Source organism: Castor canadensis, chromosome 8 (genome assembly GCF_047511655.1).
Source record: "Castor canadensis chromosome 8, mCasCan1.hap1v2, whole genome shotgun sequence".
NCBI classification, from domain to species: domain Eukaryota; kingdom Metazoa; phylum Chordata; class Mammalia; order Rodentia; family Castoridae; genus Castor; species Castor canadensis.
Genome location: NC_133393.1, coordinates 83583310 through 83720995, shown reverse-complemented (window position 1 = coordinate 83720995; position 137686 = coordinate 83583310). Strand labels below are relative to the sequence as shown.

At 37.8% G+C, this 137686-nt stretch overlaps 1 long non-coding RNA gene across 2 annotated transcripts; it reads right to left on the bottom strand.

Annotated features, from left to right (window-relative positions):
- Positions 1–18265: 18265 nt before the first annotated feature.
- LOC141425501 (uncharacterized) lies at positions 18266–100727 on the bottom strand. Of its 2 annotated transcripts, XR_012450505.1 has the most exons (7): positions 100571–100727; positions 79706–79812; positions 64826–64941; positions 61416–61497; positions 52138–52270; positions 51472–51594; positions 18266–20237 (listed from the first exon to the last, which is right to left on the bottom strand). It is a non-coding gene; the product is annotated as an uncharacterized lncRNA (long non-coding RNA). The 2 variants fall into 2 exon arrangements; XR_012450506.1 differs by lacking the exon at positions 61416–61497.
- Positions 100728–137686: the final 36959 nt, after the last annotated feature.

Sequence of the window (137686 nt, the reverse complement as noted above, 5' to 3'; positions counted from 1 at the left end):
TTTGAGCCCTGGTTATTTTGGAGATAAGGTCTCACTTTTTGCTCAGACCAATCTGGATTGAGATCCTGGGTTGCTGGATGACAGGCATGCACCACAACGCTCAGTTTTTGGTTGAGATGGGGGTGTTGTGAACTTCTTGCCTAGGCTAGCTTCCAACAGCAATCCTCCACATCTCACAAGTAGCTAGGACAACAGGCATGAGCCACCTGCTTCTGTTAACAAACATTTGAAAGACGCTTATAATGATATGAATTACTAAGAGGGAGACACTTGCATTTGGGTAGTGTTCTATAGTTTACCAAGCATTTTCAAAAGTTTTTATTTGGTCCTCCCACCACTTTGGAGAAAGCAGGATTGCTCTTACCCCCATTCTATGAACATATAAGTGGAGCTCAGAGACGTTGAGAAATTCTCTCAAGTTTAGACAATTCTTAGGTGCAGGAGACTTCTCTGAGCTGGAAGGGTCTTCCTGAGCTACTATGTAAAGTGACATTTCCCAGCATACCTTCTGTGTTCACTGGCCTTGTAAGATGCTCTGTAAAAATTGGTTCAGTGCTCATATGAATTTAAAAAACACTGCATAAAAACCCTTGGTCCTTCCTATTATTGCTTATACTCTCTCTTCAACAAAATTAGAGATAAGGGCAAAATAGTTTCTGCCAGGTAGCTAGGGGGTGAGGGGGAGAGAGAAGGGGTGGAGGGGTAAGGAAGAGGGTGGGGGAAGGGGGGAGAAATGACCCAAACATTGTATGCACATATGAATATAAATAAATAAATAAATAAATAAATAAATAAATAAAACAAAAAAACCCACTGCATATTGTCAATCAAGGAACCCTACTGGGAAATACTAGTGTAGGGTGACCCACATATTATGTAGATGAGGGAACTTATGTTCAAAAATAAAAACATTATGAGTACAATATAATGCACTGTACTGTTAGTTGTTGAAAATTAGGGTAGCATGATGGTAGAGAATGAGTAAGTAATGGGGGTGTTAATTTGATTAAACATGATACATACAGACCAGAAGTACCAAGGCAAAACTGAAGCTATCAGTATACAGTTAACTAAAAAATGAAGGACAGGAGGGAAAATAAGTCTTTTCTGGGATAAGTACCAGTAGAAGGAGGTGAGAACAGGAAAAGTGGAATGAGGGTGAATATGGTGGATGTGTTTTGTGTACACATGAGAAAATAGAAGAATGAAATCTGTTGAAATTGTTCAAAAAAGGGGGAGAGAAGGGAAGAGAGAGAAAAATGGAGGGGGTAAATTCAACTAAGATAAATATGTAAATAGCACAATATATCCCCCTGTACAACTCTTGTATGCTAATAAAATTATTTTAAAAAATAACACAGAGGAAAATATAAAATATTTACTTAAGATCACATGATTGCATACAGGAGAATCATAAAAGGAACTCAAATTTCCAAATCCCAATGCAGTGCTCTTTCTAATGCCCCTCAGGGCTCTCTACAGTTCAATGCTTTCCTATTCTAACAATAATTTGGTCAGACTTCATGTTCATTTGAATAATAAAAATATAAAAAGAAAAAGGACTGTCTTCAGTTCTTAATTTACCTTTATGTTATCAAAATCATCTTTTTTTTGGTGGGATTGAGGTTTGAACTCAGGGCTTCATGCTCACAAAGCAGGGCACTCTACCACACCTCCCATCCATTTTGCTCTGTTTATTTTGGAAATGTGGTCCCTGTGAACTATTTGCCCAGTCTGAGCTTGAGCAACAGTCCTCCTGATCTCAACCTTCCAAACAGCTAGGATTACAGTTGTGAGCCACCAGGGCCTGGCTTTAAATCATCTTGATGATGATAATAGCCACTGTTTTTATATTCCAAGATTGTAATTTTAAAAGTTCAGTTTAAAGCTTTTAAGAGGTTTGCAAGTTAAATGTGTCTATGGATGAAAATATTGTGGCTCAAAAAAATAAAGTAACTTGAATACCACTCATTTATTAAAAGGAGAAAGCATAATTTAAATTTGAGTCTCTCTGACTTTAAAACTGTTTTAAAAACATCCTGAGGGGTCCATTTCTTTTGGAAAGATCCTTGATCAATGGCTACTCTTCCTCTTGTATCATGATGTCTGCAATGAATTTTAAAGAACAAGCAACTCACACAGGCAGAAACAAAGCTATAAAACTTAGATGTTGACCTGAACCAAAATCTTCCTATTTATGCTTCCCAGTGTCACTGGAATGTCAAGCACCAAACCCATTATTTTTTCATTGAGATAGGATCTTGCAAATTCTTTTGCTCTGTGATCTTCCCAGTCTCAGCTTCCTGCATAGCTTGGGATGACAGTGCATGGTTGATGACAGATGCATGTCTCTGCACTCAACCATTGCTTGAGGAGGCTGTACACAAACAGAGTGTGCAAGGAAAGAAGCTAAGTTAGCTCTAATTGCATTGGAGACCATATGCACTCTCCTTTTAATTTCTGCAACTCCATAATATGTAATTTTTAAAAACAGACCAAAATCCAGAAGCCCTCTTTCAATTTCTTTAATAATAAAGCCAAACTAGTAATCATAAGCACATTAATTAGTCTTATCAGAAGATCAGAATTTCAGGTCCAATGAAGACCTAAAAGACTTAGGCACTTACCAGGACTTGAAATCCATAACAACATCCCAACAGGTGGTAATCCAGCCTCTGCCTGGATACTTCAATATAGGGAGGGTATTTTATGCCCCTGAAAGGATACCATTTTACTACTAGACAACTCTGACTGTAGGAAGTTCTCTAACAAGAACCACTGCCATCTAAAACATTGTAAAGGCTATATATAACAAACCTATATCCAACATCATACTTAATGGTGAAAAACTGAAACCATTTCCCCTAACATCTCTATGATGAATATCATTGGGATTTTGCTGGGAATTGCATTAAACATGTAGATTGCTTTTGGTAGTATAGCCATTGTTACTATGTTGACTGTACCAATCCATGAGCATGGGAGATCTTGCCACCTTCTATATTCTTCCTCAATCTCTTTCTTCAGGGTTTTGTAGTTTTCCTTGTAGGAAACTCAAGTGACCACGAATAGCCAAGGCAATACTCAGCCAAAAGAACAATGCTGGGGGTATCACAGTTGCCCATTTCTTTATTGGTTCATTGATTTGGGAGAGTTTAGTTTCTTAAGTTCCCTGTATATTCTGGTTATCAGTCCCTTGTCTGATGTACAGCTGGCAAATATTTTTTCCCACTCTGTGGGTGGACTCTTCAGTTTAGAGACCACATCTTTTGTTGTGCAGAAGCTTTTTAATATTATGAAGTACCATTTGTCCATCCTTTCTCTCAGTTGTTGAGCTGCTGGGGTTCTATTGAGGAAGTCCTTGCCTACACCTATTACTTTCAGAGTATTCCCTGCTCTTTCCTATAGTAACTTCAGAGTTTCAGGTCTGATAGTAAGGTCCTTGATCCATTTTGAGTCTATCCTAGTATAGGCTGATAAACATGGATCTAATTTCAGTTTTTTTGTAGGCAGATAACCATTTTTCCCAGCAACATTTGTTGAGGAGGCTGTCTTTTCTCTATCATATGCTTTTGGTGCCTTTGTCAGAAATAAGAAAACGGATACCCAGATCCAGACGCCAACAAAACATAGATAAACTTATCCCAACGAAGCCCACAAGAACAACCTGAAAGAAGAAATCCTACAAGTAATTAATGAGAATTTCATAGAGATGTTACTAGACACAGTCAACCAAAATGTACAGGAGGCACTCAAGAAATTCCAAGACAACAAAAACAAAGAATATAAGAGGAGAGATTCCAAGATGGCAGCTAGAGGGAGGAAGCAGAAAGTGTGTCTCCTATAGTGAAATCTTGGAGAGACGCTGATTTTGCAGGCAAAACCACTGAGAAGAGGCAAAACAAACAGAAGACAGAATCTCAGAACTTGAAGATGAAATGGTAATCAAAGGAAAAATCGAAGAACTATTAATTAAACAACTCAAGACCTGTGAAAAGAAAATGCAAGAACTCACAGACCCCATCAAAAGACCAAACCTGAGAATCATGGACATCGAAGAAAGAGAAGAGATGCAAGCAAAGGGAAGGCGTAATATATTCAACAAAATAATAACAGAAAATTTCCCAAATCTAGAGAAAGCTATTCCCATACAGATGCAAGTGGCTTCCAGGACACCAAACAGACCAGATCAAAATAGAACTACCCCAAGGCATATTATCATTAAAACAACAAGTTCAGAAACTAGGGAACGAATATTGAAGGCTGTAAGAGAGAAAAAACAAGTAACATACAAAGGTAAACCCATCAAAATCACAGCAGACTTCTCAACAGAAACATTAAAAGCAAGAAGAGCGTGGGGTGAGATCTTCCGGGCACTGAATGAAAATAACTTCAACCCCAGGATACTCTACCCAGCAAAACTATCATTCAAAATAGATGGAGCAATAAAAGTCTTCCATGATAAGCAGAAACTAAAACAATATGTGACCACAAAGCCACCACTACAAGAGATTCTTCAAGGGATTCTGCACACAGAAAATGAAACACAACTTAACCATGAAAAGACAGGCAGCACCAAACCACAGGAAAAGAAAAAGCAAGAAAGTAGAGAGTAACCTCAACTTAGGTACACACAATCAAACCTTCAAACAACTAAGACAACTAAATGACAGGAATCACCACATACCTATCAGTACTAACGCTTAATGTTAATGGACTTAATTCACCCATCAAAAGGCACCGCTTGACGAAATGGATTAAAAAGGAAGATCCAACAATTTGTTGCTTACAGGAGACCCATCTCGCTGACGGAAATAAGCATAGGCTTAGGATGAAAGGCTGGAAGAAGATGAACCAAGCCAATGGCCCCCAAAAACAGGCAGGAGTAGCTATACTTATCTCTGACAAAGTAGACTTCAAATCTACATTGATCAAATGAGATAAAGAAGGACATTCCATACTAATAAAAGGGGAAATAGACCAAAAGGAAATAATAATCATCAATCTGTATGCACCCAATGTCAATGTTAGTAGGTATAGGTAAGAACTTTCTCAACGAAACCCCAGCAGCACAGCAACTAAGAGATAGCATAGATCAATAGGACCTCATAAAACTAAAAAGCTTCTGTTCATCAAAAGAAATGGTCTCTAAACTGAAGAGAACACCCACAGAGTGGGAGAAAATATTTGCCAGCTACACATCAGACAAAGGACTGATAACCAGAATATATAGGGAACTCAAAAAACTAAATTCTCCCAAAATTAATGAACCAATAAAGAAATGGGCAAGTGAACTAAACAGAATTTTCTCAAAAGAAGAAATTCAAATGGCAAAAAAACACATGAAAAAATGCTCACCATCTCTAGTAATAAAGGAAATGCAAATTAAAACCACACTAAGATTCCACCTCACCCCTGTTAGAATAGCCATCATTAGCAATACCACCAACAACAAGTGTTGGTGAGAATGCAGAGAAAAAGGAACCCTCTTACACTGTTGGTGGGAATGTAAACTAGTACAACCACTCTGGGAAAAAATTTGGAGGCTACTTAAAAAGCTAGACATTGATCTACCATTTGATCCAGCAATACCACTCTTGGGGATATACCCAAAAGACTGTGACACAGGTTACTCTAGAGGCACCTGCACACCCATGTTTATTGCGGCACTATTCACAATAGCCAAGTTATGAAAACAGCCAAGATGCCCCACCACTGATGAATGGATTAAGAAAATGTGGTATCTATACACAATGAAATTTTATGCAGTCATGAAGAAGAACGAAATGTTATCATTCACTGGTAAATGGATGGAATTGGAGAACATCATTCTGAGTGAGGTTAGCCTGGCCCAAAGGACTAAAAATCGCATGTTCTCCCTCATATGTGGACATTAGATCAAGGGCAAACACAACAAGGGGATTGGACTTTGAGCACCCGATAAAAGTGAGAGCACACAAGGGAGGGGTGAGGATAGGTAAGACACCTAAAAAATTAGCTAGCACTTGTTGCCCTTAATGCAGAGAAACTAAAGCAGATACCTTAAAGCAACTGAGGCCAATAGGAAAAGGGGACCAGGAACTAGAGAAAGGGTTAGATCAAAAAGAATTAACCTAGAAGGTAACACACGTGCACAGGAAATTAATGTGAGTCGACTCTCTGTATAGCTATCCTTATCTCAACCAGGAACACTTGTTCCTTCCTATTATTCCTTATACTCTCTCTTCAACAAAATTAGAGATAAGAGCTAAACAGTTTCTGCTGGGTATTGAGGGGGTGTGGGGGAGAGGGAGGGGGCGGAGTGAGTGGTAAGGGAGGGGGTGGGGGCAGGGGGGAGAAATGACCCAAGCCTTGTATGCACATATGAATAATAAAATAATAAAATAAATAAAATAAATAAACCATTTTAGGATTAGGTTTAAAAAAAAGCACATCAAAGGAAACAATTACTAGAGTGAATAGTTCACTTACAGCTTAGAGAAAGGCAAAAGATCTTTGCCAAATATTTATCTGATGGGGGAGAGGGGGTGGGGGAGAAATGACCCACAATGTATGCACATGTGAATAAATGAACAATTAAAAAAACAAATACTTACCTGAAAAAAAAAGAATATGAGAAAACCCAGAAACAAATAAATGAAATCATAGAAGCCCTAAATAAATGCCAAACTGAAACTGAGACCACCATAAACAGAGAGATAAACGAATTAAGGGCAAAAATCAACAATATTGAAGATGAAGTAACCTGTGATATGAAAAACCTCAGAAAAAAGAATGAAACAGAAATACAAAACAAAATGGAAGGCCATTCCAGCAGAATAGAAGAAACAGAAGACAGAATCTCAGAACTTGAAGATGAAGTGGTAATTAAAGGAAAAACTGAAGAACTATTAGTTAAACAACTCAAGATCTATGAAAAGAAAATGCAAGAACTCATGGACCCATCAAAAGACCAAACCTGAGAATCATGGGCATTGAAGAAGGAAAAGAGGTGTAAGCAAAAGGAGTGCATAATATATTTAATAAAATAACAGAAAACATCCCAAATCTAGAGAAAACTATGCCCATTCAGGTACAGGAAGCCTCCAGAACACCGAACAGACCTGACCAACAATGATAATATGCCCCACAACATATTATCATTAAAACAACAAGTACAGAGACTAGAGAAAGAATATTGAAGGCTGTAAGAGAGAAAAAACAAATAACAAGCAAAGGTAAACCCATCAAAATTACAGCAGATTTCTCAACAAAACATTAAAAGCAAGAAGAGCATGGAGTGAGGTCTTCCAAGCACTGAATGAAAATAACTTCAATCCTAGGGTACCCTACCTAGCAAAACTATCATTCAAAATAGGTGGAATTCCAAGATGGTGGCTAGAGGGAGGAAGAAGGAAGTGTGCCTCCTAAAGTAAAATCTTGGAGAGATGCTGGAGATTCACCTTACAGGAAAAACCACCGAGAAGAGGCAAAACTTTGACTTCTCCACACCTCCAGCCTGCGCAGAACATCTCCACTTCACGTTAAAGGGAGAAACCAGGAGGGCCCCTGGGCCGCCAGCAGACACCAGTGCCCAGATGGCTTGGGAAGACACTCACTACAAGGTGAGCGAAGCAGTACATGGAACCCCCACAGACAACCCTGGGCCAGATCAGCATAGCCCCCTGGACAGACCGACCCCCACCCAGGGAAAAAAAGAAAAACTGAATAATAAGCAACAACAACAACAAAAGACACGTAACAAAGAGTGTGGGGTGCCCTGAGCGCCGAAGAGGGGAGGAGGGGAATCCCTCCCGGAACTGTAAATAAACAAGCTGGGCCGCAGAAGGCAGCAGCAGCAGTACACGCCCAGCAACCAGGAGCAGGAAACCTTGTAAAAGTGGTGGTGGGAGGAAAACTCCACAGGAGAGAGGGGAAGTCCCACTTCCCACGTGAACTGTAAATAAACACACCGACCTGAGAAAGTGGGTGCAGTGTCACCTCCCCCAGTGGGCTTGGAAAGGGAAAAGCTTGTAGCAGCGACTGCGCACAGGAGAACTCTGAGTAAACAAAGCCTGCTGGGCCAGGTGAGTGTTAAGCTCACTCCTGAGATCTGCATAAATAACGCCTCCAGCAACAGCAGGCTGACAGCAGCGGGCAGGTGAACCACAGCCTCAGATACCATTCACAGACCTGTCTCCAGACTCTTTTTTTTCTCTCTCCCTACCTTTGAAGAGACAACAACCAAACTACACCTGCATGCTGAAAAACTTACTGAAACTGTATTGCATTTGAACTTGGGACACTTTGTGGGGGGTTTTTTTGTTTTGTGTGGTTTTGTTTTATTTTGGTTTTCCCAGTCTGTTTCCCCTTTGATGAGACAACCACAGAATATGTCTGAGGCACCATCTCCAGGATTGGAAGCTGAGGGACGAACACCAAAATTATTAAGACTGAAACTTTATTGCATTTCAACTTGGAGATTTTTTTATTTTTTTAAATTTTTTATACATATATTTTTTTTCATTTACTTATTTTATTTTTTATTTTCAATCCTCTCTCTGTCTCTCTAATGCCTTTTCAGTTTACGGTTCATTAGTACACTGTCTTTCCCTGTTTATATCTTTGAAACTTTTTTTATTTGTTTCTTTGTTTTGTTTTTTCTACTTGTTTATTTGTTTTTCCCTTTTCCTTTAACTTCTTTGCTTTCCATCCCCTCTCACCCTACCATTCTAAATATCACCAGTGCTATTATTACAAGCTAGAAATACTTAATTGCACACAGTACAGGGACAATAACAACACCAAGGGCAATGATGGGAAGACAGAAAAAACAGGGAAACCAGTTTCCCCACAGCAAAAAATTAGTACAGGAACCTGAGGGAAATGAAGAAAACAGATACTCAGATCCAGACTCCAACAAAATGAAGATAAACTATGCCAAAGAACCCAATAAAGCCCACAAGAATAATTTAAAAGAAGACATACTACAAGTACTCAATGAGAATTTTATAGAGATGATACTGGATATGGTCAACCAAAATGTACAGGAGACACTCAAGATATTCCAAGACAACAAAAATAGAGAATTTGAAAAAGCAAAAGAAGAAATAAAGGAAACCATAGAAGCACTGTGTAAATACCAAAGTGAAACAAAGAATATGATTAATAAAGAGATAAATGAACTCAGGACAAAAATAGACAACATTAAAGAGGAAACCACCCAGGATATGGAAAACCTCAGAAAAAAGAATGAAACAGAATTGCAAAACAAAATGGAAGGCCAATCCAGCAGAATAGAACAAACAGAAGACAGAACCTCAGAACTCGAAGATGAAATAGTAATTAAAGGAAAAACCGAACAACTATTAATTAAACAACTCAAGACCTGTGAAAAGAAAATGCAAAAACTCACCGACTCCACCAAAAGACAAACCTGAGAATCATGGACATTGAAGAAGGAGAAGAGGTGCAAGCAAAGGGAATGCGTAATATATTCAACAAAATAATAACAGAAAATTTCCCAAATCTAGAGAAAGCTATTCCCATACAGATGTAAGTGGCCTCCAGGACACCAAACAGACCAGATCAAAATAGAACTACCCCAAGGCATATTATCATTAAAACAATAAGTTCAGAAACTAGGGAAAGAATATTGAAGGCTGTAAGTGAGAAAAAGAAAAGAAATTGAACCAACAATCTGCTGCCATAGGAGACCCAACTCATTGACAGAAATAAGCACTGGCTGAGCGTGAAAGGCTGGAAGAAGATTTACCAAGCCCATGGTCCCCAAAAACAGGCAGGGATAGCAATACTTATCTCAGACAAAGTAGACTTCAAACCTACTTTGATCAAACGAGATAAAGAAGGATGTTCCAGCCTAATAAAAGGGGAAATACACCAAAAGGAAATAACAATTATCAACCTATATGTACCCAATGTTAATGCACCCAATTTCATCAATCATACTCTGAAAGGCCTAAAAGCATATATAGACTCCAACACAGTGGTAGTGGGAGTCCTTAATAGCCCCCTATCACCAATAGATAGGTCATCCAAACAAAAAATCAATAAAGAAATCCTAGAACTAAATCACACCATAGATCAAATGGACGTAGCTGATGTCTACCGAATATTTCATCTAACTTCTGCACAATATTCATTCTTCCCAGCAGCCCATGGAACCTTTTTCAAAATTGATCCTATCTTAGGGCACAAAGCAAGCCTCAGCAAATATAAGAAAATAGAAATAATCCCATGCATTCTGTCTGACCACAGTTCATTAAAACTAGAAATCAACAACAAAAACAGCAGTAAAAAACATGCAAACAATTGGAAGCTGAACAACACATTACTCAACAATGAATGGGTCATTGATGAAACAAAAGAGGAAATTAAAAGTTTCCTGGAACTTAATGAAAATGAAAACACAACCTACCAGAACCTATGCGACATAGCAAAGGCAGTCCTAAGAGGAAAGTTTATAGCCATGTGTGCATATATCAAAAGGACAGAAAGATCTCAAATTAATGACCTAACACTACAGCTGAAACTCCTAGAAAAACAAGAACAAACAAATACCAAATCAAGCAGAAGGGAAGAAATAATTAAGATAAAGGCTGAAATCAATTAAATAGAAACCAAAAAAAAACCATACAAAGAGTCAATGAAACAAAAAGCTGGTTCTTTGAAAAAATAAATAAGATTGACAGAAACCTGGCAAACCTGACTAAAATGAGGGGAGAAAAAACCCAAATCAGTAAAATCAGAAATTCAAAAGGAGAGATAAGAACAAACACCATGGAAATCCAGGAAATCATCAGAGACTACTTTGAGTGCCTTTACTCTAAGAAATTTGAAAATCTTGAAGAAATGGACAGATTTCTAGAAACTTACAACCACCCAAAACTGAACCAAGAGGATATTAATCACCTGAATAGATCTATAACACAAAAAGAAATTGAAGCTGCCATCAAGAGCCTTCCAAAAAAGAAAAGTCCAGGACCTGATGGATTCACTGTTGAATTCTATCAGACCTTTAAAGAAAAACTAATACCAACTCTCCTTAAAATGTTCCATGAAATAGAAAGGGAAGGAAACCTGCCCAACTCATTTTATGAAGCCAATGTTAACTCTCATCCCAAAACCAGACAAAGACACCTCCAAAAAGGAGAACTACAGGCCAACTTCCCTAATGAATTTTGGTGCAAAACTCCTCAATAAAATAATGGCAAACTGAATCCAGCCACACATCAGAAAGATCATTCTCCATGACCAAGTAGGCTACATCCCAGGGATGCAGGGATGGTTTAACATATGCAAGTCTATAAATGTAACACATCACATCAATAGAAGCAAAGACAAAAACCACTTGATCATCTCAATAGATGCAGAAAAAGCCTTCAACAAGATCCAACACCACTTCATGATAAAAGCTCTAAGAAAACTAGGAATAGAAGGAATGTACCTCAACATTGTAAAAACTATACATGACAAACCTACAGCCAACATCATACTTAATGGTGAAAAATGGAAACCATTCCCCCTAAAATCAGGAAGGAGACAAGGGTGCCTACTATATCCACTCCTATTCAACATAGTACTAGATTTTGTACCTAGAGCAATTAGGCAAGAAGAAGAAATAAATGAATACAAATAGGTAAAGAAAGTGTCAAAATATCCTTATTGGCAGACAATATGATCCTATACCTTAAAGACCAAAAAAACTCTACCCAAAAACTCTTAGACACCATACACAGCTACAGTAAGGTGGCAGGATACAAAATCAACCTACAAACATCATTAGCTTTTCTATACACCAACAATGAACAAACCGAGAAGGAATACATGAAAACAATTCCATTCACAATAGCCTCAAAAAAAAAAATCAAATACCTAGTAGTAAATTTAACAAAGGATGTGAATGACCTCTACAAGGAGAATTACAAACTCCTGAAGAAAGAGATCAAGGAAGACTACAGAAGATGGAAAGATCCCCCATGCTCAGGGATCAGTAGAATCAGCATAGTAAAAATGGCTATACTACCGAGGCAATCTACATGTTTAATGCAATTCCCATCAAAATCCCAATGACTTTCATCACAGAGATTGAAAAATCTACCCTAAAGTTCATTTGGAAACACAAGAGACCACAAATAGCCAATGCAAAAAGAGCAATGCTGGAGGTATCACAATACCTGACTTCAAACTATATTAAAGCAATAGCAATAAAAACAGCATGGTACTGGCACAAAAACAGACATGAAGACCAGTGGAACAGAATAGAGGACCCATATTTGAATCCACACTACTATACCCACCTCATTTTTGACAAACTTGCCAAAAATATATGATAGAGAGAAGACAGCCTCTTCAACAAATGTTACTGGGAAAAGTGGTTACCCGTCTGCAAGAAACTGAAACTAGATCCATGTCTATCACCCTGTACTAGTATCAACTCAAAATGGATCAAGGACCTTAATATCAGACCTGAAACTCTGATGTTACTACAGGAAGGAGCAGGAAACAGTCTGGAACAAATAGGTATAGGCAAAGACTTCTTCAATAGAACCCCAGCAGTCCAGCAACTGAGAGAAAGGATGAATAAATGGGACTTCATAAAACTAAAAAGCTTCTGCACAAAAAAAGACATGGTCTCTAAACTAAAAAGACCACCCACAGAGTGGGAGAAAGTATTTGCCAGCTATACATCAGACAAGGGACTGATAACCAAAATATACAGGAAACTTAAGAAACTAAACTCTCCTAAAATCAATGAACCAATTAAGAAATGGGCAACTGAACTAAACAGAGCTTTTTCAAAAGAAGAAATTCAAATGGCCAAAACTCACATGAAAAAATGCTCACCATCTCTGGCCATAAAGGAAATGCAAATCAAAATCACACTAAGATTCCACCTCACCCCTGTTAGAATAGACATCATCTAAAACACCAACAACAAGAAGTGTTGGCGAGGATATGGGAAAAAAGGAACCCTAATCCACTGCTGATGGGAATGCAAGCTGGTGCAACCACTCTGGAAAAAAATTTGGATACTTCTTAAAAATCTAAACATAGATCTGCCATATGATCCAGCAATCCCACTCCTGGGGATATACCCAAAGAAATGCAACACAGGTTACTCCAGAGGCACCTGCACACCCATGTTTATTGCAGCACTATTCACAATAACCAAGTTATGGAAACAGCCAAGATGCCCCACTACTGATGGATGGATTAAGAAAATGTGGTATTTATGTACAATGGAGTTTTACTCAGCCATGAAGAAGAATGAAATCTTATCATTTGCAAGTAAATGGATGGAACTAGAGAACATCATTCTGAGCGAGGTTAGACACGCTCAGAAGACCAAAAATCATATGTTCTCCCTCATATGTGGATTTTAGATCTAGGGCAAATACACAGTGTTTTTGGACTTGGGTCACATGCTAAGAGGAGAGCACATACAGGAGGAATGGGGATAGGTAGAAAACCCAAAACATGGAAGTGCTTGATGTGTCCACTGCAGAGGAGCTAATACAGTAACCTTAAAATGACAGAGGTCAATTTGGGAAGGTGACCAGAAAGTAGTGAAGAGCTCAGGTAGAGATGAATCAATTCTGGCTAAAATACACTTGTGCATGGAAGCGGTGCTAGGAATCTCTCTGTATAGCTATCCATATCTCAACTAGCAAAAACACTTTGTCTTTCTTATTATTGCTTATGTGTACTCTTCAACAAAATTAGAGAAAAAGTCAGAGCAGGTTCTGCCTGGAAGCAAGGGGATTGGGGGGAGAGAGAGGGGGTGGGAAGCAGGTGGGAGAAATGGCCCAAACAACGTATGCACATATGAATAAATGAATAATAATAAAAAAAGAACCATCGCCACCTAAAAGCAGGGTCCATTTCTGTCTATTCAAACTATATCCATAGTGCCTGGCAAGAGAGAATCCATCACTGAGTATTTTTTAAATGATACTAACATGAAATTTTACTTCCAATATTCATCCTGTTATTCAAACCATTCTCTGGACAGAAGTTAAATAATTTTCCCAGGGAATATCCACTGGGCAGGGATGTCACAAAACAAAATGAAATCTAGATACATATTTTAAAAATTAAGGTATGACTTAAATACCATTAAATTCACTCATTTAAAATATACAACTCGGTGTTTTTAAAGTATTCACAAAGTTGTGCAACTACCACCAATTTCTAATTCTAGAACATTTTATTTTATCATCCTGAAAAGAAGAAACTCTATTTCTTTAGCAGTTACTCCACCTGCCCCAGTCCTTGGTAAATATTTTCTGCTCTATGATGTTGCCTATTCTGGACAGTCCATCTGAGAGGAAACATATGGTATGCAGGCTTTGTTCCTGACATCTTCATGTAGTGTAATGTTCTCAAGATTCATCCATGTTATAACATGTATGAGTGCTTCATTCCACTTACAGCTGAATGATCCACCACATGGATATACCATATTCTCTTTATCCATCCATCAGTTAATGAGCATTTGGGTTGTCTTCACTTTTTAACTATTATGCAGAAAGCTGCTATGAACATTCTTGTACAAGATTTGTATAGATATATGTTTCCAAATCTCTTGAAAATATAACTAGGATGAGAATTACAAGGATATATGTAACTATGCCTAATAATCTAACTGTTCAACTATTTAAGAAAGTAGTTGCAGTTTACAATCCCAAAAGCAATGTATGAGAGCTCCAGTTTTTCCATATTCTCACCTAAATGTGTTGCTTTCCTTTAAAAAAAAAAAAAGTAGCCATTCTAGTGGATGTGAAGTGATATCTCACAGAGTTTTTATGTGCATTTCCCTGATGACTAAGGATGTTGGGCATTTTTTTCATTTATCTATTGACAATTTCCATATCTTTTCTGGAGAAATGTCTGTTCAGATGCTCTATTGTTTTAAAATTGGATTGTCATTTTGTTGAATTATATGAATTCTGAATACTATCCCTTGTCAAATATATAATTTGCAAATATTTATCCCATTCTATGACTTGTCTTTTCACTTTCTTCATGATGTCATTTGAAACACAAGTATTTTTAACTTTGATGAAGTCCAATTTCATTGATCATGCTTTTCATGTAATAGGTTGGAAACTATTACCTAGTCAAAAACATGAAAATTTACTCATGTTTTCCTTTAGGTTTTATAAGTTTATGTCTTACATTTTTCTATGATCCATTTTGTGTTCATTTTTGTATATGGTATGAGGTAGGAATCCACCTTCATTATTTTACATGTGGATATCCATATGTCCCAACAATGATTGTTAAAAAACATATTGTCCTTTCATCCACTGAACTGTCTTTACATCTTTGTCAAAAGTCAATAGACTAGAGCTGGGGCCATGGCTCAAGTGGTAGAGCACCTGCCTAGCAAGCTCAAAGTCCAGAGTTCAAACCCCAGTATAGCCAAAAAAAAAAAAAATCAATTGAGTAAATGTAAGAGTTTATGGACTCTTGATTTTATTACATTAATCTATGTCTATCCTTATGCAAGTACCACATTGTTTTGATTACTGTAGCCTGGTAGTAAGTTTTGAAATTGGAAATTTTCAAAAGTCTTTCCTTTTTCAGCTATTCTGGGTCCCCTGCACTTTCATATGAATTTTATAAATAACTTAATCAACTTTTACCAAAAAAGACACTAGCAGTTATAGAGATTGCATTGAGTCTGTAGGTCTGTTTGGGGAGTATTACCATCTTGACAAAATTAGGCATTCTAATCCATGATTCTGAGAGGCCATTTATTCATTTAGATATTCTTAATTTCAACACTGTTGTGTAGTTTTCAGTATACAGGTCTTGCACTCTTTTGGTAAATTTTAAGTATTTTTTGTTCTTTTGTTGCTATTGTAAATAGAATTATTTTCTTAGCTTCTTTTTTAGATTGTTCATTGATAGCATATATAAATATAATTAATTTTTGGATAATTATCTTGTATTATCCAACTTTGCTAAACTTACCAGCTTTAGTAGTTTTCTTGTGGCTTTGTTAGCATGGTTCTTTTTTTTTTCTTTCTTTTATTATTCATATGTGCATACAAGGCTTGGGTCATTTCTCCCCACTGCCCCCACCCCCTCCCCTACCACCCACTCCCCCCTCCCTCTCCCCCCCCCAATACCCAGCAGAAACTATTTTGCCCTTATTTCTAATTTTGTTGTAGAGAGAGTATAAGCAATAATAGGAAGGAACTAGGGGTTTTGCTGGTTGAGATAAGGATAGCTATACAGGGCATTGACTCACATTGATTTTCTGTGTGTGAGTGTTACCTTCTAGATTAATTCTTTTTTTTTTTTCATTTTTCTTTTATTATTCATATGTGCATACAAGGCTTGGGTCATTTCTCCCCCCTGCCCCCACCCCCTCCCTTACCACCCACTCCGCCCCCTCCCTCTCCCCCCCTCAATACCCAGCAGAAACTATTTTGCTCTTATTTCTAATTTTGTTGTAGAGAGAGTATAAGCAATAATAGGAAGGAACAAGGGTTTTTGCTGGTTGAGATAAGGATAGCTATACAGGGCATTGACTCACATTGATTTCCTGTGCGTGGGTGTTACCTTCTAGGTTAATTCTTTTTGATCTAACCTTTTCTCTAGTACCTGTTCCCCTTTTCCTATTGGCCTCAGTTGCTTTAAGGTATCTGCTTTAGTTTCTCTGCATTAAGGGCAACAAATGCTAGCTAGCATAAGATAGTGTCATCTATAAATGGAAATAATTTGATTTCTCTTTCTATTCTAGGTGACTTTGCTTCTTTTTCTTGCACAATTTCTCTGAATAGGACCTTTAGTACAAAGTCAAATAGAAGAGATGAGAGCAGATGTACTTGTCTTGTTCCTCATCTTAGAGAGAAAACTTCAGTCTCTCAACACTAGCTACGTTAGCTGAGAGTTTTTCATGATTCTCTTTATCATATTAAGAAAGTTCTTTTCTATTCCTAGTTTGAGTGTTTTTTTTATCATGAATGGGTATTGAATTTTCTCAAATGTTTTTTTATCATCTGTTCAGATGATCATGTGTTTTTGCTCTTTATTCTACTAATATGGTATGTTTCATTGACTATATTCAATGTATTTCATATATTGAACAAATTCCCCATTCCTGGGGTCAATTGCACTTGGTGATGGTGGATAATTCTTTTATACCCAGATAATTCTTTTATTATCTTTTAAGTAATTTGGTTTGCTATTTTATTGATGATGTTTATATCTACTTTGAAAGGGATATTGACCTACAATTTTCTTTGCTTGGATTGTCCTTGTCAGGTTTTGACAACACAGTAATACTGGAATCATAGAATGAATTGGAAAATGTCCCTCATCTGTTTTTTGGAAGAGTTTGTGGTTAATTGTTTTTAAAACATTTGGTACAATTCACTGATAGACCTGGACATTTTTGTGGGAAAGTTTTTATTACAAATGAATGCAAGTTTTTCAGATTTTATACTTCAGTTTCAGTATTTTGTGTTCTAGGAATTTGTCAATTTCATCTCAGCTAACCAATTTATTGGCATTCAGTATTTCCTTTATAATCCCTTTGATTTCTGAAAGGTCAGTATGTCCTTGTTTTGCTACTGACATTTTATTAATTAAAGTCATCTCTCTTTTTCTCTTGGTCTTCCTAGACAATGGTTTATCAGTTTTGTTACTCTTTTTAAAGAACCACCTTTTGATTTTGTTGGGTTTCTCTGTTACTTTTCTATTTAGTTTATTTCTTTTCTAACCTTTATTATCTCGTTTTTCTACTTGTTGGAGTTTTAGTCTACTTTTTGTAGTTTCTTAAGATTGTAGGTTAAGTTATTGATTTGAGATCTTTTTATTTTACTTTACTTTCTTAAAGACAGGGTCTTACTAGGAAGCCTAGGCTAGCCTCAAATTTGTGATACTCCTGCCTTAGCCTCCACACCTGGTTAGATCTTTCTTCTTTTATAGTATGTACTTACAGTTACACAATTATCTCTGCTCATTACATTAGCTATATTCCAAAAGTTTTGTTATATTGTGATTTGTTTTAAAATGCCAACTATGTGCTCATGGGCATATGACATATAAAGATATGATTTGTGTGATTATATATCACAAAGTAAGGAGAGGGGCCTTTTTATATACTATAAGACTTATAATTATTGCTTTATGTTGTTTTTTATTGCTAAAAAAATGCAAAAAAATATGTTATTTTCTTACATATTTACTTTTGTACTTTAGAAGTACTTTCCATTTCTTCATATGGATTTAAATTATTGCCCTCTACCCTTTCATTTCAGCCTGAGATCTGAAACAAAAAAATCTAGTTTTTATTTACCTAGAAATGTCTTGATTTCTCCTTTCTTAGCATATAATTCTGCTGTCTATAGTATTTTGCTTGATAGGATTTCTTCTTTCCATATTTTGAATGCATCCTCTCAGTACCTTCTGAACACCATGGTTTCTGACGAGTAATCAGCTGTTAATCTTGTTCATAACTCTGAGTTCAGGGCAGTGTGTTTCTCTCTTGCTGATTTCAAGGTTCTTTTTAGTTTTAATTTTTGACAAATAATCCTGGGTCTAAATGTGAATCTCATTGGCATTATCCTACTTGGAATTCACTGAGTTTCTTCAATGTATTGAACTGTTATTTATCAAATTTGGGAAGATTTTGCTCATTGCTTCTTTCAAAATTCTGTCCTTCCCTGTATCTTCTCTTTTTCTGAAGCTCCCATTATAAGTATGTTGATTTACTTGATGATGTTGTACTGGGCTTCGCGAGGCTCATTCTTCATCACTCTTTTTTCTTTCTGTTCCTTACATTAGAAGATCTCATTAGTCTTCCTTCAAGTTTACTAATTCTGCCAGTTCAAATCTGCTATTGAATATCTCTGGTGCTTTTGTCACTTATGCTATTTTACTTTTCAATTGCATAATTTCTATTCTCTCTCTCTTTCTCTCTCTCTCTCTCTCTCTCTCTCTCTCTCTCTCTCTCTCTCTTTCTCTGTCAGGTCTACTGGTGTTTAAACTCAGGGCCTAGCATTTGCTAGGAAGTCACTATCACTTGAGCCATGCCCCCAGACCTTTTTGGCTTTTACTTATTTGGGGGATATTTTTCCTCAGGGCCAGCGTCAGACAGTCTTCCTAACTGTGCCTCCCAGTAGTTGGGATTACAGGGGTGAACTACCACGAAGCTTGTTGGTTAAGAAAGGGTCTTGCCTGGGTTGGTCTCACACCATGATCTTCCTGATCATTGCTTCTCAAGTATCTGTATGACAGGAATGAGACACCATGCCCAGTCCCTGGTTCTTTTTATATCTCCTTATTGATACTCTCTATTTGGTAGGATATCATTCTCATACTTTCCTTTAATTTTTAGGCATGATTTCTTAGTTCTTTGATCATACTTAAAGTAGCTCCTCAATGATCCTTTTAACTGGTTGCTTTCCCATCCTGTAAAATGTTTTATTATATGTCTTATAAATTTTCTTTAAACCCAGAAATTTTAGATATACAATAAGACACTTCTAGATATAAAACCCTCCCCAAAGAGGTGTGGATGTGATTAGTATTGCTGCCCGTGTTGCTTATGCTAATTCAATAAAGTCTTTCATTTTTGTCTTGTTTGCTTACTGAAGTTTTTGCTCAGTAACTTAGTATTTAGTTAATGAATGGTCAAAGATGTCCCTACATTTCACTAGTCAGTAAGTCTCCCAGCTCTTGACACTGGGTTCTTGGTGTATACTTTGGTGAACCTTCAACATTCAGGCAAGCAATGTACAACTTTAATTTAGTCTTCACGTTCTGCTTGTACAAATACTCAAGGTTAAGTCAGAGTCAAAAGCCTAGCGGCTCCTTTTCTGGACTTGCACATGTATATCACCTTTCTAGATTCCCAAGAGTATGTAATAACTTTTCAAAGCTCCTATGGACATGTTGTTCTTCAACTTTTCTTTTAGAGTGTTTTGATCAGCTTCTTTTTTACCCTATTACTGGCATCTTTGTCAGTTTCAAGCTTAATCAATTGTTGCTGATTATTTTCAACCAACATTTTTATGTAAAAGGCTCTTCACACTGAGTGAGCTCTGTATAAAGAAAAACCCATAGTGGTTAATTCCAGGCAACTTTCAGATTGGTCAAGTCATGACAGTTCTCTGACATGGTCTTTTGGCCAGCTTCAAATCATTCTGTCCCTTGTAGTGGCTGCTGGGTTGATATTTTTCATGATGATTTCAGGGCTTTTGATTTTTAAAGCAACCCTGGAGATGATGAGAAGAAGATGGGACTATGGTAAGTTAAAATAGAATAGAGTTCACTGTTCTTATTCATATTCAGCTATTTTTCTTGGGGAATAAAAAGAAAGCCTTTTATTATTTCTCAGGGTTCTGAAGAAGTAGATTTGGGTGATTTTCCCCCCAGTGGTCTAATTGCTTTTGTCAAAAGAGAGATTTTCAGAGATACTTCTCAACCACTCTGCTGACAACATCCTAGGTACATTTTTTGAAGAAGAAATAATCTAGAGAAGATGCCTATCACAGACCACTTTTAAGAGACTGGAAATGAAATTTAAGGCAGTGAGAGAAGTTTCTGGGAACTTGGAGCAGGTGAAGGAATGCAAAGCTGCCTTCATTATTGTCTAATACCTTACTCTGCTCCTTTCTTTCCTTATGTTTGCCCTTCTCTCACACTTCTTCATCATTGTGACCATTCCACTAACTTCTATCTACAGAAAGTCACTTTCTCTTTCTGGACTACATCTCCTTGCTTTTATACATGCTTAACCCCTTCCTGGGATTTCCTTCACCTTTCTCCACAGTAAAATTCCACTCATTGTCCAAGACCTCACATAAATGTCACCTTTTCTGGGAATCTTTACCTATCTTTCTTATATGAAAGAAATCTCTCCCTTCTTTGTTTTCTCATAGCATTCTTCTGCACTTCATTTAACCAAAAAAAAAAAAGTCCCGAATTAATGTTTCTTGATCTTTAATGTACAAAACAGTTCCCCAGGGAAATCTGCTGAGTGTGCAGATTCCTAAGCCTCATGCATAAACATACCGATTCAGAAAGTCTGGGGTAACATTTCTAAACCTGCATTCAACCAAAACAAAAAATTATTATAAGGCAGGCGGTACATTGATTACCTTTTGGGCAGCAGAATTCTCTAGCTGGTTCCTTATTAAACTTCCTAGCAGAAGCAATGTTTCTTAAATTAAATTAGTAAAAACTCCCCCCAGAATATCAGGCCTAACATAGTGTACATATGGCAACCAAAAGTTTTTCTGAAAGTATGGGCATACATATTACCCAGACTTTACTGATGAAGGTCAGAATCATTGGGGGTATGTTTAAATGGTGACCATGCTGTAGTTAGACAACACTAACGGTGTCTACTCTATGTGTCCCCACCTCAGACCCACTGCACAGGAGTCTACCTCACACATGCCACTTGCAAATCCAGCAACTGGCCATTCCAACAATAGCACCACACTTTCCTTCTCTTAAATATTACCTGTAAAGGGTTGGGAGTTAGTTATAATTTGCTCACCAAATGATTTCTAAATGCATAAAACCCATACAATGTGATACAAATTTCTCATTGACACAGTTTAGAGATTCAGTATTCTGGACTAAGACATAACATTTCAAGAAGTATTTGTGCAGACCTTAAGAAAATTTCAAACAAGCATAAAAAAATGTTTCTTCACAAGTGAAAAGTAAATGTGTTACCAATGCCTTTGCTATAGTGTTAAAAAGAAAAAAACAATGGGACACACATAGTAAAACTGAATTCAATCTATGTTTGGGACATAGTAATTGAATGAAATAAAATGTAGCTCAAACTCTCTAGGCAAGTCCTAATTTCAAATACACTTCCAATTGTGTCTCTACACCTTTGAAATGAGTTGAAGTTTCCAGTAGTTTGAAATTCCAACTGTATGTCCTAGGCTACATTTTAAACAATGTGCTGTCAGCTCACAGCTCCTCTTCTCTATTTAGAAAACACAGCCACCACTTATTTTATCCAATCTGCCTATTTTCCCCCATGAGAGAAACATTGATTCTGATCTTATTCATTTTTTAGCTGTATTACAATAAAAGCTTGAGACTATGTCACTAAAGAAAGGAGACAAAAAACCATCTAGAATCACTACATATAATTTCATTTCCTTTCTAGCTCTAAGATGGGAAATTTATAAGAAATGATTTCAGAAAAAATAAGTATGAATGGAGGCTTATCAAGATTGTGAGAAAGCTGCCCTCAAATGTTTTAGAATCTCATCCAATATTCATATATTCTAATATTCACTTTCATGAGCTCCTACCCCCACCTGCACTGATGGACATGCTTCTGAGTCGGTCAGAGAATTCTGCATAATTTTCCTCCATCGCTTGCTGGACACCACAACTAAAACACTGATATTTATGTCTCCAATGTCCAGTTGAGAAGTGCTGTAGAAGGAAGAGAAGGCCACTAGGATTTGCTGTTCTCCTGTGATATATCAAGTTCTCCAAATTACATCCAAATTAGATTTAAACAACTTTAATTTACAGTAATCATCAGCCATAAAAGAGCTAAATAACTATTTTATGCCACACTGAGTCTAGGAAAATGTAATATATTTACTCACAGTATGGAACCTAGATAAATCCTATACAAGTTTCATGGAATGGCTGGGTTCTGAGTTCCACCAAGAGACTCCATCTTGTGCCTTTGTTATTTTTTTTTACTTTCCAATAATTAAAAATCTTTAGAGAATGTCACAGAAATATTATCAAAGAACTCTTTGATGCCCATCATTATTCACTCAGTTTTGTCATTTGTCACAATTGCTTTTCTCTCTCTCTCTCTCTCTCTCTCTCTCTCTCTCTCTCTCTCTCTCCATTCCCCTACCTGGAACACTTCAGCAGATTTAACAATGTATGATACTATTTCCTAACTTCAATCCTTATTTAAATTTCTCAGTTCCTCAATAATATCATTTATAGAATTTTTGTGGTCCAAGATCTATTCCACTTTCCACTCTGCATTTAGTTTTTCTATCTCTCTAGCCTCCTTATGTAGAATATCCTTAACCTTTCTTTGTCTTTCACAACATTCACACTTTCAGTCTCTTTTACTTTGAAGAGATAAGAAAGATGAAAATGCGTAGTTGTGCTCAATAAATTTTTAACATTGATGGATTCAGCTTATTAACTGTTTTATGTCCCTACAATCTCATATGTACAGCATAAAGCCATATCAAACAAAGGTTTAAAATTTAGTTACATTTATGATTTTTTTTTAAGTCCAGAGGTTTTAAAGAATTGGATTTACAAAAGCCTCTGCCTGAAATTAAGTTGATTGGTGCTTTCTTTGTTGCCTGGAGACTGAATTTATTGATCTAGTTTTCATCATTTTATGACTAAATGCAGAAAGGAGATGAAACAAAGTGAGGAGAAATAAACATCGTGTAAACTCAAAGCATCCAGATTTCAGTATGTGTGTTAGCACATACTGATTGGAAAGAAAACTCAGAATCAAACTGAACAAGGAAAAAGTCATCTTGCTTTACTGAAATATTTTAAACAAAACAAAATGAAGTCAATTATTAAGCTTGGTTCAATTTTAGATACCTACAATAAATATAAAACTACTCAAGAGTGAGACAAGACTAATTGCTTTAAATAAGATAAAGTAGAACCTTGTATTTATAGCAAACCCTGTCTATGTCTTACCCTCATCCTTACCATGTGGCTTTGTGAGACAATTTCCTTACACACTGGTAACTTTCTCTCCCATCCTCTGTGCCTAAGGATTGTCTGTACCTGAATGCATGACAAGCTAAACATATGGGAATGTCAACACCCCCAGGAGCAAGGCTCAGCAGTGAGGAATACAACTGTGTGGAGAAATATGTTAGCAAGTAGGGATGGAGGCTCAATTAGTACCTGGCACAAGTGATTGGCTCAGTTTCCAAACATTTTACTGATTGTGACTTGGGAGAAAGCCTCATCAGTATAATGATTCAGGCATTTGAATCATTTGAAAAGTGTGCAGAAAACAGTACATACAGAAGAATTATGACAAACTGAGGGAGCTTAAAAAACAGTGCACATATACACACAAATGTACACAACAGAGGGCTTATTTGGTAGCCTATAAAGACAGCTCTATCTCCTGCAGTTGGAAAACATACAACTGAGAATCAAACTCAATATCTAATAGGGTTGCAGAGCTCAGCTAAAGTAAATGTGTAAAACTAAGGATGGATACCATGTACACGTGTATGTAAACGCAGAAATGATCCCTGTTGAAACTATTGCAGGAATGGGGGGAATAAAGGAGAGCAGTGGAGGGGGTGAAATCAAGTATGATATATTTGATACATTGTAAGAACCTTTGTGCATGCCACAATGTACCCATACCCAGCACAATAAAACATTTTTTAAGTTTCCTATTATGAGACATCTTAACATAAATATCTGAGGAAAAATATAAGCATTATCATCACAATTGTACAATATAAAGGAAAAAAGAATAAAGTACACAAAAGTTCTAACAGTGCTGTTACTACCAAAAAAAAAAAAGTAAATAAACTAAGGATAGAGCCTTGTTGGGAAAACCTGGGATCATGAAGCATAAGATAAGGAGATCTGGCTAGATATTTCTGGAGAATATGGCTCCTCAAAACCCCCTTAACATCTGGGCACAGTGGTGCATGCCTGTAATTCTAGCTACTCAGAGGCAGAGGCAGGAGGATCCCAAGTTGGAGGCCAGCCTAGGTAAATGTAATAAGAGCCTGTCTCAAAAGTAAAATAAAAACAAAAGGGCTTGGAGCATGGGTTAAGTGATAGGGACTAATTTGTGAGGCCCTGGGTTTAATTCCCAGTACTCGGGGTGGGGGGGACCAAACCTTAAGACTCAGAGTCTGCAGACACAAACAGCCTATCTTTCCCTATTAAGCACTACAATTTTATGCAAGAAGACACACCAGGGTGCTCTCCTGTAAGATGACAGATGCTCCCCTCAGAAGCTGCCCCACATCCTTTTCTGGCTGCCAGGAAAACAATTATAGATTTAAGTCCAACAAAATACAGTTAGGATATGCTGCATTTGATAAGAGGAAATATACACTACAAAAATGAGAATTTCATCTAATGTGCACCAGCAAAAGTCAGAGAAGCACCTATTAAACTGGATTTTAGTGTTCTTGATCTAGGATCTGAATAACGGTTCTGACTTGACCTATGAAATTTAAGCCCCTGTCAGAGACCCTATAAGAAAGAAAGACTCACTTCTAGGGTGGCTTTTAGAATTCTAGAGAAAGCAATGACCCCTTCTGAGTGAGACAGAAGTGACTGAGTAGATGTGGCAAACAATGGAGAAGGGATTAAAAGAGGTGTATGTACTACAATGGATTTCTTATGTGAAGCCAAATGGCCCACTTGAGGAGTATTTATGCAATAGGCCCAGAGGACACACTGCATGGCAAGCCATCAGAGATGCATTGGTGAGGGGGCATCAGCATCACTAAGAAGCTCAGTTTAACCCCCAGGGATGATGACAGGAGATGCAGTCAGAGTCCAGATCAGTAGTAGCAGTGAGGATGATGAGACTGTAAAGCAGCAGAGGGCAGGTGGCTGTGCTTAACCACCAGAAGTCAGGGACAAGGTCACCAGAGCAGCACAAGGCACCTGGAGTGAGCAATAGGGACAATGAGTGGAACACAGCATCTCAATACAGGGGCTGCTAAACTTAAACAATCAAAATAAAGAAAGAACGGTTGAGCAAGAGGCAGTCATGGAGGTTCACCACACAGATCTTCAAGAAAGAACCATGAAGAGTTCAGTTACCTTCAGGATCTTCCTCAGCCCTTGAGGAAGGCCTTCTGCTATCTGGGTAGCCCTCATCCAATGAGTGAACATGGACGTGGTACAGATCCTCACTAAAACTGGGTAGTAGAGGGTAACTCCTAAAGAAAAGTGACACATAAATGTCACTCTTCCTTTTCCCAGAGAATGGCAACTTCCTATTTCCTGAAGACCAAGCAAGTAAGGAGGCTTATTTCTTGCAAGATACTTCTTGTCCTCTTCAAGATCTGCTTCCCACATTTCCTTAATGTCGCTAGATGGTAGCTAAGATCAAGTCTCATCATGACCTGAATGGAAATGTACAGTCTCTGCTGTGGGAAAACCTAAGCCTAGCTAACCAGGAAAAAGGAATTAGAACATCATACGTAGGAAGAGATTTTGAGGGTGTTAGACTAATGAGTTGGAATAGAAGATGAGCTATGGCAGAATTGAATGAGTGAGAAGCATTCTCCCATGAGTCAGGACTTAATGTCCTGCCAATGACGCCTGGTTCCAGATCTAATTATGCTGTTTGAATGTCTTAACAGTAAAATGAAGTGGAGATGCCAGAACTTCCTTACCAGAGTTCGAGGAAGCAGTTGAAAGCATCAGAGAGGTGGGTATGTTAAAATGGATTATGGTAGAAAAAGCAGAAAACTCATCATCTTCTTATAGGTCCTGGAAAATCTCAAAAGATACTTCCTTTGGTAAAACAATGTTGACCTCTCCAGTAAGGGGACATCATCATCATTGAGAGGATCAGGACATCTGTAGGTCAGGGATAATGATGGTTACTAGAGCTGTTGCTATGGTCCTGGGTTCCCTAGGACCAATGGGATGAGAAGATACTGGAATATCAGAGGCCTGTTGAAGAATATATCCATCATAGGCAAGATGGACATAATTTCCACAATGGAAAGTAAGGCCACAGTAGCAACCAGGAGATCTTGACATGCAGATATCTATGGTAATGGTGAAAAAAGCATATAATGACAGACTATCAGTTAGTGAGAGAATTGCTATAACCAAAAGCAGTCAAATGTGGGTAAGTAGAAAACTGATGCAATGTGCAGTGTTGGGAAATCATGAACCCTTACCCATTTGCAGATCTGAGTCAGTTTTCAGGTCCAGAGCTAATTAGTTGAAGTGAAAGACAGGGCCCTTTAAGCAACAACTCTGAAATGATAACATTAAGAAAATATAATCTAATGCTTCCCCCAAAGACAATTATGGAAGAGACTGGCCAGATCCTTCAAGAACTATTGGATGTAGGAACTGAGCTGACACTAGTAACACTGGGCCAAAGACCATCATGGACTCCCTGTTAGAGTGAGGCATATGGAGGCCAGGGGAGAAATGGAGTGCTGGCCCATGTCCTTCTGGTGATGGTTCCAGTGAATCCACCCATTCATCTTGTGATCACGTCCCTGACCCCTGAATATATAAGCAATATGGCTATCATGCTGGTCTTCTGCACCAATGCTATTATGTTAAGAGACTTAGTAAGCAGGAAATGGCAAATATTCTTCACATCCTGGAAAGTTACATTCATGGCAGAGGATGAGGAAATAACCTTCTAAAACATCAAAGGGCTTGTCAAATCAGTGACATTTTAAGGGGTCCCATATTCTGGGGACATATTTGGGAAATCTCCAAGATAAATGATAAGTTATTATACCTTGTACATTCTATCACTAAGAAAGAGGCACAGCATTTAGTAGGCCTTTTGAGAATTTGGACATAACATAAGCTACATCAGGAAAGAGCTCCAACCCTTGCTGCAGATAATTAGAGAGACTTCCAATTTTGAGTGGTACCCAAAGTGATAAAGGACTTCACAAAATATTTAATCTGCCACACAAACTGCCTTACCATTCAGACCACAGTGCCCAACTGATGGGGTGGGTAGAGATAGGATAAGGATGCTGTACAGAGTCTCTGCCGAGCCCCAGTAGGAGTATCTCAGCATAGCCCGCTCAGAGAGTTTGAGCAAGCCCATGCTATCTGCAACACATGATATCCATTCAAAAGCAGCTTTGGGCAGGCTACTGTGTAGCATTCTGTGTCTCCTTTAAGAAGTCACAGAACAGTTTGTTGAGCAAGATGGCTAACATGGTGGATATCAGCCATTTCCTCCTCGTGGCCACCCAAGTGTTTGCATAATGAGTCAGTGAATAGAGAAATTATAGTGGCAAGGAAGGTGATGATGTATGTGTCCAACCAGATAGAGGTCCTCTCGCCAAAACTGATCTAGTCTCTCTGAATGCTGAATTTTGAGCTGTTAGCAGCAGAGAGCAATGAAGACCAGTCAGTCACATGGTGGCAAGTTGATTACATCAGACCCTTCCACCCTAAAGGAGGCAATCACTCTTCCTTTTTTGGGATCAACATTTATTCCAAGAACAATGTTGCTTTCCCTGTCCACAGTGCCTCTGCCAACACCATTATCAGGGTTCACAAAGTGTGTGAAATATCAACAAAAGATCTGACACAATATCTCCTTCAATACTGTATCAGAAGAATCCACTTTATAATGAAGTTGTAACCCTGGGCCTATTTACTGGTTGGAAAATATATCACTTCATCTAGCAGCTGCTGGTCTGTTGGAACGTTGGCATGGCCTCTGTCATGGCAATAAACACCTTTCTGGGTTGGGTGATATCCATGTTTGATGAGGTAATATCTATGTGGAACCAAAGGCCATCCCATGTGACCTCAGTAGCTAGAAGGCACAGTTTTGGAAGCCAAAGGGAAATCAATTTTTATCTTTCACCATCAATTCCAGGTACCTACTTGGGAAATTCATGGTTTAGGACCTCCTGGAACTCATGTTTTAAATGCACGAATTAAATCTCCCATTGAGAAACTTGTTTGAATAACGCTCTGCACCCAATACAGGTGTTGGGAAATAGATCCTTTACTCTCACCCCAAAGGCTCCATGACCTCAACATGTGTGTGGCTTTCTGGCATGCCAGCCAACATCATTCTCAGGACCAAAAACATCTTTATTTCCATCTGCATCTCATTGAAGGGGGGACTCTCCATCTTAAATATCCTAAGTTAACACATGTACTAAACTGGATAGAATCCAAAAGTATTTAAATTTATAGTCATCTACAATAGAATACAATGAAAGAATTCAAACAAAACGGACCTACCTCACAACTTAATGTTGGGTGAAGAACTGGAAAATTTTCTCATTACCTGAAGAACAATTCCATTTATATAAAATGGACAAAACTAATCTATACTTGTTGGTTGTTACTATTCAGTGAAGAAGATGGGGGATACAAAATGGAAATCTGGGGTTTTGGTAATATTTAGATTATGTGCATGAGTGCTAATCAATTTATGAAAAATCACTGAGGTGTATACTAATTAATTATGAAATTTTCTTCATGTATATTATACTTCAATATAATTCTCCCTTAAAATTGCATTAATAAACACTAGGAACAAAAAGTTAGATAAAGGATATCTCTTAAAATCACTTCTTGGCCTTTTAGCTAAAATCAAGAGTAAAGATACCATTTAAAAATATAAGGCTCCTAGAAGCCTATCTATCCAAAACATCAAGAACTTTTTTGAGAAAATGATAAATTGTATTGATAGAGAGATCTCAAAAATGCCATGAAAAATGGAGAGAAATGACAGTTTCATGAAGGGAAAAACTAAGCAACATAAAGATGTTGTTCTTTCTAATGTAATAGACAGTCAAATGCATAATTCTAATCAAAATCCTAACTATGGTGGGAACAGAAGGTTTTGAAAAACTAATTATAAAACTGATGTAGACAAAGAATCCTACAACAACCAGGTCAATTTTGAAGACCAGGATGGGAAGGACTTTTCATACCAGATACTAAATCTTATACAAAGTCAACACAGAGTAACAAATACACCAGTTGGCCCATATCTAGGAAAATACTGTGACACTGCATCAGTCATGAATATATTTTAAACTAAAATATTCTCTGCTTTAATGAAAAATCCCAATTAGCTAACTAACTGCATTAAAAATTTCAAGAAAGAAGACTTTTACTATACCTGTCATCTGACTTATAAATGTCAACTTAAAACATACAGTCAGAAACCATTTATTAAATGACTTTGTGCCAGGATCTGTAGATACAGAAAGAACTATGAATGTGTTCTTTCATTCCAAAGAGTCCATGTGACATCCTACTACCTGAAATTCTCAATAGGAACTAAACACATTCTTTTCACCCACTACACTGACTGCTTCAGGAAAATAAGCCAGAGAAATTGCAAGGGTGTGCAGACCCACTCCTTGAACAAATTGCTTTTCCTGTTCCAGTTCTAATTTGCAAAGAGTGCTGCACCCCTTTAGGGAGGATCCTTCCAAATTCTCTGGATTTCCTTCTTTTCACATTCAGGATACCTTATACCACAGATGAATCTGGACCTCTTCTTCCAGTCACCTCTCTCTGGGCAGCTTTCCTGGAATGGAGGCTATTTTTCTAGCTATTAATTGATCATCTCAAGGTTCAGTCTTCTTCCTCCTTCAAAGTCCCAGGTCTTTTGTGAATGTTTCTTCAACAATCTTCTCACGAGACCAAAAGCACTTTGAAATTATGAGAGGGGGAGGAAGGAGGGAGAGTGCTGCAAAAATAATATACTTGAAATTTTTAAAAAACACCATCAGTTGGCAAAAGCCAGTTCATTCCTTCTGTACCACATAAAAGTATTTTGATAAGTACCATTGCCACAGGTTAAGTCATCTTTCTCCAAATTGTTTTCCTTGTGTATAATGGTGACCTTAAGAATAGAAGGTATGGACATCATTTGCATTATTCCAGTTCACTTCCATTCTTTGGTCCTCCTACAACCCCCAGTCCTCTGCACACATTGCTTCAAGAGTCCTTACTTTTGTTACAGAAGATTCTCCAGATTTTGCTGTAATTTGATCAAGGCAAAACTGAAATGACCTAGGATTTTGATAAATAGGCAAAATACTATGTATATAAATTTTATCTGAAAATGAAAATTTATAAGTTTATTGTGTTTGGATTTTACTTCCTATGGCTAAAGGGGATATATTGCATTACTTTTAGCCATTTTTAAAAAAATCTTCTTTACTTCTTTATTTTTATACTATGTGTGTGTGTGTCTGTTTGCACACCTGGACCGTGCTTATTCACTCTTTTTATGCTACATTTTTAAAATAACACCAATAAATCCATTATTCCTCAGCCCAAACTGGTTGTCATCAATTAAAAATAGATATTGACCCATATCTCACAATTTTATTATTTCTTCACCTGGCATTTACAAGTCTATTTAAATCCAAAGAGTCAAACAGTAAAAACAACAAGATTATTCTCAGAGTACATACACAGTTGATAGAATACATTTGAGGAAGGAATTCTGGTTGTTGAATTAAACTGACACACCCTTATAAGATCAAGAGGCTCTCATAAACTGCTGGTTGGAGTGCAAATTGATAGAATCACTTTGGAAAACTGTTGGCATTATTTTGCTAAAATTGAAAATACACAGGATTTCTGCTCCTGAATATTATATACACCAATATACACGTGTACAAAGAATTATACACAAGACTCTTCATCACACCATTATTTATAATGGAATAAAATTCAGTTACCTGTCAACTGGATAATGGATTAATAGAGTGATGAATATTCATGCAATGAAATTTTATAAGAGCAAGAAGAATGAACAAACCATGCTTCATGCAATAAGGATGCAGCTCATGACATAATTTTGAGCAAAAGAAGTCAGGCAGAAAGGAATGCATCCTGAATTATTTTATTTACATAAATATTGCAAAGAAGCAATCTACATTTACACTGATGCACCAATGGCAGTGAAGGAAGAACAAGGACAACGCCTGTGAGGATGCACAGGGGGTCCTTGGGTATTGGATGATGGTTTCTTTCTTGCCTGTGTAGTGATTTAATGAGTGTTTGCCTCGGGATAATTTGTCAGCTATACATTTGTGGAATCTGCATTGTTTCTTCAATAAAAAGTTTTAAAGAAGTAATGGAACAACATCAAATAAAAATTTAACAATTAAACAATGTCTGCACAAGTGAATAAATGAATAAGAAATTTAATGCACAGAAGAAGGACTATGTGGGAAAGTACCAACATCTCTGAATTAAACATTCCCTTGGAAGAGTTAGACTTAATGTGAAGAAATTTTAAGAATAGCTTAAGCAATTTATTTTGCTTATATGTTCCCTTTTATGTAAGTACCAGGGGCATATTTGATCAAATTCTCTACATAAATAATCCTTAAAAAGCTCTTTCAGTAAGTACAAATTTAAATTTTTAAGTGATAAGGAAAAGCATAGTGGCATAATTTAATTGGCAGGTTTTTTTCTTAGTCATACATAGAATAATGGTGCATTTTACAGTAAATGCTGCCTTAGGTTAGATGATATATAATATTGGAAGAGTTGTTATTTGTAAGCCTAATTTACCCAGTGAAAAGATTTTGAATGCAGTGAAACTAGGGAGTTGGCATGGTCATAAAGAAATGTCTGAGTAGTGACCGTGGAAATGTGAAGTGAGTTGATGTTAGCTTAATGCTAAGCCCAGCAAGTCTTCACGTGTATGGTGACTAAGTAGGGTGACACTTAAGCATAAAGTCCAAGCAAACAGAAAAGGCATTCAAACAGAAGATGGATTGAATGAGAGCTGCAGATCTCCTGTGTTTTTTCAAGTTAGTCTAGGGAATTTATTCACAGCAAGTCTACCAATTTGGGATAATTGCAAGTCCTAGTTATGAGAATCAACCAAATATCTGTAGCTTCCTAGCTCCCACTTTCATTTCTAAGTTACCCATGTACTTGTATTAGCTCCCCACCAAAACTAGCCCATATGCCAAGGATAGTCATATTTCTTTCTTTCTTTTTTGGCAGCACTGGGGTTTGAACTTGGGGCCTCATGATTGCTAGGCAGGGGATAGTGCTGTTTGAGCCACTCTACCAGCCCCCATATTTCTCTTGCATCCTCTGTAGCACACAGAAAGTGCTGAAAATAGGCATTCAATAAATATCACTCAAGGAGACATCTTTGCATTGTGACCTCCAAATTCAAGTATGAGTGACCCAATCAACTTTTGCCAAAGATATTTCAATCCATATTCATTGACTGCCTTCCTATAAACACGTACCTGAAACCAACCTTATCCAGATGCTGGGGCTAAGATGCTGTTATAATTCCTATCCATAGACTTTTGGCCTCATCTGCAATGTAGAATTTCCATACCCCAGAAGACCCTATAATCACACAAGCATTTCTGGGTATCTCCAGTAGGTGGCTAACCTATGCTTTGCAACAAATCCATTCCTGGTGATTGTTATGACCTCTCTTCTGTCTCTAATCAGGGCATCTTCCAGTCAATACCATCCTCACTGGAGACTTCCTTCCTCTCAGGGAGGAAATACCTGGAGTTTAAAGTATTCTCTTGGAAAGGAGGTTAAACCATCTCCTTTTCTCCTTGGCGGTCATATTCTGTTAAAGAACTATCCAGGCCATTAGTGCCAGTGGACTAATGTCTCAGAATTTGGAGAGGTGGCTCTTTCAGTCTTCATTCTGTTCCCTTCTCACAGCAGCATTTAAGTATCCATCCTATGGAGGCTTGGCTTAGAGTTAAATTCCAACAATAGACATAGCAATATAACAAAAATTGCCTTTCACTTTAGTCTTGATAGGGTCTCTGGGGAAAAGTACCTTTGGATTTTATAATTAAGACTTTCTTTGGTGTCACCAAACTATCATCAAAATTAATTGTACCAATAGCCCTTAAATACAAAGCTGGATGGGCACTTGGTTTTAAATCAGCAATTTCAATTCAGGAATTTTGTTCAAATATAAAAACATCTGCCTATGTTTCAAGGATCAGCAGGTTATTTGCACCAGGGTGACCCAGTATATGAATGCCTGGCTACCTGAGCTAAGTCAGGCCCTGAGTGGAGAGGACTCAGCAACCATTTTCCTGGTCACCTGAAGGCATCAGAACTGGGCTTCTACAGCCCTGTTGAGACATTAAGTCTATGCTTTTAGTGTAAAAGTTCATTCATTAGACCTGATAATAGTTTTTCTTTTAAACCAAAAAGGTTTCGTTTATCAGACTCATATACCATTTGTTACTAGATCTGCCTTCTTTACCTGGCTCTCCCAGGAACCTCCTCAGCCCCACAGACACGGGATCCTGCAAGCCATGGCAGATTTTCACAGGCAAGTCCAGGCATGACTAGAGTGCAGGAGAGGACAGAGTTCCCACCAAAGCTATGATCCTCTCCTCAGTGAGTTAAACACATAGCAGAAGAACATGCACTAGTTAATTCAACAAGTTGATTCCCTATAGCTATTACATCTCAAAAATGCCTTCAAAGAACTCATTTTGTGCTAGATATGCATTAAAAAATCAAAGGTGTCATGAATATCAGCCAAGTATTATAAAGAGGGCAGTTTATTTCATAATCAAAGGATCATCCCATAATAATTAAACATTTTCACCTCATGTTGGCAATGCATATTTTTTAGGTAATGTAATTAATTTCTCTTCTGGGCAATCTTTCATGACAGAGACTTGTAATGAATAAAACAATAGCATTTATGTGGTTTTAAAATTGTTCATACTTCTATACTTATTTACTTTGTGAGCTAAATACAGCTTTTGAATTGAGGCATGTAGGGACTTAGGTGGCTGTAGACTCCATGTCTGAATAATAGAAGACTTGGGAGGAAGGATTGGAACAGTGTCCACTTTGCTATACACATGACACTACACGCATCATCCTTACTTGTAATGTTGATCAATGTTCTAGAATGGTAACTGATCACAATGTGTTTCTGTGGGCTATCTGTGACAGAAAATCATGCAAACCAATCTATCAACCATTAAGTCAAGAAAATAAGCAAGAATTAGGTGTGGTAAGTATACAAATGAGGACTTACCTTAAATTGTTTTTAAATTGCATTTTCTAAGAACCTGAAAGCCAAATCAGTTGACCCTCTACCCCCCTCTACTGGAAGCTATTGATACACTGTGGTTTGAAAATAGATTTTAAAAATCCCTTTGCTGTGATATTATAAATTACTTTGAGAATTCCAATATTCTTCTTTTGCTTTAAACTATAAGTTGCAAGTGATTATTATCTTAATTCATAATTTCTTCATAATCTCTGGAAAAGCACTGAATAATTCATCTCCAATTTAACAATCTTTGAGACTACATATTGAAGAAAAGTAAAACAATGATTTTAGACAGATTGTACAGGATAAGACTAAAGAATAACCCAGCGTTTTCAGTACTGTACTTGCTCAATTAAATAAATGTATAATGGTTTGTTCATTATGATCTAGTTCACCTAAGGAACTCAAGCAGCTTTTCAGAGTGTCTACCTCAGCCTGCCACTTGCCTGCTCCCTTCCTTCCTTCAGTCACCCCTTTCCCCATCTGCCCTCATCTCTGACCCCCCATGGCCCTCTAGAGAGACATCTATTTACCTTTCTAGACAATCACTACCATTCCCTTCTGAATACAGATGGGAGAGCAATTTAACATTTAACTAAATGCCTCTGCAAGTGAGCAATCCTTGACACCAAACCATAAAGTGGTGGCTTGAGTTTATAAATTATAACTGTTTTAGGACATTGCAATTATTTCCATAAAGATGCTATACATTAAAAGGGAGATTCAGGGCTAAGACTTTCATTTTTATAATTTCATTTCAAACAGGCCCCGTTTCATAAACAGCCCATGGCCTGCAATTGCCATACCAGACCCTGGTTAATGGCTGACTCAGCTTTGCTGCATCTTCTTTAATGGCTTCTGCGGCATTTTCTTAAACTTTTGCTTCCTCCAGTCAGCCTCCTCCACTTTACAGGGTAGAAGCACAAGGCCATAGGCCTTGCAGGTCAGAAATCTGCCAGCCACTGTGCTTCATACGGTAGCACATCCAGCAGGATGTCTGCTCAGGAAAACAGCTCTTTGATTTCCCTCTCAAAGCCCTGCCCAATGATCCAACTATGACTGGGTGTTGGGTGTAGAGTGTTTTATCTTCAAAAGACTTTTTTTTAAAAGATTAAGTTATATGTTATATAGCATTAAATTGAAAATTAACTTTCCAAGCTTACTGGAATTCATTCTACTTCATAGCCATGTAAGTTTTTGCTAGTCTCATATTATCTAGTTGAAACTCTTAATGCTTCAGAAGAAAGCTAACTCAAAGACTTAAAAGTATCCCCTGTGAAATATAAGTTAAACCCTGGAAAGGTACTATGAATGCTACATTAGTGTTTAAATTGTCACAGAGAAAGGAATAGAAAGATTAATGCTAAGATTCCACTTAGGGCAACCTTGAAAATTTCAGGACTTTACAACTATTATTTGTCTCTAGTTAGAAAAATACTACTATGTAAATGATGCCTATAAGGGGATAGGGTAAGAAGCTTTAAAAAAATTTGAAGACTTTATCTTCTTTAAGGACACAGTTTCTTATTCTCATCCCTAAAATCCAAATTTGATGCATGGAAGTTTCACATGTGGACACCACAGCCATACCCCAGAAGCTCCCGATAAGGAGGGAAAACCAGAAGGTCACTGGCTCCTTTGAAGAGCTGCTCTGAAACTCTAAATCTGTTTATTGCAATCTATTGTCCATATTGCAGTCAGAATTTTTACTCTAAAAGCCAAATTCAGTCTGTCAGTCCCTGCTTAATTTGCTCAGTGACTACCTTTTGTCCTTAAGAAAACCTTCCTACCTTGTTGACCTAAATCTTCCTAGCATCATGTGGTTTATCTCACACACAAGAGTTGTAGATGGATGGACAGATGAATGGGAGGACAGGTGGGAGGATGGATGTAAGGATAGGAGGGAGGTTGCATAGTTGGATAGACAGACGGATAGGAGAATAAGTATACCAGCAGATTTTTCAGCAATACAAACTTCTAGCTTCATATAGAAACTAGCTGATAGAAATTCTGGGGGCTCCCTCAACTCTTCACTAAGATGAACATAAAGAAGGAAAAACATACACCACAAAGTAACATTTAAACACTATTCAATTGTGTTCAGAAAAATATAACCAAATCTGTTCTCCTCACAGCTTTTGACTTCATCTCATGAAGAAGAATCCACCCGACTCAAAACAAACAGAAACAAAACCACACACCTTTACCAAGTGAAAGTGACTGGAGTAAGAACTCTACTTATTAAATTTGGGGGTAAAATTGAAGGGAGAAGGTAAAATGAAGTAATAAAGATAAAAGCAGTTTTTGATCAGTTAGCATAAACCAGTAATATATATTATATACATAATATATATTAACACATCCAAAAGAAGTTGCTTCTCAAAAGACCAGTAAAATACTTAGGCCTTTGATGACACATCGTGAAACTGGAAACAAACCAAATGTCCATCAATATTATAATAGCTAGTATTCTAGTCACACAATTAAATACTCTGGATTGACAAGTATAAAAAAATCTACAGTTATGTGCATGAATACACATGAATCTCACAAATGTAATGTTAAACAAAAGATTCCATAAAAAGAACATTTTATATGCTTCTGCTTATAAAAATTTAAAAAACAGATAAAATAATCTATAAATCAGGATAACAGCTACCCTGAGAAGAACAACTGTTTTACTGGAAAGGTGATTGTGCATCTGTCTGGGGAGGGGCTTGAGATGCTGGTCTAGAGGTATGTTCAATTTGTTCTAATCCACCAAGGGATACACTTGATTTATGAACTTTTAAACATATACGTTATATTTCAATTAAAAGTTTTTAAAGAACGGAATACCTTTTGGTGAAATGTATCAAATGAAGAGAACAATATCAAATGCTAGAAATAGAAAGAGCTAATATTTATTGAGTGTACATATTTTGTCGTGTATGCACAGTATTATGCTATGCATTCTATAACATTTACCTCACCACAGACCTACAAGGTGCCTACTTATTAGCCCTGCTCTAAATGTGAGGAAAATGTCTCTTAGAATGATTAGTGACTGCTGGAGATCCTACAATTCCAAAACTCATGTTCTCATGATATCCCAAACTGAGAAAGATAAAATAGTCGAAGATGACTAATGAAATGCAGACACAAAAGTTTTAAAAGAACAATTAAGTGGATAGATTCCAGCCTTCTGTAATAGTAATAAACAACTTTTATTATTTTAGGAATTCCAGATTTATTGTAGGAATGTGAAGTAGTTTAATGGCAGAAATTCAACCAACATAATCAACCAGCAATAGATTTATACGTTTACATCAGATAATATGTTTGCAATAGGCAACCAACCATTGCTACAAATGTACCATATTGCAGACAATTACAAAATCTCAAAAGCATGCAATAGTAATGGGTTGGATGGAAGTTGACTGGGCTAGGCTGGCCTCATCTGGAGCGGCTCTGCTCCATGTGTCTCTCAGCTTTTTTGGTCCAGAGAGCCAGCAAAAGAGTATCCTTCTCACAATGGGGATAGGTGTGTGAGAGCAATCAGAAAACTTCTTAAGGTTTAGCTTCAGAACATACTCAGTGTCTTTTCTGCCTCATTTTATGAGCCAAAAGAAGTAAATTAACTGAGTCTTAAGTCAAGGGATGGTGAAATAATGTAAGGGGAGATACAAGGGTGTAAAACAGAGCCCATTGATGTGAACCATCACAATGTCAAGTAGAAACCTAGCATGGTCAGTGCAAAAAATCCAGGATACATGTTTGAAAGAAAAAAATCTCTTTTAGTAAACTAATTTTATAAAGATTTCTTTTAAACCTGGTAAAGAATGTCTATATTGATTTGAGCCAATATCATGCTCAATTCTAAGATACTAAATAAGTCACTGCATTTTCATTATAGCAAAAAATAATAAAAATACAAGCTATTGCTTATTCAACATTGAATCTTCTACCTGAGTAAGAAAAGTGAAAGTAGAGATGTAAATAGAGTACACACTTCTAACTTAACTTTATTTGGATATGTTGCAGAATTTAGAAGTTTTCAGATTTTGGAAAAGTTAGTTTACTATATGTCACGCAGTAAAAGAAACTTGGACAACAGTGTGACTGGTTATAAAGAAGTACATTCGTTAAGACCTTAAACAGCCTTACATCCATGCCAATCAAGATTGGTGGCAAACTTACAAATTCTCCACTTTTAAACTGAATTGCAGATAAGAGACTGAGCTATGAGCGAAAGGGAAAAAATAATTATTATAAGAAGTCTGTCTGCCTATAAGACCCCAGAGAATAACCACAAAATTATGATAGGAATTTTTAAAAACAGCCACTTCTAAAATAAGGTGCTTTTGTATATGCTAACAAAACTCATAAAAGATGATATTCACAATAGAAACAGGACAACTTACACAGCAATTAGTTTAACCAAGGTTAAGGTATTAGTAATTTTTGAAGTAAAGTTTACCCTTTACCAAAAGATATGAAATTAACTAAAAATAACTGTAAATAAACCTAACTTAACTTGATGGGAAAACATTATATTGTGGAGTTGTCATTTTCTGCATTAAAATTATTAAAAATATATATGCTTAATGATATTCCACTCAACTTCTCAATTAATTTTTTTGAAATTTGATTAACAAAATACAAATTTCATCTGAGCAATAAATAGGAAAAAGTAAATTTTAAAAAGAAAAGAATAATGAAGGAATGTAATCTTATAATATTTCACTAAGATATATGCTACACAGCAATAATAATAATAATTATGAAGTAATGGTGTAGAAATAAAACAACAGAAACTTCTTTGTAGCTCTTTTTTCTTTTTCTTTTGTTTTTAGTGGGATTGGGGTTTGAACTCAGGGCTTTGTGCTTGCCAAGCAGGTGTTCTACTATTTGAGCCATACTGCCAGTCCATTTTGCTCTGGTTATTTTAGAGATGGAGACTTCTCAAGCTATTTGCCCTAGATGGTCTCAAACCATGATCCTCCTAATCTCAGCCTCCCAAGTATCTAGGATTCAAGGCATGAGCCATTGGCTCCCTGACTGTAGTTCTTAATAGACTTGCTTTTGGATTGCTCAAAAATCCATTACAAATACTTTTCTTCTTTCTCCTTCACATCTTTGACTGTGTGCTCTTTGTCTTTTCATAACAATTTTTGTTAGTGTATGTTTATTGTACAAAAGTGGGTTTTATTATGACATTTTCATATACACATATAATGTATTTTAATTGTATTCACCCCTATTACCCTTTTTGTCCTCCCTCCTCTCCCCCAAACTACTTCCTCTTCCCTAACTGTCTCCCTACTGCTATTTTGTGATTTTTGTCAAGAATAATTTCCCTCTGTGAATCTAAGTTACTGACTAAAATTCATTCAACCTACAGGATTTATCTTTCTCCAGGTTAACTTAAATACTGTCATCTATTCACCAAATTTCCTTGTTCATTCTTAATCCTGATAAATTTTCAATTTTATAATATTTTCAAACAACATGTGAACTCTTCTCTAGATAATAAAATGGTACACTTCTATAATTTTACTGGATTGCATACTGTAGACATCTATATTTAAATCTTGCTGCTAATGAAAAAGCAAACAGAAAAGAAAATATGTCCCTATTCAGGATTTGTTTTGTGGTATATTTTCTTACAGCATAAGAAATAAAGGGGTCATGAATGCTTATTTCAGACCTGGAAAAGTCAACTAGACCTGAGGTCATTACCACTCGCATTCCTGAGGCCTCAGTCATGGCTCCCTCGACACTGCTTAAACCTCAGTTGTCATTTGTCATATTAGTTTTTATTCTTAGTATGTCCTCTCCAGGATTTCTCTCTTGGTTTTGTGTTACAATTCAGGTACTAAAAGAACATCATTCCAAAGCCACATTCTATCTTAGTTCTAAATACTTGAAAAATGAGAAAACCTCACACAGAGATGGTACATTGGCAAGGCTGTGAAGAATTTGACATCTGCCTTGAGATCCCAACTTCCTCCATATTCAACATTTTGCTGTAAGCTGAGATCAGAGTAACAAACTGATCTGCCAGGAATCAGAGAGGGGCTCCAGGCCCACGTCTGCAGTCTCTACCCACTGGGAAGATGCTCCAATAATGCAGACACAAATGTGTATCTGTGCTACAAAACATCATCTGCATAATGAAAATAAATGACAGCATGCTAAAGAAATTAAAGTTTGTCTGTGAAGCAAGTGATTCTCTGGTAAATAGGGTTTGTTTGCCTTGTGAAGTTAGAATTCAAAATATTTTGAAAATCTTGAGCAATGAACTGAATCTTTCCCAGGATCTTTAAAAAGAAACTTAATAAAGATAAATGCTGACAAGTAGGACTAGAAAGTGTACTAACACAGAACGAGAAAGACGTGCTTTATTACTAGTGGGTAAAAAAGACCCAGGACCTGAGTCAGTAGAAACCTCACCATGTTAATATCATCCAACTCTCCGGGGCAGACATATGGCTTGACCCCAACCAGAAAATTATCTTTTTGTAAAAACCTGGATGCCCTTCTTTAAAAGGGGCACAGAGAAACTCAGAAGTGTGCAAAAGAAATTAATTAGTATGGAACTCTGACTTCAGACTGTAACATAGGAGAAAACAATCAAATAAAGGAGGACTTGCTCCACTCAGATGTTACATGGGAGCGTGACTGGTGTCTTCTAGTATGTGGCTGGCTCTCTTCTACCTGGCTTCAAAGAGACACTGATGATGACTCAGTGTTAGGAGGAACTTGGCAGTTTTCAAAATGCTGCCGTGGGTGTTCCATGTCACAAGAGGTGCCCAAGCACCACTGGAAAACTAACTCTCTCACTAAACTTTGGCAGGAATCACCAGGGAGTTCAGACTCAGTGACCTCCTAGATATCTCAAACCCTGAATACTGTGATTCCTTTACTCTGAAACAAGTATTTGTGCCGGCCTCGGTAGCTCACACCTGTAATCCTAGCTACTCAGGAGGCAGAGATCAAGAGTTTCACGGTTCGAGGCCAGCCGGGGCAAATAGTTCATGAGAGGGCTGGTGGAGTGGCTCAAGGTGTAGGCCCTGAGTTCAAATGCCAGTACTGAAAAAAAAAGAAAAATCCCAACTATTTAAAGAAGTAACAGAACATGAGTGCATGTTTGGTATCTTAACAATATTAAGTCACCCTAATTCATTAATTCTCCATTAATTGTAACCATTATATGTGGTGGATGGAAAGCTCCCCACTGTGAAGCCAGACTGGCTCTGCTGCTTGCTGACTGAATAGTTGCAGACCAATCCAAGCCTCCATTTTCTGGAAAGTAGGGCTAAGAACATGCACTTCACTGGTGTGCATGGATGGGGGAGGGTGGGCAAGGGGTCTCACCCCACAGGAATTCTCAGGCCCCAGCTGCTATTATTGTTATCATCAGAAAATGTCTGGAAGACAATGCTCCAGTAATGATGAAGGAATTCTGAACTCAGCACAACCTGAGGCACTTCCCCCACCTTAAGTGAAAGAATATACTGACCAAAGCAAGTCAGCAGTAAAATTTAAAAGCAATCTCACTTTAAGGAATTATATCCAGTGTCTTGCTTCACAAGTATAGAGTCCTTCTAAATTTTGCATATTTTTAAATGGCTGGAACACATGTTTGTTTGGATCTCGTGAAGGAAGTGAGAGGAGACAGAAGGGCATCGGAGGGCAGCTCCTTTCACCACCCATCTAAATCCCAAGCCAGGACTTACAGCTTCTCATTGGGGGTACCTTGTTTTATTTTCCCTATATATACAATATGTTTATAACATTAATATTGTTAATATATATTGCCATGAACTTCCTGGTGAATGATGTCATTTCTCCTTCAGAGAGCTGAAGAAGACAAAGGTTGTGAGCATAATTTTTATCCTTTTGCGTTTACTCCACTCTGGTTGAAAGTATCAATCTTGGTGATATTAAAAATACATACATTTCATAAATTTGTCTAACATTTGCTCTTAAGGTTTAGCTAAAGTATATGGTGTTGCTGCTACAATGGCAAGACCTACAAACTGTGTGTTAAAGAGACCCACATTCCAGGCTGGCCTTAGCTCATTTGCTATCCTTTTAAAACAAATATCGTATCTGTCCTCTGATCAAAACTCTCAGAGTCTAACAGCTCAGAGCTCTAACCATAGCCACCAGGCCCATGTCATATGCCCTGTCCTTGCTTCTCTCAGACCACAATCCCTGACACTCTCAACTTCCAGCTACACATTCTGGCCACCTTGAGCTTTCAGTGAGAGTCTGCCTCAGGGCCTTTGCACTTGCTCTTCTCTCTTCTTGGAATGGTCTTTCCCCACTTTCTCACCTGATTTGAGACAGGTCAAATATCAGCACTGAACATTCTATCTAGAAGAGTACTCCCCTTCATCATCCTTTATCCCTTACCTTGCTTGTGTTTTCTTAACTATTACCTGACCAACTATATATTTTTAGTTTGAATTAATTATCCTACTTCCCACTAGAATCTACATCTTTGAAAACAGCAATCATGTCTGTTTTGCTCCCTGCTATAACTCCAAGAGCACAGTACCTAGTACCTGATAAGCATACAGCAAACATTTTTTGAAGGAATGAATTCAATGACCTTGAACTAGGCACTTATTCCCACTTGTGTTCCAATCTGAAAATGAGAAGGTTAGATCAGAAAGCCTTTCACTTCTTCTCACACTCTAACATTCAATGGTGCTTTAGTTGTCTAAGTACCCCTCACCAATCGTTATATGTTAGAAAAGTGGAAGAAAACCATTCTTCAGAGACAATGTGCCTCTTAGAAACCAAAAGTTCTACATAAATACATTATCATCTTTATAGCAAAATATTGCTCATAGAAAAAAATGTCATCACTCATCTTTTAAGTATATTCTTTCAAAAATGTCATCTAAAGTACCTAGATAACCACCTTGTGCTAGGAAAGAGACCATTTTTTTTTCTTTTTGAAGGCCCTGGGGTTTGAACTAAGGGCTTCCTGCTTGCAAAGCAGGTGCTTTACTGCTTGAACCACACCTCCATTTTGCTCTGTTTATTTCTGGAGATGGAAGACTTGTGAACTATTTTCCCTGGGGCTGGCCTCAAACTGTGATCTTCCCTTTCTCAGCCTCCCAAGTTGCTAACATTACTGGCATGGGTCACCAGTGCCTATCCAGAGATTGATTTTTTTTCACTGCCTTCAAGGTGACTCTATGACCCCCCAGTTCTCCAATTACTCTAATCACAGAGACTCTAGTGAGACTCCAGAGCTTGAAGTGGGTGAAGAACAATTTGTTCAGTGTCACAAACAGAATTCAGAGCTTACTAATTAAAGTACATGGTGGTGCACATAATCCCTTTCACCTGCAGACACCCGGGTCAAGGGTGTTCTAAGAAGGCTGGACCAGTAGCTTGTCCTCAGCTTGCAGAGCCGGCTTTGCACTGAGCCATTGGTGCCACCATCTTGCCCTCAGTTGGTGTCCATTCTTCTTTTCTTAGCATGTTAGGTAACTTTAAGTATTTGCTGTTCACAAATGTCCAAAGGTACAGCCACTATTTTACACATGGAAAAACTGGGGACCAGCAAAAATAAGAAACTTGACCAAGAACATTTTCTGTCTTCACATCGCTATGTTCTCTAGGGCCTAGAATATAGTGGGAACTCAATAGTAACAGAGTGAATGGTGGAGGATTTAAAGCCAGGTGTATCCAGGTCAAACCCAGTTCTTTCTTCACTCTGGGGCCTCTCAGCACGCAGAGTCAGGAGGTCAGAGATGACCGAGGTGAGGGAGAACAGACCCAGCCTTCTGAGAGCTCCTTACCCTTTTGCCTGTGTGACTCATTGGCATCTGGAAAATGCCATCTTGGGATCATGAAGTAGTAGAGTACGATAAAAAGAAAAAATCAGGACAAAGCTCAGAAATCCTAGTTTCAAATCCTGACTCTAAGCACATACCAAGATTTGGCTATACCTCAAGGCTTCCTGAACCTCCTTCTCCTACCTCTGGGATGGGGTCATTAAGATCTGACACAGAGGGTATTGAGAAAACAATTTTAGGCCCTCAGAATTTGTATGCATTGCGAAATACTAACGAAAGATCAATGAAGGTATCACAGTCTAGTTCCTGTGAACCAGCTTGCTCATTAATGAGAGAAGTTACCACTAGGGGACACTGAGCTAGCAAGAAACCCCCAATAGACTGATGGAGATAAATGCAGCAGTGTTGGCACTAGTGGCTTCTCCCTGCTGGATGAGTTGCAGAACTGCCTTTGTGGTCACCAGGCTCTCCCTGCTGTGCAGGGAAGCTTTTGTGAGTAGGCCACCCTCTGAGGATTATCAAACAGCTCAAGGCCCTAAGAAAAAATCTTATTTCCACACTGAGGTTAGGTTGCAGCATTAGCATTTACACGTTTAGTTTCATCATCCTTGCAACAGCCACAGAAAGATAACCGTCTTCCCCTGAATTCTCAAATGATGGTAGGTTTGGGCTTAATCGGATGATCAGAAATCTGTGTGATTTTACTAATATCTGAGATTGAAACTGCTGGCAGCCTTGTTGTACAGATTTAGCAGGAAAATAGAAGTATTTTCCTTGCTCAGGCAATAATACGTATGTACGTATGTCATACAAAAGCTGATCACCTATTTCTTTCTTGTCCCTGGACACAGGAAGAGGAGATGTTTTCTACATTTCTCCTTAACACAAGACACACACATCCACCCTCCCTCCACAATGAGTACTAATTCTCAAGTTTCGTTTTAGATTACTAAAAAATTTAACAGCCAAAATAGGATTCTATTGTGTAATATTTAATTCAATAAAGGCCTTGTTTCCAAGGCTGAACCAGATTACCATGTCCATATAATTTATTATGCAAACTGAGACATTTTTGAGAGTGAAACCGGATATTAATAATATTTGTGACAGACAGCAAGCATAAACTGAGTTTGTGATCACTTGGAGTTGCACTGTGTTTGAAAACTATTGAGATATCTACTATCTTAACATTTTACTTGGAAAAAAATCTCTTTAAAAAATTTCTTTACATGAAAAGTATTTGGACTTAGTCTGTACAAACAAGACTGTCTTGGCTCCCAAGCAAGTTGGTATCTGCCTCATTGGAGATGGGTGGAGTGCTTTCTCTCTCTCTCTCAGACACACACACACACACACACACACACACACACACACACACACACGTACCTACAAGCCCTTGTGAGCCTTTCTTTAAGAAGTATCACTGGTGGCTATATTTCTTCTGAAGACTTTCTTCCTTGACCTCTACTTCCCAGACAAACTCTGTACAACTCTGTTTATATTTTCTCTGTGATTTTAAAAAAATGCTTCCAAGTTGTTGTAATTTTAAAATGTTTTTAGCAGTTTCCTATTCCAAACAACAGTTATAATATATTTTTGCAAGAATTAAAGTAACATAGTAATTATTCAGTTAATATCCCCTATTAAGTAAAAACTTTGCCTCAGCTTATTTAATATGAATATGGAGCCCAGGCATGGTGGGTCACTTCTGTAATCCCAGCTGCTCAAGGAAGTAGAGATCCAGAGGATCACAGTTCTAGGTCAGCCCTGGCAAAAGTTGGCAAGACCCCCCATCCAACAAATAAGGTGGGCATGGTGGCATGTGCCTGTCATTCCAGTCACATGGGAGATAGAAATAGGAGGAATGTGGTCCAGGGCAGCCCAGGCAAAAATGCAAGACCCTACCCAAAAAATAACTAATGCCAAAAGGGCTGGGGACATGGCTCAAGTGGTAGAACGCTTGAGTAGAGTGCTTAGCAAGCACAAAGCTCTGAGTTCAAATTCCAGTACCACCAAAAGAAATGAATACAGAAATAGAAAGAGAAGGAAGAGTGCAATGAATAAGTAGATCTGTCTGACAAGAATCAGATGCCCCAGTTACAGATGTGCTTGAAGCTATACAGGTGCACACCGCCAACTGGTATTTCCAATGAACCCTGATTAGCACGCTCCCTGGAAAATCCCACTGAAAGGGAATGAGTTTTATGAAGCCAACTGAACCTCACATATAAAAATTCAGACTAAATGAGGAAGGAGAAAGGAAATAATAGAGGAAAGAGAGGCCTGTGAGGACAAGAGACAAGGGCCAGGCCTTGTCCGCCATTCCATTTCCTAGGTACACAACACACAAAAGTTACAAGGTTTGCTATAGGGCTGGTGGAGCACCTCAAGTGTAAAGAGTCTGCCTAGCAAGCATGAAGCCTTGAGTTCAAATACCAGTGCTGCAAAAAAAATAAAAAGCTTTCCAGAATGTTTGCTATAAAAAAAATTATCTTGATTCTTTAAACTACTCACTGATTACTTCAGGTAGGAAGCAGCACACACGCACACACACACACACCCCTATGTGTATATATGTGTGTATACACAACACACACAGAAAAGTGCAAAATAAAAGCTTTCGTATTTAAAATACGTATTCAGATTTTCTAAGCCATGTCTTCTTTTTCTTGAGCAAGAAACACTTCTCTGTTTTTTACCAGCCTGTTTGTTCAAAATAGAAGTTTCTAACAACAATTTTTTAAAAAATCTTCTGGAGTCGCAAGTCAGAGATAAAAAAGAACTCCAATTAGGAGGCAGCTCTTGGGAACAACTCACAAGCAGCATTCCAGACGGAGCCCAACAGTCTGTAAGGCCATTTGAAAACCGACTCTGACTTTCCCTGAATAGCCCACCCCAATATATATTTATTAGATGAGTTCATCAGTTGTCCTAAATAACAACTTGTACATATCATTGTTTAAAAAAAAATACCACACAATTGGATTGGTCCACACATCACCCAACTCAGGCACACACTCTGTGGCTTTCTGTCCCTCGTCCACTGCCTTTGGCTGGCCCTTGCAGCACAACGTGTGCAGTGAGCAGGCGCCATCGTTATTTCTCTAGGGACACTGAACACTGAACTTCTGTTTATAATTTCAGTTCCCTGACATTTCCTCTGAACACTCAACCCACAGTGAAACCCTATTAGCTAATTCAGTCTCCATGAATATACTGTACATGGCCCCTTATTTTCTGGTTAAAAACTAAACTAAACAAAAATAAAAAATTGCAAATGTTTTACTCATAAATAAAGAGGTCCTATCCAAAGAGTCTCTTGTCTAGAGGCACAGAGGTGGTCAAGAAATAAAAAAAAAAAAGAAAGAAAAACAACTTTCTTGAGTACTAAAGCCCAGTTTTTCATCCAAGAGGGGTGGAAAGTTTGCTGTCAGAGCACATGGGCATTATAATTATAAATTAGCTGATTTCTCCCCAGTCCTTCCCAGTACCAAGAACATTTGGCTGCGTTGGCATCAATTTACCTGAAGTCATTACTCAGGAAACAGGCTTATGTTCCTCACTTAACACGTTCCTTTCAAAGCACTGGAATTGGCTCACTAAAAGAGCCTTTTGTAAAGTAATGAAATTTTTGCTTGTGTGAATGTTACTTACTAATTGCTGAATTCCTTTTTTAGTGTATAGGATTTCCTCAAAGTGAAATGCCCTCATTCAGTGACTTGACACAAAGGACATAGCACGTTAAATTTCCCGTAAAATCTAAGAAATAGAAGAGGCAAGTAAAATCCATTACTGACTCTTTTCCTCCACCTGAGGTGAGAGAAAAACCTCTCCTTTTCTTGCAGTACATTAACCCTCCATGTGCATAGGCACATCCACAAGCATAGCTAAAAGGGCACCCACAGCTCACTGTGTGCCATTAAATAAACCAATGTCCTTAAGATTAATGCTACTCTTTTCATCACATTTATCACATTACAGAAACAAACAAATCTGAAATTGCATGAAACGTGCTTATGTCTAGCTTAAGTCCCCCTATGGAAGTAGCTGCATGGTAGGAGCTGGTTTCCTTTGTTCCACCTGGGGTGTCCAAGCGGGAGGAAGGATAAAGGTCTGGTATCAACTCTGACCTAGGCTAAATGGAATAACCCAAATGACTAACTCACTCTAACACTCAGCGTTTATGGAATGTCCCTTCAATAACTTTGAAGGGCAAAACGTGAGAACCCTACTGGACCCTGTTTTGCCTACTAGACCCCTTTACCAGTTTTCTGTTGATTCTGCTTCATGTAAGTAACAGCTAACAGCCCAAATGGTTATCTCTTGCTGCAGTGAGACATTAAATAACCCTGATGGCTCCTCACCTAACATGCATGCCTATCTGCAAAGAGACAGGGTTCTATATATGGGGTGTCATAATAGAAATGACATTTTATGACAGTTTTGGTTCAAATGTGAGTTCTTCCCTATCAAAACAAGGCAGAACACTTCCTGGGAAAGTCTTTCTCCCTTTAGCCACTTTTGCACATCCTTCTTCTGAGAAGGAAAACAATTTGAAAAGACAATTCTCAAATCTGTTGAGTTTTGCTTAAGAAAAAGAAAAAATGTGGACATTTCTGATGGTCTCTAGCATGAAATTCCTTTGAAACCCAATGGCAATATATGTGTTGGCTGAGATGGCATCGAGCTTTTCCCAAGGGGAACGCACCCTAGTTCTGATGATAGTATCACTTTCCCATACAACAACAGTTAAAGCGGAAAAATGATCCTTTTGTTCAGAGCCAATACCTTTCACCCAAGCATAGTATTAGCTTGGTAATCTATCTCATTTTTTAAAAATTGCTCAAAATTAAATTAGGAGTTCTGATAATCTGGAGCCTTAGTTGTTACGGTTTCATTTTTCACAAGTCCAAATTTGACCAAAAGGTCTAGATGGATGTAAGATACTTGAATGAAAACACACATCACTGCTGATTTGGCAAAGCTTTCCAACTACATAAACCTAGGACTTTGCTATAGAATAAGAAGGATCCTTAAAAAATGTCTAGTCTTAAGGAGAAACTGAGGCCAAGACAGGGCATGCTATGTGCCAGAGGTCATAACCAGGTAATACCAAAACCCAGACTGTCCAGAGCTGGTCAGGACTCCTGCCATCACACCAGATTACCATTATTTGCACCAGCATTCAGTCAGTGAACTGTGGCAGTATGTGTCTACTTTATTTTCATAAATAGTCTAACATTAGACAAACTTACATAAAGCATATGTTATAACTAACATTCAAGGAATATCTCTTTAAGAACTATCATCTTGCAAAAAAATTAATATGTGGTAAATCAAACCACTTAGTTTTCTGACATATTATACCCCTTCATTCAAAGTTCTGAAGCTAGAGAAATTCAAGCACAAAGCCGGAAAAATAAATTAATAGGGTGGGCCCCATCAAACAAGACAGACCTCAAGGCTGCTGTTCCAAGGGGTGGGTAAGAGAACAGCCAATCAAGTGTGCCTATCCAGGGGTGAAAAAGCAGCACAAGAATGGGGCAGAGGTGAGATATTCAGAGCCAGAGACCTAGTCCTGGGCTCAGGTTGACTGCCCAGACCCAGAAGAGCTAAAAACCCTCAAAATAGCTTTGCTGAAAGTTAGCAACAAACACAACAATGCCTGAGAACATTGATGTTTTTGAATGTCTTCAGGTTACTAAAGATTTATGAGTCAAATCCCCTCTCTGGCCTCAACCCTCAGACATTATATAATCCACTGTTATATAACCACTCTGTGACATTTCAATGGCCATTTTATATTTTACCAAAACCTATTTTTTCTCCATTTTCCAAGGTGAATTATGAAAACATCTAAGTGCACAGGGATATCAAACATTATGTCATGTTTAGCTGAAGACAGCTCCTTCAAAACTACTATGGCCTTTTCCCCAACTACATATGTATAAGCTTGTGTATCTGTAGATACACACACATACACACACACACACACAAACACACACACACACACACACACACACACACACACACACACACACACACCATCCCAAAGGAAATTCAAATTCAACCCTCTCATTGCCCAAATGAGAAAACAGGCCCAGGATCAGATATGAGAGGTCCTGGTTCAGGTTTTGACATTTTATCTGAGACACAAATCACAAATGAAACAAAACTGAATTGGAATTTTCATAGTAATGCTCCAGTCTTTTGGGTATTTTCTCAACTTTATCCCTGTGAGCCTCCCTGACTGAATAATCCCACTGAATAACATGGTCCTTGAACACACCACAAGGTTTGCAATAGGTGGTCTTCCCAAATTCTGGGGTATACTAACCTTACTGTGTGTTCTTAGTCCCTCCCCACCACACACAAACGTACTGCTTAGTAAAAGGTATTTTAATTGCCTGTATTGGAATTCCCATTAGACCACAGCTCCATGACAGCAAGATCATATCTATTTCATTCACCATATATCTCCTAGACCCAGTATGCGACCAGGGTCAATAAGTTCATCAAATTATTCAACAAATATTTGTTGAAGACCTACTATGCAGCAAGATCTGTCCTGTGTGCTACAGATGCAGCCCAGAGCAAAACAGAAAGAACACTGGAAGTGGAGGTGTAAGATGTCATTTAGTTACCTGTTTCAGATCCCCTCAACTCAGCCAGAATATCCTTCCCCAGGTTCTATGCCCATTGGCTACAGCTTCCCAGTTGCCCTCTTCCCAAAGAATTGCCTTCCACTGAGGAATCCACAGTGCTCCAGGCCCCAGCAAGTCCTACTGCTGCAAGGTGTACAAAGAGCCCCTTGTCTCTAGGCACAATTAATGCACCAAAGACAATCTTTCTCAAGGTTAGACCTCCTAGAAACCACATGCTTACCTGGCTGCTTCGCCCATACTCTCTTGCTTCATTCCCTCCCTCTCCAACAGATTTTTGTTGAAGAGCACGCCCTCAATACATAATTGAATCCTTCTTTCATGATCATCTTCTAGGAAACCCAACCTTGGGCAGAAGGAAAGACAAGAAGAAGCCAATAAAGGTATAAACATACACCGTGTTAGATGTGACTACGGTTTTACAGAACAATAAAGCAGGAAAAAGGGGAAGGGGTGTATAGGGAATTAGAATTCCCATTTGAGATAATATAGTCAGGGAAAGGTTATTGCAAATAAGGTGGCTTTGACATGACCTATGGGAAGTGAACATGTGAGCAATATGTGGAAGTCAGGAGAGTGATCATCACAGTGACCATCTGCCTGTGATGGCACTTGGAGGAGCGAGAAGGAAGTTGGTGCCACTGGAAAAGAGCAGCTGGGGGAGTCTGGAAGGGATGTGGTCATGGGAGGATGGTTGGATGTTGATATTAATAAGGATTATAAGAAGGCCTCCTTCATGTTGCAAAGTCACTAAGTGCCAGAACTCTGAAATTAGAGCAAGAACTGAATATGAAAAAGTCATCTCATAAAGACCAAGTCTCTTATAGACATGCGTAGAAGTCAAAGTGTATATGTGGACTTTAGAAGACCAAGATACAAAACTGCATACCTTTTAATAGAAATGGACAAAGAAGAACAGTATGGGAGTTCCCTCTTGCTTGTCTATATTTGTATTTCATGAAGATTTTTTTCCACTTTTTTATATTTACTCCTCTTCCCAGGGGTATCACGTTCATCCTGATCTGAAAGATATTGGTTTTAGAAAATCAGCTTTATTATTGAGACCTGTCTGGAAGAGGCAGCTCAGCATGAAACTTCCTGAGGCTGAACCTCATATTTCACCATATTGACTCTTGTAGTCATGGAAAGGGCTGGGAAAAGGTCAGGTTTTGCTCTAAATGGGGGGTTCAGAGGAGCAGGCCAGAGAGCACAGAAGGGCCAAGCCAGGGCTGACTGAACAGCCCCTCACCTGAGTTTCATCAAGTTGAGAGGCCTATAGAGTGACACCAGAGGCCTTACAGGGAAATGGGAAGCCCAGGCCAAGAAGGTTGTGACTGTCTCCCCTAACTTCAGTACCTGGAACTCAGTGTTCTTAAATTAATTAAGCAGAGGGTTGTAGTAAAGATAAAGATTAGTCTTAAAATCAGCTGTTCAATGACACTCATATTTCAGCACTCTGAAATCTGAGAGCCTCACCCCAGAGCAGAACTGGGAAAAGAACTCAGGTTTCCTAACACCTATATCAAGTGTATAATGTTCTGGCACACTGAATGCTGCCCTCTTTTATTTAGGCTCTTATATAGGGTTTAACTAGGGTGGTATGGAGGGATTCATGAAAATCTGGAATGACTTCTGAGTACTAGGAGAGGGGTGCAAACATAAGTCTCAGCTAATTCTGAGGTGCATCATTGAGAATCAGAATGCACTACAGCTGGGACCTGAGTGCACATGTGTCACTTTGTGGCCAGATGGTAGAGATATAGCTCTCAGCTTGCAGAGAAGGAAAGGAAGGGGAGAGAGCACAAGAGTGGAGAGCTTCATTTCCCATTAGAAGACATCAAACCATGCATGCATGAGGCCTCCCAAATCAGTGGGATGTTTTCAGAATCTACTCAGCATCATCTCACTCATTTCTCTTCCCTAATCAGCCTACTGAACTCATTTGTGTCAATATTTTACTTTGGAGAGTAGGGAAAATACCAGAACCCATAAGCCAGCCAGCCAAAACACAATACCATATCCATGCACAGAATTTGACTCTTCTTGGATAGACAGACTGTACTCAAAGAAAATAATCTTTGTGATTAATTGTCTAAATTGGCTCTCCTTACTCCAAATATATTAAATTTTGACCTTCCAAATTGCATTGGCTCTGTTGACCCAGGGGGATTGTTTTTCGCTGCCAGATAAGAAGTTGGGGAGGGACACAAACTCAGTAATGAGAAGTTGGGAACCCAATATCACGTCCTAATCCAGCCCTACCACTAGATGTTCAGAGATCTTGTTGAAAGGACCAAGATGGTTTTATCAATCAGCTATTTACTTCCACAGACATTACTCTAGATATTTTATCCTAGCCAAATGATGCTGATGCTAACTACGCAACCAGGATGCCAGTGAAAGCCCCTGCCCTGTGCATTAACCATCCTAATACGGTCTAAGCCTGGGCTCCCCAGTGTGGTAGGGAAGAGGTTCTGTCAACAGTTCCATCCCTGTCTGTTCTGTTTTGTTTTGCACAGATAAAATCAGTAACTAAGAATCAGAGATTTCACTTATTTCCCCAGATCTCTCACAAATAACCCAGTGAGAATCAGGAAAGATCAAACCCAGGATGACTCAGAAAAAGCTATTGACTATGGGAGAGACATTAGAATAGAGCCAAATGGCAGTAACATTACTTTAAAAGGAGCATGGGTCTATCAAGCATTATCTCTGGAGCTAAACTGTTCAAACAAAAAGATATAATCTTGAAATGATGGTTAAATTGATGTAATCTAATGTGAAAGTTTCCAACCCCACTTGTGATATCATCCAAGGCCAAGTTAAATCAGGCACAGTGGGAATGATGCTTATCTCTGTCCCTAGTTCCAACTAGACAAACACAAGCTCCTGCAAAAGCACTAGGGCTCAAGCCAGTTGTCAACCAGAGACAATCCCTAAGATCATGGGGCAACAGCAACACCGGTTCTCTGCTCACCTTTCAACAAGATAACAAATACTAGAAGGCTGTGTGTGGTAGCCTGTGGGGTTAGATTTCATATGCCTCACACATTCAAGTAAAGTGGCAGCATTCTGATTTGGTTGAAAAGAAGAGATTAAATTATTTTCCCTGGAGCAAACTACAGAACCCAGACATTTTTAGGGATTAAAAAAAACAAAACAGATGCAAGGCCAATGCTAGTTAATGAAAGAACAACAACAACTGGTAAAAATAGTTTAGTGTTTTCACTTCACCAAACTTCCCATATTGGCTGGTCACTGAACTAAGTACTCTTTGGAGTTACACTGTTATCAGTGACCATTTTTGCTGGTCACTGAACTAAGTACTCTTTGGAGTTACACTGTTATCAGAGTCATTCAATTGTCAAAATGGCCAGTTTTGTATCCATTAATCAGATAAACTAGTGATGGTGATAAATTTTGGCTTATGAACATTTAAACTAGTTAGCCATGAAGTAGAAATCAAAATTGTAACTGAAAAATGTTATACAGTTACCTGTATTCTTCAAAAACATTTGCATAAAATTACTTATCTTTCGAAATAAAATTTATTTTAAAAACTTAGCAGTGATTTCCAGTTAGTGATTCAGCTTGTTAGAGTTCAGAAGTAACCATGTAAACCTAACATCAATTATATCTGTAGGAAAAGTGAGCTCACAATGCAAACTGCCACCCTCAAAATTAGAGACAGGTGACTACAGAGAATCACAAGCAGCACATCAAATGAAACTTGAGCAAAAACCTCTGAGGGAAACATGGCTGGCAATAGACAACCTAAACCACAGTCATCAAATTTCTGGAAGTTCAGTGTGAACAAATTCAAGAGTTTAAAAGTACAATGAAGGGACCCCTCTTTTGTGAATTTTAATTGATAGAGCTCTGCCAGGTTCTCACAGTAAACACAGGCAAAAACTCCCTTCATGCCTCTGGTAGAGGGTGGTAAAATGGAAGGAACAACTTTTAAGTTTAGCAGAGCATTCTACTTTTCTTAACAAGGTCTGCCCTCAGGAGAAACTATTTCATTAGAGCCTAACCTATTGTATGGTTTTACTAAAGCCTTACTGACCTCAGAGAAAGAAAATACTCAACTCTAGCTGGCTGCACCCTTCCACCTGGGAGGAGAGAAATACCTAATTTGAGCACCTAAGAGCATCTAGGAGAGGCAGAGGGGAAGCTGAGAGGCAGAGGGGAAGCTGAGAGGCAGAGGGGAAGCTGAGAAGCATTTTTTTTATTCATATGTGCATACAATGTTTGGGTCATTTCTCCCCCCTTCCCCCACCTCCTCCCTTACCACCCCCCCCAGCTCCCTCCCTCTCCCCACCACCCTCTTGATACCCGGCAGAAACTATTTTGCCCTTATCTCTGATTTTGTTGAAGAGAGAGTATAAGCAATAATAGGAAGGACCAAGGGTTTTTGCTAGTTGAGACAAGGATAGCTATACAGGGAGTTGACTCGCATTGCTTTCCTGTGCCTGTGTGTTACCTTCTAGGTTAATTCTTCTTGAACTGACCTTTTCTCTAGTTCCTGGTCCCCTTCTCCTATTGGCCTCTGTCAGTTTAAAGTTTCTGCATTAGTTCCTTTGCATTGAGGACATCAAATGCTATCTTGTTTTTTTTTGGGTTCCTTGCCTATCCTCATACCTCCTTTGTGTGCACTGAGAAGCATTTTTGAAGTTCTCAGTCCAGAGCCATAGACTCACAAAAGACCGAGACCCAACCATAGAACTATAGAATACTTTCTCTGCCCCCCACCCCCTATCTTACCACCACACCACTAAAAGCCTATTTGCAGCAATCCCTTTTACTGAGGACATCATATCTGGTGATCAGGAAAAAATTACAAGGCACACTACAAGACAAAACACATATTTGAAGAGGCACAGCAAGCATGAGAATCAGACCCAGAGATCAGATTTGGAATTACGATTAGGATTAAATGTTAAAGGCTCTAATAGATACATTTAGACAGCATGCAAGAATATATGGACAATGTAAGTAGAAAAATAGGAATTCTAATAAAGGGCCCCAAAAAAGCTATGAATCAAAAAACACTATAGCAAAAATGAATACTGCCTTTGATGGGCTGTAGTGTAGATCAAATACAATTGAAGAAAGAATCTCTGAACTGGAGGATATCTCAATAGAAATCCACAAAAGGGAAAAGACTGAAAAATATGGAACAGAATATCCAAAATATTCTGGTAGGGCAATTATAAATATTCTCATAATGGAAAAGAAGAAATTTGAAACAATTATGACTGAGAATTTCCCTCAAATTAATTTCAGACACAAGAAATAGATCCAGAAAGCTCAGAGAACAGCAAGAAGGGTAAATGAGGGGAACGGGATCCCTAGGCATATCATACTCAAGCTCTAGAATATCAAAGATGAGGAAAAAAGTCTGAAAGAAGTCAGAGTTAAAAGAATGTTTTGCTTATACAGCAGCAAGGATAAGAGTTACATCTGACTTTTTCATGCAAGCAAGAGGAGACTAGAGAGAACTACTTAATGTTAAGAGAAAAAAAAGTCCCACCAACTTAGAATTATTCACCCTGCACAAATTTCCTTCACAGGCAAGGAAAAAAACAATGGCCTCAGACAAAAAATAATGTTGAAGGAATTTGTTACCAGTACATCTCCATCACAAGAAATGTTTCTAAAAATTCTTTGAGGAAGAGAAAAATGATATATTAGCAATCCAGATCCACAGAAAGAAAGGAAGAGCATCAAAGAATGAATAAGTGAAAGCAAAGTTTTATTTTTCTGATTTTTAGTTGATCTAACATATAACAGTTTGTTCAAAATCATAATAACAATAATGAATTTGATTATTTTGGCATATATATGTCCTTATGTATAAATGAAATGAATGACAGTGATGACAGAAGATATAGGAAGGAGGAGTTGGAATTGTCTTATAAAGCATGGCACTACCCCATGAAGGAGGAGTACTATTTGTGGGTGGGCTTGGATTAATAAAAATGTATATCACAAACTTCAGAAAAAATTTAAAAGAAGGCTAATGGCTATGCTAAGAAGGGAAAGAAAATGAAATCACATAAAATGTTTAATTAAAACTATAAAAGGCAGAAAAAAGGGAAAGACAAAAATAGGAAAAAAGAACAAGGGTAACAAATAGAAAATAGTAACAAATATGATAGATATTAATCCAGCTACATTAATAATTACTTTGAACACTAATAATCTCAGTGTATCAATTGAAAAATAGATTGACAGTGGATCAAAAAGAAAACTCAACTCTAGGTCACCTATAAGAAACCCACTAAGTACAAAAACATATTTAGATTAAAAGTAAATAAATGAGGAAAGATAGGCCACACTAGGGTAAGGGTAGTTATATTAATTTCAGACAGAGTGGACTTAACAGTGAGAAAGTTATAAGTGATAGAGACAGGCCTTGCATAAAGACAAGATGTCAGTACTCCAAGAAGACATAACAATCCTTAATGTGTATGCATTTAAACAGAGTATCACAATACATGAGTCAAAAACTGATAGAACTGCAAGGAAAATAGACTAATGGACTTCAAAAATTTGTATATCAGAAATTAATAGGTCCACCAGGGAGAAGGTCATTAAGGATAAAGTCAAACTCAATAGCACTATCAATCAAAGGTATATAAGTAACAGCTATACACTACTTCATCTAGTACCAGCAAAATATACGTTCTTCTCAAGCTCACATGGAACAGTCAACATAGACTACACTGTGAGGCCTCAACAAATTTAAGCAAATAGAAATTGTACAATGTATGTTCTCAGAATGAAAATGGAATTAAACTAGAAACAACAGCAGAAAGATAACTGAACTATCCAAGACATAATTGTAGATTAAACAATACTTTTAAAGAATGAGTGGGTCAAAAAGATATCTAAAGAAAATTGGAAAATATTTTGAACAAAATAAAAACTAAAATTTAATTCATCAAAATTTATGAGATACAGCAAAAGCAGTAATTAGAGGGAAATTTGTGGTATTTAATGCGTGTATTAGAAAAGAAGAAAGGTTTAATGTCAATTCAAGCTTTCACCTTAGAAAGCAAGAAAAACAAAAGCAGGTAAATTTCACAGTAAACAGAAGAAAAGAAATAATAAAAATTATTGTATATATTGGTGAAACTGACAACAGGAAATTAATTTTTAAAATCAATCAAACCAAAAGCTGGTTCTTCTAAAAGATCATTAAAATTGTTATGTCTCTTGCCAGGCTAACTAGGAGAAAAGAAAGAAAGCAGTAACTGACATCACAATTGTTTTTAAAAAGGGCATCACTACAGACCCCATTAACACTAAAAAGATAATAAAGGAATACTATGAAAAACTTGAAGTCCACATATTTAATAATGTAAGTTAAATGGCCCCAAATCTCCCAGAACTCATACAAGAAGAACTAAATGATCTGAACAAGTCTATATCTATTAAGAAAATTAATCAATAGTTAATGGCCTTTCAAAATAGAAAGTGCCAGGTCCAGATGGGTCTGCTAGTCAACTCTTCTAAACATTTAAGGAAGATATTACACCAGTTCTCAACACTCTCTTTCAGAATCAGAAGCAGACATGTCCCTATTTTATTTCTAAAATTAGTAACTTATTTTCTCTACTTTTCTTCACCTGGTCAGAAGCTTGTTACTTTTGTGATATTTTTGAACAGCCAGATTTTGGGTTTGTTAGTTTTGCTTAGTGATTTCCTATTTATAGTCATTTGATTTATAAAGTAATATTAATTATTTCCTTTCTTCTGTTTAGTTTGGAATTAATTCTCTTCTTTTTCCAGTTTCTTAAGGTAAAAACTTATACGATCTTTATTCTTCTCTAAAATATGCTTTCTAATTCATTTTATGGGGTCAACATTACCTTAATATCAAACCAAATAAAGATCTTATTTTTAAAACCAATAGACCAATATCTGTCTTGAATATTGATGTAAAAATCCATAAGAAAATATTAGCAAATCAAATTCAACATTGAATTATGTACAATTATTTACAATTCAACCATGAATTATATGCCACCACCAAGTGGGATTCATCCTAGATGAGAAAGACTGGCTCTATATTTAAAAATCAGTAAGTATAATTCATCACATCGACAAGTTAGTGGGAAAAATCACCCAATCATATTAAGAGATGAAGGAAAAAGCATTCTGCAAAAATGCAACATATATTCATCATTTAAAAAAAGACTCAGTAAATAAGGAGTAGAGGAGAACTTCCTTAACTTGATAGATACCCACAAAATCCTAGTTAACTTTATACTTAACACTGGGAAACTTGAAGCTTCACACAGAGATTGAGAGAGCAGCAAAGATGTCCCTCTTACCATCTCACCACTCCTTTTCAACACTGTACTGGAAATCCTCACTAATGCAATAAAGAAATAAAGGGTATACAGATTGGGAAGAGAGAAATCAATCTGCATGTCCACAGATGGTATAATTATTGATGTAGAAGATCTGCCAGCGTCAACACCAACAAACTCTTAGAACTAGTAAGTGATCTCATTAAAGTTGCAGGATCCAAGTGAGCAAGTGAGATTTGAAACAAAAAACACAGTACAACTTATAGTAGCACACCAAAAAAAGTATTCTGGTATATATCTAACTAAGCACACACATGATCCATGTGAGGAAAACTACAAACTTCTGGTGAAAGAAATCAAAGAACAAAAGAAGTGAAGAAATATTCCACGTTCATGGGCAGAAAGACTCACATTGTAAAGTTTTCAGTTCCTCGCAATGTGATCCAGGGAGTCAATACAATCTCAACCAGGTATTTTGTGGGTATAGGTAAGCTAATTCTGAAGCTTATGTGGAGACTCAGCCAGCCAGTACAATATAGAAGGAGGAGAATAAGTTTGGAAGATTGATACAACCTGATTTCAAGATGTACTATAAAGGTTCAAAATTCAAGGTAATATAGCATTCATGAAAGAATAGTCAGATGGATCAATAGAACAGAAACAAGGAGCCCAGAATTTGACTTGCACAAATACAGTCAGCTGATCTTTGATGAAGAAGCAAAGGCAGTCCAGTGGAGCCAAGATAGTTTTTTCAGAATACTGGAACTGAACATTTTTGCATATAAAAAAAATAAGGCAGACACTGACCTAATGCCCTTCACAAAATAAACTCAAAATGGCTCTTACATTTAAATATCAAGCACAAAACTATAAGACCTCTAGAAGATAAGACAAAATCTAGGTGACCTTACATTTGGAAGTAACTTTTTATCTAAGCATCACTTGTATCTCAACACCAAAAGCACGATCTCTGAAAGAAATATTGATAAGCTGGACTTCATTAAAATTCAGGTTTTCTGTTCTGTGAAAGACACTGCCAGGAAAACAAGCCACAAACAGGAGAAAATATTTGCAAAAAAGAAAAATCTGATAAAGGATTATTATCCAAAATATGAAAAGAACTCTTGAAAACAAACAATTCAACCAAAAAATGAGCCAAATACCTCAATACCTCACCAAAGAATATATATGGGTGGAAAATATGCATATTAAAAATGCTCCAGCCGGGCATCAGTGGCTCACGCCTGTAATCCTAGCTACTCAGAAGGCAGAGATTAGGAAGATTGCAGTTCAAAGCCAGCCTGAGCAAATAGTTCTCAAGACACTACCTCAAAAAACCCTTCACAAAAAAAAGGAGGGGCTGGTGGAGTGGCTCAAAGTGAAGGCCCTGAGTTCAAGCCCCAGTACCAAAAATAAATAAATAAATAAAAGTGCTTCACATCAGAGCCAGGTACAGTGGTTCATGTCTATAATTCCAGCTACTCAGGAGACAGCGATCTGGAGGATCATGGTCTAAGGCCATGATCCCAAGCAAAAAATTAGCAACACCCTATCTCAACAAATAAGCCATCCATGATGGCACATGTCTGTGATTCCAGCTATGAGGGAGGCATAGGTGAGAGGACTGCAGCCTGAGGCTAGCCCCCTGGTAAAAATCAAGAATCTATCTAAAAAATAACCTAAAACAAAAAAGGACCGGAGGCATAGCACAAATGGTAGAGCACTGCCTAGCAAGTACAAGGCCCTGAGTTCAAACCCCAGTACTGCCCCACCCCATAAAATGTGCCATGCCATTATGTAGTCAGAGAATCACAAATTAAAACAATAATGAAATACCACTACCTACCTGTCAGAATGGCCAAAATTCAGAACACTGACAGCATTAAGTGCCAATGAGGATGTAGAACACCAGCCACTCTCGCTCATTTCTGGCAAGAATGCAAAATGGCACAGTCACATTGGAAGCCAGTGGCAGTTTCTTACAAAACTAAACATACTCTTACTGTACAACTCTATACCTACTCTCCTTGGCATTTTCCCAAAGAAAGTGAAAACTACGGCCACACAAAAACATGGGCATGGATGTTTACAGCAGCTTTTTAATATAATTACCAAAACTTGGAAACAACCAAAGTGTCCTTCAATAGGTAAATGAATAAACAAACTGGTACATCCAGATAATGATGTTATTCGGTGCTAAAAAGAAGTGGGCTATCAAGCCATGAAAAGATGTGGACAGATCTTCAATGTATGTTACTAAATGAGGAACACCCATTTGAAGAGGCTACATGCTCTTTTAACTCTACAACCTTCTGGAAAGGGAAAAACTACGGAGAGACAGCTGGAACACAGAGGATTCTTAGGTCTATGAAATCCGTTGTATGATGCTATAATGGTTAATCTACATCATTGTCCAAACCACAGAATGGACAACTCCAAGAGATACTCCCATACCTAGACTATGAACTCTGGGTGAGGTCGACCTGGGTTCGCCAATTGTAACAAATGTACTTCTCTGTACTGTTGCAGCAGGGATGTTGGTAACAGAGGATGGGGGGTGGGGAGGTTGGGCAGTAGAGGGGTGGGAGGGTACGCAACTCTGCACCTTCCATTTCATTTCATGGTTAACCCAAAACTTCTCTTGAAAGCAGTCTACAAAAAAAACCAGCTTTGAATGATACAAAATCATTTTTACTGATAGTGATTTCAGTATCACTATCAGTAAAAATAAATCAATAATGGTTAAAAGAAAAGCTGACACTGGGTGTTCCTACAGAAAACTAAATAAAGCTTAGTGAGCACATTTAAGCTGGAAAGTAGAGTGTAGGAGGAGCTATAGGAAGAGACTCAAGTGTGCTAGCACCCTTGTTTCTCAGTCACTCTACAAGCATGGAGGACATAAAAGCATAACCTAATAGTCAAGACTAGACAAATTTACATAATTTTTATACTTGCTTGTTTTAAATAACAGTCTTAGAAAACCCAGTATCAAATAAATTTTACAGATACATGTGAGAAATATCAATGACCCGAAAGTTTCCACCTTAGGTCATAAGGGTAACTTGATCCCCAAAGTCTTTAGTGGAGAATGCATTCTTATTGCGGATCCTATCACAGTCCTGGACTGGTTTTCTGACATGATGTCCAACATTCTGGTCTTTCTCAGTCTGCTGTAGTTGGATCACCTAACTCCATAGGGAATTGACTGCTCAGTGTCATCCTGGAAATAAGGATGAAAAGAGCGAGTTTTGTCAGGATGGACAATACCCTTGGAACCATTCCTTGCGTTAACTGCCTCACTTCTGTCTAGAGAACGGCCAGAAGCAGTCCTGTTCCCACTATTATGAGAAACAGCTTTCTGAGTTATTTCTGAAGTGACTTTACTCACATACTATGGAAGAAAACTTTCTCCTCAGCTTTAACTCAGGTAGCAAAGGTATTTCTCATTTATAGTGTGCTTCCTGCAGACCAACCTCACTTCTAGAGAGCAGCACTAGTGACATCAGAGTTACAGCTGAGTCCTACCCTCACATTGTGTGGCCAATGTCTTTTCCACTCTCAATGCAAAGGTGCCTGGTCGTATTCATACCACCATCTCACCTGCTCTCACTTCAAAAATTAGCAGAAGTCCATCAGTTCCAGGTTTATTGCAACCCTAGCAGATGGACAGCTTTGGTGGGTTTAAAGGGCCATAGCTGGTTTCAATAAGCTACCAATACACAAATCAATTTCTCCCAAAATGACAGCTGTGAACCTTAGAACAGTGTAAGGAAGGCATGGAGAGTGAAGAAAATGGGCCCATTTTCAAGTTGGCCATTGAGACAGGCTCGCAGGCGCTTCATAAGAATGAGTCCTGAGGTTTAACACATCTTCTAAAAGAGGCCATCTGTCAAAGTCAGTAGCCAGCCTCTGATAGGAAGGAGAAGTGTTTCAAGAATCAGCCTGCCCTGCAGTGACTTTGCCCAGAGCCAGGACATCGCCTCCCCTGACTTCAGAACAGAAAGTCTTTCTCCTAGCCATGCCTGTCAAAATTCTATCCTCTCCTCTTTCCCTTAAGACCCTCCAAATCCCCACAGTCAGGTGAAAATCCTCTCTCTACTCATATTTCATCTTTTTCATGATATTTGAAAGAAATGATTGCATTATAAATTTGCAATTACTTAATCCACTACTGAATGATGAAAAGGCAAGAGCATTTGTTACCCCACAGTACCTAGTGCTGTGCCCTGACCTAGTAGGAACTCAGCATTTGTCACACTAAATGGGGATGGCCCACTAACATCACCAGAATGTTGCTAAGGTTCACATTATTTTTATCTTTCTAAAATACTTGAAAGTCTCAAAAACACATATTCTAATAGATTCCAATGACAAAATTGTTAGGATTCAATTTGAACTTTTATGCTTTCTTTCCAAAAGAAAGATCATTTAGTTCAAAAACCTAGTACTTAAAGATTTCCTTACGTAAATCACTGGGAGTAAGCAGAAATACATAATATGATAAAGCAACATTTGAATTATTTATAACAATTAGCCCTGGTAGAACAGAGTGCTTTTCTTTTTCAGCCACTGAAATGTACATGTTGCCCCTTTGGACAGTGGTTATGCAATGTGCTCCTGAAACGCTGCCTACTCCACCACCAAAATGACATGGAGACTGCCCACCAACCTGAAGCATCTTCTTTCTAACTCATCCTGAGAATTGCATGGTCATGTCCATCAGGCTTTCATCCCAGATACTCATCCTGACCCAGTGCTGTAGACAGGTGCAGCCAGCAAGCATGCCAAGTGGCAGGAGCCAGATGGTGGAAATTAAAGCTGGAGAATGGGACAGAAACCCATGATACACAGACTGCCCACAGTTATTAGAATCAGTGAGTTGTCGATAGAGCTCATTCTGCATTTATTATCCAGGTTAACTCATGATGGTGATAACCCTTGGCTTGTGATCCTTTAAACTAGTTAATTTGGGGATGGAAAACTCAAAAATCACAGCAGAGAAATGTCAAAGAGAGTTGCCTGTTTGCTTCTAGAGCACAGAGCTATAGACACTTCACCAGCAAGTGACTCCAGGTCAGCGATAGAGAAGTGAATGGCAGGATTACACGAGGTCAGTGTCTGTGTCCTCTCCTCTCTTGCCAGGGTGTTAATTCTGATTCAGGAGGCCTGGGGATCTGGTCCAGGCTCTTGTTTATGCAGCTGAAGAAGAAAGATCGGAACAGCACACACACACCCTGGGGTCTGCAGAGCAAGTACCTCTGAAATGGAGGGAATCCAGGCTGCTCAGCAGAGTGTGTGGGGGCAGCAGGAAGTCAAGAATGTGGTGTTTCATTCACTGTCTCTACCAGGCAGGGAGTCTCCAAATATGGACCCTGAAACAGACAAGTAAAATCATATCACCTTGGAACATCAGAAATAAAAATCTTTGGGCCCCACCCCAGATCTATTGAATGAAAAATTCTAGCAATGGAGCCCAACAATCTGTGTGTCAATAAACTCTTCAGGTGTCTCTGATACGCAGCAATGAAGGAGAACTCAGCAACAGGGATAATCAGGTATCATTTGTGTTGTCTTTTGGAAAAAGACTTTATGGATATGGATGTACCTAATGTTCTCAAAACTCACTGAAAACCTCGCTGCCAATATGCTGTCAAGATCATCCTCAGGAGAATGTGCAAAATGACTCCATTTTCCTATCCAGAGTAACTCATCAGTTCTAAGAATTTCCAGAAATGAACACTACTTCAATTCCAGCTACACCACCTCCACTGAGCCCTACTGTGGAGCACATCATCACCATTGTCACCACCACCATCATCATTGTCACCACTGTCAACATTTGCATGATGCTTACTTAGGCCAAGCACTGCAATTAAAGCCTTATAAATAGTAATTCACTGAAACTTCCCACACATACACACACATCATAAGGTTGGTACTATCACTTGTAGTGATTTTACGGGTGAGGAAATTGAGGCAAAGAAAATTAAATGATCTTCCAATAATCTGCTAAGGGTCAGAGTAGGTTTTTAAACCCAAGTAAACTGCTTCATAAACTCTGTGCAAGAGCAGCCTAGGTTGTGGTTAGCACCTACCCATCCCACTTCATCCTTTACCATTCTCCCCAAACAGCTTGCCAGTCCTTAAGTGAGCCAGCCCATACTTCCTAGAATTCTTTACCACCCAGCCTTCCTCTCACTTGGAAAATTCCTACTTTTAGTTTTGGCCTAAACCAAAAGAAGAAGCTTTCCCTGGATCCTTCTATATAAGCTTAAGGCATCCTTATCTTTTTGTTCCTGTCAGCCATATCTCCATCAGAGTGGTTATTGCACCACATTAGAATTGCTTGTCTGTCTTTCCTACAGCCTACTGGTGTTTCTGAACAGATACAGTCATTCTATTTTTGCCATGGCCTCAGGGCATATCATAGGTACAGGTAAAGTAGACGAGGACAAGTGCATCCTTCTCTTCAGGAAAAGTTCAAAAAGGAAACTGGCCAGGTGCTGGTGACTCATGCCTGTAATCCTAGCTATTTGGGAGGTTGAGATCAGGAAGATCATGGTTTGAGGCCAGCCTGGGCCAGAGCAAAATGGACTGGAGGTGTAGCTCAAGTGGTAGAGCACCTGCTTTGCAAGTGTGAAACCCTGGGTTCAAACCCCGGTACTGCCAAAATAAATTAATTAATTAGTTTAATTTAATTAAAATAGGTAGGAAACTGAGGTAGTAATAGTATGATAATAGCTGGCAAACTCCGGTGTATAAACAACACATCCATCCTAAGCACAGGGTTAAAATTGATTTGCAACATTTCGCAACCTGACACCATTGAGATATCTTCTAGTGGGCATCCAGTGCCAGCAATCACATGCTCAGAAATGTCTTTACCCCAAACCGAAGATTTCCTAGCACACTTTATGACACAAATCTTTGAAAGTTTCAAAAGGATTCTCTCTGCAAGGCTGTTGAAAGGAGCTCTCCTGATGGTCTCCTGATGGAGGTCTAGCTTGCAGTTTATAGGAATCTGAGGAACCGCCTCAAGGATGATCATTCACAAAGACCACGTGGAGAAAGAACTGGTGATGGATGGAGTCAAAGAAAAGATCCAAAACTGGTATGAAGATGTGAAAATCCATTATAGAAGCTTTCATAGTTCAATAGTGCATCTTGTCTGAGGGTCAAGTTCAATCTATTTGCCTCTGGTTTTTGCATATTAATGTGCCACTAATGTTTATGTATTCCAAAATAATTTGTCATATTATTAAGTAAAAATTATAAAAAGCCATTGTTTTGGACTAAGATCCTACCCTAGATCCTAACAGACAGAGTTACTCACACTAAAGTTCAAACAAAGCTGTTTATCCAACCTTCCAAGAAACCAGGATTGAAGAGATAACAGCCAACTTCCTCAAACTTGCCAGTACCAATCCTCATAGTAACAAAGGTATGTGGTCTTTATTCTTACATAGAAAAGATAACCTAAAGGAATGTGATATTAATCAATCAGCTATTTTTCCATTGCTCTAGCTCTGCCTTACAGGGAAAGTAACTTTGAAATGAGCAATTCATTGCTTGTCCTTTTCTTCTGATTTTTGTCAGCCATTCCCTGTCTATAAAACCAATCACTCTGCTCAGTCCAATTCTAGAACCAAATAAAGCCAATTAAAATTATTAAGCCAAATAGTTGTGGTTTTGTCCTTTAACTATATGTAGTTATGACATATTTAATATATGCACATTTAAGAAGATCTTTCAAGGAACCATAAAATGGCATTTAAGCTACAAAAACAAAACCTAACAGCATATTGTCTTAATAAAAGCCTCTTATATTAAAAACTTCACAACCTTTTTTTCAAAAGATTTCTCCAGAAGGTCATAGCCAATTCAACATTGTTTCTGGGGTGAAATTTGCTAGGTTTTGGCTTCCAATAATTGTTTGCTTTGCCAAATGATAATTGAGAAAAACATTACAAAGGGAACAATCTAGGACCTTTGGACACATTCCTGGAACTCTTAAAGAGGCTAATTACAGTCATATGTCACTTAGTGACACAGACATGCTCTGAGAAGCGTAATTTCACTGTTGTGAAGACATCATAGTACATACTTACAAAACAGATGCCTATGACGTCACTAGGCGATGTAATATTACCAGACCACCATAGTATACGTGTTCTGGCATTGACAAAACATCATTATGCAACACAAGACTATGTTCAAATGGAGCACAACCCTAATTCTAAATGAAAGGTGAAACTCTCTATCCTTACAGTTTAAAAACAGTGGTAGTATCAAGAAATATGTAGAACCACTGTTCTCTGTGCTTTTCAGAACACGTGGCTGCAGACCTTAATGGGTTTGCACTTGGCTTAGACATCCCCAGGGCTATACACAGACAAGCACACAATTGAAGTTAGAAGGCAGTCTGTCCTAAGCATTGTGGAATTGGTAGAAACCAAAAAAGGCCTCAAGAATCTGGAGTGGTAAATCTGAATAGGTAAATTATATAGAAAGCAAAAGGGTTGATGAATAGTCTGTTATTAAAATGTCAAGTTGACAGAAATTTTATTAGGGTTTGGAGGTTCATGAATTTGGGCAGGTAGTTTGGGGACAATGTGGGAAGAACCTGAACTGTCCCACTAAGAACATAAACAAAAGGATTCTAGGAGCCTGTGAGAAGTCATCTGGTCTACTTCTTTCATTTATAGGTAGCCCCACACCTAAACCATACCAGACAAAATAAGTTATTCAGCTTCTAGTTACAAAAAAATGTCAGAGGCTGAGGCAAACATCAAAAAAGCTCAAATTTCTAGGGTGTTCACTCCATTTTCATGTTCAGACAGGAAAATATACATCTTTGCAGAGAAGAGCCCCTAAATTTCCTCTCAGTGTTTCAGATGATTGGGCCAAGATATAACTTCCATTACTCTATAGGAGAAGCTGGACAGGGAAAGAGTTATTTAGTGTGAATGTGATTCTTTTCCATTCTAAACTCAGACAGAGAGAGAGAGAGAGAGAGAGAGAGAGAGAGAGATCTCTGAAACCTACAAGGGCCCTCAGGCTCATTTGGTGTTCTCCATGATAGGTATGTTTATTGGCAGAGAAAACTCTCAACAGTTGGAGCCTTGGGTGACATGTCCACTGCCTGCTTGTGTTACGCTAGACAGCATCCTAATCTCTTCCTGTATCCCTTTCCAGCACCTCATGTCTGTGTAGATGGGAAGAAAAGGTATAGGACATGAGAAAAGATGTACATAAAATATTCTACATACAAGGGGATTGGACGTCTAGCCAACTGTCATTCCATGCTGAATGCCACTTGTATATAGGATATTGTTCCAACCCAGCTAGCAGAAGGCATGTAATCTAAAAGTAAAGATGGAACAAAAGCAAATGATGTGAAAAGAGGTAGGGGACGGAGTAGAAATAGGGAGCCATCAAGTCAAGCACTAAGTACAAAAAGTAGGCAGTCAAGATCTATTTCCTGAAAGCTTAATTTGTTTTTAAGGAATATTTACTTCTATTTAGTTGGTTTAAATGTGTCTTATTATAACTGACAATAAGCTACTGCTTCAAGTAGTGAAAACAAACTCCTGCCTGGATGGCTTGATTGATGAAATGAAAAACAACATTCTTAATTAGCATTTGAAATTCTTGAAGGAAATAGTCAACAAACTGTAATAAAAACAGGGGAAAAAAATCTGAAACAACTACAAGTAAATTATCCTCTTTTTAAACTCCCTTTTAAATAAGGTGGAAGATTTTTTTAAAAATTTTTGAGTTTGAAAATTATTTTTCTTACATTTTCACTCTATTTGCTTTTCAAATACAAATATTATACAGCGCATACTTATTTTAGATGTGGAAATGCATAGATAATATTCACCAAATAGAAAATGATATTAATAATGAGGAAAACTGAAACATTAACAGAAATAAAAAGGATAACTTAGTCTTTAAGCTTGTTTTGCATCAAGGCTAGCAATGAGTGTGTGTTTTGGGTTTCCTTGTATACTTTTTGTGAGTTAGGACTCTAATTGCCAACTATTCTGTGCCTTCCATTTTTCAAATTATGCTTGTTAATAATACGATTCTATGTGTAAATATATGCACATATGTTATCTATGGTACATTTTGAAGAAATGACTTGTGTTTCTTTGAAATTTGAAGCTGATCTAAAACCAAGGAAAATTTAACCATTTTACTTTTTTCCTTAAATATTTACTTACTGATCAGTTTGACACTTAAACTTTGTCTATAGAGTCTTAAGAAACAGGGTGTGTTGGTATTTTAATGCCCTTGAAAATCACTAATTTTCTTAGGACTCATAATTTCAAATTTAATAGCATTAAGACTTTTCTGGATGGGCAAAGAAAAATGTGTTTATCAAATATCTTCTCTGTGCTTTCTTCATGTGTTGAGTCTTTTACATATAAACTCATTTCAATGTCAGTATATTAGCTACATTTTACTTCTGAGAAAACTGAGACTTGGTAGCTGGCCCAGGGTAATGCTAGAAATAGAAGAACCAGAGCTGAATCCAGATCTATTGAATTCCAAGGCCTGGGCTCTTGTCCACACAGGATTATGCAACAGCTGGAAGGAGCCACACAGATCACCTAATCCAACAAGTAAGCCCTCCCTCCTCCTCCCATTCAGCCAAATGTACAGATTTCATAGACAAAAACACTAAAAATCAGATCATCTCAATGCTTTGCCAAGCCACAAGTTAGGCAAATGTTGAAAGTACTCATACACTGTGACATTCAACAGTGTTAAGATGCAAAATTAGTGACTTTTGGTACTCCCCCCACACTCATTTTTAAAGTGAACTTTATTGGATATAACATATTCAGAAAACATCATTCATTTAAGGTCCACAAATTAATGAATTTAAACAGATCATTTTCCTTCTGTTTTCTAGAATCTTATATAACTGGATTCATGCAGCATGTGCTCTTTTGTTCTTTTCATTTGCATGGTGATTTTGAAATTCCTCCTTGTTGCTTTGTATATTAATAGCTTGTTTCCTTGCATTACCGAATTGCACTCCATTGAATGGATATACCACATTTTTCTCCATTATCTGTTGAAAGACAGGGTTATCTCCAGGGTTTTGGTTTTTTTTGTTGTTGTTTAGATATGATAAATTTAATTTTCATGAACATGTTTGTATAGACCTTGATGCTATCATGTTTTTACTTTTCTTGGATAAATACCACAGAGTAAGATGGCTAAACTGTCTGTTAACTGTATGTTTAACTTTACAGTCTTCCAAAGTCATACCATTCCCACCAGCAATGTTCTGTTCCAGTGCCTCCACATCCTTGCCAAAACTTAGCCAAATTTTTCAGTCCTTTAAAAATTAGCCATTCTGATAAACATATAGTGGTTCCAGTTTACATTTCCTTTTGTTTTATAATTATTTGCTTGTTGCATAATTATAAATATTTTCTGTCATTCTGTACAGAAATTCTTTATAAGGTATATGCCAGGGTGGTTTTAGTTATGTCTACAAATTCTTGGGTCCTCCTCCACTGGAGAAATTTGTCAATGTCACTTGAGAGTAAATCAAAAAAGATTACGGTTGCTATCTTCATCTCTCTCTCTCTCTCTCTCTCTCTTTCTCTCTCTCTACCAGAAGCTAGAGTCATGAGGACAAGCAGGCAGGCAGTTTGTGGAAAAGCTCATGTGTTCAGGTTCTGAGGTAGATCTGCCAACAGCCTCCTAAGGAGAAGTGAACCCTCCCCGTCAGGCCCTTGGGTGACTTCACCCCTACCGACAACTAAACTGCAACTTCCCATATTTGGGCCCATGGAAACTGTGAGGTAATAAATGTTAGTTGTCTTCAGTTGCTACTTTTAGAAGGTAATTTATTACACAAAATAGATAAGTAACATAGTATTACCATAATTTTCCTCCATCCTATGGATTGTCTTTTTAGTTTTCTAAGACTGTCTTTGAGAAGCAAAACATTTAATTTTAACAAAGTTCAGTTTTTAAAATGGTTCATGATCTTTATGACTATCCAAGAATTCTTTGCCTGCCTAAAGAATATAAAGATTTTCTCTTATGTTTTCATCTAGAATTTCTATCATTTTGGCTCTTAAATTTACATTTATGGTCCCTTTTCTGTGTTATCCAAAATCTAGGTTAGTGGTTTTCCACACAAACATTCAGTTTCTCCATCACTACTTGTTGAAAAGACTTTCTTCTTGCTATAAATCCCATCTTTAAAAAATATCAACTGACTGTATTTATAGGATCTATTTGTGGAGTTTTATCGTCTGTTGGTCCATGCGTCTACCCTCTCACCAATATCACACTATCTTGATTACTGTAGCATTGTATCAATTCTTAAAATCAGGTAATAGAAAACCTTCAACTTTGTTCTTCTTTCTGAAAAGTACTTTTGTCACTTGCATTTTCATATATATTTAAATTCAGCTTTTGCATTTCTACCAAAATAACCTGCTGACATTTTGATTGAGGGTGTATTAAAGCTACAAATCAATCTAGAAAAAATGTAACTCTTAAAAATAGAGTCTTAACTGATTATTTTTAATATCAATAAGTTGGAGACAGATTACTAGTATGAAAAACCAGACTTAAGGGAAATTTCCTGTTGTGCAATTACTTGCTTTTTCCTGAAAACAGTGTTACAAAGTTTAGATTCAACTTGGATATGCCTTGGTTTCCTTATCTCTAAAGTAGAAAAGCAAGGTATTTATTTCTGAAGATTATAACTGGGATTTTAGATGAGGATAGAGTCAGTGGGTGGAAATAAGGAAGCACAGTCTTATGCAACTCTAAGAATTTGGAGGGGGTAGTAAATGTTTTCCTAGAATAGTTTGAAAAGAATTCTTTAAGTATGTATCTTGGCCAGGCACAGTAGGTTCACTCCCTTAATCCTGGCTACTCAAGAGGCAAAGACCAGGAGGATCAAGGTTCAAGGCCAACCTAGGCAAAAAGTTCAAGAGACCCTCCATCTCAACCAATGGCTGGTCAAGGTAACTCACACCTGTCATCCCAGCTATGTGGGAAGTATAAATAGAGGATTGTGGTTCAGGCTTACCCCAGGCATAACTTTGAGACCCTATTCAAAAAATAACTAAAGCAAAAAGTAGTACAGTGCCTGCCTAGCAAGTGCAAAGCCATGAGTTCAACCTCCAATACTGCCAAGGGAAAAAAAATAAATTTTAACTAGTAAATTTGTTTTGTTTTTATTTCATTTTCTGCCTACTAGCAAAAACAAGCTGTTAATATTTTGTCTAAATCTGACAGGGAGCTGGCTGTGTTACATTCATTAATTCAACAAATATTTGCTATGTACCAGGCCTGAATTAGGCACTAGGTACAAATTGTGTGTGTGTGTGTGTGTGTGTACGTGCGTGTGTGTGTATTTTTGGTGTGAATACACCATAACTGTGTATCTCTTTATCTGTATTTGTAAGTTCAGATGAAAACTATTCTTACTGCTCTGCCCTTCCTTCATCGTTTGAGCTCAGATTAGAATTATACGTCACTGATTATTTCTGCCTCTTCTCCAAGTTATTTCTTTCAACTAACTCTGTCTCTGATATTGTTACAAAAGCATGGTTTCTTGGGTCTTTGCCCCAAAGTCTGAAGAAGGAGAATATGGAGACTGGGGTTAGAGGTAGTAATAGTACTTTTACTCTGTAACATAGCTGATTCTTCAGGCATCTCACCTTTCACAGGAGACAGCAGCCAGCAAGTATTTCCCATGTGCCTATCGTATGCCTGGAGCTGAACACCTTGGAGGCTCTTGACATCAATGCCATAGCTACTTCTACTGTATTGCTTACCTGTGAAAACGGAAGACAGCTGAAAAGATAAAAAGTCTCCTGCAATTCTACAGGTGGAAGGCAACAAAAGTCAGGACCAGTGATGGCACTGAGAATGGAGAGAAAAGGATGAATGTGGGAAAAACAACAGCTGATTAACTGGATATGGGGTTTAAGAGGGAATGATAAAGCCCAGGTCATTGCAACTGTAGGATGCAGCTACATTCACGGAGATTTGTGAATAGTGAGTGATGGTCAAGATTAGTGGAGAAAACAAGATGAATTTGTCACATTCATGTTTAATTTAAGATTGTTTTGAGACCACCAAGTGGATATATGAGGCCCTACTTTACCTGGCATTCAAAGAAGAAACTTGGACTAGAAGTAACTTTAAGTCACAGCCATGAATGGGAATTCAAGCCTGGTCACTGACTAACTAAGGAAGAAGTGGAGAGCAAGAAGAGAATAAGGACCAGAAGAAAAGCCTTTAGGATTCTAACATTTAAAAGAGAAGCATGAGTCTGAAAGGGAACGAAGAAATTACAGAGAGAAAACTAGTTGGGAAACCAATCGAGAGTGAAAGCCAGAAGGACAGTGTGTGTAGAGAAGGCAGGGTGGGAAATCGGAGGTTACAGTGTAAATCTTGCTAAAAATTCAATAAAATGAGAACTGAATTAACAAGTATTTTATAATTAAGTATAGTTCCTAGCTAAGGGGAATCTTACTGGTGTAATGAAAAGAAAAGAAAAAGAAGTAAAAGAAAGAAAGAAGGGAAGGAAATAACTTTCCAAGACCAAAATAACATGCATATCAAGATTTAAAAAAAAAACCTAGAGGTGTGATTCTTGGCACTCTCCACCGGATTGCAGATTTCAAGTTTCAGGTTCCTCTTCTCATTATTTTCTCTGGCTAGCAAGAACAAAATAACTTTCTTCACCCTTTGACAGATTAGAACTGTGTCAGCTTTCTCCCTTGAGATGAACTCTAGATGTGGGATTATCTATCTTTGAAAACAAAACACCTTTCACCACCTACATCAACTCCAGGAGGAAATGTCAGGCTCAGTGAGCACCTTGATTCCAGATCGTGACATTTCCACAGCCTGGCGTCCCCAAGCCAGGCAGAGTCAGAAACCCAGCGTCTTATTTCGCAACTCTTATTTTCACAGCAGAATTGGCCACATGTGTGGAAACTCATGAATAAAGCAGCTTTGAAATGAGAATAGAAGCTATCTCAGCAGACTCAACTAAAGTCTATTATAACAATGTATAATGGTTCTTAAGCTGATTTTTAACAAGTGGATTTTTGAGGGGGAGTTTCTTAGAAGATAGAATTTTAGACTTGAAATCATCTGAACTTAGTCTACCCAACTTTTGTCTCATTGCTGTTATAGTGAACAATAGTGAGGTCACATACATAAGTATGCTTTAAAAACCACTAACTAATATAAAAATGCATAATGATATTTCCATTATTGTTTTCAACTAATCATGAATGTGGCTTAAATTTCCAAAGATGATTAAGACAAATAATCAACAGAGCAGTCCTCAAAGAGTTTACAGAAGGGATTTAATTCTTCTTTAATTTAGGCACTATAATTCATATCCTATAATTTCTGTAGTATTTTTAAGAGTTCTACCCTGCTGCCCTCTCAAAAACAAACTAGTAAACCACAAGTAAATGTCTAACTTTGGCTTTACCCTAACATGTTGTTTTTTTAAAAAAAGAAATAATCCTTACCTTATCCTAATGGTAAAACTCACTCCCACCCATCAACTTCAATTCTCACCTTCCCTACAAGACCTTCCCTGTCTAAAGTCCATAATGGCTGCCCTGTTCTGTGGTTCTGCAGCAACAGGGTATGTTTGTTAAATTCTTGCATTGTAACAGCATATGGCAGTATGTTGGATAAAGAAAAAAAGTCCCAGAAGTTAGAAGACCATGGTTCTAGCTCAGCTCTGTCATTCATCAGCTGGTGATACAATGCAATTCACCCTCTGACCCTAAGCCTTCCTCATCTATAGATGAGAAAGGTAAGCTTAGTGCAGTTAGTTCTGTGAAAACCAAGATTTTATTTATAGATTCTATTCAACAATTGCCTTCAAAATCTCTCCCTAGAAATCTCAAAACACCTTACACAGCTTAGTTATTAGCAGCAGGTTATTCTTATTACTTCTGCTACTGCCACTGTTACCATAGTATTTCTTGAGCACCTACTATGTGTCATGCACAGAGCTAATCTCTTCCTTTGCAATATCTCATTTAATACTCACCTCTCTGAGTAAATGCCAATGAGATCTGGCAGTTTGAACTTTAAATCTGACATGGGTTATAATTTAAGTGGGAAATCAGACAGCTCACAGTATTACCAGAAGGGCTAGAGAACCACTTTTGAGGCTGAACACACAAAAAACAGCACCTCAAGTCACACCACTGAGCCATTTTGGTAAGGTGGCTACTGGTGCTCTGGGAAGTAGCTAGCACAACCTGCAACACTAACATTCTTTTTTTTTTCTTTTATTATTCATATGTGCATACAAGGCTTGGGTCATTTCTCCCCCCTGCCCCCACCCTCTCCCTTACCACTCATTCCACCCCCTCCCTTTCCCCCCCACCCCCTCAATACCCAGCAGAAACTATTTTGCCCTTATTTCTAATTTTGTTGTAGAGAGAGTATAAGCAATAATAGGAAGGAACAAGGGTTTTTGCTGGTTGAGATAAGGATAGCTATACAGGGCATTGACTCACATTGATTTCCTGTGCGTGTGTGTTACCTTCTAGGTTAATTCTTTTTGATCTAACCTTTTCTCTAGTACCTGTTCCCCTTTTCCTATTGGCCTCAGTTGCTTTTAAGGTATCTGCTTTAGTTTCTCTGCATTAAGGGCAACAAATGCTAGCTAGTTTTTTAGGTGTCTTACCTATCCTCACCCCTCCCTTGTGTGCTCTCGCTTTTATCATGCAACACTAACATTCTTAACCCTGCATGCTGAATGTCACCATTAGTACTGCCATCCCTGCCCCAACTGCTGCCTCTGGAGTTCAATCTTTCCACTAGCAGCTCCTATGAGAAGTTCCTGTGGCCTGCAACTCTGGGCCAGGGATTGGGCATCCCAGTTGCAGGGGAAGCTGGGAGAACAAGTAGTTGGAATTATATATTGAAATCATTCCTAAAACGCAGGAGAGAGAGTCCACATGCTATGCAACAGCAAAAAAAAAGAAAGACCAAAGTCCACCATAAATATACCCACTGTTAGCATCCCTATTTTTCAAACAAAGAAACAGAGACTTCAGAAAGTTAAATAACCTGCCCAAGATCACAACAATGGCAAATGGCCAAGTCAGTCTGTCCACCCTTGCATACCATAGTCTTTCCAAAAATGCTCTGCTCCTGTTAGGCTCAATAGCTTACAATGAATGGGAGACTACAAGGACAGGTTAGTTTGAGCTGTTGATTTGCCTTCATTGTCATTTCATTGCTATCACCATTTTCATATTTAAATATAATCTGCAAAATTGTGACTCAATGACCAATTCACCCACACCTGTTATGGTTTAGATATGAAGTATCTACCACTAAAGCCTTCTGTATTGAAAACTTGGTCCCTGATGCAAGCTGTGTTCAGAGTGGAGCTTTGGGGAAGTGATTGGATCATGAGGGCTCTGCCTTCATCAATGGGTTAATCCAATTATGGATTCAAATTTTGAGTAGGCTATTGGGAGGTAGTGGAACTGTGGAACATGGGATCTGGTTAGAGGAAGTAGGTCACTGGTGATGTATCTTAAAAAGGTATCTTACCCTGGCCTCTTCCTCTCTGTCTGTTTCTGTTTCCTGGCCACCATCAGGTGAGCAACTTTGCTCCACCATGCCCTTCTGCCATGCCCTTCCACCATGATGCTCTACTTTTCCTCATCCTAGAAACAACAGAACCAGCTGGCCATGGACTGCAACCTCTGAAATTATGAGCCACAAATCAATCTTTCTTCCTTTAAGTTGTTTATGTCAAGTATTTTGTCATGATGAAATACTAACACAATGCCCATTGATACAGATAGAAATGAAGAAATGTTTATATTTTTTAGAATTAGTTTCCATAGACAGAAATGAGAATAGAAAACAACTTTGGCCAGGAACAAAGAGAACCATGGAGCCAAAGTTCAGCAACAGACAATGTTGAAAATAGTATTTCCATATCCCAGTATAGCTACCATTTTGCAACTGAACACCAGCAGCTCTCCAAATCACAATGCTTTCCCTGCAGCTGTTTCAACTGTGATTATGAAAGGAAGACTGCAGACCCTCTGATCATAGCTCAGTTTAGGTGGGAGGGTACTTCCCATTACAGCGTGGGAATAGTCCACTTCCCTTCCTCCTCTCTCAAGAGAACATAGGAGAGCTATGTGTGGTAAGGGGAAGAGAAAGGAAGAGAAGCATGGTGAGTTAAACTTATGGACAGCCCTCAAACCACATTTTATGGTTATGAGCATCAAGCATGGTCTCCTTTATGACAAACTCTATGCTAGAACTGAAAATAAGAAACAAAAACCCTTACAGGCCCTCCCCCAGCCTGGCTACCAGTCCTCTTAGGTAAAGGGTCCAAAAGTCAGCACTAGGTAAGTGGTAGAGAGATCCTAATAGTATGGTCAGTCCACAGAAACTAGAAAGGCACCTACTCACTTCTGAAAGAACCAAGTGTTAGCTACATTTTTTACACCCTAAGCAACAGCTTTTGTGTGATTCTCTCGAAATACTGAGCTTTCTAAAAAATTATTTTGATTTCTCTGAACCCCTATGCAAAATCTGCTCCATTTCGCTAGAGAAAGTGGGCGAAAAATGTGTACTCACTTGCCCTTGCTCATATGAGTCGAATTTAAAACACACTTCCTGGCCTCCTACTCCAACGAGAACTATTCATTGCCTTGGCTATGACAAGTCACCTAAAGCAAGCAATAAAAAGAGCTGAGCTTCCTCCTATGGCCAGGAACACACCCAAAGCTTAGACCTCCCAGCAATGAGGGCCTTTTCACTCCAGTACCTTTAGCATGGCTAAGAAAACCTCTTGGTCAGTTAGAGTTGCTGTCTTTGGACAGAGAAGACAGAAACAATGGAAAGGAAAGGGGACTATCAAAGCAGTCATTTTTTAAACTACCCCATCCAGAAAGTCTCCACCCTTGTTAAGAAGGAGGCACTAAAAGAACTTTACGAGAAAAATCTCATATCCTGAATGATTAAGGATGGTGAGATTTTCTGGGAGGAGTTGAGATATTTTCATTTTGTTTCAGGCATGCACGGGATTGAACCTAGGGCTTTGCATGTGCTAGGCAAGCACTCTACCACTAAGCTACATCTCCAGCAGGGTAATGTATTTTAGAATAAACACTTCAATGGCTGACTGCACCAACATTATTTTCAATAATCAATGACTTACTAAAATGGAGGATTTTGAAATAATGTAATAATTTTTAGAAAATCTTCTTTCTCTTTTTAGCCTGGGATGGCTTAACTTATTAGTCTATTTCTTTATTATAATGAAATATCTGAGGTAGGCTACTTTATGAAGAAAAGAGACTTGTTTTGGATCACAATTCCGGTTCAAGGTCAAGGAGCTGCATCTGGTGATGGCCATATAGCTGAAAGAGTCCTGAGGCAGCACAGAGTATCATATGGCAAGAAGAGAGAAAGGGGGAAAGAGAGACAGAGAGAGGGTCTTCCAGTCTCTCTCCCTATTCCTATAAAGCCACCAGGACTTAACCATAGAAGCTCTTCCCTAATCACTTTATCTAATCCTGATCACCTCCTAAAGGCCCCACATCGACACACAATAGTCAGATTAAGTTTCTATCCTCTTAATACCTCACACACATCCCCCAAACCAAATCCAAACCACAGCAAGATCTAAAGACTGAAGAGCTGCAATCAATACAGTGACTAGCTACAGAGGCTATCAATAAGAGGATTTTCAGGCCTATTTGGGGTCCATCACTCTAAGAAGCAGATGAACTAAATTTGAGTGTCAAAGAGATACCACAAGAAGTTGTTCATAAAACCAACCACAAGAGGTTGCCTAAGATTGCAGAAGCAGGGCAAACACCTGGGGTCCTCTGACGCTGCTCAGAACACTTTCCTCTCCATTGTTTTTAAATGACAGTCATATTAATTTGGTGAGGAACAAAATGTTATGAGACATCCTACTTAGCTGAAAACAGCCCACTCAAATGGCAAAGGATCACATATGACAAGACTTCATCTCCACTGCTCTTCCCCAGCTTGACTTTCAAACACTATTTCAGCGCCTTTGGAAATATCTACAGCAGTCATCACATGAATGTACTCCACCTGCTGCCTGCTTCTCCAAGTTCTGCTTGGTCTGTAAGGTCAAAAAGCCCTCCTCCAAGAAGTAATCCTTGGCCACCTTGGTCTTCAATTTCTCTCCATCCACAACACTAGAGAGAGGTGAAGAATTAAGGATTTAACGTAAGACAAAGCTAGGTTTGGTTCCAGAACTTAATCTTTACCAGGTAGTCTGGCTTTGTGTGTTACTTATTCATGAGATGAGATAATATGTTTAGCTCATACAATTTTTAGCTTTAAAACAAAACAAACAAACAAACAAAACAAAGCCTTTTTAGCATTCACTGTCAAACTCAGAGCATCCCAACTATTTTGAGCACACTGGTGGCCTAATAATGGATTATATTAGTTATAGTCAATCTCTTGGCATTTGGGACAGCCAGGGGGACCTTGAGGCAATTGGGGTGGTCAGAGCCTCCACATCTGACCTTGAGAAGGTACATTCAGACTACTTGGCTCCCACAGAGATGGGAACCAGAGATGAGTTGGTTCTAGTACTTACTGCCTTATCCAACATGCTGAGCTCAGAGAAGAGGCGCTCTACTGCCAAATTCTCTGTCAGCAGCCAGCTTTGGATGAACCATCACTCATCACTGATGAGACCCAGAGCCCAAAGTTGCCAAGAGCAGTTCAAGGTTGACCCAGTGATGGGGGTGGAGATGGGAATTTGGACAGACCAAACAGGAGCTCCAAGCAGCAGATTTAAATTTCTTTCTTCACCTATTTGGACACTTTGTCCACTTATAGCTAATGTTACCTTTTTTAATAGTACCCAGCCTAACTGCAGAGGGTTGACTTAACAAATATAACATGAAGTGTGATACCAGAGAAGATGGGACAGTAGAAAGCTCCAGGATCAGTACTTCCCTCAAAGCAACTACTGAGCTGGCAAGAACCATCAGGATCACTGCCTTGGGAGCTCTGCAGTCCAGTCAAACAATTTGAGTATCCAGTGGAGGGCTTGATTAAGAAAAGCCTACTAAATCTCAATGGATTTTAGTGTTAGGCATAGCAACTACTATCTCCCATCCCCTACTTCTAAAACAAGAAGGCATGGGGACCGAAGCCCACCTTCCTGGTGTAGCTGGCTGGTAGATGCAAGTATCTGCAGGTTGTGTGTTATGATCTACCTAGTGTTGGTCTACCTAAGTGACCAGCACAGAATGTGGTCAGTGTTTCAATCTTCTTGGGGTAAAATTTGTTTCGCTGGTGGCACTGTATCATCAACAAGGGAATGGATAAAGCAAATGTGATATATAGCATGTTAAGTGAAATAAGAAAGACAAATATCATATGTTTTCCTCATATGAAGAATCTAAGCCTTAAAAAAGAAAAAAAAAGAATGATATAAGTATAAAATGGGGGGACTGTTTGGGGGCAGTTTCACTTATACAGAAGGACTCAGTTCAAGACATCTATATACAATTTAGGGACTTAGCCAATGACCGCATATTGAATATCTGAGAATCACTAAGAGAACAGATTTTAAATGTTCTCAGCCCAAACAAATGGTAAGTATGTGAAATAATTCATATGTTGATGAGCCTGATTTAGCCATTCTACAATGCGTACATATTTCAAAATATGATGTTGAATAGTACTGATATGCATAACTTTTATTATCAGTTTAAAAACATTTTAAAACATTAAAAAAAACTCCGAACAAAAAAAAATTCTGGGAATAAACTCTACAAAGCATTTAAAGGAGAATTAATTTCAATCCTCTCAACTGTTCCAAAAAACAGAAAATGGAGTAATTTCTAACATATTGAGATCAGCATTACCATAACACAAAGCTTGATGAAGATACTATAAGAAAAGAAAACTAAAATTAATAACTTTATAATACAAATGCAAAAATCTTCAACAAAACACAACCAACTGAATCTAATAACACATTATTAGATGGGATTATATTCCATAATTGAATGAGATTTAGCTGAGGAATGCAGGGCAAGTCAACATAAAAACGATCAATGTAATATATCACATTAATAGAACAAAGGTAAAAAACACAGTATAATATCATTAGACACAAGAATTAATAAAATTCAATAATCTTTCATAATAAAATAAACTCAGCAAATGAGGACTAGAATGGAACTTCGTAAACATGATGAAAACTTCAACATCTGTGAAAATGAACTAACATCATCATACTTGATGATGAAGACTGAAAACTTTTCCTCAAAGAACTGGAACAAAACAAGGATCCTTGCTTTCACCACTGCTATTCAACATTCTGCTGGAAGGCCTTGCAAGAATAATTAGACAAGAAATTAAAGGCATCCAAATTGGAAATAAATAAAAAAATAAACATTTCTACCTGTAGATGGCTTGTTTCTACATAGGAAAAATATCAAAGTTCTACAACCACAAAGAATTACTAGAGTTTGTACATGCAGCAAAGTTTCTAGGTACAAGATTAAACAAGTTAATTTCTATACACCAGCAACAAGTAATCCAAAAGAGAAATTGAGAAAACCAATCCTATTATAATAGCATCCAAAAAAATAACTACTTTGGGATAAATGTAATCAAAGAGGTGAAATACTTGTATGCTAAAAACTATAAAACATTGCTGAAAAGGATTTAAATAAATGGAAAGGGATCCCATACTCATGGACTGGAAGATTTACTATTGTTAGGATGGCAATACTTCCCAAACAATCTACAGATTCAATGAAACTTCTATTGAAATTCCAATGGCCTTTTTTTGGAAAGAAATGAAAAAAATTTTTTATTGTTTTATTATTCATATGTGCATACAACGCTTGGGTCATTTTCCCCCCTGCCCCTACCCCTTCCCTTACCACCCGCTCCGCCCCCTCCCTCTCTGAATTTGATACTCAAATTCAGATGAAATTTCTAGTAGCTTTGAATATCAAGAACAATATTGAAAAAGTTGGAGAATGCATGCTTCCCAATTTCAAAGCTTACCACAAAGCTACAGTAATGGAGACAGTATGGCACTAGTATAGGTATTGACATATTGAATTGATAACCCAAAAATACATCCAAGCATCTATTGCCAATTAATTTTTAATAAGGGTATAAAGACCATTCAATGGAGAAAGAATAATCTCTTCAACCAATGGTACTGTGACAACTGGTTAGATACAAGCAAAAATGGAGTTGGATCCCATACTGAGGGTATCCTCCATATTAAAAAATAAACTCAAAATGGAAGAGTGACCTAAATATAAGAGCTAAAACACTAAGGTCCCTAAAAATAAAGCATACTGCTAAGCCTTCATGACCTTGAATTTGGCAATAGATTCTTTGATTTGACATCAAATGAATAAATAACAAAGAAAAAAATAGATAAATTATACCTCAAAAAAATAAAAAATTTTCCACATCAAATGATGTTATGAAGAATATGAACAGCCAGGTGTGTTGGCTCACAGCTGTAATCCTAGCTACTTGGGAGGTGGAGATTGGAAGGATAACAGTTCAGGCCCAGTCCTTTTTTTTTTTTTTTTTTTGCACATAATAAGGTTTTTATTTATTTATTGTAGGAAGTTTTTATTTATTTCTTTATTATTGTTGTGCTGGGTGGGGATACACTGTAGCATTTACAAAGGCTCTTACAATGTATCAAATATATTATACTTGAATCCCCCCACTCTCTACTTCTCTCCCCCATTCCCCTTTCTCTGATTCCTGGAACAGTTTCTACAGGAATCATTTTTGCATTTACATACATGTGTATACATTATTTACACCATATTCATTCTCCTACCCCTTTCCGGTCACCTCCCCCCTCAACCTGTTCTGCCCTCCTGTCCTCCCATTTTGTAGAAGAAGAAACATACAAGATAATATGAGAAACATGACGTTTTGGTAGTTTGAGATAAAGAGAGCTACACAGGGAGTTTCTGTGTGTTGCTCCCATGCATATATGTATTACAGCTCCAATTGATTCACCTCTTCTCATAGTCTTCACTCCTCCCTAGTCCATTTCCCATGGTAGCCCCAGCCAGTTTAAAATTTCTATATTCATTCCTCTACAGTGAGCACATCAACCTCATTCAAGTTTTTGGTTTCCTTCCCTTGCCCTATCCCTCCCTTGCACAGCCTCCCCTCAGTGTGACCCATGTCCCATAATATTGCTGCATTTGTTTTAGGTCTGCAATCTACAAATGAGGGAGAACATGCAGCTTTTAGCCGTCTGAGCCTGGCTAACTTCACTTAAGATGATATTCTCCAACTCCATCCATTTACCTACAAATGATAAAATTTCATTTTTCTTTGTGACTAAGTAAAATTCTATTATGTCTAAATACCACATTTTCTTAATCCATTAATCAATAATGGGGCATCTTGGTTGTTTTAGCTTAGCTATTGTAAATAGTGCTGCAATAAACATGGGCAGGCAGGTGCCTTTGTCATAACCTGACTCATGTTCTTTTGGGTATATCCCTAAGAGTGGTATTGCTGGATTGTATGGCAGATCTAGTTCTAGTTTTTTAAGGAGCCTCCATTCTGTTTTCCAAAGTGGTTGTACTAGCTTGCATTCCCACCAGCAGTGTATGAGGGTTCCTTTTTCCCACATCCTCACCAACATTTGTTGTTGGTGGTATTCTTGATGGTAGCTATTCTAACAGGGGTAAGGTAGAATCCTACTGTGGTTTTCAATTGCATTTCCTTTATGACCAGGAATGGTGAACATTTCTTTGTGTGTTTTTTAGCCATTTGGATTTCTTTATTTGAAAAGGCTCTGTTTAGTTCAGTTGCCCATTTCTTTATTGGGTTATTGATTTTGGGTGAGTTTAGTTTCTTAAGTTCTCTGTATATTCTGGTTATCAGTCCTTTGCCTAACGTATAGCTGGCATAGATTTTCTCCTATTCTGTGGGTGGCCTCTTCAATTTAGATGCCATTTATTTTGTTGTGCAGAAGCTATTTAATTTCAGGTAGTCCCATTTGTCAATCATTTCTCTTAGTTGTTGAGCAGCTTATGTTCTACTGAGGAAGTCCTTGCCTATGCCTGTTGTCAAGCCCAGTCTTGGCAAAAAGTTAGTGAGACCTCATCTCAAGCAATAAAGGCATGATGTCATCACCTGTCATCCCAGCTATGCAAGAATCATAAATAGAAGGATCACAGTCCAGGCTGGCCAGGCATTTAAAAAAAAGTGAGAGTCTATCCAAACAAAATAATTAAAGCAAAAAGGGCCTGGTGGATTGGCTCAAGTGATAGAACACTTGCCTAGCAAGTACAAGACTCTGAATTCAAACTGCCAAAAATAAAGAAGGAAAGAAAGAAAGAAAAGACAACCTATAGCATGGAAGAAATAAGTAATATGTCTGGCAAGGGCTTAGTATCTAGAATATATAAGGGACTCTTACAACTCAACAGCAAAAACAAAAACAAAAAAAACCCAATTTTTAAATGAGCAAAAGATCTGAACAGACATCTCTCTAAAGAGATATATTTAAAAAATGCCAAAAAGTACATGAAAAGTTCAACATCATTCATCTAAGGAATCCAAATCAAAATTGCACTAGTATCCCTGTTTAAAAAACAATCCAAGAATAGTGGTAGCAAAGATGTGGGGAAATAAAAACTCCCATACATTGTTGGTGGGAACATAAAATGGAAAAACCACTAAGAAAACTGGTGATTCTTCAAAAGTTAAATACAGAATTGCCACATGACACAGTAATTTCACTCCTATGTATATACCTGAAAGAATTAAAAATAAATACTGTAACTCATACTTGTTCATGAATGTTCATAACATTCACAATAGCTGAAAAGTGGGAACAATTTCACTGCCTAACAATGGAGGAAAGATAAATAAATTGTGCCAGATACATACGATGGAGTATTATTTAGCCATGGAAAGGAATGAAGATGCTACAACATGGATCAACCTTAAAATTTATGTTTAATGAAAGAAGCCAGAAGCTGGGTGCCAGTTGCTTATGCCTATAATTCTAGATACTTAGTAGATGAAGATCAAGAGGATCACAATTTGAGGCCAACCCTGGGAAAAACGTCTGTGAAACCCCATCTTAACCAGCAGTTGGGAACAGTGGTGTGTGCCTGTCAGCCTAGCTATGTGGGAGGCTGAAATCAAGAGGATCACAGTTCCAGGCCATCCCAGGCTAAAAGAAGTTCTTAAGACCTCATCTCAAGAGAAAAAGCTGAGCATGATGGCAGGTGCTTGTCATCCCAACTATTGCAAAAAGCACAAATAGGAGGTTAATGGTCCAAGCCAGGCTAGGCAAAAACAAGACACCATCTCAAAAATAACCAGAACAAAAATGGCTGAGTGTGTAGCTCAGTAATAGAGCTCCAGCTTGATACATGCAAAGCCCTGAGTTCAAACCCAGTACAACCAAAAATTTTTTTAAATTAAGAGATTTTTTTTGGAATTTTTTTCATAACATAAAATATTTATTATATCCTCTAATACTCTGTGCTACATTTTTTTCTTATCATGATTATACAGTATTAAAATGTGTATGTGTGCCAAGCACAGGGGCTCATGCCTATAATTCCATCTACTTGAGAAGTAGAGCTAGGAGAATCACAGTTTGATGCCAGCCAGGGCAAAAAACTTAGCAGGTTCTCAAAGAACAAGCTGGATGTCTTGGGAAATGCCTGTGATTTCAGATACACAACAAGTAGAAGAATTGCAGAATAAAACCAGCCCAAGCAAAAAGAGTGAGACTGTATCTGAAAATAAATAAAGCAAAAAGGGCTGAAGGTGTGGCTCAAGTGGTACAAGCACCAGAGCCTGAATTCAAACCCAGTACCACAAAAAAAAAGGTATTTGTTTTCTCAAAACTCCATACAGTGCTTCAAAATGCATCTATGTAACCTATTATTATCATTATTAATCATTATTTTCTATGTGTAACATAATATTAAAATGTTTGGAAGTTGAGAGTTATTAATTAATTAAATTTTGTTTTTCCATTACTAAATCTTGTCTTTCCCAAGCAGGCAAAGTTTGCTCAAGGGCTGACTGTGCCTTCAATTACTGCACTTCTTTCACATTTGCCATGGCATTTGTTGTTAGGTAACTCAATAAATTCTTGCTGAGCTGTGCTGCCTCACAAGAAAATGTTCCCCTCATTCAAATGAGTGCAAGTCTAGCCTTGAGGTATTTGCATCGCAAGAATCCCAGCACCATGTCATGAAAGACACGTGGTAAATACTGGGCCATCTAGAGAACCACAAGATTTTTCCTCCCTTCACATACTTTCACCTATGATCTTGCTGTTGCCCCAATCCTAGAGAAGACGTGCATGCCTTAGGCTAGAACCAAGCATGCTTATCCTTAGTGACTGGAGCTGTGGCACCATGGGGAACATCATTTTTGAACTGGAGTTGTTGTATGATCATGAATGATCTACTCATCAAATGGAAAAATATGATTATTTCCACCATGGAAGTTAAAATCTTCCATGTCAGATTGCAGACACATACCACATTCCTGGGTGTCCATGAACCAGAAATAAAACCTCAGGTACATGTACACAAGGATAGAAGAAGAAATTTGCAAGTTAGTGAAGGGCACCCGCAAAAACACTAGTCAGACAGTGGGTACAGAAAATTTAAAAATTACCAACTATTAAGCTGGCAGAGTGGCTCAAGTAGCGAAGTGCCTCTAGCAAGCATGAGGCCCTGATTTCAAACCCCAGTACCACAAAAACCCAAAAAAATGAATATTAGATTTAGAAAAGAAACAGAAAACTTTGCTCTGGTGGAGCCCAGGCCACCTCACAGAAGCTGATCCATCCCTCCTGCAGGTGGCTGGCCACAGAAGTGAGTGAGCCCTGCAAACTTCCCTCTAGTTGGCTACAGTGCTAGAGACATCCTCCAGCACAGCACATATTTGTGATTACAGCTACCCACCTCTATCTCTGGTCCAGTGGGTGGGGGAAGCCACACCGTGACTACACCTCTGTCCTCAGGCGTTCCCAACTGCTAACCTACATGCAGGGAACTGCCCCCCAGCCCAAGCAAAATGTTACTATTTTACAAGGACGGGCTCCTCCCTACCCTAATGCAGAGCCTTCCTTCCAGGCTATACTTGGCCAATCCAGGGCCCTGAGGGGATAGTGAGTAAACACAACAGGAGAACTGACTGAGATTAGAGGAGAGCATCCATTGTACTGATAGAACACAGCAGACATACACTACTCTCAATAAGGAAGAAATACTGACTTTTAAAAAGTGTTAATCTCTTTTATATCTTGTCATTTTTTTTCTCTTTACTTTTTCTTTTCACTTTTTCTATCTTTCCTTTACAATTTATTGTACTGATGGTTTATTCTACTTCCTTATTTTATTATTCTTAAACTTTCTATCCCTTTGCAGCCCTTGATGATTGTCCACAATAATTGAACTATATTCCTACACTCCAGTATTTTGCTTACCTATAGCCTTCACAATTCACTACCCTTCTCCCCATCTTCCTTTTTCTTTATTTCTTCCCTCAGCCCCCCCTTATTTTTACTACCTAAGTTTTAACTCCTATGCAAATAAGTTTTATTTTTCTATCCTCATATTAGACCATATAAGTATACTCATCTCCTTCATATATAATGTGATTGGTTGTATGGATAATTGTTCCAATGGTATTTTACTTTATGTAAATATCTGGTTTGTTATTTTTTTGGTAGTACCAGGGCTTTGAACTCAGGTCTTCAAGCTTACTAGGCAGGTGTTCTAATGCTTTAAGCAATACCTTCAGTCCTTTTTGCTCTAGCAAGTTTAGAGATAGAGTCTTGCTTTTTTTCCATGCCAACCTGGACCTCAATCTTTACAATATTACCCTCAAAGTAGTTTGGGATTACTAGTGCATGCCACTGTGCCCAGATATTGGTTGCAGTGTGGTCTTATGAACTATTTGCCTGGGCTGGCTTTGAACTGAGATCCTCCCAATCCCAGCCTCCTAAGTAACTAGAATTATAAGCATAGGCCACTGGCACTTGGATTTTATTTGGAAGAAAATGCAAGACATGAAAAGGGCATTCAATAAAAATATAGAAAACCTGGAAATGAAAAGTACAAGTGGAAGCTCTGGAAATGAAAAGTTCCCTAAATTAAACGAAAAATTCTTTTCAGCAGACTGAATGAAATGGAAGACAGAATATCAGGGCTTGAAGAAAAAGTAGATGTAATAGAAAAATCAGATGAAGATAAAGAAAATGTCTGAAGAAATACAAATGGAATGTGCAAGAACTCTGCAACTCCATTAAAAAAACAAATCTACAATTCATGGGCACTACAAAAGGAGAAGTGCAAGCTAAAGGCATAGGAAACATATTCAACAAAATAATAGAAACCTTCTCAAATCTTGAGAAAAAAAGGCCCATCCAGGTGCAGGAGTCCTTTAGGACTCCAAACAGACAAGACCAAACCAGAACCTCTTCACAGCATATTAGAGTTAAAACATTAAGTACAGTGAATGAGGAAAGGATATTGAAAGCTAGAAGTTAGAAGTGCCAAGTCACCTATAAAAGCAAACCCATCAGAATAACAAGCATATTTCTCAACAGAAACCTTAACAGCAAGGTAGGCATAGAATGATGTATTTCAAGCACTGAAAAAAAATTAAGTACCAACCTTGATTAGTCTACCCAGCAAAGCTATCACTCATAACTGAAGGAGAAATAAAAATCTTCTGTGATAAATAGAAACTAAAGTAATTTATGACCACTAAATTACTATAGCAGATACTCAAAAGAATCCTACACAGAAAACGAAGGTAAATATAGCCATGAAAAAAATAAATCACATCAGATGAGTATATAAACAAATGAAGAGTAAAAAATAATCAAACACTAAAAAAAGAAACAAAATAGTAGAATTATTATGTACTTTCAATACTAACACTGAAGTTAATAGTCTCAGGCCTCCAATCAAAAGACATAGAATGGCAAGTTGGATTAAAAAGCAAGACTTAACCGTTTGTTGCCTACAAGAAATGCATCTCATTGAAAGAAACTTTAAAATTTTGCCTTAGAGTGAAAGGGTGGAAAAACATCTTCTAAGCAAATGAACCCCAAAAGCAGGCAGGCATAATATATTTATATGAGATAAAGTGCATTTTAAGCCAAAAATTACATACAAAGATGGTCACTTCATATTAATAAAGGGAACAATGCATCAAGAGGAAATAACAATTGTTAATATATATGAACCAAATGTCAGTCACCCAACTTCATTAAATAAACACAATTGTACTTAAAGCCACAGATAGACCCTAACCCAGTGATTATGGGAGACTTCAACAGCCCACTATCATCAATAGATAAATCATCTAGGAAAAAAATCAACATAGAAACCTAAGCATTAAATGACACTACAGACCAAATGAATTTAACTGACCACTACAGAGTATTTCGTCCATCAGCTGCACAATACACATTCTTCTCAGTAGCCCATGAAAATTTTTCTGAAATAAATCATATTTTAAGACACAAAGAAGTCTTAACAGAGGTAAGAAAGTTGAAATTGCTCCCTGTATTCTATCACACTGTAAAAGAATAAAGCTAGCATTCAAAAGCAAAAGAAACTACAAAAAAATACTCAAATGGATGGAAACTGAGCAACATATTATTAAGTGACCAGTGCATCACTGAAGAAATAAGGAGGGAATCAAAAAAGTACCCAGAATCTAATGAAAATGAAAACAAATCTACAAGATCTTATGGGATACAGCAAAGGCAGTGCTAAGAGGAAAGTTTACAGCTATGAGCACCTACATCAGAAAAGCAGAGTGACCTCAAAAATAAATAGCCTACAGATGCATCTCAAGCTCCTAGAAAAAAAAAGAAGAACAGACTAAATCCAGAATTAGCAGGTGGAATAACTAATAAAGATTAGGGGAGTAATTAATGAAAGAAACAAAAAATATATAAAGAATCAATTCTTTTCTTGAAAAGATAAAATTGATAAGACCTTAGACAATCTGATTGGAATGAGGAGGGAAAGGACCCAAAATAATAAAATGAGAGATTCAAAGGGGGATTCACAACAAATATCAAGAAAATTCAGAGGATCATGAAGGAATACTTTGAAAATTTAAGTAAACTGAAATTATAGAAAAAATGATAAATTTCTAGATGCATTTCACTTACCAAAATTGAACCAAAAGTATGTAAACCACCTAAGCAGATCTATAAAGAGCAATGAGATTGAAGCAGTAATAGCACCTCCCAACAAAGGAAAGCCCAAGACCCAATGGATTCACTGCCAAATTCTACCATACCTTTAAAGAAGGACTAACACCAAAACTCCTAAAACTTTCCCATGAAATAGAAAGGGAAGGAACACTATCAAACTCATTCTATGTAGCCAGTATACATTCATTTTAAAACCTGACAAGGATACAACAAAAAGAATTATATACTTACATCTTTTATGCATATAAATAAAATACTTGCCAACTGAATCCAACAACACATCAAAAAGATCATGTGCCATGATCAAGTTTGTTTTGTTCCAGGAATGCAAGGATGATTAAACACATGTAAATCATAAGATGTAATACAGAACATTAACAGAGTCAGGAACAAAAATCACATGAGTAGCTCAACTGATGCAGAAAAGGCCTTTCACAAAATTCAACATCCTTTCATGATAAAAGCTCTGAAGAAACTAGGAATAGAAAGAATTTCAACATAATAAAGGTTATATATGACAAAACTACAGCCAATGTCATACTAACTGGGGAGAAAAATGAGGTCATTTCCTCTATAGTCAAGAGTGAGAGAGGGGTGTCCACTCTCCCCACTCTTATTCAATATAGTTTTGGAAATCTTAACCAAAGTAATAAGGCAAGAGAAAGAAAGAAAAGAGATTTGAATAGGAAAGGAAGAGGTCAAATTATCCCTATTTGCAGATGATATGATTCCATATTTAAAAGACCCTAAAGATTCTACCAAAAAACTTTTAGATCTGATAAACACTTTTGGCAATTTACCAGTATATAAAATCAACATACAAAACTCAGTAACTTTTCTATGTATCAACAATGAACAGGCAGTGAAAGAAATCAGGAAAACAAAGTCTCAGAAAAATAACAAAAATACCTAGTTATAAACTTCACCAAGGAGGTGAAAGACCTCTACAATGAAAACTACAAAACCTTGAAGAAAGAAACTGAATGCATTAAAAGATGGAAATACCTCCCATGTTTATGGATTGGCAGAATTAATATTGTGAAAATGCCATACTACCAAAAGCAATCTACAGATTCAATGCAATGTCATTCTTTACAGAAATAGGAAAATCTATTCCAAAATTCATATGGAAGCATAAAAGTCATGAATAGCAAAAGTAATCCTGAGCAAAAAGAGCAATGCTGGACATGGCATAACACCAGACTTCAAATGATACTACAGAGCCACAGTAACAAAAGTAGCATATACTAGCACAGCAACAGACACAAAGGCCAATACAACAGAATAGAAGATGCAGAAAGAAACCCACATAGCTAAAGCCATCTGGTTTTTGACAAAGGAGCCAAAACATACACTGGAGAAAAGACAATCTCTTTAACAAATAGTGCTGAGGAAACTGGTTTTCTATCTGCAAAAGTCTAAAATGAGGCCCTTGTACAAAAATCAACTCCAAATGGACCAGAGAACTTCATTTAAAACCTAAAATTTTGAAATTTCTACAGAAAAACATAGGGGAAGTCTTGATGATATAGGCATAGATAATTATTTTCTGAATAGGATTGTGACGGCCAAGGAAATAAGAGCAAGAATGGACACATGAGCCTGCATCAAATTCAAAAGCTTCTGCACATCAAAGGAAGCAATTACCAGAATTGGAAGTCAACCTACAGAATGGGAGAAAATCTTTGCAAGCTACTCAACAGGTAAAGAATAAGAACTAGCATATACAAATAGCTCAAAAAAAAAAAAAACTGAATGTCAAAGAACAAATAATCCAGTTAATAAATGGGTAAATTAATTGAATAGATTGTTCTCAGAAGAAAAAATACAAATGGCTAATAAATACCTGAAAAAAATGTTCAACACCCTTAGCCTTAAAGAAAATGCAAGTCAAAACTACACTAAAATTCCATCTGACCCAGACAGATTAGCAACCCTCAAGAAAACAAACAATAAATGTTGGTGAGGATGCAGGGGAAAAGCGAACCCTCATTTACTATTGGTAAACTGTTACGCTATTGGAACATAAACTGGTTCAACCACTATAGAAATCAGTATGGAGGTTCCTCAAAAAACTAAAAGTAAACCTACCTTATGACCCCACCATACTACTCTTTGGCATATATCTGAAGGAGTGCAAATCAATATACAAGAGAGATACCTGCATACCCATGTTTATTGCAGTTCTGTTTACAAAAGCTAAACTGTGGAATCAGACAAGTTACCCAACAACAAATGAGTAGACAAAGAAAAAAATATATGTAATGGAATACTACTCAGCCATAAAGAAAAATGGAGTTATATCAGTTGCAGGAAAATGGGTGGAATGAAACTAGAGATCAGTCAGTATGTTCAGTGAGATAAGCTAAGCTCAAAAAGCTAAATATCACCTGTTCTTGCTCATTTGTGGAACCTAGACATAAAATGATGATGCTGGTGAAGGGATATGAATGGGAAATGTGGACGGTCTGAGGGGCGTCAGCAGGAGGGGGAGGGAGAAAGGAAAGGAAGCTGAGGGGTAAAGAGGGTCAAAGTACACTACATACACATATATGTGAAGACAGTATAATGAAACCCACCAAACAGTATTCAAAAAAGGGGTGACAAGGGAACGAGAATATAATGGAGGAGGTGAGCTTGTTCAAGGTACACTGTATGCATATATGGAGTTATCACAATGAACCCCCTTTATGTTGTTGATGTATGATAATTCAAAAATATAAAACTATTTTTTAAAAAGTTAAAACCTAATGGAGATGGAACCATCTACCAGATTTTATCATCTAATCTAGATGGAATTTCACACCTTCCTTTCCACACCATCTCATACAGACAAAAAAAATCTGTGTGTTTCAATTTGTTAGCTTATTTCTAACTAAGAAATAAATCAGAAGTTTCAACTTTATCACAGTAAGAGATGTTAACTGTGTAGGCATGCTGCACTGCCAGAAAAAATGCTGGGAACTTTCTTCTACTAACCTAGCAGAAGGTGAAGGGAGATCTGTGCTGAAGCCCGGAGAGGGAGATAAGCTGGGCTACATATAAATGTGGATACAAAGTCCTATAAAGTTCATCAATTTGGTCTGTTTGATAGTTTTAAGATAAAACTTCATTAGGTACTCTGTTTACAAAATATTTTGTTAAAAAAATTATACAGAGAAAGCCATAATGAGAGAAAGGACACAGAATAAGAAAAAGGACAAAGGAGAACAGACAGCAATCACTGCAAGGTCTCCAGGCTATTTTAACTCACAGAATGGGGGAAGAAGGAGGTAGGCTATATGGGATCAGTCTCTCTAAAGATCCAGAATTTCCACCTAGGTGCTCCCCACCAACCTCAGATGCACACTGTGGTTAGAGCTAGACTGGCTCCCACGTCTCTGGTTGACCGTACACTTACCACTGTTTGTCCACATTGTCATTAGGGCTGCACAAGCAGCCCAAGCTGCACATCCTGACTGGGTGACTGTGAAAACAGGTCCCTAGATCGCCACTGTCACCCACTCAGTGTTATACATAACACAGAGCCATTGCTTGGATTTTTGACACTGAGCAAGTCATCACTAAGACCGATTTAAGGCAGACCCTGAGAGTGGAAAAGGATGAGTGAGACAGACAAGCCAATGGCTCTACCCCTTAGTTGACAGGGGAGTGGAAGTGAGAAATGATTTCCATGAAGCTGAGACCATTACTCTCTTGAGTCATAATTTCCTGACTATGTCATTTACATTTTACCAAAAGAGGAAAGAAGAAGGAAGAACAAGAGAATGTTAGAAGCAAGTTTTTAAAAAACGGTTTCCCTTTCTGAAACCTAATCTATTTTTCAACGAGCATATTTCAATCAGAGATATATGCCTCTCCCCTGCCCACCACAATCGGGACAGGCTGAACATAGAGCCCTACAGTCAGTGAACCAGACCAATCCTTTGCCTTCTATAGATAGATAGGTAGATGATGATAGATAGATAGATAGATAGATAGATAGATGATAAAAATATCCCTGAAGGGCAGTTCAGTGGGTATCTTCTTGTTCTTTTCTGTACTGTATTGTTTTTTGGGATGAAGATCCAAAGGTAAGGTCCACACAAATGCAAAAGTAAACATGAAGTTCTCCTAAGTAATTTAGAAAATTTTGGACTAACAGCCCCTCAAAATCAGTATGCTAAAAAGGAGTGAATAATTCCCCAAACTCTAGCATTCCTAAAATTCTCCATTAGTATCAGAATGAACTATCCTCTGCATTTAAAAGAAAGGTTTAACTAGTATAAAATTACCACTGTGGGTTAACTCGTTCTTTTATTTAAAAATGCATTTACTAATCATTTATGCCAGGCACTGTTATACAACAGGAAGTAGAACTAACAAAAATTTCTGTCTTTATGAAATTAAAGTTGACAGTTCAGTATTATTGGGTCAACTATGTGCTTAGATTGATCTTTTCAGCACCCCAGGGAATACGAACTGTATAAGTGCTGCTGGGCGTTGATCTCCTGGTGCTTTACAATCTGCTAGCCATGGAGGCAGAGTGACAAGACTTGCACAAAGGAAGTGGCTCAGTGCAACACAAAACAGACTTTAAAGCAAAATGGATAGCTCAAGCAATCAGTTCAAAACTCTAAATGTGCTTTGTACTTACTAGGCACATTTGATAAATAAATTCTAATTTAAATAAGCAAAGATTCTAATAAATAATTTTATAGCACTTGAGGACCAAGAAAAAATGGTAGAATCTACATTATCATTAAAAGGTGGGTTACTTCTATTACTGATTATCTTGTGTGCTTGCTTAAAAAAGAATACTCTATAATTTACTAAAATTGATAGTAAAATAGTTCTTTGTAGCCCCTGAAATTTTGGTGTAACCCTATTATTTAGATTCATACTGGCAGTTACAGTTTAATATTGGCCAAAAGCATTCAAATTACACAAAATTATATTTTATGTAGCCAAGTAGTTAAGTGACTTCCAAATGTGTTGGATTTATGTCCAAGTTAAGACCATAGCCAATTTGCAAGACTGCCTGACACTAAATGTAGTTGATTAAATTTTCCAGTCTCACTGTTTCCCAACAGTGTTTTGTAAACTACCTTATTCACGCTAGCTAAAAGGGCAATAACAACAGCATACTTTGTGGAAGGGCAGAGTATAAGTGAGTTGTGTTTTGTTTTGTTAAAGTCAGAACATCATTTCCAAGATTAATTTTTTTAAATGATAAGATAAATTCAAGTACCTCTAATGACAGAGGCAAATAGACAAGGTTTGTTATTGTACTTTCTTTACTTGTAATAAGCCAAGGCTGAGTGATGGTGACATGGTGTATTAGCAACAAGTCCAGGAAGTGGAATATTTTGAATCTGTAATGTGGTTGGTTTCCCTCCATCAATTTTTCTCCTTTTCTAATACTATCTTTTTTACTGCTTTCTTTTTTATTTTTTTTTTAATTTTTTATTCATTTCTCCCCCTGACCCACCCCTTCTAATACATTATTTTTTATTTTAAATATTTTTCAGCATGTAGGGTTCCTTGAACACATTTTCTTCCCTAATGGCGCTCAAAGTGTGTTGGTAGAAACAAGTACTCTAAAATAGCTCAAGTTCATAATCAAAAGAATAATGACGAGCTATGATCTCTCCAATCTCTAAGTTCCAAGACAAAATGAATGTACTCTGTGTAGAGGTTTTCCTAAACAATGTTCTCCACAAAATAACAAAGTGTACATCAGAGATGAATAGTAAGGTAGCTATATTTAAAGCTCTGGTGATAAATATTGACCCTAAAACCCCAGCTTACAAATTAACTGAAAACAGATCAGCATATCTATTAGAGGAAAGTTCTAATAAGCCAAGGATTCTTGCCTTTGGAGGGTATGAAATTGCTCCTTTTTAAAATGCAGGCTAAATTTAACTGATTCAGTGATAATGAACAAACAAGCAGAGATCACGGCTTCCATTACAGTGGCTTCTGGACATATCTGGTTCAACTCAGAAGACAAGCTAAAAACTGACCACCATCCTACAGAAAACAGCACTGCTGACAGACCTGCACAGAGCTAACGAGATCTGCAAAGCAGGGGGCCACAGATGGAAGGGCTGTCTCAAGTCACATCTATGTCACAACAGTGATACTCAAAAGGAAATGCCACCCACTACAACTAACTATACAAATTGTTAGCAAGTTATGAAAATGTTTAAGATCTAAGGAGGAAAGAAGAAGGTTGGAGATACAGCCACAAGGTCACCAAATCTTGCTGTGGTCCTCAGCATTTTCCTATTTATGGGTGGCCTGTGACATAGGATGTTCTCTAGAAAAGCAATCTCCCCACCTCAATTTAGCAAAGTGATCTCATAAATGAGGCATTCTTCTCTAAGAACCAATGCCATGGTTAGCTTTGAAAATCCTATCCTTTTCTGTATAAACTATTTTTTTTTCTTTTTTTTTTTTTGGCAGTACTTAGGGTTTTTTAACTCAAGGCTCTTTACCACTTGAGCTACATTTCCAGCCTTTTTGCATTCTTTTTTTTTTTTTTCAGATATGATCTTGCTCTTTTTGCCAAGTAGGCCTTGGACCAAGAACCTCCAATTCATGCCTCCCACATGCCTCCCATGTAGCTGAGATTACAGTCATGAACCACCTTGTCCAACCCCCATATAACCATCTTTAAACAGTCATTCACTATCCAGAAAACATATTCCCAAACCACCCAAAAATTCTCTTAATGATGTCACCAAATCCTTGAATAGGACTAAGCCTCTAACAAAACCTCTTCATTTCAACAGACAGAATAAGAGCCCCTTGGAATGCCAACAGCTGTGACCCAAATGAAAACCATTTCTTCTAAAATTAGTGAGATTCTCTTTGGTCTGCTGCAAGGCAAGAGTCCCGGCTGTTCTTGGATATTTCCTCAGACAATGAGTATCCTGACAGTTATACAAACTTTTCCCCTATAATAGGTCTGCTGTGATTAATTGACTTACAGTCCTGCTCCCACATATAAAAACAATTCTGTTGACAGTGATTTTCAAATGTCATGATTTGAATATACTAATATGTGACCAACATCCCCTCCTCCCTTATGAACTAACTGCCTACAAAATTTAGGGCTGGCGAAAACTGGGACTGATAAAGTGGAAAAGGTAACAAGAAATTATTTACCTCTCACTGTACAGGGAACACATAAAATATGTACTATAATTACATTAAAAATAGGTCCTATAGCCAGACGCAGGTGGCTCATTCCTGTCATCCCAGCTACTGTGAGGCTGAGATTGGGACGGTTGCAGTTCAAGGCAACCCAATCAAATTGTTCATGAGACCCCATTTCAGCCAATATCTGGGTGTGGTGGCATGTGCCTATCATCCCAAGCTATGCAGGAGGTTATCAGGAAGGACCTCGTGGCGCAACGGTAGCACGTCTGACTCCAGGAGGTTATCAGGAGGATCCCGGTTAGAAAATAGCAGTGGCAAAAACACTCATGAGACTCCATCTCAAAGGAAAAAAACTGAGCTTGGTGGTAAGTTCCTTACACCCCAGCTACAGTAGGAAATGTAAAATAGGAAGATCAAGGTCCAGGCTTGTTTGGGCAAAAAGCAAGACCCTGTCACAAAAATAACCAGAGCAAAAAGGGCAGGAGGCATGGCCCAAGTGGTAGAGTACATGCCTAGCAAGATGAAACCCTGAGTTCAGAAAAATCCTATAAATTGCATGTGGTTTAGTAAAACAACCTTTAAATCTCTAATATTATAAGAGCTTTTGTAAATGAACCCCACCCAACACAATAATAAAGTCCAAAAAAAAAAATCTCAATCTTAAAACATGCAAAAAGCAGCCATTGTAGTAATGCCTCTGTGCACATTATTTCACACCCTAGAGAACACTTCTCAGGCAGGAGTAATTTTGCACCCCAGGGGCATTTAGCAAAGTCTGGAGACATTTGGTTGCCACAAATGATGGGCTTGAGATTTATCAGTATCTAGTGAACAGAGGCCACAAAGCTGAGGTCAACATCACAAGAAAGGACCTGACCCTAAATGCTACAGTACTGTTGAAAACCACAGTTCCAGGCAGCAGCACCCAACCCAAGTGTCCTATGAATGAACTCACACAGAATTCTAAAACTTCTAATAGCCATGCTAAGACAGATGAAAAAGAAATCAGAAATTAATCTAGTAATACAATTTATTTAACCTAAGAGATCCAAAGTAGTATCGCTTCAACATGGAATCAATATTTTAAGATAATTGGGACATTCTGCATTTTTTTGTAAGTCTTCAAAAACCATTGTGTATTTTACACATATAAGCATGTGTCAGTTAGAAATAGTCACATTTCAAGTAGTAAATAGTCACAAGTGACTGAGGGCTTCCATCCAGGAAAGTGTAGTTCTAGAAGATTAAATATGCATATTTTAGAGTCAGGCTAGTTGACTCACACCTCTAACCTCAGCTACTCAGGAGTGGAGGTTGGGAGGATTGAGGTTTGAGGTCAGCCTGGACAAAAAGTCAGCAAGATCCCATCTCAGCATCAAGCTGAGAATGATGGCATGCACCTGTGGTCCCAGTTCCAGAGGAGGCTTAGGTAGAAGGATTGTGGTCTGAGGCCAGTCCCAGGCAAAAACATGAGACCCTATCTGAAAAGTGACTAAAACAAAACAAACCAAAAAAAAGAGGTTGGGGGTGTGGCTCAAGTGGTAGGAGGATGCCTGACTAGCAAGCACAAGGCTCTGAATTCAAATTCAAACTCTTTTTTAAAAAGTATATTTCATTTTGTTGTTGTTATAGAGTTTCTTCTCTCCAATTTACAAGGTAGAAGAGAAGTGCTCTCCCAAGCTTATATTAAAATTTTTCTAGATCCTAAACAAATGTCATGACAGGGACAAGACTGAAGAAACTGCTGGGAAAATCTTAAAATGTAGCATGTGAAGAAAATGGATTTGAATACCAGAGTTGTCTGCAGCAGGCTGATGAGTGTTGATTTCATTAGCGAATGCATGGTAAGTGAGATCAAACAGGACATGGCCAAGGAAAATTTTGAATGCTTAGGACATAGAACACTCAGGTCCACTTACTCAGTGACAGTTAAAATCTTCAGAATGTATTTAAAGTGGTTATCTGACCACAATACTATAAAAATTTTAAAGAATCTTTTCCTTCCTCCCAAAATTTAAAACAACTTTTGAATTTCCAAGTAAAAAAAATGTAGTTGAGTGCCAGATCAATCAGTCATCACTTTTGATTTAGCTCATACTGTACATAAAACATTATATTGTACAATAAAAGAGGATTAAAAACAGTTCCTTTGAGTTGCTTACAGTCTGCTTGGGAATAAATGAATGACAGCATATGAAAATGATTTTAGGACATTTACAAAGCAACATTTTATTGAGTGTTTCTATAAGCACTACTTTATACTCTGGGGCATTTTAAAAGAATATAGTTCCTTTTGTTGATGTAGAAATAGCTAAACATCATAGGAATCTATTAAAATTTACTGCCCCCAAATCAGATAACTAAGCCAGTTACAAACAATTGAGTACAGTTTTATTTGAAGCACACAAGAGTAGTTAATTAAGTAGCTTACTCTTTCGGAACAATTCCACATGTGTTATCTTTTTAGAGAAGGGTAATTTCATGGCTAGATTTCATACAAATATCTATGCCACCACAAAAATGTCACAAAATAGAAAATCCACATTCTTTCTCACCTCTGTTCTCAAATTATAAGCAGATTCAGATGTGCCTTCAGTAATGGCCCCTTTGTGGGGAAGTGGGTGGAAGCCTGTGCCCACCATGAGGGTTGGGGGACCCAAACCACAGGCTAAAGTTTGTGTCTTCTTTTGTCCTCAGTTTAATGCCAAATCTAACCTGAAAAACGAAAACACACTGTCATTTGTATATATTTCTCTGGTATTTTTGTAAGCAAGACAAGAGTTGGAAAGTAGTTCTTAGAACTTTCAACCAAGGACAGAAATAGTTGTGAATGTGAAAAAAACAAACACATATTGATTCATTCTGTAAAAAAAAAGTTATCGCCAGCCATCTAGCTAGACAGAGACAGCTAGAAGTGTTAGACCTGTGCCAAAGGGTACCTGAAATTAGTTTCATCCAATTGCATTTTAATTCAATACTTAATATGCCGTTTTCTTAAGCAATAAGATTATTGGTCGCAAATAATAGAACAAAATTCTATAAATACCCATAATTTGATTCCACTTTTAAGGGTTTAAAAATCTTTATAAGTCAACAATGAAAAAAACAAACAACCCAATTTAAAAGTGGGCAGAGTACAGTGAAGGAAACAGTCAGCAAAGTGAAGAAACAGCCTACAGAAGGGCAGAAAATCATTGGCGGCTGTGCATCCAACAAGGCATTGGTAACCAGAATTTACAGGGAGCTCAAAAAGCTAAACTCCCAAAGAATCAACAACCCACTGATTAAACAGGCAAATGAAATGAATAGACACTTCTCAAAAGAGGAAGTACAAATGGCCAATATACATATGAACAAATTCTCAACATCCTTTGACATAAATGAAATGCAAGTCAAAACTACATTGAGATTCCACCTCACCCCATTCAGAATGGCTATCATCAATAACACAAGCAACAACAAATGCTAGTGCAGATGTCGGGGGAAAGGAACACTTCTACACTGTTGGTGGGAATGTAAATTAGTGTAATCGCTATGGGAAGCAATGTGAAGATACCTCCAAAAGCGAAAATTAGAACTCCCATAGAATCCAGTCATACCACTCCTAGGCATATATCCAAAGACAAGTGCTTCAGGATACAATAGAATCACCTGCACACCCTTGTTTATTGCAGCAATATTCACAACAGCAAACTTTGAAAGCAGCCCAGATGCCGCACAACTGATGACTGGATTAAGAAAATGTCATATATGTATACACAGTGGAGTTTTATTCAGCTATAAAGAAGAACAAAATTATGTTATTTGCAGGTAAATAGATGGAACTGGAGATCTTCATGTTAAATATGTAAGCCAGCCTCAAAAGGTCAAAGGTCACATGTTTTCCCTCATATGTGGAAGCTAGACCAATAAGTTAAATGTATATATAGATAAATATTTGATCATTTATACATATACCTATATATCTATGTATGTGTATATATATATATATATTTATAGTGAGAGAGAGAACAAGATTGTATTTGTCTGAGGGAGGTGAGAGAGATAAGTTAGAGAATGAAAAATATTGAAACAACTCTTCTATATGCGAATATGATGTGCTGTACTGTAAGCTGTTGAATATTAGGGGAGCATTGTGATAGAGGATGAGGAAGTAACAGGGGGGCAATAATTTGATTAAAGCACAATATATGCAGGCCTGAAGTACCAACGTGAAACACCCTTGAACTATCAATAAGCACTTAAAAAAAATGAAAGGCAGAAGGGAAAAACAGATCTTTTTCAGTGAGAAGGGGTAGGCAGAAGCAAAGGGGGAATGAGGGTGAATGTAGTGGATGTAGTTTGTATTCATATATGAAAATAGAAAAATGAAACCTGTTGAAATTGTTCTAAGGGAGGAAGAGGAAAATCTAACTAAGATATATTGTAAACACATATGTAAATATCACAATGTATTCCCTATACAACTATTACATGCTAGTAAATCTTTTAATTTTAAAAACTAAAAAGAAAAAGAAAAATGGGCAAAAGACTTGAACAGATATGTCCAAACAGAACATACGGGTGGGCAATAAGCACACGAAAAAATGCTCGCAGTTACTAGTCATGAAGAGAGATGGAAAACTTCTGGAAATGATGGTAGTTATGACTGCATGACAGGACAGTGTGAATGTGCTTAATGCCACCACAAAGTACACTCAAAAATCGGTACAATGGTAAATTTAACAATATGTGCATTTTACAACAAAAAAACAAGAAAATCGCTCCAGAAGTTTCAGATGAGTACATTTGAGTCTTTTATTGTAGTCTGCTAGTGTTCTTGTAATCCTAACTCTTGTGCCCTAGAGGTAAAAAATAGAGACTGGATGGCAAGCTTGGTAGTGTGGCCTCCTTGCCTGTGTGCCAAATCCCTGTATCAGCTACCATCTGCACTTGATGCCACCTAGGTATCTCAAACCCAGGTTATACACAACTGAACATGTCATCCTGGCTCCCATGCCTGCTTTTCCTCACCAAGTCCTTGTTCAGATGTGGACACCACAGTTCTGTTAACCACCTAATTCAAAAGCCTGGAGTCTATCTTGGGTTTCTCTCTGCTCAATCCTGTATCTAATTCATCATGAAAAATGGATTCTTCCTCTTGCACCTCACAGATCTGCCCTTCTTATTCTTGCCAACACTGCACAGCACCTACCTAGTCTCTGGTGTCAATTTTGTCTTCCTTAACTCATCCTTCACCATGCTATCAGGCAAACTTTCTAAAATGTAAATATGTATGTGTTCCTCCCATGTTTGAGAAATGAATGCTTCTGCCATTATAGCAACTCCTAGTCCAGAAAATAGAGCCATAGATGGAAAGAATGTAAAATCAGAACCGATCCACGTACAATACCTGTTGAGTAAGATACACTTTGAGTCTAGCATGTATCACTGATAAATGATTCATAAGTTGAATCACTCCTGTCCTAAACTGATCTCATGGGAGAGTCTCCCCATTTGTTTACATTCTCTTTTCTCCCTCTCCTATTCTCAATCTTAATTTCATTTTTTTTAAATTTCCAATTATGTTTCTTACATATTAAAAAATAATAACAGCAAGATGGCAACAGCATCCACACTGTCACTAAGCACTGAACAATCTTGGAAAGACAGAGTTGCACTCCTACAGGTTTGAACAGGGGCAATACCTCAGGCTGCTGAATCTGACTCTGGTGGTGTCCGGGGGAGGTGGATCATAGGAGCTTTAAAGGCAAGAGAATGTGACAAAAGCCAAAGGTCTCACTTTACAATCTGCTCAAAGGTCTAAGTGTGACAAATATACAACCCAGATGGAGGTTCAAAGAAGGAAGGATTAAACAATCATTATCCACAATTAGAAACAATGAATAGGAAAACATAGCTAAATGTGACATAAGCATACAGAAGGTCCACAAGTTTCTTAGAAACCTATAAAAAAGTCAGTTGAAAGTATGGAAATAGTGTTAGTCTCAGGAGAAACAAACAAACAAATAAAATCCTTAAAACTGCCATTTAAAAATACATGGGAATGAAGTGAAAGTGATATTGTTCTGGATAAGATATTGAACCGGAAAATTTAAAGGTTTATTGCAACCATAATCAAAATTCTAATAGGATTTTCTTGGTAATATAATAAACTGTTTCTAAAATTTATCTGAAAGATTAAATTTGATATATTTTGAACATATTCAAAAAAGTTTATTTTACCCCAAATTAGAATTTATGTTAATCTCACATAGACCCCCCCAAAAAAATGATAGGTCAAAATAGGAATATAACTAGGCAAGATAATCAAATAATTTGCAATATCTATGTATTTATCCTAAATTATCTACAATTATATTTTATTACTCTTTTCAAATATAGTTCAGTCTTTTTCCCCTCTAGGTAACTTAAAAACTTCAAAGAACATATTAAAAGCCTATTTAGCAGATAAAATGTAATTTTTCATCTATGAGCTCCCAACTGTAAACTATGTAAGGTGTCCTCTATACGCTTCTATGTCCTTTTTTATAGCTTAGGTGGAAAGTTTTAGAAATTGAGTAAGTAAGATTTTATGTTGAGAAGCACAGCTTCCAGCAAACCCCAGGCAGGCTGTAAGTCATAGTGTGCGCCTCTGGCACTTCACACTCCATAGCAGGTCAGGATTTTTAGGCCTTTCTCCCTTCCCACACCCACAAAGAGAAGGTGCCAGAGGACAGGCCCCACTGCCACTCCAGTTCTCTGCCCTGCCTTCCTCACCATTTTCACCAGTGATTCAATGAGTGTATCCATAGTACACTGGCTATTTTGTGAATGGCAAGAGTCTGAAAGGAATAAATAATAAACTGCCAGAAATGAAAATGTTCTGAAAAACACAATCTAAATTTAGGAAGCTGAATTTTAGTAGCAGACATAATGGTGTACACACACCCCTATGTGAATACAGCTTGGAGAACACAGGTCAGGGACTCATTTTTGAGAACAAACTAAAGCCTCAGAAACCACACAGGATGGCAACCTCCAAACCTTTGCCCAAGGTGACTCTCTATGCTCTGAAGAACCCTAGAGTCACTTTGAAAAGGGACAGAGCTATAGTGCTCCCAAATTTAATCTTCAGGTTTAAAGTTATATTTTATTTGGATCAAAATTTTTAATATTTGACTGCCATTTTAGATATCCATGAAATCAGTTACACTTTGTCATCTTTTCTGAAGCAAAAATACAATTTTATGCCACAGAACAATTGGCTCTGTGAGTCATGAGAAAATTAAACCTTGTCCTGAGCCCCAAGGAAGCATGTAAGGACTTGACTAGATTCAAAACCAGACAAGAATTTGGCCTTCAGCCTTTCCCATAGCTAAGAGAATGCATAGTTGTGGCTAAATGTGGATAAATAGTCAAAGCACTTGTTCAGTTTGCACACTTCAGTGTTTTCTGGAAGTTTCTCAAATGCCAAGATATGCCATAAAGGAGTTGCTCCATCAAGTAAGTTTTCCTTCAGGACCCTTTCAGAACACCCAGCTGTAGCAGTACAATGCATATCTGTTAACAGCAGAGTAGAAGAGAGAGGGAGAGACTTCTCAAACCGGAAACAGGCAGGCTACCTATACCGTATCTTAAAGCAAATCTACCTTTAGTCTTTCTGTCTAGGTTTTTCGTTCTCTTCCATTTATGTGCATATTTCACCACTATCAATGCAGCAAAATATAATGGAGGTAATGCAAACAAATTAAACTTCAGATTCATTTTCACATTAGAGATATGTTGACTTTTTAAAAAGTATTTCAAGCAATAGATCACTGATATATTTTTCAGTGCTAATAAGCCAAAAAATGTGGGCATCCTTAAACATGTAGGTACCAGTCTGCAAGCCTCACACAACAACACTACTTCCTATAAAGATTTCTACACAAACAATTTCCTCTGGGTACCATAGAAAATGCTTCAGAGAGAGACAACCTACAATTATATTTCCAATAAATACAAATGCACAAAATAGTTTCAAAACCATTGCCACAGATTTCGGCAATATTAACATAATCAAGTAGCTCAGACTTGACTAAAAAAAATTCAAAATAAATCTTAAATGTCTGGTATGTTTGTATTACAAAATGCCAACAGCAACACATGTTGTAAATAATTAACATTATGATAGAAAGTGTAGTTCCAGAGATCAAAATTTTCCACTCCTACTTACTTTTTTCCTTAATAAATCAGTACATTTTCAGACTGTATAAATAGAACACAAATATCAGCTGGGATCTACTCTCTCCTTGATTCAAACATCCATTCCGTGGGTTGTGAGAGATTAAAAACCCTCACCAAAATTTCTAGATGTTTAGGGGTAGGCAGAGAGAACTAACCAAAGAAGGAGGTGGTGTGCATTCAGATCTCTGTGGCTCTGAATGCCTGTCTCTCCTTACTTGGCTCATTTTTGTCCTCTTTTTGTTTGTGCAAGCCTTTCCTATAATTTTTAATCTAAGAACAAAAGGAAGTCCCCCAAAAATGAATGCTTAAGACAGATTTTATGAAAGTTTGAAAAGTTGGAAATGTTTACTATTGCAGAAATACCTTCATTGAATATTAAACATTCTTGCTCATAAGAACCCTTCAGCCACCCAATACTGGAAATATCCAGAACTTTCAGTCACTATGGTTACCTCTGTGGTTTCACAACATCACCCCATCTCCGTGGCTATTTTCTTCCTTTCCCCTTCCGTGAGTATTTCTCCTCCTCTATCTTCCTTTCCTATATCTTCCCAACTCCAACTCAGTTCTTGGTATGTCCAACCTCCAAGATAAACACTGTGACTGCCATGGAACATTCAGATCCAACATTGTGCTTCACAGAACGAAACATGTCTTCTGCTAACAGGATTCACTTTTCTTTGAAGCCATTTGTAATTGGGTGGGTTCATTTCCCTCCCTCCATTTAAATTATAACCATATTTGTTTATTAAAACAATTTGGTATGGAATTTGAAAATATGGAGAAACAAGTTGCTTATGTGTGCATCATTGTAACTTTTTTAGGATATAAAATTCAAGTAGCCCCAAAATGCATGTAATTTATTGACCCAAGCCTCTTTTTGTGGACATATTTGTCCATTCCTGAAAGGACCATCCCGTAAATAGCCAAGGGATTACACTTGCTTGAAATTTTGACCTGATTTCACACAGTGAGTCACATTGGCCCAGTGCCTTGAAACATATCCTTTACTGGAACTATATTCAAGAGCTATAGAAATGTGAACCAACTTAATATGAGTGAGTTGTGATAGTTAAAAAATAACATTTTTTGCACAAGATTACATAAAAGTAGAAATTTTAGAACTCTTAAACTTATCCCTGCTACCTAACTGTAAATTTGTATCCTCTTACTAGCATTCTCCCAAACAACACCCCTCCAAACCCCGCTCCCTCCAACCCCCACTTCTGGTACTCACTATTCTGCTGGAATTCATTTTGGGGGAGCAGCACTAGGGTTTGGGAGGTTACTGCTTGAGGTACACTTCCATCCCTTTTTGTTCTGCTTATTCTGAAGATAGGGTCTCACTTTTTTGCCCAGGCCAGACTTTCAGTGGAATAACAAGCCCACATCAACACACCCAGCTATTGTTTGAGATGGGATCTCACAAAGGTTTTGCCAGTGCTGATTTTAAACTTCAGTCCTTGCAATCTCAGCCTCCCAAGTAGTGAGATTACATGTTTGAGTTATCAGTGCCTGGCTGAGTTCAATGATTTTAGAGTCTATAAATTGATTTAGCCATTCCACAATGTATAACTATTTCAAACCAATATGTTGTACACAATAAATATATTCTACTTTAGTTTTCAAAAATTACAGTGTTGGGAATGGTGGCACATGTCTATAATTGCAGCATTTGGGAGGCTGGGGCTGGAGGTAACAAGTTCTGAGGCCAGCCTCGCCTACATAGTGAGTTCTAGGCCATCCTGGGCTACATAGGGTAACCATGTCTCAAAACAAACATAAAAAGAAGATTAAAGAAAAAAAATTAATTAAAGAAAATAAATAATAGATTCAGGATTTTTTTTTTAAAAAAATAATATTTTATGACAATTTCCAACTGACTCGTTAGTACATAAATGTTGCCCTAATTATTTTCTCTTCCAAATCGTTTGTTGGCTTTCTATAGGTATGTGTAGCATTAATTAGTTTACTAATCTTATATTTACATACTGATTTTATGCTTTGCAGTCATGTAATAAATTATATTTACAGAGGAAGAGGCAAAATCTTATTTTTAAACATTGCTTATTTTATGTCTTATAGATGATAGCACCTGATTCTCAAATACGAAGTGAACTTACATGATATCACATAATAGGTTTTATGATTGAGTTTCTATTCTGGTTGTTATCAGATTGGGGCAAGTTCCACTTGGGGAAAAAAAAAAAAGGAGTATTTTCCTAATAAGGAAAAGAACCCCCAGGTTTACCTTTCATTTTCCATACAGCCAAAACCAAGTTTCTGGCTAAAGGTGTCTGTTACTTACTTGTTGATCAAGTCATGGTGTAGAGATGCCCTGGAGTCAAATATGATTGCTGAAGTTTTATTCCATCCAGCCCTGTGATTCACCAATCCTATGAGTCCACAGTTTGTAATTATAGTATAATGAAAGATATTATTTTATGAAAGGAGAAGCTATGACTTGTCCCAAAAAGGCATATACCTTATAGTAAATATAAGATGAATTAGAGTACAAGTTAACAAACACTTTCCTTTTCTGTAAGAACAGGATTTGAGTGAGTCATCTTACATGGGAAGAGTCCAAAAGTTGGATTTATTATTTAAAGCATTAAGTTTGTTCCTAGTAAATAAATTATCCCAAATTACGTTTTTCTTCTCAGAAAATTGGGCCTTTGAATTAAAGGGTTTCAATATTTTAATATTAATTAAAAATTTTTAATTTTCTTTTTTACCTATTTTTAGTTACTTCAGAACTGTGTGTCTTAAATTTCCTGTTGATACATTTCTACTTAATTAAATCAAAAAATTTATTATTAGTGTAATATAAGTACAGGCATTTTTAAAAGCAAGCAATTTGCCAATATGATGAGCAGCCAGATTTGAGACTTGAACACTTTATAAACCAACTTACTTACAGTAATTATGCAGTATTTTTCCATCACAGACAAAAGCATCTTGGACTATCTTATAAATTCAGAGTCCAGGGAATTCCAATGAGATAATGTCATTGACCTTGAGTGCAAATACTCAGCGGTAGATACTGTAATATGATAATGTGAATGTTGCAAAGAGTTCACTCTCAGACTCTATCAGAAAACCAATAGGAGAGGTCAAGTGTGGACTGAGAAAGTAGAATTCTAAGGCATGTCAACTAAAATAGAAGTGCCTCTAAATTTCTCTGAGAGATTAAGTGGGAGCGCTGTACTTAGCTGCTGTTAAATTAGTTCAACATGGGAGTGTCTTCCACGTAGCTATCTTCACTACACCAGTTCAGCCACCAAACACAAACGTCAACTTTCAGCTCACTCATTCTCATTCAGTTTATCCTTTTTCCTATTGTGTCACTTAAGTCAACCAAATTTTCCACCATCCTAAAAAGTATACAGCTTCTTCAAAACACTGGATTCTGTAAGCTGTCCTTGCCACTGCAAATAAGGACAAACGCCAACTCTTAAAAGGAGCCATGCCATAGAACAAAAGTATCATTTGAGTCACACCATGCATGTTTACACCCACAGGCTGCCAAAACACTCCTTGATATTCGTCAGAAATGCAGTTGTAATTAGGGAGAGCAACAGAAAATCAACTTCAGCTTGCTAACTGACCTGAGGCATCTAATTTACGTACATGTTCATTTTGTTAAAACATGCAAGCAAAGAGCTATTGGAGGCCATAGGCCATGCGTTATGAAAGCACATTCCTTTGGTGTTTGTAACAAAAGCCATATGACTTTCTGAAAGTTAATTATATCACAAATATGCTGTAATAGTGGGGGTATGGTCCAGCAGCAGTCACTGGAAGAAATTTTGAGACCTGTCTTTGAGTCAATTTCTGAATGCTTGACTTGGAAACTTAGGGAAATTACATGCCTATTGTGCCTCAGTTTCTCAATATTAAAATGAAGGTAATAACATGGCATCTAAATGAGAGGAAAGAATTAAAATGTTTTCCTACATAGAGATAAAATATGCTACAAATGGTAATTCAGGTCAATATATAAATTTTAAAACAGTACAAGATTTTATTTTTTAATATTAAGTGGATAGTTAATCAGAATTGTCTCTGGTCTTCCAATGCTTCTTTCCCACAACTACCAGAGTAAACTTTCTGAAACATGAGTCAAATGGTTTAACTCTATTGTTAACTGTTACTTACAAAATAGCATGTGAACTCTGTATAGTGGTCCTTTACAGTCTCCCCAGTCTGTGACTCCAGTCTCATTTGCCACAGTCTCTTCCTGCTCTGAAATACAGCATATCTACCAGGTCCAAGCCTATTGTCACAGTCAGTTCCCTTGGCAAATGGCATCCTCCTTCCTGTCTCCACTTAACTACCACACATATGCCAAGAACCATCCTACTGTCTTCTCTGAAAGATAGGCCTTGACTTCCTCAGATCTTTGATAGTTCCCTGCTCTGAACTATAATAGTATTCTATATACCTTTTTAATATAAGGTGTGTGTGTGTATATATATATATATATATATATATATATGGTATTATTATATACCTTATAATGTGCAGTATTTATTTTTAAACACATCCCTCTCTCCCCTGCCAGATGTAGGGGCCTTAAGAGAAGAATCTACAGCCTATAAAGCAAGATGCTCAATGAATACTATTCGTGGCCCACTTTTCCAAATCAGAGGCAACTATTTAACCCAGGGATCTACTCTTTCCAAGTCCATGTCAACCCTTCATCCTCCATCTATAACATTTTGTAATAGTCAGAAAACAATCCTGAGGAACTTGTAATGTCTTTAACAACCAAAGACAAACGTTTCCACTATGCCATCCTTCAGATGAAAGAAAATGAAATGATTTTGGAAACTTTTCCATCCAGGACCAGAGGTAGTAGTTCTCCGGTTAAATTTCAGCTAACCAAAAAAAAAAAAAAAATGAAATGAAAGACAAGTCTTCATTCCTGAAGCATTCCAATTAGTCATGGTCTTATGGCACCTACATCCAGCAGAGATGCTGAAATATGTGCAACAGTCAATTATAACTTCACCTTGACATCACCAATTGGGCATGCTTGTCATAGTAACAATGACAATAAATTGTCTTCTAACACAAAATTCTCAGTTCAGTGATACAGACCATCACACTAATGACCTAATTTTATTTTTTAGAATTTGGTTTGATTATACTTTTGGATTACATTTTAAGGAAACAGAAAAACATCTCTTTGATTCCACAGAATTTGAATTTTAGGAAAAGTAGCTATCCCAAGGATTCGTCTTTTAGGAACTAAATCAAATCCACATGTGCTAAGAGAATCAAAAAAATCAAGGAAATGCCAATTTCCTTGTGATATGTCCAAATAACTTAGAGAAAAATTAGAGAGGAATGTCTAAAGATCAAAGAGGACAAAGGGCAAAAATTCTGACTTATGAATTTATTGGGATCTCTTTTAGAAGAAACAAACTTTAGGTTTGAAGACGAGGCAATGGGAAAAAAATAATAATAATAACAGAAAGGGAATTGTTGGTAAAGTTGAACTCCAGAACTTTATTTCCAGGACTTGCAGAGTGGCTCAAGTGGTAGAGTGTCTGCCTAGCAAGTGTGAGGCCCTGAGTTCAAACCCCAGTGCTGCCAAAACTTTATTTCCTCAAAATAGTTTCCAGATGGTAAAGACTATCTTTCTATGTACAATTTAGGTGCAAAGTGAAAAGCCATCCTTTGCCTACATGGTGAATTTTCAGCAAGATGCTACTTTCATCTCAAATTGTTAATGTTGCCACTAGCCCTTCGCTGTTCAAGACGTCACCTGCCTGGGGGCGGGCAGCAGACTCTGATATTCTCAGAACTCCAGAAACTGTCAGCACAATCCTTCCTGGGAGGAAGACTCTGTGTCACAGCTGTGTAGCAATCCTGTGTTTGGATAGCCACTTTCCTGACAGAGGACAGCACCTACCAACTGCCTGAAGATTCTCTCCTTTTTTCTTTGTGCATCACTAGGCCCCCAAGCCCAGGAACTATTGCAAATGAGAAGAAAGGAAAATGCTTAAGAGAGAAAGAAGGTGGCATTTCTTGATTCTCCAAATCCTTTTTCATCTTACTAGAAACAGACCCAAAGTAGAACTCAAAAGACCAGAGGCTCACAATCCAGCCTGCCTCTCTGTTAAGTTAATGAGCCTCTCTGTGCCTTACTTTCCCTGTCAGTCTTCTGCTTTCTTAATAGAAATATTATCAGGGCAAATAACCCTCCTAACTATGTGTGGACTTAAGAGGCTACTATATACACAATGACTTTCACAGAATCATTTTTATTACCAGATTATGCATTTATTCACTCACTCACTCATCTGACAACAAATATTTGAATGCCTGCTACGTATCAGAAGTTGTGTGCTAGAATTTAATGATGACCTATCCTTGTAGAGTTTAAAATCAAACAATAAAGACAAGGACTGATAACTAATCATGAATGGAAAATTACAAACTGATATATTTGGAATTATCACACATAATCATCACAATTGAAAAAATACTGAGTTTTCACCATTGAATGTTCTTTTTAATTCTGTAATTTGTGTATCAGTTCATTTTAATCAATGAGTAAGTCTTAAAAAAATACTTTCCCAACATAACATGTTATTTGTCAGTTAAGCATTTAGATAATGACTAGGATTTTGATTTCCAGATGGAACAGAGTCTGCATTTGATGAAACAGAAGAAATGTTGACATAAATTAAAAGCAAAGAAATGAAGACAAGACCTAGGGGACTTTCCCAGGAAGGACCTGGGGCATCTTTACAAAAAAGCCATTTTTCAGCCTTTGTAATCCAAAGGTTCTACGTCAGACCTGGAGGACATTATGCTGAGTGAAACAAGCCAGGCACAGAATGACAGATACCCCATGAGCTCACTCACATGTGGAATCCAAAAACAGTCAAACTCAAAGGCAAAGAGCTGAACAGTGATTACCAGAGCCTGGAGGTGGGAGTTGGGGGAGGATGAGGGTGGTGCTCATCAAATGACAAAAATTTTCCGTCAGAAGAATAATTTCAAGAGGTCTGTAGTACAACATGGTGGCTATAGTTAGTAACAATGTGTTGTATACTGGGCACAGTGTTATAGATTTTAAGTATTCTACCACAAAAAATAAGTATGTAAGTAATGCATATGGTAATTAGTTTGAAATATGCATTTCACCATATGCATATTTTGAAACTCCACATTGTACACCATAAGTATATACAATTTTTATTTTCTAATTAAATAAATAAAGATCCTATGTCTTTGGTGTAGGTACACATTTATTGTATGCCAAGGTACTGTTCTAACCATTTCATAAAGGTTAATTCATTTAATAATTTCAATACCCCCTAAGGCAAATAGACATGGTGGTGGCAGAATTACCCCTACCACAGATGAGAAAATTGAGGCACAACGGATTACACACAGCCAGTAAGCAGAGCCAGAATTCAAACCCAGTCTGTCTTCTTATCTTCTAGGTTGTACTGTCTCTCATTCAGTGAGTCTGCTTCTCAGTGAGTTTGACTGTTTCAATAACTTAGGCACCATGTCTAGTTATGGCTGGGCATGGTGACACATGCCTGAAATCCTAGCATTTTGGTAGACTGAGGCAAGAGGATAACGAGTACAAATCCAGCCTGGGCTACATAGCAAAAACCTGTCTCAAAAAGGGAAATGGTATGGCTAGGAGTTGTGGTTCATACCTGTAATCACAGCTACTTGGGCGGTGGAGATCAAGAGGATTGTGGTTTGAGGCCAGTCTGGGCCAAAAGTTAATGAGACCCCAATCTCATTGAAAAAGCTGAGTGTGGTGGTGTCTTATGTCTGCAATCCCAACTACTTGAGAAACATAGGTAGGAAGAATGTAGTCCAAGGCAGGTTCCAGGCATAAACGTGTTAGACCCTATCTGAAAAATAACTAAAGCCAAAAAGGGCTTTAGTGGTGTTGTTAAAATGGTAGAATGCCTGCCTAGAAGCTGGAGGCCTTGAGTTCAAACTCTAATACTGCCAAAAAAAAAAAAAGAAGAAGAAAGAAAGAAAGAAAGCTCTGCCTCCTCACATGTTCTAATGACATTACCTTTTCATATCCAAATAATAAATAAATTCTGCTCAATACCTTCTGGTGGGAGTCACACTTAACAACAAAACTTTCAGTTCTTTTCAATCAGAAATTTGGTTCATGCACTGAGATTTTCTTTAAGTGATTTCATAATTACTTTCCAAAAACAAGAGGCTCAATTGTTCAAGCATTAGCAAAATGTCAGCTCCCATTATCATTTCAGAACAAGTGATACATGGATTTGATAGAAGTTCTACCCTGAAGGAAATGAATCTCCCAAAATTCCATACAATGCAATGTGAAATTAGCCTACACTTTGAGATTCTAAAGACAGGTGGAGAACTCAGCTCTAAACTAACTGTGTCCCACCCCACACAATTTTGAGGCTACAAATGCATCTGCAGAGGGTGTGTTGATACATGTTTGTTGTCTAAATCATGCTGCGTCCCAGGCTTTGGTCATGCTGGATTTTCAGAGCAGGAGAAGGAAGGAACAAAGCAAGGAAGACTTGTTCAGGCAAGTTGGTATGGGGACCACACCGCCTTCTGTCTTTTCATGGTGTGAAGATTCTTTTTGAGCTGAAGATTAAGCAATCATAGAAATGATCCTCCTTGTTTGATTGGAGAATCAGCACAGAAACTTTTTTTTTTTAACTTAAATTATCAGAAGCCCATATTGAGTACTCATATGGGGGTTTTTTTGGCACTATTGAAGTTTGAAATCAGGGCCTCACACTTGCTAGTCAGGCATTCTACCACTTGAGCTACTCCACCAGTGCTAGAATCCATATTGAAAAAGAGTTCCTACAGGAGCTAGGGGTATAGCTCAGTGATAGAATGTTTCTGTAGCATTCACAAGGCTCTGGGATTCATCTCCAGCACCCGCCCCCCCACCCCCTCACCCCCCCACACACTAATCCTACAAGTACTAATAATTGATAAACTTGACAGTGTCCTATGACAATAGGAATTTTGGGGGCAACTACCAAGATGTGTTGGAAAACAAGAATTTTACTACTACTAGATAGAAAATTGAAGGCATGAAAACTGTAGGTATTGTAAAGATATATCAAGAGCTGAGACAAATGTAACAGCTTCCATTTTTTAAAGCACTTTTCTTCTCAGCAGATACTGTCTGTTGTGTGCATGAACTACATGGGGTTCTATGATTATTCCTCATGTTGTCAATGAGGAAAAATGCTTGGCTCTAAAGTGACAAGTTAACACTTCAGGAAAAAGAATACATCAGAACATGTAAGTCCACATTTACCTAACTCCAGTGTGAATCACCCAAACTTGTTATGCAAAGGTTAGCTTAAAGCAGTTGTGTCTTTGTCAGGAAGGGGAGTGGCCAAGTTAAAAAATGATTGGCTGATGAAGAAGAATGAAATGTTATCATTCGCTGGTAAATGGATGGAATTGGAGAACATCATTCTGAGTGAGGTTAGCCTGGCCCAAAAGACCAAAAATCGTATGTTCTCCCTCATATGTGGACATTAGATCAAGGGTAAACACAACAAGGGGATTGGACTATGAGCACATGATAAAAGCGAGAGCACACAAGGGAGGGGTAAGGATAGGTAAGACACCTAAAAAATTAGCTAGCATTTGTTGCCCTCAACGCAGAGAAACTAAAGCAGATACCTTAAAAGCAACTGAGGCCAATAGGAAAAGGGGAACAGGTACTAGAGAAAAGGTTAGATCAAGAAGAATTAACCTAGAAGGTAACACCCACGCACAGGAAATCAATGTGAGTCAATGCCCTGTATAGCTATCCTTATCTCAACCAGCAAAAACCCTGTTCCTTCCTATTATTGCTTATACTCTCTCTACAACAAAATTAGAAATAAGGGCAAAATAGTTTCTGCTGGGTATTTGGGGGGGAGAGGGAGGGGGTAGAGTGGGTGGTAAGGGAGGGGGTGGGGGCAGGGGGGAGAAATGAACCAAGCCTTGTATGCACATATGAATAATTTAAAAAAAGCTATTTTAACAAAAAAAAAGAAAAAAGCATAATGATTTAGGCTTTTTGGCATTGCCTTATGTGGTGTTTCCTCCTTATTGCAATAATCCAAGAAGTTAGAGATTCAACTCTCCACAATGAGAAGACTGGAGCCACATGACCTCAGGTGGTCCAAACTGATGAATAAAGTCATGAAAAGTAAAAAAAAAAAAAAAATGATTGGCTGTCAAGAGGCCCATTATCATATTAAAATTAAGTGCATTCGTACAGGTCAGGGTTGTAACTGCTGAACTGTGGGTGACACTGAGACCCTCTCCATGCCCTTCACCCTGCTCCTGAGCCCCACAAATTACTTAAAATGCTCTGAGCAAGGCACCTCAAGCAATAGACATAGTCTTTTGCAGCAAAGGCTAAGACGTTTGTCCAAGATGGCTTAGTTTGGGGGGTTGTTTAGGGGATTGTTTCATTTTGTTTCTGGTTCGTTGGTTGGTTGGTTGGTTGATTGTCTGGTTTGGTTGGTTGGTTGGTTGGTTGGTTGGTTGGTTGGTTGTCTGGTTGGTTGGTTGGTTGTCTGGTTGGTTGGTTGGTTGGTTGTCTGGTTGGTTGGTTGGTTGGTTGGTTGTCTGGTTGGTTGGTTGATTGGTTGGTTGGTTGGTTGGTTGGTTGGTTGGTTGGTTGTCTGGTTGGTTGGTTGTCTGGTTGGTTGGTTGTCTGGTTAGTTGTCTGGTTGGTTGGTTGGTTGTCTGGTTGGTTGGTTGTCTGGTTGGTTGGTTGATTGGTTGGTTGGTTGGTTGTCTGGTTGGTTGGTTGGTTGTCTGGTTGGTTGGTTGGTTGTCTGGTTGGTTGTCTGGTTGGTTGGTTGGTTGGTTGTCTGGTTGGTTGGTTGGTTGGTTGTCTGGTTGGTTGGTTGGTTGGTTGTCTGGTTGTTTGGTTGATTGGTTGGTTGGTTGTCTGGTTGGTTGGTTGGTTGGTTGGTTGTCTGGTTGGTTGGTTGGTTGTCTGGTTGGCTGGTTGGTTGGTTGATTTGTTGAGACAGGACATGCTATGTAGACCAAGCTGTCCTTTAATTCTCCAAACTCCTGCCTCAACCTCCCAAGTGCTGTGTTTTTACTTTTAGAGTTAAGGGACTGAGCCAGGAACAGCATGAAGGACTGATTAAACTCAGCTTGCTCCACTAAAAGGGGAATAATAGGAAATAAAGGGATCTTGCCAAAGCTGGGCAACTTGTAAGTAAGCTAAAGGGCCTTAGAGCATTGAAACCTAGCCACTAAATTTCAATGTGAAGGGTAAAATTATTTAGAATGAAATAGTCAGCTACTGCATTGTATAATTGCTGATCCATTGAGGCAGACATCTATCTTTTAACAGAACACCTAGGAAGTGATACAAAATAAACAAACACAAAATAAATACTTAACAACTGTCTGAACTGCCCATCAGACACAAAAAAATTCAAAGCATCAAACCATGAATATGGTGCAAATACTGTGTACACATGTATGAAAATGGAAAAATGAGACCTGTTGAAACTATCCCAGGACTGGGGAGAAAGGGAGGATAAAGGAGAATGATGGAGGGGTGAATAAAAAAGAAAAAAGCATATGACTCAAACAGGTTAAGAAATCACAGCCAATGTTTGTCAAATGTCAGGGACTGTACAATGTGCATTGTATACATTTATTTCCACTACACAAGTCAGCAAACTGAGGCTCATGTGCCTTACATGCTCTGCTCAGAAGGCCACAAATCCTGATCTGTCTCTCCACCATTACCACTGCATTTGACAGAGCATTATACTACTATTTCTGCAAACAAAGGTAGTACAGTGACATGGAAAAATAGCTACAAAATAATTTTGAGTGAAACAATATTAGTTAGGAAACATCACAACCATGCAAAAGTGCATCTGAGAAAGACTTGGAAGGAAAAGTGAAGAAATTTTCAAAAGCTTTATTAGGGTTGGAGGATTATGAAAGAGTGTTAAAAAGTTCTTTTTATATGATTGCAAAACTAGATTCATACTTCTCCAATCTTTAAATGATTAGGAAAATGATGTTTTATAGCCAGGTGAAATCTATCAAAGAGGGTTTTCATTGTTCCAGAAAATAAAGAATCTCGTGTTAGCCACAGGAAAAAGAAGGCACCAGAACAGTGACAAGACTGTTAATTCATCAGATTCAAAAATGTGTACAGAAGAATTCATGTAAAACCATGCTTCTGAAATGGGGAAGTTGTCGGGAAAGTTAAGCTGAGATGTCTGAATAGATGATAAGGAGTGACATAATGAAAGTGTGCAAGGATATTTATTCTAACCACTGTGTGGATGATGGTGGAGAGGAAAGAGAGACCAGAGCAAGGAGAGCCCTAAAGATAGTGGACTGGTATTGACATTTGGATGTGGGGTGAGTACTCAGTGTCCACTGAACATTGGAGCAGAGTCATCGAAACCAGCTCACAAAAAAGAGTACTCACTGTACATGGTTTCCTTTCTTTAAAGTTGGGACAGGGAAAATACCACCTAGGCCATCCCAGATTGCTTTTATCATATACCAAGGTGACCATATACACAAAGCTCTACAGGTATGTAAATCACACGAAGAGTGAATACTCAAGTCATTGTCACATGGCTTTCCCCACCCATGTGGAGCCCAGAAAAGTGTTGAATGTCTCTTCAAGTGAGTGGGCATCCATGTCTCACCCATTAAACAGAGAAATAATAAACAAAGTAAAATGCTCTGGTTTGCATTTCATGAGTCATCAACAAAAAAGCCAAACACAGAGCAGTACTGTAAATTTATCCTGCTGGGATGGTGAAAAAAAAACACTCAAGTTCAACTTTAAAGGTGACCTTGATGTGCAGTAAAACCAGCCAAAACATGTAAAATTATTAAATAATTTATTGACATTAAATAATTTTGCCTAAAAACACTGTAAAAAGTCAGTCAGCATGTATTTTTGGCTCGAAGTTTCTCTAGTGTTTTCTGTGGAAGGAATAAAAATTAAATCGTTTCAAAAAAAAAACACTCAAGGTAAATACCTACCTACCTACCTACCTACATACATACATACATACATGCATAAATACATATTTTTTAAGGCAGCTGCTCTTTTAGGACTATACAACATAAGGACTTTGTGCATTCCCTCCTGCATGACTTCAGACCATGGAAAGAACACACACTTCAGGAAGACATGCTCTTGTTCTAATTATGGAAATGACTGAACTGATCAAATTACTAGCAGCATATCTTGTATTACACCAAAGAAACAATTCCAACAAAGGGTTTTGATTTGATGATTGAAAATTGCCAGCCATTTCTACAGGCCTTTGAAGAACTGGAAAGCTCAAGTGATAATAAAAACATAAACAAGGGCAGTGGAAGGTTGCTCTACATTAACACCACTGTCTCAGTGGTTGTTGGTTTGTCCTTAATCCCTACTGCCTGGTTTAAAGAAAAATGACTGTTAAGAAAAGGAGTTCTGTTAATCCTTTGTAATCTTTGAATAGAAATACTGACTCTTGATGATCCTTTTTAAAGATATAGATGCTGCATGTCCACTTTGTATAATATTTGCTAGATTTTAAAATAAGCATGTTCCCCAATTATAAAGGATTTGCAGAGGTGGAAATTTGGCCTGATGTTGATAACCTGATCATCTTATTCCCTGTATCATAGTCCCTGGAAATATCAACAAGAGAGTTAGACTCTGCCTTTCTCCTGAGGTTACAGCAAGAGGGGTGACTTGATCAGGAGTATGTGGGTGAGAGAGGTGGTGAGTAAAACAACACAGTGGGAGAACCCTCAAACACTGCAGGCTATAATCCTTGGCACTTTTGCAAGGGAAGAGAATGAGACTTCTGGGGGTTCCTGAGAGCATGGCTAGGGTAATCAGTAGGCCAGTGGACATAACTATAATAAATTTCTGCTCCATAGCTCATTTTAATTTTCAGGTGGATTAAACAGTCAACCGATTCAACTTGTTGATCAGTGCCCATTCATTCATGACATTTCCCGTTTCCCAGCTGCCCAACACCTCCTACCAACACACACACATGTGCTCATGCCAATGGGTGAGGTAGCAAAAGCACTATTATGTCCACTTAGATTCATACATCTTCAAAGATACTGAAGTCTCAATGGTAAATCTATAAGGTACACAAATTTTCTCAAAGGAGTAACTGCAGCTAGATGTCAAAGGCAAAAGGACACTCAGCAATCATAGTTCTCAATTTGTTTTTTTCTGCCATTCTGTGGCTGGCCTAAATGATAATAACGATGAACAAATTTATGAACTAAATTTCTATTTACCACAAACTACTAAGCAACCTGAACTGACTTGCATAAAAATGGCACAATAGTTAACCTGAATTAGTTTGTATTTTCCTGCCTTTCCAAGGCAGGCTTCCTTGCTCTGCCTGTTGACAGGCATTTCATTCATTTCCTGCCCTATGCTCCATTCACAGCACAAGACCCAAGAGATTGATTCTTCTTCTGGAAGAAATGACTGATGAGGCTTTAAGTAGCCCTGACTTTGGAACAGAATTACATTTTGAAAAGGGAGAGATGAATTTGTAATTGTAGAACTTCAGGCTTCAAAAAAATTTAAGAAAACTAACTTCAGAAGGAAGGTCCACTCGGACATGCCTCATCCAAGGGTTCACACCCATTCTGGAGTTGAGCGAGGTGCCACTGTTAGGAGAACTAGTCAGTAGGTTGTCTTTTTTATTTCATTTGCATCTGTCCCAATGGTGTTTCTTTATTGGTTATTGTGCACGTGTGTTTCCTTGCTCTGAGTTCAAGATTTACAGAAGCTTTCATGGGGAATGTGCTTAACCATGAAATGCAAGCTATATCTACCTCCCTGGAGCTCTGGACTTCCTTACTGTGGCTTCAGATGCTGGATCCCCTTCTCTGTTGCCATTCTCACTAAAGCTGGAAACACTGACCTGCAGAGCCTTGCTCTTTAGTCTCTCCTTTACTAACAGCTACTCTGGAGAAGGCAGGAGAGAAAAACCATGATGTCAGCTGGATGCATGTAGGGGGGGCACCTCCTTGGTTTCCTCTTCCACTCACCATCCACCAACACTCCCAGATAAAAGCAGTGTAACTTCTGTGCATTTCCATACAAGCAAAACCTTGACTAGTAGAATTTCCACAAGAACATACTGTTCTCACCATCTCCTCCCTTTCCTCTCAAAACTGTCTCTTCTGTGATCAATCCCTCAGCCCGGGAAGTACCTATACATGCTACAGGGATTGACAGCATAAGTTTGGGAGTCAGGTACCTGGGTTCAAACTCAACTTCACCACTTACTCCATATGGAATACAGGGCAAACTTCCTAATTGCTCTGAGCTTTCACCTTCCTTATACATAAAATAAAGATAATACCATTTTGCAGATTGATATAAGGATGAAATGGAATAGTGTGTGCAAAACATTTAGCAATATACCAGGTACATAATATACACTCAGTAAATGATAGCCAATATTAATGGAACTGTCAAATATCTAATTGCCCAAAGTAAGTAATCCTCTTTTTTCCCTATATCCAACCTGATCTTAACTCCAATGAATTCTACCTCCTAAACACAATTGAAGCCCATTTTCTCTTCCCAATCTCTGCTATAATATCTCAGAGCCAAATTTTCCTCCCAGAACTGCCATTATAACCTTTTAATGGTAGCTTCCTCTTCCTATTCCAACCACTCTGCATACTTCCTATCAATGTGAATTTTCTAAAATAGAGACTCAAGGGAGTCTCCCTTGAGACTCCCATAAGGAAGGTCTTCTGGGGGACTCCACACATTACCCTCTGGATGCACAGCACTCACAGCCTACAATCATATCTCACCACTACCTCTCCACTTCTATGTACTCCTTCCTTCCAGAATGATCTTTGCCTCTTAAAACTACCTCTTAAAAAATGATCTCTGCCCTCATACTCATGAACCTTTGCACAGGCTGTTCCCCCACTCAATTTTTCCTTTTTCTTACATGACTGACTCTCACGTAACCTGTAAGACTCAGCTCCCAGAGCTGAGAAATATTCCTGACTCCATCTCATGTAATATACTATTTTATTTTGTTTGCTTATCTATCTCTTATTCACAACTGGGGTGATAAACTGTATACCTTGCTGCATTGAAAGCCATTAGCATAGATAGTGAGTCAATTCATTCATTAAGTTTACTGGGCCCTATCTCTGTGCTATCACTGGGCCCCATCTCTGTGCTATCACTGGGCCAGCTGTTAGATGCACATTTGCTCACCTTAGGTGCACACCCCGGTTTTGTTTTGTGATATTAGTGTCATAGGGAAATGTGAGCAGAGGTTAACTATCTATGATCCCCCCTTCAAAACTCCCACTTAACCCTCAACAGCTGCCCATTAGTAGGTACAATCACTTGTAGATAAAATTGCCATCTAAATTTATTCTCATTACAACCATATAACATAGATGCTACCTTAGTTTTGCAAGTGCAAACAAACCCAAACCTCTGGGAAATTGCCCAGTGTCATTGACTAGTGATTGGCACACATGGATATTATGTGAGGCAGTGTTGGATGTGGTTATGAATTAGCTTTTGGAGTGAGACCAGCCTTTCCACACGAGTTGTGCAGTCTTCAAAAATGACTTCACATCTTTGAACTTAAGTTGACCCTCTTAGTGGGGATGGTAGATAATACCTACCTACCACACAAGGTGATATGCAGTCCAAATTGAAAATGATATGAGCTTTTATTTCATGACCTATTAAGGTCCCAAGGGAACCCAAAGTCATCCCAGAACTCGACATTCTTAATCATTCAATGGTCCTTACTTTCTGAGGAAATTTGGTTCTGATAGAAGAAAAGTAGATTCTATCTGAAGTTACACAGGCAACCTAATACTCAGAGAATCCTGTGTCTAGCCATCAAAGATCAAGAAAAACACCTTGTGTCAGTTACATTATAGCTATTCCTTTCCTAGAATTCAGATCTTGTCAGCCATCAAATAATGAGACTTTGAAATATGAAAGTGTTTTGAAAAAAAACAAGTAGAGAAGCATTGTTTTTATTAGTCACCATCTAAATTGGAACCCTATGCAACTCCTCTGAACTTGTCAGGTTATCTAAATCACTTCCTTCCATCATTTCTTTGGATCATGTAAGCATGATTAGCTCTCTTGAACATATACTTCAGTGTGTTGTTAATTCTGTCCAGTGTTTTGGCCCCATTTTGTAAAAATAGCCTACTTACAGAAGTGGTAAAATGAAATAAAATATACATAGTTTATTATAATCTTGAAGCCATGGACAATTATAATAATAGTAGACAATTATTAAATGGTAGCAGTACAAATAGGGTGCTATGTACTAGGGTTTTTTAATACATTAATTCATTTACTAGGAGAAGTCTGAGATTGAGAGGCTTATTTGCTTTAGGCCACATGCTATGAGTGGCAGAGTTGGAAAGCAAACCTGTCAGAAGCCAAGACCTCGTCAGCCATTTTGCTGAGACTGATGAGAAGGTGCTAGACTACTAGAAAATTAGAAACCAATATGAGTAACACACTTCACCTTTTTTCAAGGGTCTTACCATGTAACACAAACTTAAACCCCATCTTGCACAAGACAGGGTATAAATAAATACATAGGCAGATTCAATGGAGTATTCAGGCTAAACCAAATACACAAATGCTACACAAAGCAGAGTAAGTTGTTGCCTGAAGTGAAGCATAAATGAAGTAGCAAAGGAAGACATAGCTGGGGATCAGGAAAGGCCCTGGAAAAAGGTGTCATCTGAGATCTGTAGCCCTCCATAACTAAGCCTTGGTTCTTAGCTCCCAATGTCATTCTGCTGTTCTCATTAGAATTTCTATTCTATTAATAATTTTGACTTAAGTCCCAGCACCTGTTGGGACTTTATCTTGTAATCAAAGTAAGATGATCTGGCTTGCTTGCCTGACTTCATGTTTGCAAGGTTGCTCCCCTTCAACATTTATTTTCTCAATATCTGCCTCTTACCCTTGACCTTGTGCAACTGCCATGGAAGCTCTGGCCAGAGCGTCCATAACTCACTGAGTCTAGGCCACAAAAATGGTCCAAACAGGGACAAGAAAGGAAAGAAAGAGCTCCTGGATTCAACAGGAGTTTTCTTCTTCTGAGGACAATGGGATCTCAGATCAGAGGGTATGTCTTTTGAATTCAGACATGAAACTGCATCTAAAAACATTTTATGTCAAAACCAAGATGTTAGTAAAATTAAAGCCTTTTATTTAGCACATTTAGAAATGTCCTTAGGAATTCCAACCTTAAGTGTTAGTGTTAGGAGAGCTTTTACATTTGAGTTTGGTTTAACACATTTCACCTATTGTTAGTCTTGTGTTGGTGGATTATTCATATGGGTTAATAATAACCTGAAAATATTTGTTGTGAATATGCAAATAATGACACTTGTGCATAAACTGCCATTCTTCTGATATTTAGATCATAATGTTCTCTTATGCTAATAGGTCTTGCTAGCTTTGTGAGGCTTTGTGTTATAGCTTAAAATGCAAATATCCAAAACTCACACTCAAACTCAAGCAAACCTCTACTTGAGATGCGCACATACTTTCAGGCTACAGAGACTGCTTTCATGCAGCCCCCCACTCCTGTTCACAGAACACATTCAAGCAGTAGAATGTGCAGGGAGCACATGATATGTGTACTGTTTTCCTTGTCCTTAGTCTCTGTGCACTGCCTTCCACTAGACCCACCAACTTCAAACTGGCAGAGCCATTTCAAGAACTCAAGTCTGGTCAGGCCCTTGCCTTGGTCAGAACCTCCCTATGGCAAATCAGTTACAGAATCAAGCCGTAACTCCATAACGAGGATGAGGGTCTGCCTCAGTGTTTCTTCTGTGTTCCATCCTCTCATGGCCTTGCCTCCTCCACAAGCTCTTCCTATGTCTATGCTGTTTGCCCAAGCTACCCTTCTGCCAATGCCCTTGCCTAAGCTGCCTTTCATCCTACAGCAGTTGCTTCTCTCTACAGTCCTCAGGGACAACATTTCTAGTTGTTTTGCAAGGCCAAAGTCAAACCATCTTGAAAATGGCTCCCTGTCATCCCTCTGTGTGACCCTCTGTGTCCTCTGTGTCACACATGTCCTTCGTGTCACATATGTCCTGGAATCCACTATTCTCTCTGCCTGCCTTATTTGTGACTCTTCTTACACAAGGCTGTCACTATCCATTGGCAAGGCTGCCTCTCCCCCACATTCTGAAGTCCCACAGGCCACAATTGTTTCTTCTTCAGTCCTTAACCAAGTGCTTCATACTCAATAGATTTTTCAATAAATAAATTCTAAATAAATTGAGTGAAGGGATGGATGAAATAGGTAAAATTCATCTTTAGCAATCTTCTACCATTCCCCCATCATTAGGTACCTTTTATCAGACTTTCCTCCCCCATCCCAACATCACCACCACTTTCCTTGCTATAGATGAGAGTAAGATACACACACACACACACACACACACACACACACACACACACACCTTCCCTATGCAGGCTTTTTGACTAGAACTCAGAACCCAAGTAATAGAAGATCTGAATAACAAGAGAAGAACATAAAATTTGTTAAGTTTATATGTACACAGAGATCTTCACAAGAGAATGAAGTCTAAAGAAATGACCAAAGCATAATGCTTTTCTACTTTTTTAGACAAAGAACAATAAATTTGTGAAGAAAGGACAGGACAAACATATATTTGAACTAGGTTAGTAAATTCTAGGGATGCTAGTAAGAGATACATGGAGGCTAGTAGGAGATAAGGGTTACTTTACAGTTTGTTTATTCCAGTTCATTGCAGCTGCAGTTATCAGCCCCTTGTGACCAAGGATATTTTCCAGCTGTGATATAGGAAGGACGTCCCTCCCAAAAGAATCTTTGTGGTCAAAGGGCCTTTCTGAAGTTATAGTTCCATAAGGGATTTCAGCTTGAAATAATCAATATACCAACTTGACATATTTTGCCTTAACTCCTTCACTGCCACAGACAATCACTTCTCTCCAAACCTAGCTGTCCAGTTTTATCTTAACCAACTGTGTAAAAACTTATTACAGCAAAGGTTTTGATTAACTCACAAAGCTGACCCTTCTGTAGGCATTTCATAATTTACTAGGTGAAAAAATGTTCTGCTAAAAAGTAATAAATCTCTTAGTTTGAGATTCCTTAGCCTGGTAAGCACCACCCCCCCAAGCCCTGGGCCCACACTGTGGCCTTTCATGTAGAAGTTTCTTTTTCATAACCATTAAACGTGACAGAATTTCCATTAACTCTTGGCTATAATCTGGGGTCCTAGAAAATCTGTCTGAGTCACAATGAATGGTCAACCATTCTCCTAGAACTGCCCAAGTATTGAAGCTACTTGAAGAAAATAAATCTTTTAGTGTTTTTTTTTTAAATAAGTTTCCTCATTTTAAAAAAAAATGAAGCACTTACCTACTAAAAGATTTAAACTCAGAAGACCTCATGTAAACACTAATGTGTTTTGTCTTTCTTATTTGGTGAACTACTTATGGGGGAAGAGGGAAGAGAATCATTAAAACCCTACTAGGAATGGAGTAGAGAACTCTTTCTCAATCATCTCTTGGCAGAAAACAAGTCAAAGGGCAAATGGAAAGAAAGGTGATCTCAGAAAGTAACAAAATTCAATAAACTCTGGTTTCCCAAAATTTCTCAAAGCTTCCAGTAAGGGTGTGTGAGAGACCTTTTGGGGAAGATAAAAAATGGATAACCTGACTGTGTCTTCTATGGAAGGGACACACATTCTCCAGTCTCCTTACACATTACAGTGGAATAGCTTGATTAAGACAGATAAATAGGGTTCTGCCTGCCAAGCCATCCCCATGTCTGGATGGTTGCTGGGATCAATGCCATCCTGCCAAAGCAGAGCAATTGAGCAGAAATCATCTGGCCATCAGATAGTGGAACTTCTATCTGCTACATCAGAACCGAGAATAAGTTGCTAGACTTTCCTTTCCCTCCCTGAATCCACTACCTTACACTCAGATAGTAAAGGAAATGCTCCAAAGTTCTTGTCTTCCAGACCCTTAACACTACAATATGGTACTAAGGACTAGAACTCAAACAAGATTGTAAGTGAGAAGATGTATCTAAGACCCCATGCATTTTATAAGTTTTCAGTAGTGGAGTCACTGAGTGCACATACAAGATGCTACTGGACTGGTAAAGCTACAAGCCACATTGTCAAATATAGGATACCACAATGATGGGCAAGTGAATACAACCCACCTCTCTCCTGCCCACTTTAAACAAGCTGTGCTTCAAGCAACAATGCTGTACAGGGTAAGGTATCTGATGCTTGGGCCACCAGAAAACCGCACTTAAGACTTCTGATTACAATATTTTGTATAAGATTATATATTGGTTTGGAATAGAAAATGTTTATGAGTTCCAAGTCAGGCTCCCAAGAGCTCATTTATCCATATCTTTTAATGAGGATAAGATTCTTATACTTCCTGACTCCTCAGAGTAGAACCAAGGTTTGGCAGCAAAGACATAGCTCTGGAATCATTTAAGGCTGGAAAGGGGATGGGGGTCATCCTTCTGATGAATTGTATCAAAGATTGAAAGACCTCTTGCATAAAGAGCCCATAGCTCAACAACTAGCATATACTAATCCCTGCAGTAATTCTACAAAGAGCAGTACCTAAGAGCTGTTTAGTGGTGGGGTTGGGGCTAGAATCTATTTCTCACTCAATCTTTCCCATAAGTCTAATGACCTCCAACCATAGAAGGATTACCTAGTGTATGAGGTTTTGAAGACTTATTTTAGAAGAACCAATTATTTACAAGCAATTTATTGTACTGTAAATTTTACCATTATATGCTCTCATAGTCCAGTTTAAGAATGTCAGTAGGTAAAGTCTGGTTTATTTCAGATTCCCTAATTATTTTCCCTATTTCCTTTCATAAAAGAGGCCCAGACATAAAACACAAATGTACTAAAGAAAATCCCTAAATGATTACTTTCATTAAAATTGTGTTTGCTTGAAAATTAGACAATAAACCTTCATATCTCAGAGCTCCAGCCATACAATTTGACAATAACCAGCACCTACAGATATATTTTAGCAAATATACTCCCACAAAATGCTTCCGGCTTTAAAAAATGTCATGACTACTGGAAACAGCTGGGAACCAATGACATACTAAGATGATCCAAAAAGCAAAGCAAAACAAAACAAAGCAAAAAAATTATTCCAATCTCCAACACAGCAACAGTAAAATATTCCCTGACCTCCCACTTAAAGCAATGGTATACATATCCAGCATAGTTCACTTTACTTTTGTCGATGATCAAACAAAGTGAATTATTTCACTCTAGTGCCCTACAAAAGTAACTGTTGCCCTGTAACCTCTCTGCCTAAAGAAGATCATTATTGCTCAAAAGACATTAAACATTGGACATTTACATTTAAGTAACAACAATAATGGTGATAAATGACCTGTATTATATGGTGCAATCTTGTGGGGAAAAGGGTTTAATTGTCCAAATAATCTTCAAAAATTCTTATTCAAGCAAAGCTAAACCAATAAAAAAAAAAACCAAGTTTCTTTACTGCAGTATCATCAAAAACTTTTGCTTCCTAATGTTTTTCCAAGAAAGCAATCTGCAGACTTATATCTACAGAGAATCAACTGGAGCTGGTCATCTCTGGAACCAATTTTGGAATATTCTGACTTAGATTATAAATAGGTATTTACAAGCATCTTCTAGTATCAGAGTAAGTATATTATGTGTGCATATTCTTATATTGTATCCTTAAAACCTACAATTATATAATCTTAAAATGTATATTACTAACCATTGCCTATAGAATTTGAATTCACAAATTCAAATTTTGTGAAAACAAAATTTGCCATTTCTTGCCAGAAAGATTATTGTTTGTTTCTCTACTAACCACCTTTAATTTATTACTAAACCTTTAACATTTGACATAAAACTAATGAACACTTTTTCCTTCTCTAGGTCACTAATATTCAGTGCAATTAAAATTGCCCTTGCTGGCCCACTAAACCACGGGCAGTGAAGGTTTGAAGAAATTAACTTCACTCACCAGTGTTTCCAGGGATTCCTAAGTACGGGTTCTGCTGAAAGGGCCCACTAAACCACGGGCAGTGAAGGTTTGAAGAAATTAACTTCATTCACCAGTGTTTCCGGGGATTCCTAAGTACAGGTTCTGCTGAAAGCCAGGCATCAGTGATTCACACCTGTAATTTTGCTACGTTGGAGGCTGAGAGGAGGAGGATTGCAGTTCAAGGCCAGCAAATAGTTCACAAGTCCCCATTTCCCAAATAACACTAGTAAAGTGGACTGAAGGCATGGCTCAAGTGTTACAGCAATTGTTTTACAAGTGTGAAGCCCTCAGTTCAAATCCCAGTCCCACCAAAATAAATAAATAACTGCATTATTAAAAAATAAAATAAAATAAAATAAAATTGCCCTTGCTGAGCTAAAACAAGCATCAGTATGGATTTTTGAATGTAATTTTAAATTCTTTTACCATGAAAGTATTGTATGCTTATTTTAGAAAATTTGGCAAATACAGAAATGTTTTTAAGGAAAATAATAAATCATTGCCAAAAATTTTACAACAGAAGGATAAACCTTGGCATATTTCCTGTCACAATTTTGTCTCCTAATTTTTAAACATAGTGAACATTTTTCTTTCACACACATGCAAGCACAGTCTTCATGGTAAACATGGTATATTGAAATCACATGTTCACTTTTCTTGTCTCTCTTTTATAAACAAAAAATTACAAAAAGAATTGAAAACTAGGCAATATCATTCTTTTCTAAAGATGGACATTAGACTAAACGATGATAACTGCCTTAGTAGAAGAGAAAAGGCTAAAACTAAGTGTCTGCGGATGAAGATTTTATCAAATATTTATTAAATACTTATGACCAACCAACAACAAAGCTGAGTCTCTTCTTTGCTGTCCTACAATGATGCGTTGTATTTTGCATCCAGTTGGTTTTGTGATGCTGGCCTCTTAAATATGAACGGAAAGACAAAAGCTCCAGACACAGAAGGAAGACTTGCAACATGAAAAACAAATAGAGATTAAAAACCAGTATTTAACAGCATTCTCACACTTTTTAGGAACAAGGATGAAACATTAAAATAAAACTGCAATTCTAATCAACATATAAATAAGAGAAGATACTGTAAACATGAAATAAGAAACAAAATCCAGGAGATGAAGGAAGGAATAAAAGAAGAAAATGATCTCAAATTTTTTTAATCATAAAAAACCAAAAGGAAGTTGGAAATATGAAGATGTTTTCCAGGAAGTAGGACAAAAAGACCAAAAAAATAAAAAGAAATGAAGAGTATGAAACTGGAAGGTACAGCCAAGAAGTCCCATGTCTGACAAGTAGGAATGTCAGAAAAAGAAATGAGAGGAAACAGGACAATGAATGTGTAATAGTTAATCTTGATTGACAGCTTGATTGGATTGAAAGACACCAAGGAGATAAGTAAGGCATACATCTGGAGGTGCCTGTGAAGGCTTTTCCAGAGATAGTTAGCTCATTAGGCTCTGACCCAATAATGGTTTAATGTATTGATGGACTTTTAGGAGGTGGTGGAATTGTGGCGCACAGGGCTTCACTGGAGGAAACAGGGTGCTGGAGATGTGCTTTTGAAGCATATATTTTAGTCCTGGCCTCTTCCTGCTACTCCTCTCTGCTTCCTGGATGCCATGAGGTGAGCAGCTTACCTCACCATGCCCTCTCTGCCATGATGCTCTACCTCAGCTCAGCCCCAAAGCAAGGAAGCCAGCTGACCTTGGACTGAAACCTCTGAAACCATGAGCCAAAATATAGCCTTCCTCTTGTAAACTTTTTGTCTCTGATATTTGTCTCAGTAATCAAAAGTCAAACTAACACAGAAAGTACATCCGAAAATAATAATTACATTTTTAGATATAATTTTTAATAAATAAACTATTTTAAAACAGTTTTATGTTCAGAGCATATATATTTCCTATATATCACCTGTCCTCCCATAGACAGTCTCTCTATCAACACCACACCCTTACCAGAAAGGTAAAGTTGTTACAATCCATGAACCTATACTGACATATTGTCATTCAAAGTCTGTGGCTTATATTAGAGTTTATTCTTAGTGTTGTACATTGCATGGGTTTGGACAAATCTATAATGGCATGTATTTGCCATGATAGTATCAAATGGAGTAATTTTGCAGCCCTAAAATCTTCTCTGTATACCACCTATTCATCCCTTCCCAATACCTAACCCCAGACAACCACTGATCCTATAACTGCCTTCATAGTTCTGTCTTTTATCCTATGGTAGAGTCATTCAGTATCTAGTATTTTCAGATTGGCTTCCTTCTCCTAACAATATCTATCAAAGATTCCTCCATGTCTTTTCATGGCTTGATAGCTCATTTTATGTTAGCACTCAAAAACATTTCACTATCCATTCTCTTACTCAAGGATGTCTTGGTTACTTCCAAATTTGAGCGTTTATGAATAAAGCTGCTATCATTATCTGTGTGCAGATTTTTGTGGGATGTAGGTTTCTGATTGTTACAGGTAATTACCAAAGAGAACAATAGTTGGATTTTATGATGAGTATTTTTATTTTCTAAGAAATTGCCAAACTGCCTTTCAAAGTGGCTGTAGCACACTGTATTCCCACCAGCAATGAATGAGAGTTCCTGTTGCTCCATGTTCTTGCTAGCATGTGGTGTTATCAGTATAATAATCCAGGAAAGATAGATGGTGGCTTAGATCAAGGCAGAATCTCTATATGATTCAACCAGTATAGAAACCAGCAGGGGAAAGGTCTACCATTGGATAAGAAGTACTGAAACAGTCGGGGGTAGAATCTATCATCAACTCCACGTGGATAAAATACCTACCGAAAAAAGTAAAGCTTTCAATTTTTTAGAAGGAAATATGAGAGAATATCTTTATGACCTTGAGATAAGGATGAACTTTCCACCAAGACACACCAAAAAAATTGCTAAATAAAATGCCATTGAAGTAGACAAGTTCTCAATATAAAAGGTTCCTATAAACAATAAAAAGAGAGGCACAGACTGGGAGAAGATAGCTACAAAACATGAAACTGACAATTTATTTGTATCTTAAATTTTAAAAGTACCCCTACAAATTAAGGATTAAAGAAAAATTAAAAGATAACATTAAATAATGAAAACCCCTCCCTTGTACTATTGATGTATGCTTATTAAAAAAAGTTTTTTAAAAGACTGAATTTAGATATGAACTGGTAACCGAAAATACCCAAGAAACACATGAGCTAACCATCAAAGAAATGCGAATTAAAACCTGACATCCTTCAAACTAGAAAAAAATGAAAAAGTCTAATAATTTCAAGTGCTGGCAACAATGTGGAGAGATGACATGCTCTGTTGGATAGGAACGCCAATTGGTATGACGGCTTTAGTGAGAGCACCATTGACACAAAAATTATACTCTAAACCTATCCTCTCTAATGCAGTGATTTCTAGCCAAAGGAAATTGATTGCTATCAAAATATATTACAATTTACATTTGTTCATTATGCTGCCAAATGGTGAAAAATGTTTACAAACAGTGCAAATGCCCCAAATAAGGGAATCATTATATAAACTACAGCATTTTCACAGGGTAAAATATATTTAATAGATTTGGAGAAACTGAGGCTTTCCAAAGGTTAGGAAAGTTCAGCAGCAGCAGAGATAAGATTTGAACCCAGAACTATCTGACTTCGGAACATGATCTAAAAGATGTCAGTCTTTCACAGAGTTGCTTCACAAAGCCCTAAACAGGCACACAGGTGCAAGGACCAGTGAGACACTGGCACTGTAGAGCATTAATAAGCATTTGGTGACAAAATATGTTCCTAGTCTAATAAGATCAGAAAGCTGGATTAAACACACAGCTTCCTTTGATAAGTGAATATGCATCATGAACCTCCAAGAAATTATCTTCTTTGCAGCAGTTCTCAATTTTATTTAACTATGCTGTGCTCTTTTCAAGGAACTCCTCTTAGAGCACCATCCTACACTCCTCCATGTTTCAGTAAATTCATTCCTGGAGTCACAAAGGAAAAACACACATTGTGTGACACTTCACACAGGAGTGAGGGAGTGGGATACTATGGTCATACATAAATGCTGTCATGCTAATTAAAATAATGCTAAATGAGACTGTAATCCTCACTACTTGGGGTGCTGAGATTGGGAAGGTTACACTTCGAGGTCAGCCCAGGAAAATAGTTCTCAAGACCCCATCTCCAAAAAAGCAGAGTAAAATGGACTGGAGGTGTGGCTCAAGCAGAAGAACATCTGCTTTGCAAGGGCAAAGCCCTGAGTTTAAACCCCAGTCCCACAAAACAATGAAGTAATAATCCTACGTGTTTAGAATTTAAAATAGACATCCCTCTTTATGATGAAAACTTCACCACCCCCCACCACACACACACACACATTTTCTTCACTTAATGTACTTCTAGTGGGGAGACTTCCGTTCTGGGAAAGCCCTCATAGAGAAGATAAACAACTAGGTAAATCTGGGGCTTTCCCCACACAGAACCCAGAGATATCTCTAGAAATTTTTCTTAGTAAATATAACTTTCCAATGCAAATCTTAAATGCCAAAAAAAGAAGAGTTTACTTTTCAGAAATCCACATATGGGTTAGTCCCTGGCATGTAATATTGCATTTGCCTGTCTCAGTAGATCAGCTGTTACCATTACTGTACAGAAAAGGACAGATAGGGTTGGAGCCAGGGAGGGGAGGGGAGGTGACCTGTCAGCTGTTACATGTGCCATTGCACCTGTGAGCCTACTCAAAGCTTTTTGAAATTTACTCCCATCCAGAACACTTCCAGTTACTTGAATATTGGTGGAGACAAGTCCATTGCTTCTTAGATTCAGGAAGAAAATGTCCAAGGCAGACCTCATTTCTCTTCTTGGACTCTATAGAATGCTCATTTTCAACTATACTAGAATTCAGGTAATCCTGGGGAAAATAGATGGATTTTTTCCCTCCTTTTCTTGGCACCTTCCAAACAAACTTTATTTTTTTCCTCTCAGAGAGGCCCTAAAACTCATACTTCTTTTCCCACACTACCTAGACAACCCAGATTACCTGCCATCTCATTCTTATGAATGAGTGAATCTGTTATGTCCAAATTCTTGACCATGGCTGCCTATCCTATCTTGCACTTTTCTCTTCCTCTTGTAGCTGACTTGGTATCTCTTCTTCCTCCTTTCCATGTAGACCTCTAAGTGAAACTTCTTTCCTTTTAAATTGTGCCCTTTATTATGTTTAAGATCTCAATCTGGAGAATCAACAAATGGTAATAGAATTCCATTGATGCGCTGGTATCAGAAAGACCTACATCAGATTCCAACTAGCCACTGTGTGTGAGGAGTTGGACAAGTTATTTAATATCTCTGAACTTTAGTTCCTTCATCTGTACAATGGCTATTCCAATAGTTGCTTTGCCTAGTTCAGGGAGAAATAAACCTATGCAAAGCTCTTGATATTTAGTTGGTACTAAATAAAAACTATCTATTATTGTTGTTACTTGAATTATCATTATTTCTATCTACTGGCAATCCCATTCCCTGGACTTGTTCTCACCATTTTCCTGAACATTACTCTCTCCCTTCTCTATCATGGGCAGAAGGGCACTAAGCCATAACCCAAATTGCTACTTCTGTTGGCCAAGGCCATGTGGTAAGTGCCTAGGGAAGAAGAAAAGCTCCCTTCTCATCCAGTGGGAACCAATGGATCACATAATTCACTAAAAGACAATTGCAACCATGAGACTTTCACATAATCAAAGTACCCCCTCTCCTAACCAAAATAAAATGCAGAGATTTTTGCCAAAACTGTGAGCAAAGACTTTAAATGCTTTGTCAGTTAATTCATGGGCAATGACTTGATGACATTTTAACTCACATTTAAACTACAGCCACTGACTTCCAAACCATCCTCTGTGGATGATAATGTGAAGAAATCCTTGTCTGGCTTATCCAGAGAACCCTAGTCATTACTAACTGCTGCCATGGTTCAGTTTTCTAGAGCACACAGTGCTAATGGAGGATAAGGCACAGCTTCAGCCCACAGTGAGCAACTGAGGCAAATGAGCATTGCCAGAGAAGAAAACCAGGCCCCTGTGGTTCTGAGGCAAAAGAATTCAGAAAGCCTTCTCTCTGTTGGGTCATCAGTTTCTCTTAGCCCAAAGACCTTCTCCTCAAACTGTCCTCTGACCTCTGAAAGAAGTCACATTTCCTTAACATCTTCAGCCACACTGACTCAGCATCCTTGCCCACCTAAGCTACGTCTTACCCCTAACTTGCTCCCACCATCACTTGCAATTTCCTCTGTATGGAAAAATCCAGCACAGTCCTACCTCTTCTGACCTGAAGGGCACAAATGGAGAGGTATTTCTTGGCCAAGCAACTATCTTGACAACAGCTGCATTTGAGGGGAGGGGTCAAGGGACCACCAGTCTGCAGGCCTCTCCTATTTCTTTGTGTCTGGACCCTAGTCATTAGGACTCAATTAGTGGATCTATTGGCAATGGAGTTGTCAAATCTCTTAGTAATATGGTACTAGGCATTCCTACTCTTCCAGAAAACATGCTCTGCTCACTGGCATGAAAGAAGTACCTCTAACCTTCCATGTAACCCTAACTGTATGGGTCATGACAAATTGGATCATGGGTAGCAGCTGACCAAAGAGGAGCTAGCCCATTGGCTAAACAATGGCTTATGAATCGATCAGATGATTTTGACTAATCCTACTTGGTCTCACACATTATGTATCAAGAGACACATGAACCAGTTGTCATCAGTGTGTCTGTGAGGCCACATGCACCCCACACAAGAGGAGTAAGCAGAGGAATTTGGTCAGGATGGAGGAGGAAGAAGTATGAACAGAAGTAGGGATGGGAAGACCATGTGGACACTAAGACTCTGGAAGGATATGGAATTACCCACGCCCTGGTTTCTAGCACCCAGCTCAATGTTTTCTCTTCACCCTATGAGAGACTTTTATTCAGTCTCCTTCTGACCAAAGCTAGTTCAAACAATATTTTGTTTCTTGACACCAAAAGGATATTAACTAAATCATAGTTTCCCCACAGAAGATTCCTATGTCTGGAATTTTTTTTCTAGACATAGCTATGTTATAGTTTGAGTCTCCCATTAGTTTATCTATAATAACAAACATAGCTATTCTATTCTGAACACTTTCTTTGTGCCAGACAGCATGCTAAGAGCTCATTGTCTCATTTCTTCTCACATCCATGGGATGGACTATCATTATCCCTGTTATATTGTAAGAACACTGAAGACTTAGAGGAGCTAAGCAAAATTACCCAAGGTCACACTTTCAAAGTGGCAAACCCAACACCTAAATCTGGTCTGTAAAATTCTAAGTCTGTGCTACTAACCATTCCTAGGATATTGTGTTCTGTATCATCTGACAGGCAGGATGAAGCTGTGTCACTGGTATTCTGTTGACATGTTCTTAGTAGGCCTCCAGAGGCTCTCTTGGGAATAGCAAACCTCTCAGTGCTATAACTCTACAGGGATGCCCTGGTGGGGCTGAGAATTATGGAAGCAATCTCAGGCACTAGTCACCACACTCAATGTTCCACATATACATCAGTCTGCTCACTGCAGGCTTTTAGGGAAAATTGAGAGAAAAGAAACCATATTAGGAAAAATAGACATGACAGAAGACATATCTGTAGCACTGATGCCCTTCTGAGTAAAAATTTCCAAATATAGTAAGTAATAGAGAGTTCATTTTGTTTTTAAACATCCTCACTAATTTACCTCCTAGTATCTATCCCTAGCATCTTTGTAGATGAACATTTTCTAAAATAATTTTATGAAGGTGATTTTCATTATTAGGCTCTGTTTCATTGATATAAACCCATAAAGCTGGGGCTGGTGAAGTAGCTCAAGTGGTAAGAGCACCTACCTCGCAAGCATGAGGCCCTGAGTTCAAACCGCAGTGCTGCCAAAAAAAACAAAAACAACAGCAAAGAAACCTTATTCATTGGTAAGGAAAATATAAAAATAAATGCAGAATGATGCTTTAATGGATAGAAGACAATATTTAGTAACATGTTAAAGTCCTAATTCTGATTAGTCACTATCAATTCTTACACTAGAATATCATCTAGTGTAATAGAAATGGCACTAAATAAAGATGTTTTATTCAGAGGACAGGAAGGTAAAACAGGTTCTGTCTGAGGGAGGGGATTGGTACCAGTGGGAGAGTAGAGGATATAAGGAGTGGGTGTAGGAAGGTGAATATGGTAGAAAGATTATGTACTCATGCTTGAAAATGTAAAAAGAGACTTGCTGAAACTATTTCAGGAATAGGGGGTAGGGAT